The sequence below is a fragment of the Equus caballus genome, chromosome 2 (assembly GCF_041296265.1).
Source record: "Equus caballus isolate H_3958 breed thoroughbred chromosome 2, TB-T2T, whole genome shotgun sequence".
NCBI lineage: Eukaryota > Metazoa > Chordata > Mammalia > Perissodactyla > Equidae > Equus > Equus caballus.
In genome coordinates this window covers 11,435,386-11,579,564 of record NC_091685.1, presented here as the reverse complement: position 1 = coordinate 11,579,564, position 144,179 = coordinate 11,435,386, and the positions used below count along the sequence as shown (strand labels likewise).

Below are 144,179 nucleotides of genomic sequence, written 5' to 3'. Positions count from 1 at the left end.
GGGCCACTTCTCATCAATCTGAGTGGAATGAGCCTGCTGCAAGAGAGGTGGGGTGGACACGGCAAAGCTCATGTGCACAGATTAGGAGGAGATAACCAGGACCCAGGATTGAGAAGCAAGAAAGAATTGGGGGCTTACTTTTTGGAGCAACTCAAATGACAACTCATGTTTATCAGGTGCCATCCATGAGCCCTTGGGGGATATGCATTAACTCATTCAATCCTCACATCCACCCTCCAGGAAAGGCTCTCATAGCCCCATTGTTCATATGAGGCACCTGAGCCTCAGAGAGACTGAGCAACTTGCCTGTGATAACCCAGCTAGGATGTGGCAGGGCCGGGCTTCCAACCCAATGGGAGGTGAGCCAGAGGGTTGTCTCCAACTGTGGCAGGGGTCTCAGATCTTGTAGTCGGCTACTCTCTGCCAGCAAACTGTGGGGTCCTCAGAGACTGGAGCATCTGATCCATGACAGTGGATTCCCTGATCTCCCTCATTTGCCTAGACCCCAATAAAAGAACCACATCTCCCCTGACCCCTGTTTGATTGTCTCTCCAGCCCTCGTATCTCAGGGAATTAGAATTTTAGGGCTAATTCCCGAGCCCACATTCAGAGGCTAGCATTTGTTTACTGGGCTTTTACTGGTCTCAAGCTCTGTGCCAAGAACTTCATACACCTCATCCTAACTACAAAGTAAGTATTGATGTTCTTCAGAGGAAAACAAGACCCAGAGAGGTTCAGAGCTGTTCTGGGACACATAGATTTATGACCTCCATTGTGGCGTTCTTGCAGTGCTCTGGTTAGTGAATGTGATGAAATTCATAACTCTGCATAATGAGCGTCCATCGGGGAAGGTAAGGGGCTTGCTGAGCTCTCTGCCAATGCTTGGTACTGGTGGATAGAGTCACAGTGCCTCCTTGATGCACATGGTTGTGTCGGGCATCTGGTCCAGGTGGTCCCTGAAACCAAAGCCCATCCTGAAGGGCGGGCAGGGTCTGGGCAGACCAGGGGCTTCTCTAGCTGAGTGGGCAGGGCTCTCCCATCTCTTGAGCACTCACCAGCTGATGGAGGCGCCATCCCCCAGGAGGCTCTGGATCTCCTCCCGGAACCTCTGCTGATGCTCGGGGTGCGTGACCAGAGCATAGAGGATCCAGGAGATGCCACTGGCTATGGTGTCGTGGCCATCGAACATGAACTTGTCCACCTCAGCATGGAGGTCCTCATCAGACAAACTGCTCCCATTCTCCATCTGAGGAAGGCACAGCAAGAGTGCAGGGTCTGCCCCACGTTCTGTGCTCCTGGGCAAAGCCTCAGGCCTCTCCTACACACACTCACTCTGGCAGTGAGGAGGATGTCCAGGAAATCCAAGCGTCTCTTCTTCCTGACCTTCTCCAGCTCTCCCTCCTTCTGCAGGTGAGCCTTCCTCAGGTTTATCACTCATTCTGTGGCAGAACAGTGGTTCTAAGGAAGAGCTGAGAGCTCTGGGTTCCCAGATACGGCAACCCAAAGCAGCCCCATCAGCCCCCTGCCCCAATCTGGGTGCCAGGTGGATCAGGATGAGTGTAGGAGTGGGTATGCATGTAAGGGGTGAGAGCTCTTGCACCTTCTTGTTGCAGGTCAGAAATCCCCTTAATAGCACAGCTCATGGAAGCTCAACTTGAATGCTTCCAAGCAAAGAGTTCACTTAATCATCACCTATGTGATGCACAGCACCTGGACCCTGACATTACCAGGTCGGTTCCCAATGCCTGCACCAGGGAAGTACACAGCACGAGTGTGTCTCAGCTCTTGAAGGGGAACCAGGGGGCCTGGCTCTACCTGAGGAGTCAATGCCAGTCCCTTTGAAATGTGCCTGATGAAGGAGGGGAGTAGCCCAGGGAGCAGGAGCCAAAACATGTGTGTTGATGGGCTAGCTGGCAGGCCCGGTGGTTCCAGTGGCCATCAGGGGTCAGTCTGTAGATGATGTCATTCTGGTAGAAGACATTCCTCAAGCGGAAAAAAGCCAGACTCTTCCGGTCCTCAACGGCCTGGGTGTAGGATTGCAAATCTTTAAAGGGAGAGGATGCAGGTGAGACTACAGTGGAGGGAGGCCTCTGACCTGGTGGTGGAGTGGATCTATGGGTGTAGGAGTCCTTAATCAGTGGGGACAGGACACTGAGGCATTGGTCATTGTCATCTCACAGCGCTTGAGACCCTCAGTCCCTCATTATAAGTGGTGTGGTCAGCCAGGCTTCTATCTGTGCCAGGGCTCACCGATCCATGGCTGAGTCAAGGTTTGGTCTAGCTGGAATTTGAATTTGTCTGGAACTGTGGGCAGAATCTTGCTTCGTGTAGAGGTGAACATCTAAGTTGTCCCACTTGCTACTCAGGTAAGTCCACACCAGTAGGTAAGAAAGAAAACCCTCCAGCTGAAGGGCAATCACTGACCTGTCTGTGTGGATGCTGCCCTGGTGGCTGAAGGTACACTTCATGATGGTGTCCAGGGTCATCAAGAAGATGTGCCCAAAGATCTCCAGATGTGAGCCCTGGCTGAGGAGCTCCTCCCATTTGTCCTGTGGTGGGAGGGAGACATTCATTCTACTCTCTCCCCTGGGAGACTCATGATGACAAGGCCATACTCTCTCGCTCTCTCTCCAGATACACTGTTTGGAAGCCCTCACTTTCCAGAACAGATGCATTAGAGCAAATTAAGAATGTAAGGCAAATGTTTGTAACATGCGGCCTATTTTGTCAGAAAGTTTTACTATACAACTAAACATTTCTATCATAATAGTCTGAGTTAGTTTCGAATTTTAAGAACAAGTTATGATGATAACTGACTTTGGCAGACCAGAAAACATTGTCTTTAAGGAGACAAAGGGGAAAACTTCACTCTCGTGGGGCTGAGCTAGACATAAGGGACAGGAGAAGTCCGAATTTAGGGAGCACAGATGGCAAGGCAAGAAAAATCCTAGGGGATAGTACTGGGGCTCCAAGGGAGTGACACCAGGGACTTCAATTCCTTTCATTCATCAAATGTTAACTGAACACAGTTGGTGAGAAATCAGAGTCCTGATTGGAAGTGAGGTCATGGCAGGTCCTTGCTCTGAAAATATAATCCTGGTCTCCATTTCCCTCCATGGAGTGGCTCAAAACCTTGCAGAAGCCCTGGGCCCCAGTCAGAGCCCACCTGAGTGACATCCTGGCTTGTCCACCCCATCACTGAATGTAGCACTGCTCAGGTTAGCCACAGTCAGGTTGTCCTGCTGTCCAGAGGAATGACCCTTGCTCTAGCCTACCAGGATGAATTTTTGCAGGTGAGAGAAGAGCGTACCATGTATCCACCATGGCCCGCCTTTCCTAGAGTGATGAGCAAAATGTGGATCCAAGCTGCAACCTGGATACTCCCCTGTCCAATACACTTTTGGGGAGCCCTGTCTCATAATGTTATTCTAGGTGCCTGTGTCCGATGGATGTCTGAGGGACACATGTGTTTGGACTGGCCCCTGTGAGTTTTGCTGTGTGTGAGCATGTGCAGGTGACAGAGGGATGGGCTTACCAGCATCACTCGGACAGATTCGGCCATGAGACCCACGTAGGGCTTAAGGATGTTATAGTGGAAGGCTGGGGTCAGCATCCGCCGGTGCTGGAACCACGTCTGCCCATTCAACAGGAGCAAACCATACCCTTGGCCACAGATGAGTGTGTGGGGGTGGGAAATAGCATAAGAGCAAGGGCTGGGACAACTTGGGAGGAACCAAAGGTATCAGAAGAAGGCCCATCATCGACAAAGGCAGGAAAGTCTAGTATATTACAGGAATGAGGATTTCCCCAAATGGCTGGCACATAGGAAGTGATTATGAAAGCCGTGAGATAAAGGTTGGAAAAAAGTAGGTGGCATGTCAGAGAAGGACTTCAGTAAAAGTCGGGCTGAGACCATGGTGAAGACTGAGAAGTGATGTGGAGGAAGCTGAGCTTTGGGAGAGCTCTCACCACCATTAGGAAGGGGGAGGGTCTTGTTACAAGAAGAGAAATGAGGCTTGATCCAGAGATGAGGGTCATGACCTGGTGGCCAGGCATCTGTTGTTCTCCGTGAGCACAATAGAGAGCTCTTGGCAAACCGAGCTGGCAGGTGGACCGCAGTCCTAGTTAGATGTACTTACCAATCCAGGGAGCTAGGAATCTTTAGGTACCAAGAGACTTTGGGTCTGAAAGGTAAGGAAGGACATTATAGGAAGCTGCAGGGGACCAAACAACACTGGCAGCTCTCAGGAGCCTGCTTTAGTCCAGACCATGGGCTGCCACCATTCCTGATGATTATCAACTGCCAGTTTATCTTAACCACTGCCCATCTGCTTCCCCTCCTTGACTCTCTGTCCTGATAGTCACTGTGGGCTCAGGAAGACAGACTCAGTGTCCCAGCAGCAAGGCACCCACAGGACTAGAATGTTGAATCTGCAAGAAACACTAACTCTGTCCTCAGTGCCAAAGAAAATACAGAAGACCGATTTTCTTGCAATTGGTGGTGGCTTAGCCATCCCATGAGCCAGGACAGGCAACAGTTAGAGATGCCAAACCCAAGTCAGTGTGCAAAGGAAATTGTCTTTCGTTCTGAGGCAATTTACATAACAGATCATCTCCATTTGGTTAAAAAGGAAAGAAAGAAAGAAAAGAAATAAGAAATTCAGCCCCACACAGCTCCCTAAGCCTTCAGTTTATGTAAACAGTGTTGGCCTTAGGCTGGCTTCTGGCTGGAGGGTAGTTGGAAGAGGGTCAGGCATTGATGGCTGAACTGCCAGTCTCTTCTGGAATTTCACAGACCCAGGGGCATGGACACAAGAGGGAAGAGCTGCCCCAGCTGGGGTGTGGGTTTTGCTCTCACCTGATCTCCCCAGGATCACCTTCATGTAGTCAGGGTCATAGACCGTGAAGAGAACCTTGCTTCCCCATAACCAGCAAAGAGAGGCACGCGGGAATTTCTCTACCCTTTTCAGAAGCTCTGGTAGTTCTTGGCCCTTTTGGAACTGTCACCAAGGGAAACACAAACCAATAAAATCTTTCTCTTTAGGTCCAGTGCTTGGAGTGGTGGTGAAGAGCAGGACGGCAACACAGAGATATTTCTGGATGTATCAGCAGTGATTAGGAGTTTGGAACCATTTCTGATGAACTGAGCTCTGATCAGGTTTCTTGTTCTCTCACCAAGACTTGGCCTAAGGCCTGATTCTGGCTTCTGGTTGGGCCATCTCTGGGCCCTCACTCAGAACTGCCTCGAGAAACTTACCCAGAGCAGTTGCTTGATAAATGCCCAGTAACGCACTCCATGGTGTACAAAACTTTGCACAGACTTATATTAGAGCTATTGGTTGAGTTGTGACCCCTTCAAATTCATGAGTTGAAGTCCTAACTTCCAGTATCTCAGAATATGACTTTATTTGGAGATAGGATCTTTACAGGGTAATCTAGTTGAAGTGAGGTCATTAGGCTCAGCCTTTATGCAATATGACTGGTGGCTTTATAAAAAAGGGGAAATTGGGACACAGAGACAGTCAATCATCAAGAGAAGATGATGTGAATAGATGTGGAGAAGATACTAATTTACTAGCCAAGGAGAGAGCCTGCAACAGATGCCTTCCTCACAGCCTGCAGAAGGAACCAACTGTACCAATATCTCGGTTTGGACATCTAATCTCCAGAACTGTAAGACATTAATTTCTGTTGTTTTATCCACCCAGTTCTCTGTAGTTTGTTATGGCAGCCCTAGGAAACTAGAACAATTATGTACTGCTCAGGGCAAACTTGTGTCCAGTGATCCTGTGTCACTGAAGAAAGAGGAAACCCATGTTGAAGGACATGCCATGGAGCTGCATTGCAACCCAAGCCTACCGACCCCAAGGTGTCCTTACCCCTGATTGCTAAGGCTCCCTGGATGTCTTTATTATCATATTCCAACTCAGTGTTCTCATCTATGTGTACCATGTTGGCAAACTTACCTTTAATACCTGTGATCTCTGCTTTCTTAGAGCCAGCATAGAGCACAGTTCATAGGAATTATGCCTTATATTTCAAAGAAGGAATTAGTGCATGAAGGATTGAATGAGTACATGTAGGATAGTGATTGAGTGAGTCTTGATTAAAATTCTTGTTGCAAGTGACAGAATAGTCTTGAGCTAATGTAAGACAAAGAAAAAGGACAACAAAGAAGGCTGAGGACCCAGGGATGTCTTAGGGAGCCCAAGGGTAAGGGTCAGCCACTGTGGAAGGGGCAGATCCAGGGACTGGAGAGCTGCCAGGACTGAGTCTCTCATTCTTTCTCTCTGTACACGCATGCATTCATTCTCTCAGCAAATGTTTATGGAGGCTCTACCTTGTCCTAGACACATTTCATCAAGCTGGTGATACAGCCACAAATAAACACACAATTGTCCCTGTCCTGTGGATCTGGATCCCTGTGGTGGAGAAGGGCAGTTCTATCCTTCTGCGGTTGGGACTTTACCATTCTACCACATGTCGTGTCTGAGTGGCCCTGGGAATCCTATTCTGAGAATCTGATTGTAATATCACGGCTGAGGGGTCCACTTCCTGCAATCAACTGTGCCTGGGGTTTAATAGTGCTTTCATGGGCACATCTTTTGTGGGGAAAGAGATCACAGAGTAGGTGAGCCGAGCAGACATCCCCAAATGTTTCCACTACAGTGAATGAAAAAATACATGAATGAGTAGGTGAGTAAATGGATTCTCTCATTCATTTATTTGATAACAGTGTATGGAGAACTTACTTTGGGTCAATTGCTGTCCTCATTGCTAGAGATTCAACAGTGAACAACTCAAGTCCCTGCTACCATGGAGCTTATGTTCTAGTGGGGGTGGGGGTGGGGCAGACAATCCTGCCCTTAACTGAGAAGCATCTTGTTGAATGACTTCGGAAGGCCTCTCTGTGGTCCAGGTCATGTCCATCATTGGCGCTGCCCTTCTCCTTGGATGCAGTACAGGGACTGACCAGTGGAAGCCTCTTACTACCCCAGCTATGTTACCTGGTCCTCTAGGATCCCCTCATACTGACCCAGAAGAGACCTGGGGATACTTTTCAGCACAGCAGCATGCCTTCTTTCTGATTGCTTGGTGCTCAAGCCAGTAAGCCTCCTGGAAACCCTGCTTGTGGGCACTGTCACAAGCTCACTTAGGGGACACCAAGGAGCTAAACTGTTTTCTGCCTATCCATTCTCCTCTCGGGGCCAGTCTGGAGCCCACTGATCTGTCAGCCCTCTTGTCAATAGCTGGGGCTGCCATCCGTCCCTGAGCAGGTCTGGCCAGAGCCAGTCGAGACTCTTATAGAGGAGATCGTGGCCATGGTGGCAGTGGTGGTAACCCTGTAGGTAAATACTTGTGTCCATCTGGGCTCCAGGATGGGGCCACTCAGGGCAGGTGGTGTTCCACTTGAGCTGTCCTCACCTGCCTGCTCCTGGGAACTGGAGCCACAGAGGAATTTCCCCAAAGGGAGGTGCAAGGAGAGTAGGTAGACGGGAAATAATGAGGCCACACAGGCCATCACCAGGAAGGAGGACTCAGGGAAAGATGGAGCTCATTGGGGCTATTTGGATCGTAAAGTTGTGAGTCTCTTCTTCATAGTTCCCGCTGGATTTTGCCCCTATTTAACGCAGTGAGTTTGTGAAGGCTACAAAATGCTTTCCCTTCACAGGCATTGATATTATTTAAAATCATACAAATTAGAGTGACTGTAACGGTGGCCCTTGTTGGTGCCAGGTCCCATTTCAAGATTATAGGAACTCACATGAGTGCTATCAGTATCATCATCACCCCCAATTTACAGATGAGGAAACCGAGACATAGAGCGGGTATTCAAAGTATGTAGCAGAGCTGCGATGTGAATCTAGGTGGTTTGAAAAAAGAGCCCATATGTTGAACTGCCTCAACTTGTCACTTGACATCTGGCCTGAAAGATTAGTTTCAACCAAATTACATGTGGCATTCTAATTCCTGACTCAGCAATAACAGAGGTATTGAATAAACGGAAATCTCAGACAGATTTATAAGAGCAAGAAAACTTGGCTGCAATATCTGTCAGGCCAGCAGAAAGTGAGAGGTGATTCAGCAGCAGGAGGGTGCCATCCGTGTCCTGCAAAAGTCACTGGAAGAATTTTTAGCGGCCTCTTATCTGAAATCCTAGCTCAGAAATGTGACAACTGCATCAACAAAAGGTCACAATTTCTCCAATTTAAGAAGTCATCTGGAGTCATCAGTTCAACAATTTGCATGAACAGACTGTGCTCTGGCTGTCTCTCTGTGGCTGATATAATAGTTCTTGTCTTGGCTCCCCTCTGCTGATCATCGCTTGGTCTCCTTCCCTGAGGAGAAAGAAACCTCAGCTCTCTATAACACCCCACCTCCTAAGGCTTGTTCAGTCCACAAACCCTTGGTAAGCCCCTCACCTGGAGACCCGTAACCTTGCTCTGCACCCTCTCCCCTCAGGGATCAGTGCTAACAGAGCTGCCTGGGGAGGCACTGTCTCTCACCCATCCTGCAGGCTGCTCCATCCTCTGTCTCTCCACACACCTGGGTTGAACATCCCTATGTGTCAGGCTCTGTGCTGGGTACCGGGGCACAGGAAGGGGGACGACATCCTCAACCCCAAGGAGCTCACAGTACAGGGGTTTGAGGATGAGAGCTTGGAGGCAAACAGACTCTGTTTAGTGGTACCACTCAACTGTCAGTACTCCTTACCTGGAACCATCGTGGAACCCTCCTCGCTCACATGTTCCAGTGACTTGCCAAGATTTTAGCACTGAAATCACCAGTCTGGAAAATCCCTCAGTCTCAGGCACATCGAGCTTGTTGGCCCCTTACACCTGACATGACCCCCCAGATCAGCAGGTGAGCCTTTCTTCCTGGGACATGACACTTTCTTAGATTCCTGTCTGTCCTCTCCACAGACAGTGAACCCCACAGGGCAGGGACCCATAGAGTGACGTCTGTGTCCCCAGGCAAGCTCAGGGCCAAGCAGAGAGGTTGGAGTTGAGTGACTGGGGGAGAGAAACATCTAGAAGCCTGTTCTTTGAGAATAGCTGAGGTTGCTCAGCCTGGTAAGAGGAGAGATTCAGGAACAGTCATTTTCCTAAAGTGCAGGGCTGTCAGGTCAGCCTGCAGATCTACCTAAGGAAGGGGTGTCTGACAGACCTGAGAATACCAGCACAGGCTCCCTGTGAGGGAGTGAGCTCCCTGGACTGGGATGAGGAGCAGAGACCTGAGAGGGAAACTGGGTTTTCCCAGGGGACACATGCTCATCACACAACATGGCTTTGTCAGATGGATGTGCAGACCAGGCTCTCAGAGCCCTGGCCCTCTCCACCCTCCCACGCCCTCCTTCCTACCTCCCGGCTGTGCCCGTAGAGCCAGTGGGAAGGAGGGCACGGGAACTCCTGGAAGGCTTTGAGCAGCCACTGTCTGCGCAGGTAGAGCTGGGCGGCCTTGAGCAGCAGCAGAACCAGGCCGAGCAGGGAGGTCACTTCCAGGAGCCCAGAAACACTGCCCAGGGGTCTGGGGGGCCTAAGCCCAGAGACACTCATGGTGCAGAGGTTTGTGGAGTCCTGACTTGCCTGACTGTTGCTGACCTCCTCTGCGCACCCCAGCCCAAGTCAGTCAGGAGAAAATTGTCCCACCCACCTGTGGTGAGGGTGAAGGGTGAGGTCAGAGCTTAGACCTGGGCCACCGTTGTTGATTAACTATGGAGGATCCATCTTGGGAAACTGGGAGAAAAGCTTTCTCAGCTGACGGTGATAATGGCTCAGTACATATCAACATTCCACTCATCAGTTTCCTACACAAACACTTAATGTTCACCTACTATGTGCCAGGCAGGACAGTAGGTGCTGGGACACAGCTGCAATCAAAAACAGACCAACTCTGACTTCAAAGAATCCACGCTCAAATTTACAAATGTGCCAGCACCTTGTCAGGGTTTTAGTACTGAAATCACCAGTCTAGAAAATCCCTCAGTTCAGTAGGTGTGGTTGGTTTGTTTATGATCCCCATTTCAGAGATGAAAACTAGTTACAGAGAGGCAAAATGATGGGGCTGCAGGAAAACAGTCAGGCAGAGCCCCAGCTGGGACTAGAACACTTCTCTGTTGGACTTCAAAGTGGCCTGTCTCTGTTGACTGCAGTTTTCCCCGGCATTTGTCCCACTCCACTCCTCAGTGGTGACCCAGGGCAACTGTGCCAGTGGATAGAGCACTGGCCTTGGACTCAGGAGGCTCAGCCCCAGGTTAGGCTCACTATGTGGAAGGCAGCAACTTAAACTCTCTGGGCCTCAGTTTCTCCTTTTGTTTGGGGGGATAATAATCCCATTCCTAAGTACATCCCAGGAGTGCTCATGTGTTCATTCATTCATTCATTCACTCAGCAAATATTCTTTGAACAAACAGTCTAGGTAAAGGCAGAAAACTAACTTAGAACAATAAAATATGCAAGGCCTACACTAGAGGAAAGAATAGTGAACTGAGGCCACGCAGGGAAGGGAAAACTGAAAAACAGGAATGGGTTCTTGACAGATGTATAGGAGTTCATTAAGTGCAGAGTGTTAGAGAGAGAGCTGAGAACTGAAAAAGTCATGGAGATCATATGTAAAAGAGCAAGGGATGGGGACAAGTTAATCTTCAAGTCTCTCACCCTCATGTTTTTCCAGATTATCAAGTTCAAGGTCACATTCAAGGCCCATAATTCAGAAGGTAAAACACAATATATTTCAGGAAGAATTCCTTGAAGGCAGCCTTGCAAGTGGCCATTTCCTCCTGACCTGCTCCCTCACCCATCTAACCTCTTACTCCCAACACCCTATTCCTTTTCCCTGCCTCATGACAGGTTATTCATCACACAATCCATGGGGCCAGAGTTCTTTTCTTTCTCCCCTAGGTCCAAGGCTCCTGTCCAAAACCCAGGCCACGTAAACAATTACATCCATTCCTGTCACTCTTCCCCTAGTTCTGTGGTTACTTTCCCTCCCTACCCCTACCCCAGCCACAGGGACTCTTGGACCCTGGCTCTTTCCCTACTTGATTCAGCATGAGCTTTTCACCCACAGCACATGGGGCAGTAGTGGAGAGAGCTTTGGAGTTAGAGAGCCTGGCTCTGAATTCTGGTTGTAACTCTTTCTTTCCCTCCCTGATTTCTCAGTTTCTTCTGTATATTTGGGCTCATAAAAGTTGGTAGAAGGTAACAATCAGAGGGCACTTGCTGTATTCAAGGCACTGAGCAAAGAACTTTATATGTTTTCTCCCACAACAATGCTACACAACAGGTTTTTAAAAAATCCCCAAATCTGGGTGAGGAAGCAGAGGCCCAAAGAGGTTTGCTGCTCGCCCAGGGTCTTACAAGAAGTGGAGCCAGGATTCCGGGCAGTCTGACTCCAAAGACTTTGCTGTTAACTGTTAACGTAGAGAGATGGTTGTTGGGTTGAGCCTCCAGTCCATACATGGCGGCGCCTGAACTTTCCAGGGGGCGTTTCCTGTTTGCTCTGTTTTATCCAGTGTTTCCAAGCAGCAGGAGAGTGTTTCAGGTTGTCAGCTCCACATAGAGCCTTAAATGCGAGCCTCACTATCCAGGGCTGTTGTGAGAAAGCGTCAGGTAGACCATGTGGCTAGATGTAACAGTCATTGAAGATGGTGTTTATAGAGAATTTTTACCGATATGAGGAAAGCTTATAACAAAGTGATCAAAGCAGAATGTGCAACTATGTGTAGAGTATGAGCTGAACTCTTAGAAAGTTGTGCTGGCCGTGGTCAACAGTTATTAACCAGTAAGTATTTTCCCCATTCATTTGCAGTCTACACACCCAAACCAAGGACTCCTTGATGGTGGTAACTAGACCTTTTTTGCCCTTATGCTCCCACAGCATGGAACCCAGGACTGTGCCTACTGACGGTGCCAAGAAATACTGATCTGATGACTGAAGGAAGGAGGGAATGAGGAAGACTTTGGACTGGTTAGATCACCATCTCCAACAGACCAAGGTCAGTTTTAATGCCACATTTTAAAGGAAATTAATATCCTTAGTGCTGGAAGGTTCTTGGTTCAATTTATAGGCAACAGAAAGGCAGAGGAGGGGGGCAGTCAACCCCCAAAGCGGCAGCTTGAAGCAATTACTCCTGTGGGTAGATCACCCCAGGCACTTTTCTGGGTTTGGTAAAGTTCAATTTGATGCTGACACAATTTATCACACTTTGTTTACTTTTACTCCTCTACGTGGACTGGCTCTTCCAGGTAGAAGCCCTTTAAAAAGAAACAGCCTATCGAGATAGAGTTTATATAGCACTCAGTTCACCCATTTGCCATCAATGGTTTTTGGTATATTACATTCTTATTTTGTCTTTATTAGTAAAATATGCATAACACTAAATTCCCCACTTGAACCATTTTTAAGTATATAATCCAGTGGCATTAATTGCATTCACTTTTGTACAGCCGTCACAACTAACTGTTTCCAAAATTTTTGCATCACTGCCAATAGAATTTCTGTAACCATTAAGCATTAATTCCCATTTGGCCTTCCCACAGTCTCTGGTAATCTCTAGTCTACTTTCTGTCTCTATGAATTTGCCCGTTCTAAGTCCCACATATAAGTGGAACCATATACTACTTTTCCTTTTGTGTCTGGCTTCTTTCACTTAGCACGATGTTTTCAAGTTTCATCCATGCTGTAGCATGTACCAGAACTTCATTCCTTTTTGTGACTGAACAATATGCTACTGTGTGTATGTACATTTTGTGTACCTATTCACCTATTGATGGTCACTTGGGTTCTTTGTACCTTTTGTCTATTGTGAGTATGGCGCAATGAATATTGCCCTCCAACTATCTGTTTGAGACCTTGCTTTGAATCCCTCTGGGTATATACCTAGAGCAAAATTACTGGATCACATGCTAATTCTGTTTAGCTTTTTAAGAAACTGCCACACTGTTTTCTATAGTGACCACACAATTTGACATTCACCAGTAATGCAGAAGAGTCCCAATTTCTTCACATTCTGACCAAAATTTGTTATTTTCCATTTGTTTTTTTGGTAAAAAAAATAAAGCCATCCTAAAGGATGTGAAGCGGTACCTCATTGTGGTTTTAATTTGTTTCCCTAATGACAAATGATGTTAAGCGTCTTTTCCTGTGCTTTTTCCATTTGCATATCTTCTTAGGAGATATGTCTATTGAAGTCCCTTTCCAATATTTGAATGGGTCATTGATTTTCTGTTGTTGAACTGTAGGAGTTCTTTTTTATTCTGATATGACTTGCAAAGATTTTCTGGCATTCTGTGAGCTGTCTTTCAACTCTTTGATCAATTTTATGCTCCTTTTTGTATATGATGTAAGGCAAGGGTCCAACTTCATCCTTCTGCATGTGAATATCCAGTTTTCCCAAATTGTTGAAAAAACCATCTTTTCCTCATTGAATTTGTCATGGAACCCATATTGAATATCAATTGACCATATACCTGAGGGCTTATTTCTGGGTCCTCCATTTTTCCTTTTGTCTGTATGTCTATCATTATGCCAGTATCACAGTAGTTTGATTACAGTAGCTTTGTAGTAAGTTTTGAAATCAGAAAGTATGAGTCCTCCAACTTTGTTCTTCTTTTTCAAGTTAGTTTTGGCTCTTTGGAGTCTCTTGAGATTCCATGTAAATTTTGAGATGGAGTTTTCTATTTCCGTAAAAAACATCATTGGAGTTTTGATAGGGATCATATTGAATCTGTTGATCACTTTTGGTTATCTTGTCATCTTAATGATTTTAAGTGTTTCAATCCCTTAACATAGGATATCTTTCCACTTATTTGTGTCTCCTTTAATTTCTTTCAGCAATGTTTTATGGTTTTCAGTGGACAAATCTGTCACCTCTTTGGTTAAATTTATTCATATATTTTTTTTATTACTTTTGATGCTGTTGCAGATCATGTTGCCAGTATATGGAAATAAAACTGATCTTTGTGTGTTGGTTTTATATCCTGCAATTTTACTGAATTTGTTTATTAGCTACAAAATTTCTTGCTGATCCTTTAGGGTTTTCTATACGTAAGATCATATTATCTGCAACCACAGATAATTTTACTTCTTCCTTTCCAATTTGGATGCTTTAAATTTCTTTTTCTTGCCTAATTTCTCTGGCTAGAACTTCCAGTACTATATTGAACGGAAATGGTGAAAGCACAGCATCCTTGTTTTTCCTGATTCTGATAGAAAATCTTTCAGTTTTTCACAAATGAGTATATTGTTAATGTGGGTTTTTCATAAAAAGCCTTTAGCATTTTGAGGAAGTTCCCATCACCTCCTAGTTTTTTGAGTGTTTTTATCATGAAAGACTGTTGAGTTTTGTGAAATATGTTTTCTGCATCAATTGAGATGATCCTGTGGGTTTTTTCCCCTTCATTGGATCATTGTGGTGTATTACATTTATTGATTTTTGTATCTTGAACCACACTTGCATTCTAGGAATAAGTCCCACTTGGTCAAGAAGTATAATCCTCTTTATATGCTGCTGAATTTGGTTTGCTAGTATTTTGTCAAGGATTTTTGCATCTATATTCATAAGGAATATATTGCCCTGTAGCTTTCTTTCCTTGTGGTGTCTTTGTTTGGTGTTGGTATCAATGTAATGTTGGCTTCATGGAATAAGTCAGGAAGTGTTCCTTCTTCTCTAACTTTTTTGAAGTGTTTAAGAAGGATTAAATATTTGATACAATTGACCACTGAAGCCATCTGGCCTTGACTTTTCATATTTGGGAAGTTTTTGGTTACTTATTCAATCTTATTACTAGTTTCAGCTGTATTCAGATTTTCTTTTTCTTCTTAAGTCGGCCTAGTAGATTGTGTTTCTAGGAATTTGTCAATTTCATCTACATTATCTAATTTTTTTAGTATACAACTCTTCATTGTATTCTCGTATAATCCTTTTTAATTCTGAAAAATCAGTTGTAGTGTCCTCGCTTTCCTTTCTGATTTTGTAACATGAGTTCTCTCTCTATTTTTTAAATGAATGTAGCTAATTTTGTCAGCTTGTTTTTCCAAAGAGCCAAGTTTTTGTTTTGTTGATTTTTCTCTTTTGCCTTTTTATTCTCTATTTTATTTATCTCCACTGTAATCTTCCTTCTTTATTTCCTTCTGTTACCTTTGAGTTTAGCTTTTTTTAATTCTTAAAGTATACAGTTAGGTTATTGATTTGAGGTCTTTCTTCTTTTTTAATGTATGTGATTATCATAATTTTCCCTCCTATCACTGTTTTCCCTGCATCTCATAAGTTTTGACATATTGTGTTTTTGTTTTCATTTGTCTCAAAGTATTTTCTTCTTTCTCTTGTGATTTCTTTTTTCTTTTACTTTCAACAGCTTTGGGTCCTTATATCTAAAGTATGTCTCTTCTAGACAGCATATAATTGGATCCAGTTTTTAAAAAATACCTAATTTGCCAATCTCTGTCTTTTAGTTGAAGAGACTAATCCATCTATATTTAATGTGATTACTTATAAAGAAGGACTTCTCCCATTTAGCTGTTTGTTTTTTCTGTGTCTCATGTTTTGTGTTTCTCATTTTCTCCATAAGTGCCTTTGTTGTATTTAGCTCATTTTTTGGAGTGTGCCTCTTTGATTCCCTTCATCTTCCCTTTATGTATATTTTTAAGTTATTTTCTTAGTGGTTTTCTTGGGGCCTACAATTAATATCTAAAACTTATACCAAAATCTCATTTGAATAATACTAACTTAACTTTAATAGTATATAAACATTGTGCCCCTATACATCTCTATCCCATCTCATTTATGTGATTATTTTCACAGATATCTTTATTATTCTATGCCCATTAAATTAGATATATAATATTAAGAAGTTTTCCTCTTAAATTAAAAAGGAAAGAAAGAGAAATTGAAAACCAATAGAAAAGTACATTAATACCAGCTTTTATGTTTACCTATGAAGTTATCATTACTGAATTCTTTAAACAAATGTTTTATGTCTTCAAGTTAATGTCTAGTGTCCTTTTATTTGAGACTGAATGACTCTTTTTAGAGTTTCATGTATGGCAGGTGCACTGGTAATAAATTCCCTCAGCTTTTGTTTACCTTGAAATGTCTTAATTTCTTCTTCATTCTTGAAGATTAATTTTGCCAGATATGAAATTCTTGGTTGATATTTTTTAAGGACCTTAAATACGTCATCCCACTGCGTTCTGGCCTTCATGGTTTCTGATGAGAAATCAACTGTTAATCTCATTGAGGATTCCTTGTATGTGATGTCACTTCCCTCTTGCTGCTTTCAAAATTCTCTGTCTTTGGATTTTTATAATTTGACTATAGTATGTGTCAGTGTAGACTCTTTCAGTTTATCCTTCTTGGAGTTAATTGAGATTCTTGGATGTGTATATTCATATATTTCATCAGATTTGGGAAGTTTGGGGCATTATTTCTTCAAATACATTTTCTGCCTCTTTATCTCTCTCTTTCTTCTCCTTCTGAAATTCCTATAATGCACATGTTGGTATGTTTGATGGTTCTTATAGATCTCAGGCTCTTTTTATTTTCATTCATTTTTATTTCTGCTGCTCAGACTAGATAATTTCAAATGTCTTATCTAAAATCTCACTTACTGTTTCTTCTACCTGATTATATCTGCTGTTGAATCCCTTCAGTGAGTTTTTCTTTTAAGTTGTACTTTTCAGCGACAGGATTTCTGTTTGCTTCCTTTTTTATAGTTTCTGTCTTTTTATTGATATTTTCATTGTGCTCAGACATCATTTTCCTCATTTCTTGTAGGTCTTTGTCCACAGTTTCCTTTAGCTCACTGAACATATTTAAGACAGTTGATTAACATCTTTGACTAATAATTCCAATGTCTGGGCTTCCTCATAGATGGTTCTGTCATATTCTTTATTTAGTGCGAGTGGACGATGTTTTCCTGTTTCTTTGCACATTATGCCAGTTTTTGTTAAGAACTGGACATGCTTATTATTATGTTTCAGTAACTTAGAAGTCTAATTCTTTCACTCTTCATTAATTGCTTGTATTTTGCTTGTGGAGGGCTGGAAACTTCTTTTTGTAACTGTTCCAAACTGTTTTTGCAAAGTGTGCATTCTTTGTTGTGTGTGGTCAGCCAGTTGTTTTCCATTGTCTCTAGTTAGCGAGGTATCTGACAAGTATTTTTTTAAATGTCTGGCTCACAAGATGGGGAGAAATAGGTCTTGTCATTTAAATCCCCTCTTAGCTAGGAAGCCACTTCAGCCTGTGGGGCCAAAACACTTTGTGCTGGTCTCTCAGCATTCATCAGCAGCCAACAGTAACCCAAACACATAACTCCTAACCTGGGAGGACAGGCCTTATTTGCCTACCCTGGTTCCAGTAAGCTGCCCTTGGAACATGTGCACTGTCAACACAGCTGCCTCCCCTGTGGTTGAGGAAAGGGAGGTGGTAGCCACTTTTGCAGGAAAACTGAAACTGACTGAAATTTACCAGTCTCTTCATCAAGCTCTCCCCTGGATGCTGCATGTGTTCTACCAGACTCAGAGTTCCGAAGTGCCTACTTCAGACAGCTCTTGCCAGTTCAAGTGTTGTTTCAGTGGCAGTATGGATTCCTGGAGCTTAATACTGTGCCATCTTCCCTAATGTCACTCTGGCAGAAGGTCATCTAAGCCCAAATATTTTCCTGCTTTTCCCATCTGAGAGAAAGCACAGAGCTGCCAAATTTATTTTCATTGTGGAGCTTTGCATATCACGACCACTTCCTATGTAAATAAGAGTCAGAGGAAAGTTCTGAGAATATGAGATTTCCTTTTCTCAGTGCCTAACATAGTACTCACACATAGTAGAGCTGCAAAAATAAATGTCTACACCACATTTTCCTAGTGCTTCACCTTTCCAAGGCACAATCACAGCTACTTCTTAATTTATGAGTAAGGTGTTATTAAGGTTATTTTACAGACAAGAAAACTAGGGCCCAGAGATATTAATTGACTTTCTTAAGGTCACAAAGCAAGTGAGTGTCAGAGTCAGGACCAACACCTCAGATTTCTAACTGAAGTTTTGTTACTACATACCTATCATTTATTTACCATAATAGTATATTCTCAGCATTGTACTAAATTAGCTACCTTTATACTTATACTACCCTGCCAGGTGGATGCTGGGAACAACACTTGTGAGGAAGCAAGGGTGGCAGGAGTTGGGCAGGGGGAGAATATGGACCATGATGCACTTGAGACAGTTTCCACAGGCAAACTCATGATAAGCACTGAATCTGGGGTGTCACTTAGAGTTGTCCTGAAAGGAGGTGAGGGGAATACAATTTTCTTCCTCCACAAAGACCCATCATGGGTTGCAGGCTACCCCTAAAGGATGAGTGTAAACTTGAGCAAGGCCAGTTCGTGTGGCCTAGGGAACTTCCCAGAGAGGAACTCTAATGTGAGACATTGACAGCTAATACTGCTGGCAGTTGGAGGAATAAGTGCCTGAGTCCTGAAGGTGGCTCTCAATGGTGTGTCATAATATCCAGTATAATCTACTCTGTTCACTGCTGGGATCCACTTGCTTCATACAGTAAATTCCTTGGGAAATTTAGAAGAGGAAGGCTAATGAGATGATCACTGGGACCTCAAGGCTACAAACGACACTCATTGTCTCCCTCCTCTGCTATTCCTTCTATATTTCACTCATCCTCAGGTAACATTCCTGCTTGTGCAAGTGGTGTGACCCAGCTCCTTATATCTGAGAGACTGAGCCCCTGATCCCATGGCCATCTCAGGATGCCCTTGTCTATCCACTGTCATAATTGGGCAAGGGAATACTGAAAGATTTCCTAGTGGATCATTTGTTGGCCAAATTATATTGCCCTGCTCCCATTGTGACTAGCAGCCATACCTCTTGCTAGTGATCAGGGTCAATTACCCTTATAGGATGAGACTCCTTTCCTTGCCTGATCTTCTCTTAGTACAAGGAACCTGACATAACTGGGTGGAAGCCATAGCCTAATGTTTAATGGGACTTTTGCCACACCCCCTGGAAGAAATCTCTCCCTCTTGGGAAACAAGTCTTTAGAATCACAGAGCCTATTGTTGGGGGGTATGGGGAGCAATAATTTCCCAAAGTGGATCACTGAGAATGACGGTGAGCAGAATTAATTTTCTTTCCACCCTTTGGTTTTAGACTCATGTAGTCTATCCATTGAGAACACAGTACCATTAGGTCAAGGAGTAAGTTGTATTTTACACCCTGGAGATGGAGACCCATCTTCACAAGGGATAGTTCCCAAGTTGGAGCCTCAGTTATGCCTTGAAAGTGCCGTTCCATAACTTTTCAGGACAGAAACTTTTTGATGGACAGTGTGTGATGGGTTAGTGGACCCATGGTTATGTGGTCACTTCAACATCTCCTTTGCTGTAAAGTAGGTCCTGTGGTCCAAGGTGATTTTTAAATTTTTTATTTATATATTTTTTATTGCAGTATCATTGGTTTATAACATCACGTACATTTCAGATGTACATCATTATATGTTGATTTCTGTGTAGATTACATCGTGTTCAAAGACTAATTACAATCCATCAACACACACATGTGCCTGATGACCCCTTTCATTGCCTCCCTCCCCCATTCCCCTCTAGAAACCACCAATCCAATCTCTGTTTCTATTTATTTGTTGTTTTTATCTTCTACTTATGAGTGAGATCATATGGTATTTGACGTTCTCCCTCTGACTTATTTCACTTAGCATAATATCCTCAACGTCTATCCATGTTGTCAGAGATGGTTGAATTTCATCCTTTCTTATGGCTGAGTAGTATTCCATTGTGTATATATACCACATCTTGTTTATCCATTTTTCCCTTGATGGACATCTAGGTTGCTTCCAAGTCTTGGCTATTGTGAATAATGCTGCAATGAACATAGTGGGACATGTGTCTTTACGCATTCTTGTTCTTTGGATAAATCCTCAGCAGTGGAATAGCTGGATCATATAATAGTTCTATTCTTAAAATTTTGAGGAATCTCCAGATTGTTTTCCATACTGGCTGCACCAGTTTGCACTCTTACCAACAGTGTAACAGAGTTCCCTTTTCTTCATATCTTCCCCAATATTTGTTTCCTGTCTCGTTAATTATAGCCATTCTGACAGGAGTGAGGTAATATCTCAATGTAGCTTTGATTTGCATTTCGCTGATAATTAGCGATGTTAAACATCTTTTCATGACCCTGTTGGCCATCTGTATATCTCCTTTGGAGAAATGTCTGTTCAGATCTTTTGCTCGTTTTCAATTGGGTTGTTAGTTTTTTTGTTGTTGAGATGCATGAGTTCTTTATATATTTTGGATATTAACCCTTTATCAGATATGTGCTTTGCAAATAAGTTCTTCCAATTGTTAGGTGGTCTTCTCATTTTGTTGATGGTTTCTTTTGCTGTGCAGAAGGTTTTTAGTTTGATGCAGTCACGTTTGTTTATGTTTTCTATTGTTTCCTTCCCCGGTCAGATATGGTATTTTAAAATATGCTGCTGGGACTGTGTCAAAGAGCATACTGCCTATGTTTTCTTCTAGAAGTTTCATGGTTTCAGGTCTTACATTCAAATCTGTAATCTATTTTGAGTTAATTTTTGTGTATGGTGTATGATAATGGTCTATCTTAATTCTTTTGCATGTGGCTGTCCAGATTTCCCAACACTATTTATGGAAGAGACTTTCCTTTCTCCATTGTATGTTCTTGGCTCCTTTGTCGAAGATTAGCTGCCTATAGGTGTGTGGTTTTATTTCTGGGCTCTCAATTCTGTTCCATTAATCTCTGTGTCTGTTTTTGTACCAGAATCATGCTGTTGTGGTTACTATAGCTTTGTAGTATATTTTTAAATCAGGGAATGTGACACCTCCAGCTTTGTTCTTTGTTCTCAGGATTCCTTTGGCTATTCAGGGTCTTTTATTGTTTCATATAAATTTTAGGATTCTTTGTTTTATTTCTGTGTAAAAAGTTGTTGGAACTTTAATAAGGATTGTATTGACTCTGCAGGTTGCTTTTGGAAGTATGGACATTCTAACTCTCTTAATTCTTCCAATCCAAGAGCAGGAATATCTTTCCATTTCTTTGAGTCGTCTTTAATTTCTTTCAACAATATTTTATAGTTTTCAGTGTACAGATCTTTCACCTCTTTGGTTAAGCTTATACTTAGGTATTTTACTATTTTTGTTTCTATTGTAAATAGGATTGTATTCTTAATTTCTCTTTCTGCTACTTTGTTGTTACTGTATAGAAATGCAAGTGATTTTTGTATGTTGATTTTGCATCCTGCAACTTTACTGTTTTCATCTATTATTTCTAAGACTTTTTAGGTGGATTCTTTAGGGTTTTCTCTATATGAAATCATGTCATCTGCAACTAGCGACAGTTTCACTTCTTCCTTTCCACTTGGATCCCTTTTATTTCTTTTTCTTGCCTGATTGCTGTGGCTAGGGCTTCCAGTACTATGTTAAACAAGCGTGGTGAAAGTGGGCATCCTTTTCTGGTTCCTGTTCTTAAAGGGATAGCTTTCAGTTTTTCTCCATTGGAAACAATATTAGCTGTGGTTTTGTCATATGAGGGCTTTATTACATTGAGGTGTTTTCCTTCTATACTCATTTCACTCAGATTTTTTATCATAAATGGATGCTGTATCTTGTGAAATGCTTTCTCTGCATCTATTGAGATGATCATGTGATTTTTATTTTTCATTTTGTTAATGTGGTGCATCATGTTGATTGATTAGTGGATGTTAAACCATCCCTGCATCCCAAGAATAAATACCACTTGATCATGATGTATGATCTTTTAATGTATTGTTGTATTCTATATGCTAGTATCTTTTATGGATTTTTGCATCAAGGTTCATCAGTGACATTAGCCTGTGATTTTCTTTATTTGTGTTATATCCTTGTCTGGTTTTGGCCTCAGGTTAATGGATTCGTAGAAAGAGATAGGAAGTTTCCTCTCCTCTTCAATGTTTTGAAAGAGTTTGAGAAGTATAGGTATTAAGCCTTCTTTGAATGTTTGGTTGAATTCACCAGTGAAGCCACCTGGTCCTGAACTTTTATATTTTGGGAGGTTTCTGATTACTCTTTTGATCTCCTTATTGACGATTGTTCTATTCAAATTCTCTATTTCTTCTTGATTCAGTTTTGGAAGGTTGTGCAATTCTAAGAATGTATCCATTTCTCCTAGATTATCCAATTTGTTGGTGTATAGTTTTGCATAGTATTCTCTTATAATCTTTTGTGTTTCTGATGTGTCCATTGTAATTTCTCCTCTTTCATTTCTGATTTTATTTATTTGAACCTTCTCTCTATTTCCTTGGTGAGTCTACCTAAATGTTTGTCAATTTTCTTTATCTTTTCAAAGAACCAGCTCTTTGTTTCATTGATTTTTTTCTATTGTTTTTAGTCTCTATTTCATTTATTTCTGCTCTGATTTTTATTATTTCCTTCCTTCTACTGATTTTGGGCTTTGCTTTTTCTTCTTTTTTCAGTTCCTTGGGTGCACTGTTAGATTGTTTTTTTGTGACTTTTCTTATATGTTGAGATAGTCTTGTACTGGTATAAACTTCCCTCTTAGAACTGCTTTTGTTGTATCCCATAAATTTTGGCATGTCATATTTTCATTTTCATTTTTCTCCAGATATTTTTTGATTTCTTCATTGACCCAACAGTTGTTCAGTAGCATTTGGTTTAATCTCCACATATTTCTTCGTTTTCCAGTTTTCTTCCTGTAGTTGATTTCTAGTTTCATACTGTTGTGGTTGGAAAAGATGCTTGATATTATTTCACTCTTCTTAATTTATTGAGACAATTTATTGCCTAATATGTGATCTATCCTGGAGAATGTTCTATGTGCATTCAAAAAGAATGTGTATTCTGTGGTTTTTGGATGGAATGCTCTCTATATACCTACTAAGTCCATTGGGTCTAATGTGTTATTTAAGGCCTATGTTTTCCTATTGATCTTTTGTTTTGATGATCTATCCATTGTTGTAAGTGCAGTGTTAATGTCCCCTGCTATTATTGTGTCACTGTCTATTTCTCCCTTTTTGTCTGTTAATAATCGCTTTATATATTTAGGTGCTCCTTTGTTGGGTGCATAGATATTTAGAAGTTTTATAGCCTCTGTTGGATTGTTCCCCTTATCATTGGTAGTGCCCTTCTATGTTTCTTGTTACAGTTTTTGTTTTAATGTCTATTTTGTCTGATATAAGTATTGCTACCACAGCTTTCTTTTCATTGTCATTTGTCTGGAGTATCTTTTCCCATCTCTTCACTTTCAGTTTGTGAATGTGTTTAGTACTGAAGTGTGTCTCTTGTATGGAGCATATAGGTGTCTTGTTCTTTTATCCAGTTGACCATCCTATGTCTTTTGACTGGAGCATTTAGCTCATTGACATTTAAAGTAGCTATTGATAAGAATGTACTTACTGCCTTTTGTTACCTTTTTTCTTGATGTTTTAGTTCTTCTCTGTTCCTTTCTTATTCTCTTGTTCTCTTCCCTTGTGGTTTGACACTTTTCTTTAGTATTATGTTTCAGCTCCTTTCTCAAATTTTTGTGTATTATTATAGGTTTCTGGTTTGTGATTACCAGGAGGTTCATATATAATAACCTAAGTATATAGTAATCTATACTAAGTGCTAATTTAAAATAGAGAGTTAATACTTAATTAAGTTTGGCCTCTTGCTAAAAGATCTATTCTTTTATTCCTTTTCCCCTACATTTTTTTTTATTTTTTATTTTTTCCTTTTTCTCCCCAAAGCCCCCCCGGTACATAGTTGTGTATTCTTTGTTGTGGGTTCTTCTAGTTGTGGCATGTGGGACGCTGCCTCAGCGTGGTCTGATGAGCAGTGCCATGTCCGCACACAGGATTCGAACTAACGAAACACTGGGCCGCCTGCAGCGGAGCGCACGAACTTAACCACTTGGCCACGGGGCCAGCCCCCCTTTCCCCCTACATTTTATGTTTTTGATATCATATTTAACTTTTTTCTTTGTGAGTGTGTATCCATTACCCTTTTATCATGGAAATAGATAATTTTAGTACTTTTGTCTTTCAACCTTCATATTAGCTTCATAGGTGGTCGATCTGCTATCTTTACTGTATATATACCTTTTCCAGTGAGTTTGTTGTTTTCTTTAGTATTGTCTTATTCCTATTTCTGGTCTTTTATTTTCCACTTAAGTCCATTTTGTTCTTCATGTAAGGCTGGTTTATTGGTGGTAAACTCCTTTAGTTTTTGCTTGTCTAGAAAACTCTTTATCTCTCCTTCCATTCTGAATGATAAGCTTTCCAGGTAGAGTATCCTTTGCTGTAGGTTTTTTCCTTTCAGCACTTTAAATATATTGTAGCTCTCCCATCTAGCCTGTAAAGTTTCTGCTGAGAAGCCTTATCAAGTTTCCTTTGTCTGTTAACTTGTTGCCCTTCTCTTGCAGCTTTTTGGATTCTCTTTATCCTTGACATTTTAATTATAACGTGTCTGGTGTGGACCTCTTTGGGTTTATCTTGCTTGGTGCTCTCTGTGCTTCCTGTACCAGGATGGCTGTTTCCTTTCTTAGATTAGCAAAGTTTTCAGCTATTATTTCTTCAAATAGATTCTGTGCCCCTTTGCCTCTCTTCTCCTTCTGGGACACCTATAATATGAATGCTAGAGCACTTGATGTTGTCCCAGAGGTACCTCAGCTTGTCATCATTCTTTTTAATTCTTTTTGCTTTTAACTTGTCAGCTTGGATGATTTCCTCTAGTCTTTCATCCAGCTCACTGATCCATTCTTCTGTATCATCTACTCTCCTATTGAGTCCCTCTGGTGAATTTTTGATTTCCATTATTGTATTCTTCATTCTGATTGGTTCTTTCTTATATTTTCCAATTCTTTGTTGAAGTTCTCACTCAAGTGATCCATTCTTCTCCCAAGATCAGTAAACATCCTTATGACTATTAGTTTGTACTCTTTGGCAAGTAGATTGTTTATTTCTGTTTCATTTAGTTCTTTACTGAGGGTTTGCCCTATTCCCTCATTTTGAACATATTCCCTTGTCTCCTCATTTTTCCTCTTTCTCTGTGCTTATATCTATGTATTAGCTAGATCAGCTAGCCTCCCAATCTTGGAGAGGTGGCCTTATGTAAGAGATGCTTTATGAAGTCCAGCAGTGTACTTCCCTGTGTCACCAATTCCAAATGTTCCATGAGTGTCCCCTGTGTGGGCTATGTGTGTCCTTCTTTTGTGGCATGGTTGCTTTTGCTGTAGGAGCACGGGGGACCTAGGCTATCCCCTGGTCCGCAGGTTGTAATGCTCAGCCATGTGAGGCTGCTATGTTCCCTTCAGTCACTTTATCAGGTCGTGGGAGCCCCAGCACAGTTGGCTGCAAGATCTAATAATGCATTCATGCTTCAGTTTTTCTGTTAAGTAGTTTTTCTGAGTAGGCCTCCAATGTGGCTGGTTACCAGCCTCAGGGGCCTACAATTCCTGCAGGCCCCTGTCCTGCAAGGCAGTTGTCAGCTTTTTCAGGAGTGCAGCTGTGCAGGGCCAGTCCCAGGCATAGCAGCACACAATTGTTTCAGGTATTGGGAGGTAGGGCCGATCTCCTATGTGGCTGTTTAAGAAGAACAAGTCCTCTGCAGCTGACAGGCCCCATGGCCCACAGGCCCACACACCCCATCAACACAGTCCTGCCCCCTGTACACACCCCAACCCACTGATGTGGACCCCTTCACCCCACTGCAGAGGCCCCACACACCCTACCAACATAGGCCCACCCCTTGCACATGCCATGCCACTCACGCATGCCCTGACTCACAGAGGAGGACCCACTCAGCCTGCTCCAGAGGTCCCACACAGAGAACCTGTTAATCTCAACTTCATGTGCCTGATGGGCAGTAAGCCAAACAGTGAGACAGTGGTGCTGGAGAAGGAGAAAGGTTTATTTGAATTGACGAAGATGAGAAGGCAGGAGGGAGTGTGGGTTCTATCAAACCCACCTTAACAAGGGCAGAAGTCTGGGGTTTTATAGAGCAAGAGGTGTGGCAGGAGGAATTTCAGAGAAACAAAGGGGTAATTTGTGTTTCTTTCACTCCCAGTAAGCACCTGGACAATCTGACTTCTGGGCATCAAGGGCAGCTGGGAGCTGGCCATCTGGTGATCCTTGAAGGCATTCTTTCTTCTGTAAAGCAAGCTCATAAATCCTTGTGACCCTTGAGTTACCCCTCAGGTTAAACAGGAAAACAGCAAATTGACAAGATTAACTTCTTTTCATAACAAGGTCCAAAGGTAATCTTATTGAATATTTACAGTAACCCTTAGGTACCTAGCTTCAGTAGGGAAGGAAGAAATTTTCCTCTACTCTTTTAGATTCTTCTGGCTGGTCTAAGAATTAAAGACTCATGAGACAGATTAGACAGATTAACAGGAGAAAATCAAACAACGCTTAACAGCATGTATACTCGAGAGAGACGCAGCAAAACTGAGTAACACCAAAATGGCCGAAGCCCTCACCTTAAATACCATCTTCAGGCAAAGACAAAAGAGGATGTTGGGGGTAGTGGTTTGGGACTTTCAAAGGGGAGAAATGCAATTCACAAGAAGATTAAAGAGCAAATGTTTGCTAAATAAATGTTTGCCATGCCATCACTGACTAATTGCCATGAGGAACTCAGGGGAGGTTTTTGAAGCAAACTGTTTCTCCAAATTGTTTTTTCTTTTTGTTATGTTAAGAGAAGTAATCACCAACCACTCTGAACTAGACCAAGCCCTACCACAACAGCAATGCCTATGACTTTGCCTCATTTTTACTGCTAAGAACTCCACTCTGGGAGGAGCTTAGGCCTTATTACCAGAACCTGCAGTGTGTGTGGAAACGTGTTTTCCAACTAAGTCTGAGCAAGGGAATACCCACCTCTCCCTTTTGAATATTCATTCCCCTTCCGAAATAAAAGGCCCCTGCTTTTCCATGCTGGGGGCCAGCCACGACTTTGGAAATGATTCCATGTGGCATCCTATTTGCTGCAAATAAGCTCTACTTTGTGTGAAAACTAGTTCTGGTTGTGAGTCTCATTTTAACTCACCAGGAGGTGACCCCAATTTTGGATTGGTTTGTCTCTGCATGGTAATAATGCTGTGCGGGGCCAAGGGGACGTGGAGAGACTCTTATCTCTAGGCCCTGCCTAGTCTCTGCCACCACACTTAGCCCAGATTCTTCATATTTATCCCTGTTGGGGGCTCTGTTCCTATTACAGGAAATTTAACTAAATCCTTTTAGGGATTTAAGGGGGAGGTAAAAAGAAATTTTCTGTCTTTTGTCTCTTAAAAAGAATCAGGCTAAAATAATCCTTATGTTAAAGAGACACATTTTGGGGTAGCGAATTATCTTCCTCATCACGAACTGTGGCAGCCCCCACACCTCTGCATTCCTCCAGGGTTTGAGGGCTTGGCACTTCTGCTCTCGGTCAGAGCCACAACTGAGCCTGAGAAATGGGGATGGAGGAGAGAGATTATTTTTTCTAATGTGAAGACGAGGAAATTGAGGTTCAGAAAGGCCAACCATTTGCCTGTGTCCATGTGGCAGTTCAGGAACTGAGTCGAGACTGGGCCCAGGACTTGTGCCTTTTCATTCAGGACATGATCAGTCCATACTGAATGACTGACGTTTGATTTCTAAGCCTGGCAATGACGGGATAGGACGGGAAGGAGGAGGACTTGTGGTGGAAGGAAGGGCCCAGGGCTGGGAAGAGCTGTCCATCAGGATTAACTTCTCCCTTCTCATCTCCAATTATAGTCTAGAGGCCCTGGAAGCATCTACCTTTGATCCTCAATTCTCAGAATGTGTCCCCTTGAGGCAGATTCATGTCCTATTCTTCTAGGGTCCCCCTCATTCCACTCTGGGGCCCAGGGAGGACTTTGCACATAGGTGGTGCTCATCCATATTGTTGGCCTGAGGTTGGGGCCACTGCGAGGGGTCCATGTATCTGATCTGTGTGTGAGTCTGTGTGTGTGTGTTAGAAGTGGGGGTGGGAGGGGGAATTCCAAATCCCAGCCCCGGAAAGATGTTCTCCTGAGACTGCATGGGCCTCTTCTCTGGCCCTACTCATTGCTGGGACCATTCCCTTGCCTTGTAGTGAAGAGCCCTGGTCTGGGGATCTGGCTCATTTTCACTCAGCAGTGTTGATCATGGGCCTTCACTGTGCCTCCTCTCTGGGCTTTCCCTTTCCTTGTCAATAACATGGAGACAAGCCTTTTTACCTCACTGGGTTAGAAGAGGATCAGAAGAGATCAAGCACAGGTGCTTTGCAAACTGCTGGGCAGATGGATGTCAGGTGCTAAAGCATTGTAGAGGTTTTCTTTCTACAAAACACCCTGAGGCATTTGCTTACTTCCTCTTCTTCCTTCCTCCCAAATCAACTCAGTCTTTGGGAGCCAGATGAGGTGTCTCTTTTCCCAATCAACTAGCATTATCTGATAAATAGCTCTGAGTCTGGCTCTATGCTGAGGCCAAAGGAGGAAGAAACGAGATTAGAGCTGGCCTTAGAGGACCCCGGTCTGTAGGAGAGAAATAACACAGCAAAATGTTCCAGATCCTTGAGCCCAGGGAGGGGATGCTGAGATGAGTCCTTTGAGATCTGGAAGTAGCAGTCTGTGGATGTGCAGAAGCAAGAGTGGAAGACATTACCTGTGCAAAGGCACAGAGGTTGGAAAGAGTGTTGTGTGTTTAGGAAATAAGTTTGTTCAACAAATACTTGTTTCTTGAGGTCTTATATGTGCCTATGTTACCAGCTTTGCACAGCTAGAGTGATGAGAGGAAGACAGAATGGAGAGGATGAAGCTGGAAGGGGGTAGAAGCAGATCACAAAGGACCTTGTAGGCCCTGTCTGAAGGCTTTACTTTATTCTGAAAGCAATGGGGGACCATTGAAAGGATGCCAGCAGGGGAGTGACAAGCTCAAATTCATGTGGTAGAAAGATCACTTTGGCTTTGGGTGGTGACTAGATTGGCAGAGACTTCAGATGATTTAGGGAGATCAGGACGAGGTGGAGGCAGCGACCCGGGCAGATGTTGGAGGAGTGAGGCAGCGAGACAGAGAGAAGTGAGAGGTAGAGCGGCTGTCTTGGCACCATGGGCACGGGAAAGGGAGACATTAAGGCCCCACCACAGCCAGACGTGGGGTGTCAGTGAGGCCCCCTTCATGCACTAGGAAAAAAGGGGGCACAGGATTGCCCTGGGAGCTTTGTTACACTGTGGCATCAGCATAGCTGGATCAGAGCAGAGTTTGGCAAAGTCACCTAAAGAGAGAAAAGGACCCTTGAGCCACAAGACTGGGTTGTAAGCAGCAGAAATGAATTTCTATGTTTAGGTGTAAACATGTGAGGATCTGAGACCCAGAAAGAGGAGGCTGAGGGGCTGGTGGCAGCTGTCTATCTCTGGGCATAAGAATGTTAGGTTCTGGATTTGGAGAGTGTCATGGCAGGACCCTCCTCATGAGAGCTGCTCCATCTTGCTCTCTTAGTTCCTGTTTGTGGATTGCAATGTAAGAATCACTTGTGGACCTGCAGGTGAGAGGGGCAGGATCCACAGGGCATCCCCCTTGGTATTGCTATAAATTATGGGGAAAACTCCATTCCATGTTTCTGGCTGGTATCAGGGTGGATGGTGGTTCCATTCCTAGGTATGGGAAGAGGGGTGGATTTGGGGGACAAACGTGCTGTGTTCATGTTTGGAGATGCTGTGTCTGAGGGGTCTGGTGGGGTCACGCAGAGATGTCCAGGGGTGGTTGGTCTTGTTTCTGGAGCTCAGGAGAAAGATAAGTTGGGAGTAGCTGTTGATTTAGGAACCAGTGTCAAGTGGATGGGAAAGGAAGCCACAAGAGCTTGTCAGAGCCTATGGGGAGAAGGTACAGTGTGGGAAGAGGCCAAGGGCTGGATTTGGGGGAGCCACAGTCTTTCATTAATTGATGATCAATGAGGAGCTCCTAGAGGGGGCATCTGGAGAGGTGAGAGGACATCTAGGAAAGAGTTCTAGAAAGAGAGGAGAATCGACTGTGTCACCACATCTGGAAATCTTCTGAGCTTACCACCAATGAGGACACTGGTCCCCTTAGCAAGAGCAGTGTCAGAGAGGTGGGAGCTGAGGTGGGAAGAAATGGAAACAGTGGAATCAGCTCTTTTGAGAAGTTAGGTAATGAAGGGAGTGTAAGCTAGAAGAGGAAGTGGAACCAAGGGAGATTTTGTTTTGTTTTCTAAGTGGGAGAGACTTGAACCTGTTTTAAATGCAGACGGGCAGGAGCCAGTGGAGAGGGTGAGGTCTGTGATGTGGGAGAGAGAGGGGCTGATTGATGGGTGAGGTGCTTGAAGGGAAGTTTGGAATCCAAAGGGATTGGCCTTGGAGAGGCCCTGGACGCCTCCTCTATGGGAACGGAAGGGAAGGTGAGGAGGCTGGGTGAGGGCAGTTGGTTCTTCAGTTCTGACTTTTAGATATTTCTTATCCAATGGCTTCTCATCTGTGAAGTAGAGCAAGGCTAATTTTCTGGGAGCCAGGAGCAGAGGGGTGGTGGGGACAGTTGAGGAAAGAGAAGGTTTTGAGTAGACATTGGCCAGTGCTACAGGGTTTTCTAGAAGGTCTTTCTGCTGATCACTGCTCAAATGTCACCTCAGAGGGGCCTTCCCTGACCCTCGCAGCTCCCGTCTACAGTAGCAGCCCTGCCCTTATCCTCCTGTATTTTTCTTCCTTGAGTTTTCCTGCCTGAAATTATCTTACTGGTGTATTTGATTCTTGCTGATTTCCTTTCTCCCCACCTGGAATGTAAGCTCAGGAGGGCAGAGCTTGTGTTGTTCCCACTGTGTTCCCCAGATCTGGCACCATGCCTGGCATTGAGATTAGGTGCTCATGCCCTTTTCAATATGTGAATGAATCCCTGCCGGACCCAACTCATGGCAGTAAAGCCGCTCACACAGGGTGAGGACCAATGTCTGCAGCCCCCTGGACCCTTGGGCACTTCTTAGGCCTATGCCTTCCTGTCTTTTAGCTGTTTGGCTGCTTCCTTGTACTCCCTCTCCAACCGGTCATCGCTGGGACTGAGTTCATCTTTGGTGCTGAAGACAGGGAGGGTTGGGGCCAGAGCATTCACTTTGGAACTGAAAGACCTGGACTCAAAACCTCTGTGACTTTAGGCAAGGCCCACTGTCAATCTTCAAAGACAGCACCAGTTTAAGAGGGAAGAATCCATCATTATTGGTCTTCGTGGTCAAGATGTCTGTTTTCCTGTTAGTTTATGAAAAGTTGTTTGCAAGTCAATATTTGTTTGGCCCAGTCTAAAGGTCTGGCCCAGTCCAAACTGTCCAAAGTTTCAAGGAGTACGACGTGCAGGCAGTTCCTCTGAAGTGGCTGCTCTGGCTCTATTTTCAAACAGCTCCACTCTGTCAACTTTTCACACCACCATCACTTCTTAGCCAATATGTGTGCCTAGGGGAGTCGTGGTGACTCATGTCAATCTCGCCCAAAGTCCCTCTGCTCTTCCTATTGAGCCAGAGGTTCCTTCTGTGTGCTGCATGTTCATATGTACATATGCAGTAGCACACGTCTCTGAAAAAGAGGCTGGAAGATGAAGCCACCTATTGGTCACTCCACTGTGGGAGGAGTCACTTCTCTGCTCTTTGAGGCATGACACATTAGATCCCCTCCCTGTAGGTTCCCATGGCTCTCTGCTCAAGCCCATAGTTGAATCCCCAAAAGTTTGTGTAAATTGAGTGCAGTTTTTTCATTGATTTTTATGGTTATTTCAGAGATGCTGCTATTCTCAATTTTAGTTGGTTCTTCTTGGCAGGTGCTGCTAACCCTTGAGCTTTGAATACATGGCCTTGCTGTCCTTGACACTGGCTGGGGCTCACACACATGCAGAGTGCTGACCAATCTTGTTGTGGGGACAGTGACTGCGTGGTGGGGGAGATGACTGGGACTAGAGCCCCCAAGGGCACCTGAGGATGTCCATCCTGGAGGAGAGCAGACCCAGGAGGACCTGGCCCCTGATCCCCAATCCCTGCAGGACGTCCTGGGCTGTGGGAGCCTGTGTGGCCCCGGAGACAGACGGGAGACTTATAGGGGCAGCCACAGGCCAGTAGCTTTCTGTTCAGTGACCAAGAATTCTTTTAAAGAATTAAGACAGTCAAAAGGTGGCTGGGCTGTTTCAAAAGCAGTTTCTTGTCACCAGAGATATGTGAGCTCTTGAGGCAGGATTCACACATAGTTGAGGTGCTGGCTCAGGCCACCCTGGGTGCTGGGATTGGAGATGAGCATGAGTTGCCTGGAGGGAGCCCCACCATGATGAGCAAGAGGAAAGCCCTGCACTCTCCCCTCACTATCCATCTGTTTTTCTGAACTCCATCCCCATTTGGGGGGCAGGTTTATTTTTCTTCTCAAGCAGCCCCCTGGGAGAGCTGTGGCTGAACTGACTGGCTGAGCAGGCAGCTTGTTTCTTGAAGGCTAGCCAACTGAGCTCCAGGTCAACTGACTGCTGGCCTGGGCAGGCTTGCTAACAGGGGAGGCAGCAAAAGAGCCTGAGTCAGTTTCACAGTCTACCTGACTCATGTGGGACAGCTCCCTGTGGTCTGTGGGCTGCACTGTTCTCACCTATAAAGATGGAGTGTGGTCCCACTAGGTGATGTTGATGTCTCATTCAGATCTGATTCTCGGAGCAAAGCTTACTCTGACTGTGGGGGAGAGGAGAAGAGGATAGTCACTTATGTTTGCTCTTGCCAATGCCTCCTGTTGTATGTTCTTGGTAGGACAACAAGGAGTGCAACAGTGACAGTGAGGGGGTGTGACAGGGGAGCTGAGCTCAGTGAATTACCTCCATGATTTTCTCTTTCCCTACTTCCTTCTTCCTGGAGAAAAACAAGCTGCCCCAGATGTCAGATCACTGTAGGGGTCTCAGTCAGGGCATCTGAAGACAGGTCTGAGGTACCAAGTTGTGTAACCCTGAGGAGCTGGCCAGGCAGTCATATGTCCCCAAGAGAGGATGCCCAGTCCTCTTGGAGAGGCTGCAGCTCCACTAGTGGGGCCAGGTGTGGAGAGCTGTCCTCACTCCTACCAGGTTCCTGGGACAATAAGGGCACATAGGAGAAAGCTGGCACAGGGAGGCAGGGGCCAGCTCAGGCTGTGAACATGTGGTCAGCATGACATCAGGGTCTCCAGTCCCTGGCAGAGATGCGGCAGAGAGTCACACTCATGGCTGATGAGGAGGGGAGTGGAGCTCAGATGAACCAGATCCACCAAGAGCTCCTTCCAACCCTGAGATCCTGTGAGTCTGGCTTCCCTGTGACTTAAGCCTCTCATTGCTCTCTGTCCAGTTGGGCTTCCAGGACCTGGGAAGAATGGAGAGCAGGGGAACAGCCATGGTGATCAGAAAGTTGGCAAGGAAAACCCAGGAAGGCAGATGGAAAAACAAGAGAGACACAGAGGGAAGGAGACATTTCCAGGGACACGAGCCAGGAAGGAGGCAGGAAAGGCAAGAGGTTAGGGACACCAGAAGGTTCCCTCTTACCAGTGGATGAGGATGAGATTCATCACTCTGCCATTTTTGACAGCTGTGCACAAGGGTAGTGAAATCTTTACAACTCCCTTGGATTGAACTCAGGATGCTGAGTTCAGAGGCTGTAAGGGAGGGGATCCATGGGTAGATTACACTGGCCTCTGCAGAAGGCCTGGAGGAGAGGAACCCCAGAGAAGGCACAAATGGGTGGCTGGAGACCAAAGCAGCCAGGCCCAAACCGCAGGGGCCTTGGGGAGGTGGCTTAGGCCAGACAGGATCCCTGGGGGCTATATTATCAGATGCCCTGTGTCGTTCCTCAAGGCTGTTTCCTGGAAGATACAACATGGATTAGTTGAGTGGATGAGGACTATGAAAGGGTGCTTAATAGGGAGGAAAAGGAGGACAAGCACTTGTGCAGACCTCATCATGAATGGCACACATTGGATTGTGCAGTGCACAATTTAGGCAACTGAACACAGCATCCCTGACAGACTTCAATGTACAGAAGAGAGTGTGGGGCTCTAACCTGAGTTAGAGCGCTACTAACCTACAAGCATTGGGCAAGTCAGTTCACATCTCTGAGCCTCAGTTTTCTCATCTGTAAAATGGGAGTAATTATCTGTTCCACATTAGGTGCGTGAGGCAGTCTGTGAACTCGCTCACATAGAACCCGGCATATAGTAGATACTCAACACAAATCTGTCCCCTTCCATTCTCTACGTGAAGAGACAGAAAGTGGAAACAAGAGGTGAAACTGGACACTAGCCAGAGCAGGCAGACTAGGGCCTGCAGGAAAAACAAATGGAAATCTGCACTGCTGCTCCCACACAGGAAGTGCTGGTGGGGCCACCACCTGGACTGTGTCTGAGGCCCTGTGCAGAGCTCCACGGTGACCTGGAGATGCCACAGTGTGATCTGTGCACTTGGACTCACAGCCCAGAGGTGGAGGCAGGGGTCCTCGATGTGAATCCCAGCTCCACGGCCAACGAACCATGTGACCGAGCTTCCTTTCCTCATCTGTGGAATGGGAATTATGGTCGTGCCCATTTTATAGAATTTTCTGAGAATTAAAGGAAAGAATTTAATAGCAGGATTAACACAGTGTCTGAACACATTAAATGGTCAATGAATGTCAATGTTAACAGTATTAATTTTGTTTTGTTCTGGATGCAAGCAATTGTAACACCAAGCACAATGTGGATAAGGTCCCAGCAGTGCTGAGAAGCCCAGAGGAGGTAGAGATTTCAGTCACGGAGGAATGGAGAGGTTTCCAGAGAAGGGCATTCAAGCTGGATGTTGAGCAATGGGTGGATTTTCAGCAGGCATCCTGGCTAGAGGGTGTGTGAGGAGCAAGGAATGGTCTAAGCAAAGGCACAGAGGTGATGCCACACTCCAGGAGGCCATCTTAGCTCTAAGCATTCACACTCACAAGGCTACCATGGGCACTGTTATCATCAGTCCACTCCAAGGATCCAGGCTGCTTGCCAGCAAGGCCGGGTCAGGCGTTCTTCACCACATCCACACAGACACAGGCGATCCACAGAAGTGGGTGTGGGCCCATCCTGTCTGAGAATCTCCATTCCCCACAAAATTCCAGTGCCCACTAACAATCCCAGGGTTCCTGCAGGGGCCACGCACATTACAGGAGTCACCAAACTCAGGGAAGTCCAAAGCACGGTGTCCCCCTTATAGTTCATTCATGGTTCTTCCCAGTTCTGAAGTTATTTACCAGCCCGTGTTCATTTTTGCCATAGCCAAGTTGCTGAGTGTCAACTTAAAAAGCGAAATTGCTTATTTTATTGTCAAAATGAGTTTATTCAGGAATAACCAAAAGAATTGAGATTTGGGATGTGCATGCTATGGCACCACAGGCAAATTGAGAAAGCAAAGGAGGGAGCTGCTTTTATAGAGAAAAAGGGGGAGTAGGGAGTGGCTGTTCTAATGGAAAGTCCATTGAGGGGAAGTAACAGTTCAGGGCGGCAACAGCTTCTCATTGTCTGGGCTGCAGCATTTCTCACTGGCTGGGCTGTTGCCAGGTGGGGAGAGAAATCTTCCTTCAGTAGTAAAGTAGTTTTAGTTCCTGTCCGAGACGCAAGCATCCCTCTCTTCCTAGTTGGCGTAAGTGACATATGGGGTATGTGTGAGTGTTTCCCCTCCAGGCCCTCCTGAAGCCAACGTAGTTAAGGTTTCTTTGATTAATTTCCACACTAGCAAAATCGTTAACATTCTCCAGTTATCAGGTTTCTTGGGAGACGGAGTTGGAGAGTGTAACCCAAGGTCAGCTTCCCAGGGGACGGGGACACGGTTTGGTTAGTCCTTACCCACAGGTGGAAGGATCTCAGGGCGTGTTCGGAGCACGTTCTCTAGTACAGTTTGGGGGCGATCGGGAGTAGGATGTGGCGGGAGAGGCAGGGAGGGGGCTTGGAGGAAGGTGTTGGGAAGGGGAGGCTTGCAGGGAGGGAAGTTGAGGCTTAGTCTGTGCGGGATCCAGCGCTAGGTGCCTCCAGGCGTTATGTCACTCAGGGGCCTGGAATGCCACATGACGGTTATGGACTAGTTTGAAAAGAGGGACAGATATGTTAAACGAAAAGCAGAAGGTTTCAGAAAAGTATTTATCACAAACTCTATCTACACAAAACTCCTCTGGGTGAGTAGTTGAGCTATAAAACCCCCACAGAGCACACACCTCCCTCTGGATGGTCCCTCCAATCTCATCTCAGGCCGCTGTCCCACCAAGTGGCAGCTCCTGGAAGACCCCACACTCTTTCCCACCCCAGAGCCTCTGTGCCTGCTGTTCCCTAACCGCAAAGCTTCTTCCCTTACTCTTCACCTGGCCAGCTCCTTGTCATCCTTTGGGTTCCACCTGAAATGTCATCTCCAACAGGAGCTGTCCTGGACCACTCCATCTAAGCAGCTCTCCCTGTTGGTCTGTCTCATAGCGCAGCATTTATTTCCTTCTTCACAGTCACTACTGTCTGTAATCATTTTCCCTAATTGTTTCCTTACTTATTATCAGTCTTCCCCAAGAATGAAAGGGCAGGACCTTGTCTGCTTCATTCCCCTGAGACGTCTAGACAGTGTCCTAGATATACCAGGTCCTCAATAAAAATGTGTCAAATGACTTAACAGAGGTGGAATCGAGGTGTTTCTGTATTGCACAAGCTGGTATAATCTTTCTAATGAAAAAGCTTTAGTGCTGAGGAGAAAGCTCTTTCTGGCTGCAGTGTGGACAGAGGGTTGGTGGCAGGCAGGAGATGGGAGCAGCTTGGCCAGTTTGGGGTTGTTGAGCCAAGCTAAGTGCAATAAGAGGGTGGCTTGGGCTTAAAGCTGTGGCTGTGGGGCTGGAGAGGGGCCTGAGCCCAGAGATGGATAGATCCCAGAGATGGACGGGGGGACTGGCTGGGAAGGTATCCAGGCGGAGGGAGAAATGCTCCCAGGGCCTGCTGGGAAGCCTCCTCTCTTCCCAGCCCAGGGTGTTGTGGCCTGGCTGGTGATGTTGGGTTCCTGAATGGCTTGGAACTCTGTTGCCATTTCAGATCCAGCAGATGGGGAGCCTGGACAAGGTGGTGTCCTGGGCCCACCAGTTCCCCTACGCCCACCCACTCTGGTATGGGCAGTTCGTTGGCTTCCTGAACATCTATGAGCCTGACTATGCCAAAGCTGTGTATGGCCAAGGGAGTCAGTGCTCCTGAGAGAGGGTGGGGCTTCCTGAGAACAAAGGTCTTAGGGCACCATGTGGGGAGGAACCCAGGCCTGCCCCCTGAGTCTGGGCAGCTGAGGTCCCCATCCTATTTATCACCAAGCCTCCTCTGGGATCCCCCAGTCCCCAGCTGGCCTGAATCTTCTCTTTTTCCTGCAGATCCTAAGGCACCGGATGTTTATGACTTCCTCCTTCAGTGGATTGGTGAGTGGGCAACTGCCCTCCCAGCCCAGACCTTTGGAGCTGGGTGACCAGGATCCTTCCCTGCTTTGTCCCTCCCTGCCCTGTCTACTTAGTCAGTTACCCATTAACCAGACTACCAGGCTCCTAAGGGCCCCTCCTAAGCTCAGCTGCTCCGTGGGAGACAGGGAAGGAGGCAGGAGATCTCCTGGCTGGTGGGGAAATGGGGCTCAGGTACCTTCTCCTTTCAGGTGAGTCCTTCTCTCAGGCAGAGCCAGGGCTCTGAAAATGTGTGAGCGTGCAGAACAGCTTCCTGGAGGAGGTGGCACTAGGTTGGTCCTAGGAGATTTTATGGGTTTTGGTGACCAGGGCCGGGCATGAGGAAAGGAGGGGTGGTAGGACCAATGCAGGTGTCACAGAGGCTGTGAGGCTGTCTGGGTGGCTGGAAGGCAGAGCTGGGTGGGGATATGAGGTTGGGCAGGCAGGACATGGGTGGGGTGAGGTGGGGTGGGGTGTGCTTGTTCCTAGGTTGCCATGGGTGGGGCAGGATTGTGTGGACTGACGGGCACTCCCCCTCCCATCCTTTCCCCAGGGAAAGGCCTGCTGGTCCTTCATGGGCCCAAGTGGTTCCAGCACCGCAAGCTGCTCACGCCTGGCTTCCATTATGATGTACTGAAGTCCTACGTCGCCATGTTCGCTGACTCCATGCATGCAATGCTGGTGAGCACCCTGCCAGGCTCCTGGTGGCTGTGGCTGCTGGCCAGACCCTCCCCACCCGGTTTTCCCTGGGGGAGGGCAGCGAGGAGAATCCCTGAGGCCCTGAGGCCCCATTCTGCCTGCCATAGCAGTGCTGAGCCTTCTCCACCTGCCGCCTGCTGAGTGCAGGTGCTGACCAGGTGCTGAAGGTCCCAGTGGCCAGGCAGCCCTGGCCCTCGTCTCCACCAGGAGACCCAGCCCTCCCTCCCGGACCAAAGGGCCTCCGTGGGGCCCCAAGAAGGCTCCTACTGTAGCAGATTTGAGGGCTGCCTGTATGTGAGGATATTAGGAAGGTCTTTCACACCTAAAATGTGTCTCCTCCTCATTCTCTGTCCCCCTCGACTGCCTAAAACAATGCCATTAGTGCCTCATCTCTAAAAGGGATGCTGGGGTCAGGCGGCAGGCTCAGGGTCTCAGGGCTGATAATCCCCAGAGGTTACCAGGGCTAGGATCTTCCCTTTGCAGGAACTCCTCCCCAGCATGACTGCAGGCCTGACTTACTCACAGACTGTGCTGGGGAGCTCACCAGCCCTCGGGCCTCCTTTTCCCGTCTATGCAGGCTGCCCTCACTGGGAGGAAGTGTCCTTGTGCATGTGCAAAGCCTGCCTTCTGGTCCCACCCTCTGATTTGCAGCCCCTGCCCACCCCCACCCTGACATTCTGGCAGGATGGAGGCCAGGCCAGGGACTGGGGGTGCACGTGAAGAGGACCGGCTGTGGGTTCTGGAGGGCAGGGGTGGGTCACTCAGTCCAGCTGGCCCCTCACATTACCTTCCATCTCTGTGCCCCAGGACAAGTGGGAGGAGAAGGCTCGTGAGGATAAGAGCTTTGACATCTTCTGTGATGTGGGCCACCTGGCGCTGGACACCTTCATGCACACTTTGCACCTTTGGCAAAGCAGACACTGGCCTGGGTCACAGGTCAGGGGGCACTTGGGGCTGACCACACTCTCCACCCAGACCAGCTCCGAGGGGAGACTTGGCAGGACTCCTGGGCCATGGTCTGAGAGAACATAGGGTCATGCCCTAGGGATCTCCAGGTCAGGAGGAGCTGGGCCTTGCCCCTGATGTGGAGATGGAGTCTGGCTTTAGTGGGGAGACTTAAGGACAGGGAGAGGAAGGCAGAAAGCACTGCAGTTGGGGAGGATTCTGGAATGGAGCTGCTTGGCTTCTGCTGGAGGTCAGCGTCTGAGAGACCCTCCCTTTCTCGGCTGTGCAGGGACAGTAGTTATTACCAGGCGGTCAGCGAGCTCACTCTGCTGACACAGCAGCGCATCGAGTCCTTCCAGTACCACAACGACTTCATCTACTCACTCATCCATCATGGCCGCCACTTCCTGCAGGCCTTCCAGGTGGCCCACGACCACACAGGTGGGCCTTTGCCACAGGGCCCACCCACGGAAAACCCAGCTTCTAGTCCAGCTCCTCTCAGCCCCTCCAGGGTCTGTCCCTTTGCAAGAGCTTGGTTCCCCTTAGAGCTGAGGTTGGGTCCCCAGCCAGTAACACCCTGTGCTCTGGCCCAGACCAGGTCATCAGGGAACGGAAGGCAGCCCTGCAGGATGAGAAAGAGCAGGAGAAGATCCGGAACCGGCACCTGGGCTTTCTGGACATTCGCCTGACGGCTCGGGTGATTGCGCGCCCAGCTGAGAACTGGTCCCAGAGGGCCTGCGCACCATCCTCTGGGATGGGGTTCACTGGATAGCAGCAGGGGCGCTTAACCATGGTTTCCCTGTTTCTCCTGCAAACATGACCTGTTCCTTGTCCTGTGACACATAGCAGCAAAGTCTCAGAGGTGGGATGATTCGGGTGCGGCTTGCCATAGCACCAGGGAGAGATGTCCTAACTGGGACGTTTGGTCACATGCTAGAAGGCCTGAAGACCAACACTAGACTTCTAAGACTGCAAAGAATCTTAGCACCCTAGAATCTTAGAACCTTAGACTTTCTTCATTCTTGCATTCATTCAGTTGATCTTTTATTTATTCACTCCATAAACTCACTGAGCCCTACCCCAGGTTAGTTCCTGTGCTAGGGATGCAGAAGATGACAAATACCTGGCCTTGCACCCTAGACCCTTATAGGCTGGAGGAGGAGACAAGAGGTGGACGTTGACAGAGATCCCTTCCTCCACCAGGTGGCATTCTGTGTGTCAAGTGAGCAGAACTGACAGTAAGGGCTTGGTAAAGTTACAGGTTAATTGGCCTGAGGGATCAGGGAAGGCTTCCTGGAGTAGGAGACCAGGAGACTGGGAGAGAGGTCCTGACTACAGGCACTGGCTGGGCGCAATCCCCTCCAGGGAGGCAGATTGTGGCATCATAGCACAGGCAGAGGGCTGTAGGATGTCTGTCTATAATATCAAGGACCCTGGGCTGGGAAAGGCAGGAGGTGGGAGGGGGAGGGAACTATGTGAAGAACCACCAGGAGAGCAGGGCTGGGTTGAGAGAGGCTGGTGGAGGAGTGCAAAGGGGCCTGGTACAGGGTCAGGACCCAGGGACAGGAGGACCAGTCCCCACGAAGTCCCCAACTGTGACGGGCTTGAAGAAGACCCTCCTCCCTCAGAGTAGCCAACCAGAGATGCAGGGGACTGCCAAGAGGTTGTCCTGTGGGGGAGGTGTCACTGTTTACTGCTTGGGATGTGACGTCCTCTCCCACCAGCCCAGCCATCTGCCCAACTGGGCTTCTCCCAGTCCCTCCTGGACAGAAGCCCACACCTTGCCCTCTGAGGCAATGCGATATGACTGGCTTTGCTGGGGTCCTGGCACCACAGAGCAGATAAAATCTCCCTTCCTTGTCTCCTCTGTCTTCCCTCCCCTTCTCTCGCTTGTCTTCCATCCGTCTCCTTCAAAGGGAAGACAAAACTCCATGCAACATTGTGAAATTTATTACAGAATGTGGGAAAGAAAGAGAAGGTGTGTGAATGACAAAAGGGTAGACATCTAACAGACAGAAGAGATCAGTTATTGGGAGGACAGAGAGATGGTAGTTACACAGTGACTCTGCAGGCTGAATACTGGCTCCCTGTGGTGTCCACGTCCTAATCCCTGGACCTGTGACTACGTCCTGTCTTATTTGAGTGGGCTCATGTGACCACAAAGGTCCTCATAAACAAGAAGGCCCGGTGAAGACAGAACGGAGAGACACTTGAAGATGTTGCTGCATCTGAATATGGAGAAGGCTTCAGGAGCCAAGGAATGCAGCTCTAGATGCTGGGAAGGCAAAGATTTTCTCTCCTAGATCCTTGGAGGTTGGGTGGCCCTGCCAACACCTTGTTTGCGTTCCAGCAAAGATATTTCAGACTTCTGACTCCAGAACCATAAGAGAATAAACTTGCAGTAAATTATTATAGCAGCAAAGGAAACTAACATGGGGATAGACAGGCAGACAGGCTAGAGGACAGGAAGGTGAGGAGTTGGGTGACAGTCAGAGCTGCAGGTGAGTCAGAGACACACACACAAACAGGTAGGAAGCCTGGAGAGAATGAGAGAGAGAAGGGCAACAGTCTGATGGGCAGGAGGCAGGAGATCAGGTAGGCTGACAGGTGGGCAGATAGAAAGTAGGCAGTGGGCAGACAGGCAGGGGCAGGAGAGAGCGACAGGAAGACAGGATGGTTGCAGGGGTGACTCAGAGCCCATCATTGTCCCCACAAGGGTTAGAGCAGCTTCCTGAGATGCAGGTGGATCCCACTCTTGGACATCAACACAATTCTTGGAATGGGAACAGGGACTCTGGAGGGATCTGGTGACAGCTCAAAGCGGAGCAGAGTCAGGGCCACGGCCACCTTCAACTCCTTCATGGCAAACTGCTTCCCGATGCAGTTCCTGGGCCAGGGAGGGAAATCAAAATGAGAAGTGGCTTCCAACTTTGTTCTGAACTGGGCAGGAATTGACTACTAAGCCCCAGCCAGGAACAGGGCATTCAGGGCCCTCCTGCATGTGGCCCAGCCCCCATCCCATCCCTCCAGGTCACACACCTCTACCCCAAGCTTTGGTTTGCATTCTCCACTTGGCCTCTGTCAAAGCCTACCTCTCCCCCAGGACTAGCTCCTAGGCGCTACCTCTGCTCTCAGCAGGCCTGAAATCCCGGTAGGTGAGGGTCAGCGCTCTAGTCACCAGTCAAGTCAAGCGAATCACCAAAAATATTATTATTAGTTTGTTCACTCCCTCCACAAGCAGTTTCTGGTTTCACAACTTGGAGAACGGGTCAGGGGAAGGTAGGCGACAGGCTGGGCCAGACTCTCTGATCCTCTACATCTATGGGGACACACAGAGACCCTGATCCTCAGAAAGAGGACAAGATGGAGTTGTATAAGGAAGGCCAAGTGGCAACAGGGAAGCTTCCTGGAGGGTCCAGAGGTTAGTGACCCTCAGCCTGTTATACTATATGCCTCCAAATCAGTGGTCTAGACCCCTGCCTCCTCCTCATCCCCTCAGTCAACCAGCTTCTGTAGCCTTCCAATATAGTCCAGGAATGTCCCTCCTTGTCATCCTTCAGTCTCATCATCTGGACTTTCTGTCTGCCTGCCTCCCCTCCCTCTACACCAAGCAACACCCCAGCTCAGACCCTCCTGTGCCTCCATCATAGGAAGGACTTGTCCAGATTCCTCAGCTGGCACCAAAGCCCTCTATGGGTTGTTGCCTCACTCACCTCTTACCTGTCCAGCTCCACTTCCTAGCTCAGCTCTTGTTGAGATCGCTGAGAATGCCTCCCTCCACCTCTGCCTGCCACATGCTCAAGGCTAAGTCCAATGACAGCCGCCCTCACCCCTCTGCTGGCTCTACCTTTTCTTCCTCAGCCCCCAAGTCACCATGAATATTTTACTCAAGGACACATCACTGTCCTGTGCCCAGGACAGTGCCAGGAACATGGAGCATCCAGCAATCTGCTCTATGAGTGAATGAGTGACTGAAAGAATGAATGAATGAATGATGTGTGTCTTGAGTAGAGGTATTTGTTTCTTGACTATGAAGTCTTGGAGGCAGGGACAGTATCTTTCATCTCTGTGTTCCCATCTGCCAGCACAGGACTTGGCACACAGAGTTGGGCTTAGTACATAGTTTTATAACTGAATGAAGTTAATTGAATTGACCAAGAAAAAAGACTGAAAGGGAATGTAGACATTAAGTCTGACCTAGGAAATGAGCTTTCTAATACTTTCCCATCCTCTAGTGGCAGCCACAGCCTGCAGCCCAAGTCTATGAGGAAGGACCAAGTTCTAGGTGAAAGCAATTCCTACAGCCCATTTCTGGAAGAACAGCTTGCTTAAAGCCTGTTCTGTGAAAGTTGCTTCACCATTTGAAGAATTCATAGAATTATGGATTCAGAAAAAACTTGTTTCTAGTAACAACTTACAATTTTTTCAGAAGTTCCTGTTTCACAGGACGATTTCAGCAGCCCTGGAGGATTTTCACAGCAGCCGCTCTGGAGTGGACTTGTCCAGCTCAACAGCTGTCTCGAGTGTGCTTTAGATTTTACACACCAGGAAGCTTTCAAAGCCATGTGTTATACACGGAATAGTGGATCTTCTCTCAAAAGCAGTTGATTGTCCTCATTGTTGTGCTTTATGCCAACATAGGACCAAGGAGTCTCTGGGACTATAGTATATAGATCCAGTGTCATAAAGAAGTTTTTCCAACTGGAAAAGTTGTCATGGTTATGTAAATATTAATATGCAGTCAAATTTTATTGGGATAGACTGCAAAAATAGAGATGACACACACTGGTGTGAAATTTTCTTCCAATGGCTACTGTAACCTTCCGTATATGTGGCTGAACACTTAGGACAAGGAAGGGGCTGGTAAACTCAGCACACACAAACATCACTGAGACAGCGAGTGGAGGATCAGAGAATTACGGAGAAAAGGCCCTGAGCCAGACAGCAAACTTGGGAAGAGAGACACCACCTGTTAAGATTACTGATAATGGAGAAATGCAGACATCTGAATTTTAATTTTCATGAAAATTCTAATTCTGAAAATTCATACTCCTAAAGTGTAGAAAACACCAGAATACATCGAACTTTGGAACAGCCACAGTCACTGATTGTGGCAGCCATTGGGAAAGTCAATGGGTCAAAGTCCCTGTGGGGTGCCCAGAAATGCCACCTTTCTTGTGTGCATAGAGACACACCCCTCCTTCCCAATGCACTGACACACAAGGACATAACTATAGACACAATATGAATATAGGAGGTCACAAACATCGGGTGTGCAGGCAGTGACACTCCTCTCCCAAGTACAGGATACCTCACCTTGATCCTCCTGAGAAGGGCAGGAAAGCATGGCTGTGTTGAGTAGAACCCGGTGCAAACCGGGAAGGATCAAACACCTGCAGAGAGAGCAACAGGACCAAGGCAGGTGGGGTCAGGTCCCTCCTTCCAATCCACGAGGGGATAAGATTGCCAAAGTTGGGAGTGGGAAGAGGTGTTGGTCTGGAGAGATCATCCCATCCCTTCCTCCCATGCCCATCATACCTCTGGGTTCGGCCACACCTCCGGGTTGTGGTGAAGGGCATAAAAGGAGAGCGCAATCATGATTCCTATGGGGCAGAAGGAGAAGAGAGCAGAGTGATCATACACATGGGGTGGGTCCCTGTCCCTGTGGCAGGAGGGGGCATGTGCATGCAGGAAAGACATGAAAGCCACTTCCCATCACTCTGAGTGGAATGAGCCTGCTGCAAGAGAGGTGGGGTGGACACGGCAAAGCTCATGTGCACAGATTAGGAGGAGATAACCAGGACCCAGGATTGAGAAGCAAGAAAGAATTGGAGGCTAACTTTTTGGAGCAACTCAAGTGAAAACTCACATTTGTCAGGTGCCATCCATGAGCTCTTGGGGGATATGCATTAACCCATTCAATACTCACATCCACCCTCCAGGAAAGGCTCTCATAACCCCATTGTTCAGATGAGGCACCTGAGCCTCATAGAGACTGAGTGACTTCCCTATGATCACACAGAAGGATGTAGCAGGGCTGGGGTTCAAACCCAATGGAAGGTGAGGTAAGGGATGGCCTGAAACCATGGCAGAAGTTTCAGATGTGGTCATCAGCTACTCTCTGCCATCAACCTGAGGGGTCTTGTGACTGGACCATCTGATCCGTGGCAGTGGATTCCCTGATCTCCCTCATTTTCCTAGATCCCAAAAGGAAAGAACCACACCTCCCACTACCCCTGTCTCATTGTTTCTCCAGACCTCACATCTCAGGGAATTTGAATTTTAGGGATAATTTCTGAACCAACATTCAGAGGGTAGTATTTCTATACTGAGATTTTGTTGGTCTCAAGGTCTGTGCTAAGCATTTCATACATCTCATCTGAACTACAAAGTAAGTATTGATTTTCTAGAGAGGAAAACAAAACAGAGAAAGTGCAGAGCAGCTCTAGGACATGTGGTTTCTGATCTTCCTTGTTTACAAACTTGCAGAGTGCTGAGGTTAGTGAGTGTGATGGACTGCATACCTTTGGGTAAGGAGCGTCCATCAGGGAAGGTGATGGGCTTGGTGAGCTCTCTGCCGATGGCTGGTACTGGTGGATAGAGTCGCAGTGCCTCCTTGATGCACATGGTGGTGTAGGGCATCTGGTCCAGGTGGTCCCTGAAACCGAAGCCCATCCTGAAGGGCGGGCAGGGTCTGGGAAGACCAGGGCCTTCTCTAGCTGAGTGGGCAGGGCTCTCCCGTCTCTTGAGCACTCACCAGCTGATGGAGGCACCATCTCCCAGGAGGCCCTGGATCTCCTCCCGGCACCTCTGCTGATGCTCGGGGTGCATGGCCAGAGCGTAGAGGATCCAGGAGATGCCACTGGCTGTGGTGTCGTGGCCCTCAAACATGAATGTATCCACCTCGGCACGGAGGTCCTCATCAGACAAACTGCTCCCATTCTCCATCTGGAGAAGGCACCGTGAGAGTGCCGGGTTTGCCCCATCTTCTGCACTCCTGGGTAAAGCCTCAGCCCTCTCCTACACACACTCACTTTGGAAAAGAGGAGGATGTCCAGGAAATCCAAGTGCCTCTTCTTCCTGACCTTCTCCAGCTCTCCCTCCTTCTGCAGGTGAGCCTTCCTCAAGTTTATCACTCGTTCTGTGGCAGAACAGTGGTTCTAAGGAAGAGCTGAGAGCTCTGGGTTCCCAGATACGGCAACCCACAACAGCCCCATCTTCCTGCTGCCCCAATCTGGGTGCCAGGTGGATCAGGATGAATGTTGGAGTGTGTGTGCACGTAAGGGATGAGAGCTCTTGCACCATCTGATTGCAGGTCAAAAATCCCCATAATAGCACAGCTCATGGAAACTTGGCTTGAATGCTGCTGAGCAAGGGGTTCACTTAGTCATCACCCATGTGGTGCACAGCACCTGGAACCCTAACATCACCAGGTTGGTGCCCAAAGCCTGCATCAGGGAAGTACACAGCATGAGTGTGTCCCAGATCTTGGAGGGGATCCAGGGGGCCTGGATCTACTTGAGGAGTCAGACCAGTCCCTTTGAAATGTGCCTGATGAAGGAGGGGAGTAGCCCAGGGAGCAGGAGCCAAAACCTGTGTGTTGATGGGCAAGCTGGGATGCCCGGTGGTTCCAGCGGCCATCAGAGGTCAGTCTGTAGATGGTGTCATTGTGGTAGAAGATATTTCTTATGCGGAAAAAAAACAGATTCTTCAGGTCCTCAACAGCCTGCATGTAGGATTGGGAGTTCCTAAAGGGAGAAGACGCAGAAGAGACTGGAGTAGAGGGAGGCCTCTGACCTGAAGGTGGAGCGGGGCTCTGGGTGGAAGTTTCCTTAATCAGTGGGGACAGGACACTGAGGCATTGGTCATTGTCATCTCACAGCCCTTGAGACCCTCAGTCCCTCATTATAAGTGGTGGGGTCAGCCAGGCTTCTACCTGTGCCAGGGGTCAGCGATCCACGGTTGGGTCAAGGTTTGATCTGGCTGGAATTTGAACTTGTCTTGAACTGTGGGCAGAATCTTGCTTAGTGTAGAGGTGAACATCTAAGTTGTCCCACTTGCTACTCAGGTAAGTCCACACCAGTAGGTAAGAAAGAAGACCCTCCAGCTGAAGGGCAATCACTGACCTGTCTGTCTGCACGCTGCCCTGGTGGCTGAAGGCACACTTCATGATGGTGTCCAGGGTCATCAAGGAGACATGTCCAAAGATCTCCAGATGTGAGTCCTGGCTGATGAGCTTCTCCCATTTGTCCTGCGGTGGGAGGGAGACATTCACTCTACTCTCTCCCCTAGGAGACTCATGATGACAAGGCCACGCTCTCTCTCTCTCCAGATATCCTGTTTAGAATACCTCACTTTCCAGAACAGATGCATTAGAGCAAATTAAGAATGTAAGGCAAATGTTTGTAACATGAGGCCTATTTTCTCATAAACTTTTATTATATAACTAAACATTTCTGTTATAATAGTCTGAGTTAGTTTTGAATTTTAAGAACAAGTTACCATGATAACCACTTTGGGCAGAGCAGAAAACCTTCTCTTTACGGAGACAAAGGGGAAAACTTTTCTGTCACGGGGCTCAGTTAGACCTGATGGACAGGAGAAGTCCAACTTTATGGAGCAAACATGTCAAGACAAGAAAAATCCTAAGGGGAGATTACTGGGGCTCCCATGGAAGGGGCATCAAGGACTTCAATTCCTTTCATTCGTCAAATGTTAACTGAGAAGACTTGGTGATAAATCAGAGTCCTGATGGGAGGTGAGGTCATGGTAGGTCCTTGCTCTGAGAGTATAATCCTGGACTCCATTTCCCTCCATGGAGCAGCTCAAAACCATGTAGAAGCCCTGGGCCCCAGGTCAGGGCCCACCTGAGTGACATCCTGGCTTGTCCATCCCACCACTGAAGCTGCCACTGCTCAGGTTAACCATGGTCAGCTTGTCCTGTTGTCCACGAGAATGACCTTTGCTCTAGTCCACCAGGATGAATTCATGGAGGTGAGAGGAGAGCAGACCTTGTATCCACCATGCCCTGCCTTTACCTTAGTGATGAGCAAAGTGTGGTTTTAAGCTGGTACCTGGATACCGTCCTGTCCAATTCACTTTGGGAGCCCTGTCTCATAATGTTATTCTGGATGCCTATGTCTGATGGATGTCTGGGGGACACATGTGTCTGGACTTGCCTCTGTGAGTTTTGCTGTGTGTGAGCATGTGCCGCTGAGAGACGAATGGCCTTACCAGCATCACTCGGACAGAGTCAGCCATGAGCCCTACATAGGGCTTCAGGATGTCATAGTGGAAGGCTGGAGTCAGCATCCGCCGGTGCTGGAACCATGTCTGCCCATTCAAGAGGAGCAAACCATACCCTGGGCCAGAGATGGATATGTGGGGGGTGGGAAATGGGATCAGAACAACAAATGGAGACAATTTGGGAGGAACCAAGGGTGTCAGAAGAAGGCTCATCATGGACAAAGGCAGGAAAGTCCAGTACATTTCAGGACTGAGAGTTTCCCATAATGGCTGGTACATAGGAAGTGATTATGACAGCTGTGAGATAAAGCTTGAAAAAGAGTAGGGGCAGGTCATAGATGCACTTCAATACAAGTCAGGCTGAGATCCTTGGCAAGGGCTGAGAAGTAATGTGGAAGAAGCTGAGCTTCAGCAGGCCTTTCACCACCATTAGGAAGGGGGAGGGTCTTGTTGCAAGAAGAGAAATGAGGCTTGATCCAGAGACAAGTGTGGTGACTTGGTAGCCAGTCACCTGTTGTTTTCTTTGAGTCCAAGAGATAGCTCTTGGCAAACAGAGCTGGTGGGTGGACCGCAGTCCTAGTTTGACATACTTACCAATCCAAGGAGCCAGGAATCTGTAGGTACCAAGAGGTTTGGGGTCTGAAAGGTAAGGAAGGACATTACAACAAGGTGCAGGGGACCAAACAATACCAGCAGCTCTCAGGAGCCAGCTTTAGTCCAGATCATGGGCTGTGATCGCTTCCTGATGATTATCAACTGCCAGTTTATCTTAACCACTGCCCATCTGCCTCTGCTCCCTGACTCTCTGTCCTGATAGTCACTGTGGACTCAGGAAGGCAGACTCAGTGTCCCAGCAGCAAGGCACCCACAGGACTAGGATGTTGAATCTGCAAGAAACACTAGCTCTGTCCTCAGTGCCAAAGAAAACACAGAAGGCTGATTTTTCTGCAATTGATGGTGTCTTAGCCATCCCATGAGCCAGGACAGGCAACAGTTAGAGATGCCAAACCCAAGTCAGGGTGCAAAGGAAATTGTCTTTCATTCTGGGGCAATTTACATAACAGATCATCTCCATTTGGTTAAAAAGGAAAGAAAGAAAGAAAGAAGAAATAAGAAATTCAGCCCCACACAGCTCCCTAAGCCTTCAGTTTATGTAAACAGTGTTGGTCTTAGGCTGGCTTCTGGCTGGAGGGTAGTTGGAAGAGGGTCAGGTATTGATGGCTGAACTGCCAGTCTCTTCTGGAATTTCACAGACCCAGGAGCATGGACACAAGAGGGAAGAGCTGCCCCAGGGTGTGGGTTTTGCTCTCACCTGATCTCCCCAGGATCACCTTCATGTAGTCAGGGTCATAGACCGTGAAGAGAACCTTGCTTCCCCATAACCAGTGAGGACAGGCACATGGGAATTTCTCTACCCTTTTCAGAAGCTCTGGTAGGTCCTGGTCCTCTTGTAACTGTCACAAAGGAAAATATGAATCAATAAAACCTTTCTCTTTAGCTCCAACACTTGGAGTGTTGGTGAAGGGCAGAATGGCCACACAGAGATATTTTTAGACGTATCAGCAGTGATTAGGAGTTTGGAGCCATTTCTGAAGAGCTGGGATCTGATCTGGTGTCTTGTTCTCTCACCAAGACTTGGCCTCAGTAGTGGACTCCATGGTGTACAAAATTTTGCACAGACTTATATTAGAGCTATTGGTTGAATTGCGTCCCCGTCAAATTCGTAAGTTGAAGTCCTAACCCCCAGTATCTCAGAATATGATTTTATTTGGAGATAGGGTTTTTATAGGGTAATCTAGTTAAAGTGAGGCCATTAGGGTAGGCCTTTATCCAATAAGATTTGTGTCTTTATAAAAAGGGAGAAACTGGGACACAGAGACAGACAATCATTGAGAGAAGATGATGTGAAGAGATGTAGGGAAGATACTGATTTACTAGCTAAGGAGAGAGCCTGTAACAGATGCCTCCCTCAAAGGCTGCAGAAGGAAACAACCCTACCAATACCTTGATTTTGGACCTCTACTCTCCAGAACTGTGAGATACTACATTTCTATTGTTTCAGCCACCCAGTTTGTGGTACTTTGTAATGGCAGCCCTAGGAACCTAGAACAATTATGGACTGCTCAAGGCAAACCTGTGTGAGGGATGGATGATTATGTGACCCTGTGTCACTAAAGAATGAGGAAACCCAGGTTGAAGGATATGCCCAGGTGAGCTGCGTTTCAGTCCAACCCTGCTGACCTCAAGGTATCCTTCCCCCAGGTTCCCAAGGCTCCCTGGGTGTCTCCAGTATCATATTTCAACTCAATGTTCTCATTGCTGTGCACTGTGTTGTCAAACTTACCTTTAATACCTGTGATCTCTGTGTTCTTAGAGCAAGCATAGAGCATGGTTCATAGGAATTATGCCTTATTTTTCAAAGAAGGAATAAGTTCATGAGGGAATGAATGAGTACATGTAGGAAAGTGAATGAGTGAGTCTTCATTAAAATTCTTGTTGCAAGTAACAGAATAATCTTGAGCTAATGTAAGACAAGGAAAAGGACAACAAAGAATGCCGAGGACCCAAGGGTGCCTCATGGAGCCCAAGGGCATCTCATGGAGCCCAAGGGCAGGAGGCAGCCAGAGCGTGGAAGGGGCAGATGCAGGGACTGGAGAGCTGTCAGCACTGAGTCTGTCATTCTTCCTCTCTGTACACGCATGCATTCACTCTCCCAACAAATGTTTATGAAGGCTCTACCTTGTACCAGACGTGTTTCTAGAAGGTGGTGATAAAGCCACCAACAAACACAAAACGGTCCCTGACCTTGTGGAGCTGAGTCTCCATGGTGGAGAAGGGCATTTTTACCCTTCTGGGGTTGGGACATTACCATCTACCACATGTCATGTGTGAGCGGCTCTGGGAATCCTATTCTGAGAATCGGATTGTAATATCGTGGCCAAGGGGTCCCTCTGCTACAGTCAACTGTGTCTACATTGAATAGGGCTTTCAGGGTCCCATCCTATGTGGGGGAAAAGATCTCAGAGCAGGTGAACTGAGCAGACATCCCAAAATGTTCCCACTACAGTGAATGAGCAAATACATGAATGGGTAGATGAGCAGATGGATTAGCTCCTTCATTTATTTGACAAATGTGTATTGAATACTTTCTTTGGGTCAATCGACAGCCTTGTTGCTGGAGATTCAGCAGTGAGCAACACATATCTCTGCTACCATGGAGCTTATGTTCTCGTGTGGATGGGGGTGGGGCAGACAATCCTGCCCTTAACTGAGAAGTGTCCTGCTTGAATAACTTCAGAAGGCCCCTCTTTGGTCCAGGTCATGTACATCCCTGGGGCTGCCCTTCTTCTTTGATCCAGTGTAGAGACTGACCATTGGGAGCCTTTTACCACCCTAGCTATGTTACCTGGGCCTCTAGGATCCCCTCATGCTGGCCCAGCAGAGGCCTGGAGGACTGTAGTTCAGCACAGCAGCTTGCCTTCTTTCTGATTACTTAGTGCCCAAGCCAGTCAGCTTCATGAAAATCCTGCTTCTGGGTACTGTCACTAGTTCCCGTAGGGACCCCAAGGAGCTAAACTGTGTTCTGCGTGTCCATTCTCCTCTCTGGGCCATTCAGGTGCCTACTGATCTGTCAGCCCTCCTGTCAATGGCTGGGTCTGCCATCCGTCCCTGAGAATGTCTGGCCACAGCCAGTTGAGACTCTTGTATAGGAGATGGTGCCCATGGTGGCAGTGGTACTAATGCTGTAGGGAAACACCCAGTGCCCATGTGGGCTCCAGGCTGGGGCCACTCGGCAGGCAGTGCTCCACTATAGCTGTCCTCACCTGGCTGTTCCTGGGAACTGCAGCCACAAAGGAATTTCCCCAAAGGGAGACACAAGGAGAGTAGGTAGACAGGAAATAATGGGCCACACAGGCCATTGCCAAATGTGCGGGCTCTGCTGACGGGGAAGCTACACCTGCAATAGAAGGGAGGACACAGAGAAATATGGGGCTGTTGGGACTATGTGGATCCCAAAGTTGTGAGTCCCCTTTCATAGTTCCTGCTGGATTTCGTCCCTATTTAATGCAGTGAGTTTGTTAAGCCTACAAAATGCTTGTCCTTCACAGGCATTGATATTATTTTAAATCATAGAAATTAGAGTGAGTGTAACTGTGGCCCTTGTCTGTTCCAGGCCCAATTCTAAGATTATAATAAGTCATTTGAGTACTATTAGTATCATCATCCTCAATTTACAGATGAGGAAACTGAGGCATAAAGCGGGTATTCAAAGTACGAGGCAAAGCTGCGATGTGAATCTAGGTGGATTGACAACAGAGCCCATATGCTGAATTGCCCCAAATTGTCACTTGACATCTGACCTGAAAGATTAGTTTCAAACTAATTACATGTGGCATTCTAATTCCAGACTCAGAAATAACAGAGGTATTGAATAAATGAAAATCTCAGACAGTATTATAAGCAAAGAAAAACTTGGCTGCAATATCTGTCAGGCCAGCAGAAGGTGAGAGGTGATTCAGCACCAGGAGTGTGTTAGTTATGTAAATAGAAATGATCTACTTCCTGGGTCTACCTATCATCTAATGACCATCCGTGTCATGAGAATGTCACTGGAGGAAACTTTAGTGGCTCCTTTGTCAAATCCTAGCTCAGGAATTTGACAACTACGTCAACAAAAGGTCACAATTTCCCCAATTCAGGAAATAATCTAGAGTCATCAGTACAAATTGCCTGAACAGACTGGGCTTTGGGTGTCTCTCTGTGGCTGATATAACAGTTCCTGTCTTGGCTACTCTGCTAATAATCACCTTTCCTCCTTCTCTGAAAAGAGAGGAAGCCTCAAGTCTCTCCAACACCCTGCCTCCTATGTTCTGCACCCTCTCCCCACAGCGATCAGTGCTAACAGAGCTGGCTGGGGAGGCACGGTCTCTCACTCAACCTGCAGGCTGCTCCTTCCTCTGTCACTTCACACACCTGGGTGAGGCATCCCTATGTGTCAGGCTCTGTGCTGGGTACTGGGACACAGGAAGGGGGATGACATCCTCAGCCCCAAGGAGCTCACAGTGCAGGGGTTTGGGGATGAGAGCTGGGAGGCAAACAGACTCTGTTCAGTGGCACAACTCAAATGTCAGTGCTCCTTACCTGGGGCCATCCTGGAAACCTTCTCACTCATGTGTGCCAGCAACCTATCAGGGTTTTATGAATGAAATCACCAGTCTGGAAAATTGCTCAGTCTCATGCACATCGAGCTCATTGTCCCCCTACACTTGACATCAACCCTCAGATCAGCAAGTGAGCTCTTTTCCTGTGACATGACACCTTCTTAGATTTCTGATTATCTTCTCCACAGACTGTGAACCCCACAGGGCAGGGACACATAGAGTGATGTTTGTGTTCCCAGGCAGGCTCAGGGCCAGACAGAGGGGTTGGGGTTGAGTGACTGGGGCAAGGAGGCATCTAGAAGCCTTTTCTGTGAGAACAGCTGAGGCTGCTCAGCCTTGAGAGGGAGGAGATTCAGGAAGGAACAGTCATTGTCCTAAAGTGCAGGGCTGTCAGATCAGCCTGCAAATCTACCTAAGGAAGGGAAGAACACCGGCACAGGCTCCCTGTGAAGGAGTGAGCTCCCCAGACTGGGCTGAGGAGCAGAGACCTGAGAGGGAAACTGGGTTCTCCCAGGGGACACATGCTCATCATACAACACGGCTTTGTCAGATGGACGTGCTGACCAGGCTCTCAGAGCCCCAGCCCCCTCGAGCCTCCCCAATCCCATCCCACTCCTTCCTACCTCCTGGCTGTGCCCGTAGAGCCAGTGGGAAGGAGGGCACGGGAACTCCTGGAAGGCTTTGAGCAGCCACTGTCTGCGCAGGTAGAGCTGGGCGGCCTTGAGCAGCAGCAGAACCAGGCCGAGCAGGGAGGCCACTTGCAGGAACCCAGAGATACTGCCCAGAGGTCTGGGGGTGCTCAGCCCAGAGACACTCATGGTGCAGAGGCTTCTGGAGCATTGACTTGCCTGACTGTTGCAACCTCCCCTGATCAGCCCAGCCCAAGTCAGTCAGTTGAGAATTGCCCCACCCACCTGTGGTGAGGGCAAAGGGTGAGGGCAGAGCTTAGACTTGGCCACCAGAGTTGATTAACTGTGGAGGATCCACCTTGGGAAACAGTGGGAGAAAAGCTTTCTCAGCTGACCGTGATAATGGCCATGTCGACTTTCCGCTCATCAATTTCCTACTCAAACACTTAATGTGCACCTACTATTTGCCAGTCAGGATGCTAGGTGCTGGGACACAGCTGCAAGCAAAACAGACATGAATCCTGGCATCGAGGAATCCACAGTCCATTTTACAAATGTTCAGTAGGTGAAGTTGGTTTATTTATTATAACCATTTTAGAGATGAAAACTAGTTACAGAGAAGTAAAGTGATGTGGCTGTCAGAAAACACTCAGGCAGAGCCCCAGCTGGGATTAGAACACTTCTCTATTGGACTCACAAGTGGCCTGACTCAGCTGACTGCAGTTTTCCCTGGGGTTTGTCCCACTCCACTCTTCAGTGGTGACACAGGGCGACTGTGCCAGTGGATAAAGCACTGGCGTTGGACTCAGGAGGCTCAGCCCCAGGTTAGGCTCACTACATGCAAGCCAGCAATGTAAATTCTCTGAGACTCAGTTTCTCCTCTTGTAAGGGGGGATAATAATCCCATTCCTAAGTACATCCTAGGAATACTCATTTGTTCAGTCATTCATTCACTCAGCAAATATTTCGTGAGCAAACAGTCTAGGTAAAGGCAGAAATCTAACTTAGAAGAATAAAATATGCAAGGCCTGTACCAGAGGAATGAATAGTATACTGAGTCCACCCAGGGAAGGACAAAACTAAAAACAAGAATGGGGTCTTGAAGGATGTATAGGCCTTCATTAAGCGCAGACTGATAGAGAGAGAGAGAGATGAGCCCTGAAAAAGTCATGGAGATTATATGCAAAAGAGCAAGGGATGGGGACAAGTGAATCTTCAAGTCTCTCACCCGCACATTTTTCATGACTCTCTCCTTCAAGGTCATATCCAAGGCCCATAATTCAGAAGGTAAAACACAATATATTTCAGGAAGAATTCCTTGAAGGTAGCCTTTCAAGGGGCCATTTCTTCCTGACCTGCTTCCTCACCCATCTAACCTCTTACTCCCAACACTCTTCCCCTTTGCTCTACCTGATGACAGGTGACTCATCACACAATCCATGGGGCCAGAGTTCTTTTCTTTCTCCTCTAAATTCTGGGCTCCTGTCCAAACCCCAGGCCATATAACTGCTCATTTCCATTCCTGCCACCCTTCTTCTACTTCTGCGGTTACTTTCCATTCCTTTCTGCTTCCACTCCAGGGACTCTTGGACCCTGGCTCTTTCCCTTAGTTGGCTCAGCACCAGCTTTTCACCCACAGCACATGGGGAAGTAGTAGTTTTGGAGTCAGAGGGTCTGACTTTGAATTCTGGTTGTAACTCTTTCTTTCCCTTGCTGAGTCCTCAGTTTCTTCTCTATAGTTGGGCTCATAATGCTTGTTAATAGCCAACAATCACTGGGCACTTGCTATGTTCTAGGCACTAAGCAAAAGACTTTATATGTTTCTCCCATAACAACCCACATAATAGATTTTTTAAAGAAGCCCCAATTCTAGGTGAGGAAACCGAGGCACAAAGAGGTTCGCAGCTTGCTCAGGGTCACCCTGTTGGTAAGAGGTGGAGCCAGGATTCAAACCGAGGCAGTCTGACTCCAGAGACTTTGCTGTTAACCATTAACGTAAAGAGATGATTATTGGGTTGAGCCTCCAGTCCATACATGGCAGCCTCTGAAATTTCCAGAGGGCATTTCCTGTTTGATTTGTTTTATCCAGTGTTTCCAAGCAGCAGGAGAGTTTCAGGTTATCAGCTCCACCTGTTGGCATAAATGCAAGCCCCACTATCCAGGGCTCTTATGAGAAAGTGTTGGGTAAACCATGTGGCTAAATGTAGCATTTGTTGAAAAGATGTTTATAGAGGATTTTTAATGATGTGAGAGAAGCTTAAAACAAAGTGATCAAAACAGAACGTACAATTGTGTGTAGAGTATGAGCGAACTCTTAGAAAGTTGTGCTGGCCATGGTCAACTGTTATTAACCAGTAAGTATCTTTTCCATTCATTTGCTGTCCACACACACAAACCAAGGACTCCTTGATGGTGGTAACTAGGTCTAATATGTCGTTATGCTCCCACAGCATGGAACACAGGACTGTGCCTACTGACGGTGCCAAGAAATACTGATCTGATGACTGAAGGAAGGAGGGAATGAGGAAGACTTTGGACTGGTTAGATCACCATCTCCAACAGACCAAGGTCAGTTTTAATGCCACATTTTAAAGGAATTTAATAGTCTTAGTGCTGGAAGGTTCTTGGTTCAATTTATAGGCAACAGAAAGGCAGAGGAGGGGGGCAGTCAACCCCCAGACTGGCAGCTTGAAGCAATTACTCCAGTGGGTACATCACCCCAGGCACTTTTCTGGGTTTGGTAAAGTTCAGTTTGGTGCTGATGCAATTTATCACACTTTGTTTACTTTTACTCCTCTACATAGACTGCATCTTCCAGGTAGAAGTCTTTTTTGTTAAAAAAAAAAAAAAAAAACCCAACAGCTTTATTGAGATATAGTTTATATAACATTCAGTTCACCCATTTATCATCAATGGTTTTGGGTATATGCCATTCTTATTTTGTTTCAACTAGTAAAACATACATAACATAAAATTTGCCACTTTATTTTTCAGTATACAATCCAGTGACATTAATTACATTCATTTTGTACAGCCATCACCAATAACTATTTCCAATTTTTTTTTCTTTTTTAAAGATTGGTACCTGAGCTAACAACTGTTGCCAATCTTTTTTTTTTCCTGCTATTTTCCCCCAAATCCCCCCAGTACATAGTTGTATATTTTAGTTGTGCTTCCTTCTAGTTGTGGCATGTGGGATGCCGCCTCAGCATGGCCTAATGAGTGGTGCCATGTCTTTGCCCAGGATCCAAACCGGTGAAACCCTGGGCCACTGACGCAGAGTGCGCGAACTTAACCACTCGGCCACAGGCCGGCCCCCCCTAAGTTTTTGCATCACTGCAAACAGAAACTCTGTAACCATTAAGCATTAATTTCCCATTCGGCCTTCCCACAGTCCCTCGTAATCTCCAATCTACTTTCTGAATTTGCCTATTCTAAGTCCCACATATAAGTGGAATCATATATTATTTTTCCTCTTGTGGCTGGCTTCTTTCACTTAGCACGATGTTTTCAAGATTCATCCATGTGGTAGCATGTACCAGAACTTCATTCCTTTTTGTGACTGAACAATATGCTATTGTATGTACATACATTTTGTGTATCTATTCACCTACTGATGGTCACTTGAGTTCTTTGTACCTTTGTCTATTGTGAGTATGGCGCAATGAACATTGCCCTCCAACTATCTGTTTGAGACCTTGCTTTGAATCCCTCTGGGTATATACCTAGAAGTAGAACTACTGAATCACATGATAATTCTATGTTTAGCTTTTTCAGAAACTGCCAAACTGTTTTCCACAGTGGCTGCACCATTTCACACTCACCGGTAATGCAGCTGAGTCCCATTTTCCTCACATCCATCCAACGTTTGTTATTTTCCATTTGTTTTTTTTAAAAAAAACCATTAAAGCCATCCTAAAGGATGTGAAGTGGTACTTCATTCTGGTTTTAATTTACATTTCCCTAATGACAAATGATGTTGTGCATCTTTTCACGTGCTTTTTTCCATTTGCCTATCTTCTTTGAAGATGTGTCTATTGAGGTCCCTTTCCCATATTTGAATGGGTCATTGATTTTCTGTTGTTCATTTGTAGGAGTTCTTTCTAATTTTGATATGATTTGCGAAAATTTTTTGCCATTTTGTGAGCTTTCAACTCTTTGATTGATTTTGTGTTCTTTTTTGTATAGGACATGAGATAAGGCTCCAACTTCATTCTTATGCACGTGAATATTGAGTTTTCCCAAATTGTTTGTTGAAAAGACTCTTTTCCTCATTAGATTGTCTTGGCACCCTTGTTGAATATCAATTGAGCATACATCTGAGGGCTTATTTCTGGGTCCTCCATTGTTCCCTTTTGTCTGTATGTCTATCATTATTCCATTATCACAGTAGTTTGATTACTGTAGCTTTTGTAGTAAGTTTTGAGATCAGAAAGTATGAGTCCTCCAATTTTGTTCTTTTCCAACTCAGTGTTGGTTCTTTAGAGTCTCTTGAGATTCCATGTAAGTTTGGGGATGGATTTTCTATTTCTGTAAAAAAAAATCATTGGAGCTTTGATAGGGATTGTATTGAATCTGTTGATCACTTTTGGTTGTCTCGTCATCTTAATGATATAAAGAGTTTCAGTCCATTAACATAGGATGTCTTTCCATTTATTTGTGTCTTCTTTAATGTCTTTCAGCAATGTTTCATAGTTTTCAGTGGACAAATCTTTCACTTCTTTAAATTTATTTTTACATATTTTAATTTTTTGATTCTATGTAAATGAATTTTTTAAAATTTTCTTTTCAGATTGTTCATTGCAAGTATATGGAGATAAAACTGATTTTGTGTATTGGTTTTATATCGTGAAATTTTGCTGAATTTGTTTATTAGCTATAAAATTTCTTGCTAATTCTTTAGGGTTTTGTACATGTAAGATTATATCACCTGCAAACACAGATAATTTTACTTCTTCCTTTCCAATTTGGATGCTTTAAATTTCTTTTTCTTGCCTAATTGCTCTGGCTAGAACTTCCAGCACTATATTAAATAGAAATGGTGAAAGCACAGTGTCCTTATTTTTCCCAAGGAAAACAAGCAGAAAAGCTTTCAGTCTTTCATCAATGAGTATGTTGTTAGTTGTGGGTTTTTAATAAAAAGCCTTTAGCATTTTGAGGAAGTTCCCATCTCTTTCTAGTTTATTGAATGTTGTTATCATGAAAGAGTGTTGAGGTTTGTAAAATGCTTTTCAGCACCAATTGAGATGACCCTGTTGTTTTTTCCCTTCATTCTATTTTTGTGGTGTATTACATTGATTGATTTTTGCACCTTGAGCCACACTTGCATTCTGGGAGTATATCCCACTGGGTCAAGAAGTATAATCCTCTTTATATGCTTCTGAATTTGGTTTGCTAGTATTTTGTCCAGGATTTTTGCACCTATATTCATAAGGAATATTGACCTGTAGCTTTCTTTCCTGTGGTGTCTTTGTCTGGTGTTGGCATCAATGTAATGTTGGCTTCATGGAATGAGTCAGGAAGTGTTCCTTATTCTAGAAAGTTTTTTGAAGTGTTTAAGAAGAACTGGTGTTAATTCTTCTTTAAATATTTGATAGAATTGACTAGTGAAGCCATCTGGCGTTGGTTTTTCTTATTTGGGAGGTTTTTGGTTACGTATCCTATCTTATTAATAGTTACAGCTCTGTTCAGATTTTCTATTTCTTCTTAAGTCAGCTTACTAGATTGTGTTTCTAGGAATTTGGCAATTTCATCTAGGTTATCTAATTTTTTAGTATATAAGTATTCATAATATTCTCTTATAATCCTTTTTAGTTCTGTAAAATCAGTAGGAATGTTCTCACTTTCCTTTCTGATTTTGTAACTTCAGTCATCTCTTTTCTGTAAAAATTCATTTAGCTAAATGTTTGTCATCTTGTTGATTTTTTCAGAGCCAATTTTTGGGTTTGTTGCTTTTTCATTTATTATTTAATTTCCTTTTATAAATTAATTAATTGTTTATTTTTTTGTTGCAGTAACATTGAATTATAACATATAGCTTTCAGATGTACATCATAATATATTTCTAATTCTGTGTAAATTACATCATGTCCAACACCCACAAACTAATTATAGTCCATCACCTCACATGTGAGCCTAATCACCCCTTTTGCCCTCCCCCCTCACCCCTTTCCCTATGGTAACCACCAATCCAATCTCCAATGCTATGTGTTTGTTTGTTGTTGTTTTTATCTTCTGCTTATAAGTGAGATCATATGGTATTTGACTTTCTCCCTCTGACTTACTTCACTTAGCATAACACCCTCAAGGTCCATCCATGTTGTCACAAATGGCCAGATTTCATCATTTCTTATGGCTGAGTATTAGTCCATTGTGTATATACCACATCTTCTTTATCCATTTGTCTCTTGATGGGCACCTAGGTTGCTTCCAAGTCTTGGCTATTGTGTATAATGCTGCAATGAACATAGGGGTGCATGTATCTTTATACCTTTGAGTTTTCAAGTTCTTTGGATAAATACCCAGCAGTGGAATAGCTGGATCATATGGTAGATCTATTCTTAATTTTCTGAGGATACTCCATACTGCTTTCCATAGTGGCTGTACCAGTTTACACTCGCACCAGCAGTGTATGAGGGTTCCCTTCTCTCCACATCCTCTCCAATACTTGCTGTTTTCTGTCTTATTAATTATAGTCATTCTGACTGGAGTGAGGTGATACCTCATTGTAGTTTTGATTTGCATTTCCCTGATCTCTAATAATGTTGAACATATTTTCAAATGCCTGTTGGCTATCTGTATATCTTCTTTGGAGAAATCTCTGTTCAGATCTTTTGCCCATTTTTTAATTGGATTGTTGGTTTTTTGTTGTTGAGATGTATGAGTCCTTTGTATATTTTGGATATTAATCTGATATATGGTTTGCAAATATCTTCTCCTAATTGTTAGGTTGTCTTTTTGTTCTGTTGATGGTTTCCTTTGCTGTGCAGAAGCTTCTTAGTTTGATGTAGTCCCGGTTGTTCATTTTTTCTCTTGTTTCCCTTGCCCAGTCACACATAGTTCTTGAAAATATGCTGCTCAGACTGATGTCAAAGAGTGTACTGCCTATGTTTTCTTCTAGAAGTTTCATGGTTTTGGGTCTTACAGTCAAGTCTTTAATTGATTTGAGTTGAGTTTTGTGCATGGTTTAAGGTAATGGTCTACTCTTGTTCTTTCACATGTGGCTGTCCAGTTTTCCCAACACCATTTATTGAAGAGACTCTCCTTTCTCCATCGTATGCTCTTGGCTCCCTTGTCGAATATTAGCTGTCTATAAACGTGTGGGCTTATTTCTGGGCTCTATTATGCTCCATTGATCTATGTGTCTGTTTTTATGCAAGTACCATGCTGTTTTGGTTACTATGGCTTTGTAGTATATTTTGAAATCAGGAATTGTGATACCTCCAGCTTTGTTCTTTTTTTCTCAGGAATCCTTTGGCTATTCGGGGTCTTTTGTTGTTCATATAAATTTTAGGATTCTTTGTTCTACTTCTGTGAAAGATGTTGTTGGAATTTTGATAGGGATTGCGTTGAATCTGTAGATTGCTTTAGGAAGCATGGACATTTTAACAATGTTAATTATTCCAATCCAAGAGCATGGAATATCTTTCCATTCCTTTGTGTCTCCTTCGATTTCTTTCAACAATGTCTTATAGTTTTCAGTGCACAGATCTTTCACCTCTTTTTTAAAGTTTATTCCTAGGTATTTCAGTCTTTTTGTTGCAATTGTAAATGGGATTGTATTCTTAGTTTCTCTTTCTGCTACTTCATTGTTAGTGTATAGAAACGGAACCGTTTTTGTATGTTGATTTTGGATCCCATGACTTGACTGTATTCATTTATTTTTTCTAAAGATTTTTTAGTGGATTCTTTAGGGTTTTCTTTATATAAAATCATGTCATCTGCAAAGAATGACCGTTTCACGTCTTCTTTTCCAATGTGGATCCCTTTTATTTCTTTTTCTTGCCTGATTGCTCTAGCTATGACTTACAATACTATGTTAAATAAGAGTGGTAGCAATGGGCATCCTTGTTTGGCTCCTATTCTTAGAGGGATAGCTTTCAGTTTTTGTCCATTGAGAATGATATTTGCTGTGGGTGTATCATATATGGCCTTTATTACGTTGAAGTATTTTCCTCCTATACACATTTTATTTAGAATTTTTATCATAAATGGATGCTGTATCATTTCAAATGCTTTGTCTGCATCTATTGAGGTGATCATGTGATTTTTATTCTTCATTTTGTTAATGTGGTGTATCATGTTGATAGATTTGCGGATGTTGAACCATCCCTGCATCCCTGAAATGAAACCCACTTGATCATGATGTTTGATCTTTCTAATGTAAGTTGTATTCGATTTGCTGGCATTTTGTTGAGGATTTTTGCATCGATGTTCATCAGTGATATTGGCCTTTAATTTTCTTTTTTTTGTGTTGTCCTTGTCTGGTTTTGGTATCAGGATAATGTTGGCTTTGTAGAGTGAGCTAGGAGGCCTCCCTCCTCTTCAATTTTTTGGAGGAGTTTGAGAAGGATAGGTATTAAGTCTTCTTCGAATGTTTGATAGAATTCACCAGGGAAGCCATCTGGTCCTGGAGTTTTATTTTTTGGGAGGTTTTTGATTGCTGTTTCGATCTCCTTAATGGTGATTGATCTATTCAAATTCTCTACTACTTCTTGGTCTAATTTTGGAAGGTTTTATGTTTCTAAGAATTGATCCATTTCTTCTAGATTATCCTGTTTGTGGGCGTGTAGCTTTTCATAGTATTCTCTTATTATTTTTTGTATTTCTGAGGTATTCGTTGTAATCTCTCCTCTTTCATTTCTGATTTTATTTATTTGAACCTTCTGTCTTTTTCTCTTGCTGAGTCTAGCTAAGGGTTTGTCAATTTTGTTTATCTTTTCAAAGAACCAGCAATTGGTTTCATTAATTTTTTCTATTGATTTTTTAGTCTCTATTTCTTTTATTTCTGCTCTGATTTTTATTATTTCTTTCCTTCTGCTAATTTTGAGCTTTCTTTTTTGTTCTTTTTCCAGTACCTATAGATGTGCTTTTAGATTGTTTATTTGGGATATTTCTTCTTTGCTAAGGAAGGCCTGAATTTCTATAAACTTCCCTTTTGAACAGCTTTTGCTGTATGCCACAGATTTTGGCATGTTGTATTTTCATTTTCATTTGTCTCCAGGTATTTTTTTGATTTCTCCTTTGATTTCCTCATTGACCCAATCATTGTTCAGTAGCATTTTGTTTAATCTCCGCATTTTTGTGGCCTTTCTGGTTTTCTTCCTGTAGTTGATTTTTGGTTTCACACCTTTGTGGTCAGAAAAGATGCATTGTATTGTTTCGATCTTCTTAAATTTATTGAGACTTGTTTTGTGGCCTAATATGTGATCAAGTCTGGAGAATGTTCCATGTGCATTTGTAAAGAATGTGCGTTCTGTGGTTTGGGGATGGAATGTTCTATATATCTAAGTCCATCTGGTCTAACGTGTCATTTAAGGCCAGTGTTTCCTTATTGATCTGTTTGGATGATTTATCCATTGGTGTAAGTGGAGTGTTATAGTCCCCTACTATTATTGTGTTACTGTTTATTTCTCTTTTTATGTCTGTTAATAATTGCTATATAATTTTAGGTGCTCCTATGTTGGATGCATAGATATTTACAAGTGTTATACCTTCTTCTTGGATTGTTCCCTTTATCATTATGTAGTGCCCTTTGTTTCTTCTTACAGTTTTTGTTTTAAAGTGTATTTTGTCTGATATAAGTACTGTTACCCTTGCTTTACTTTCTTTTTTTCCCCCAATTTCTTTTTTTTTATTGAGTTAATGATAGGTTACAATCTTGTGTGATTTCAGTTGTACATTAATGTTTGTCATTCATGTTGTAGGTGCACCACTTCACCCTTTGTGCTGACCCCCCACCCCACCTTTCCCAGGGTAGCCACTAATCTGTTCTCTTTATCCACATTTTTAAATTCCTAATATGAGTGGAGTCATACAGAGATTATCCTTCTCTAACTGGCTTATTTCACTTAACATCATTCCCTCAAGGTCCATCCATGTTGTTGCAAATGGGATGATTTTGTTCTGTTTTGCAGCTGAGTAGTATTCCATTGTGTATCTATACCACAACTTCTTTATCCATTCATCTGTTGATGGGCACTTAGGTTGCTTCCATGTCTTGGCTATTGTAAATAATGCTGCAAAGAACATTGGGGTGCCTCAGACTTTTGGAATTGCTGACTTCAAGCTCTTTGGATAGATACCCAGTAGTGGAATGGCTGGATCGTATGGTAGTTCTATTTTTAATTTTTTGAGGAATCTCCATACTGTTTTCCATAGTGGCTGCACTAGTTTGCATTCCAACCAGCAGTGTATGAGGGTTCCATTCTCTCCACAACCTCTCCAACATTTTTTACTATTAGATTTAGATATTTTTGTCATTCTAATGGGTGTAAGGTGATATCTTAGTGTAGTTTTGATTTGCATTTCCCTGTTGATCAGCGATGATGAGCATCTTTTCATGTGCCTATTGGCCATCCGTATATCTTCTTTGGAGAAATGTCTGTTCATGTCTCCAGCCCATTTTTTGATCGGGTTGTTTGATTTTTTGTTGTTGAGTTGTGAGAGTTCTTTATATATTATGGATGTTAAGCCTTTGTCAGATATATGACTTGCAAATATTTTTTCCCAGTTAGTGGGGTTTATTTTTGTTTCAATCCTGTTTTCATTTGCCTTGAAGAAGCTCTTTAGTCTGATGAAGTCCTATTTGTTTATTCTTTCTATTGTTTCCCTTCTCTGAGAAGACATGGTGTCCGAAAAGGTCCTTTTAATACTGATGTCAAAGAGTGTACTGCCTATGTTTTCTTCTACAAGCCTTATGGTTTCAGGTCTCACCTTTAGGTCTTTGATCCATTTTGAGTTTATTTTGGTGAATGGTGAAAAAGAATGGTCAATTTTCATTCTTTTACATATGGCTTTCCAGTTTTCCCAGCACCATTTGTTGAAAAGACTTTCTTTTCTCCATTGTATGCACTTTGCTCCTTTGTCGAAGATAAGCTGTCAATAGATGTGTGGTTTGATTTCTGGGCTTTCAATTCTGTTCCATTGATCTGTGCACCTGTTTTTGTACCAGTACCATGCTGTTTTGATTACTGTAGCTTTGTAGTAAGTTTTGAAGTCAGGGATTGTAATGTCTCCGATTTTGTTCTTTTTTCTCAGGATTGCATTAGCAATTCGGGGTCTTTTGTTGCCCCATATGAGTTTTAGGATTCTTTGTTCTAATTCTGTAAAGAATGTCATTGGGATTCTGATTGGGATGGCGTTGAATCTGTAGATTGCTTTAGGTAGAATGGACATTTTAACTATGTTTATTCTTCCAATCCATGTACATGGAATGTCTTTCCATCTCCTTATGTCGTCATCCAATTCTCTCAGAAAGGCCTTGTAATTTTCATTATATAGGTCCTTCACTTCCTTAGTTAAATTTACCCCAAGGTATTTTATTCTTTTTGTTGCTATCGTGAATGGTATTGTGTTCTTGAGTTCTTTTTCTGTTAGTTCGTTGTTAGAATATAGAAATGCTACTGATTTATGCAAATTGATTTTATACCCTGAAACTTTGCTGTAGTTGTTGATTACTTCTAAGAGTTTTCCAATGGATTCTTTGGGGTTTTCTATATATAAGATCATGTCGTCTGCAAACAGCGAGAGTTTCACTTCTTTCCTCCCTATTTGGATTCCTTTTATTCCTTTATCTTGCCTGATTGCTCTGGCCAGGACCTCCAGTACTATGTTAAATAAGAGTGGTGATAGAGGGCATCCTTGTCTCATTCGTGTTTTTGGGGGGATGGTGTTCAGTTTTTGCCCATTGAGCATGATGTTGGCTGTGGGCTTGTCATATATGGCCTCTATTATGTTGAGGTAGTTCCCTTCTATGCCCATTTTGTTCAGACTTTTTATCATAAATGGCTGTTAGATCTTGTCAAATGCTTTTTCTGCATCTATTGAAATGATCATGTGGTATTTATTCCTCAGTTTGTTGATGTGGTGTATCACGTTGATTGATTTGCAGATGTTGAACCATCCCTGTGTACCTGGTATGAACCCCACTTGATCATGATGTATGATTCTTTTGATGAATTGCTGAATTCTGGTTGCCAAAATTTTGTTTAGAATTTTTGCATCTATGTTCATCAGTGATATTGGCCTGTAGTTCTCTTTTTTCGTGGCTTCCTTGTCTGGCTTTGGTATCAGCATGATGTTGGCCTCATAGAATGTGTTAGGAAGTGTTCGATCCTCCCTAATTTTTTGGAATAGCTTGAAAAGGATAGGTATTAAATCCTCTCTGAAAGTTTGCTAGAATTCCGCAGGAAAGCCATCTGGTCCTGAGGTTTTATTCTTTGGGATGTTTTTGATTGCTGTTTCAATCTCTTTCCTTGTGATTGGTCTGTTCAAATTGTCTGCTTCTTCTTGAGTGAGCTTTTGGAGATTGTAGGAGTCCAAGAATTTATCCATTTCCTCTAGGTTATCCATTCTGTTGGCATATAGTTTTTTGTAGTATTCTCTTATAATCTGTTGTATTTCTGCAGAGTTTGTTGTTATTTCTCCTCTTTCATTTCTGATTTTGTTTGTTTGAGCTTTCTCCTTTTTTTTCTATCTAAGTCTGCCTACGGGTTTGTCAATTTTATTTATCTTCTCAAAAAACCAGCTCTTTGTTTCATTGATCCTTTCTACTGCCTTTTTCATTTCAATAGTTTTATTTCTGCTCTGATTTTCATTATTTCTCTCCTTCTGCTGACTTTGGGCTTTATTACTTCTTCTTTCTCTAGTTCAGTTAGGTGTAGCTTAAGATTGCTTATCTGGGATTTTTCTTGTTTGTTAAGATGTTCCTGTATTGCAATGAATTTTCCTCTTAATACAGCTTTTGCTGTATCCCATATGAGTTGGTATGGCGTGTTATCATTTTCATTAGTTTCCAGGTATTTTTTTATTTCTTCTTTAATTTCTTCAATGATCCATTTCTTGTTCAGTAGTGTATTGTTTAGTCTCCACATCTTTGTGCCTTTCTCAGCTTTTTCTTGTAATTAATTTCTAGCCTTATAGGATTATGATCAGAGAAGATGCTTGTTATTATTTCAATTTTTTTTAATTTGTAGAGGCTTGCCTTGTTTCCCAACATATGGTCTATCCTAGAGAATGTTCCATGTGCACTTGAGAAGAATGTGTATTCAGCTCCTTCAGGGTGGAGTGATCTATATATGTCTATTAAGTCCAATTGTTTTAGTTTTTCATTCAGCTCCACTATTTCCTTGTTGATTTTCTGTCTGGATGATCTGTCCATTGATGTGAGTGGGGTGTTGAGGTCCCCTACTATTATTGTGCTGTTTTTAACATCTTCCTTTAGGTCTGTTAATAGTTGCTTTATGAATCTTGGTGCTCCTATGTTGGGTGCATAGATATTTATAAGCGTTATTTCTTCTTGATGAAGTGTCCCTTTGATCATTATATATTGTCCCTCTGTGTCTCTCTTTACCTGTCTTATTTTGAAATCCACTTGGTCTGATATAAGAATTGCAACACCTGCTTTTTTTTCCTTGCTATTAGCTTGAAGTATTGTCCTCCACCCCTTCACCCTGAGTCTGTGTTTGTCCTTGGGGCTGAGGTGTGTTTCCTGGAGGCAACAAATTGTTGGATCTTGTTCTTTAATCCATTTTGCCACTCTGTGTCTTTTTATTGGAGAGTTCAATCCGTTTACATTAAGAGTGATTATTGATGCATGTGGACTTAAAGCTGTCGATCTGTTGCTCATTATCTGGCTTTCCTGCTTTTCTCTTCCTGTGTGCTTTATCCTACCCATTTGATACTACAATTTCTTATGCTAGGTTTCTTAGATTTTTGCTTATTTATGTTTTGTGTCTCTGTTCTGTTGTTTAGTTTAGTGTCTACCCTGAAGTTTGTATTTAGAATCTCGTGTATAATATAGTCTATTCTCTGGTGGTCTCTTACTTACTTGGCCTAGAGTAATTTAGTCCCTTTGCTCTTCCCCTCCTAAATTATTATTTTCACTTCTTGTTCCAACTTGTGTTATGAGTTTGTAGTTAGAGTGATAAGATCGTCTTTGCTTTGGTAGTTTCCTTACCTTTACCCTAATGCTATAGTTGAATATTTGCTATCCTATTCTCGTTCTATTTATCTGTCTCCCTACTCTGTGGTTTGTGACCCCTTCTCCCTTTTTTCTTTTTTCAGGTATGGGAGCCTTCTTGAGGATTTCTTGTAGTTGAGGACTTTCAGCTACAAATTCCTTTAACTTTTGTTTGCCTGGAAAAGACTTCATTTCTCCCTCATACCTGAAGGATATTCTTGCTGGATAGAGTATTCTTGGCTGAAGATTTTTATCTTTTAAAGCTTTGAATATGTCACTCCATTCTCTCCTAGCTTGTAAGGTTTCTGCAGAGAAATCCACTGAAAGTCTGACAGGGGCTGCCTTCTAGGTAATTCTCTTATTTCATGCAGCCCTGAGTATTCTTTCTTTGTCATTCCTTTTTGCCATTTTTACTACTATATGCCTTGCAGTAGGTCTTTTTACATTGACAAATCTAGGAGATCTGAAAGCTTCCTCTACACACGTTTCTCCCTCAATCCCTAGATTTGGGAAGTTCTCTTCTATAATTTCTTTAAGCACACTTTCTGCTCCATTTTCCTTTTCTACATTCTCGGGAATTCCTATGATCCTTAAATTCTTTCTCCTCATTGAATCTGCTATCTCTCTAATACTTTCCTCATTCCTTTTAAACCTTAGTTCTCTTTCTTCCTCTGTCTGGAGCATTTCAGCCTGTCTATCTTTAATTATGCTAATTTGCTCTTCTGTGGAGTCTACCCGGGCATTCAGGGAATTTGTATTCTGTTTTATCTGGTCCATTGTGTTTTTCATCTCTAGTAATTCTGTTTGATTCTTCTTTATGATTTCAATCTCTTTCGTGAAGTAACTCCAGAACTTGGCTTGTTTCTCTATCTTTCTCTCTACCTCATTGAGTTTTTTTATTATAGCTGCTCTGAACTCATTTTCATTTAGTTTACCTAATTCCAAGTCCTCAGGACTTAATTCTATGTTTTTATTGTTTTCCTTCTCGTCTGGGGCTTTTATAAATTGCTGGATGGTACAGGAGCGGTTTTTTCACATGGTGGTAGAATTAGGTTGCAGTTACCGCCTGTCGCCACTAGATGGGGGTCGAGAGCCGCGTGTTCTGATCTCGCAGCCTTTGGGCAAGATGGCGGTGCCCAGTGTGCTTTGCCAGCGCGGGGGGGGGGGGGGGGGTGGTTTCTCTCTCGCACTGATCTGGATTCGATCAGTTCTGTTCTCTGGTCTCCCGCCCTGCGTTTATGGGGTCCCCGTGCACAGAAGCTTTCCCCCATCAGCGGGTTTCCACTGTACCGGTGGCAGGAGTCCTAGACGATCCCCTGGTCACGCGGCCCCTCCACCGCTCCTTCCCGGACCCGCACGGCAATCCCGGTTTCTAGGGGATGGAGCGATGTTCTCTCCTACCCTGTTCCAGCACCTCCGAGGTGGGCAGTAGGGGCTCCGTCTTCTGTCTTTTGATAGTGTAGGTCTCTGAGTCCTGGCATTAGGTTCATTAGCTGAAATTCAGGTGTTTTTTTTTTTTTCAGTCCTTTGTTGTACTTTGGAGGGGAGAGAGTCCCGGGTCAGCTCACCCCGCCATTTTGCTCCACCCTTGCTTTACTTTCTTTGCCTTTTTCATGGAATATCTTTTTCCATCCTTTCACTTTCAGTTCGTGAGTGTCTTAGGTCTGAAGTGTGTTTCTGTAGGCAGCATGTACATGGGTCTTGTTTTTTTATTCCACTGGCCATCTTATGCTTTTTTTTTTTTTAGATTTTTAAAATTTTTTTCTTTTCATCCCCAAAGCCTCCTGATACATAGTTGTGTATTTTTAGTTGTGGGTCCTTCTAGTTGTGGCATGTGGGATGCCACCTCACCATGGCTTGATGAGCAATGCCATATTCGTGACCAGGATTTGATCTGGTGAATCCCTGGGCTGCTGAGGTGGAGCACACAAACTTAACCACTTAGCCACAGGACCCGCCCCCACCCTTTGCCTTTTGATTGAAGCATTTAGTCCATTGACATTTAAAGTAGCTATTGATAAATATGTATTTCTTGCCATTTTGTTACTTTTTTCTGGGTGTTTTAGTAGTTCTTCTCTGTTCCTTTCTTCTTCTCTTGCTCTCTTTTCTTGCGGTTTGATGGCTTTCTTTAGTGATATGTTTGATTTCTTTTGTCTTACTTTTTTGTGTACTTATTACAGGTTTCTGATTTGTGATTACCATGAGGATCTTATATAATATTTTATGTATATAACAGTCTATATAGAATTGATAGACTCTTTAGCCTGACCTCTTTCTAAAAGCTCTACTTTTTCACTCCCCTCCTCTCATATTTTATTTTTTGAAATCATATGTAGTCTCTTGTTTAGTGCGTCTATCCATTACCCTCTTATCATTGAAATAGGTGATTTTAGTACATTTTTCTTTTAGCATTCATATTATCTTCACAAGTAGTTCATCTGCTACCTTTACTATATTTTTACCTTTACAAGTGATTTATTGCCGGGGGTTTTTTTGGATAATTTTTTAAATCTCTATTTGTGGTCATTGCTTTCCCACTTGAATAAGTCCCTTCAGCATTTCTGGTAGAACTGGTTTCTTGGTAATAAACTGCTTTTATTTTTGCTTGTCTGGGAAGCTCTTTATCTCTCCTTCTATTGTGAATGACAACCTTGCTGGATAGAGTATTCTTGGCTATAAGTTTTTTCCTTTGAGCACTTTAAATAGTCATGCCACTCTCTTCTTGCCTGCAGGGTTTTGTCTGAGAAGTTGGCTGAAAGCCTTATGGGATTTCCTTTGTATGTCACAGGTGGCCTTTCTCTAGCTGCTTTTAGGATTCTCTCTTTATCTTTAATTTTGGACATTTTAATTATAATGTGTCTTGGTGTGGACCTCTTTGGGCTTATCTTGTTTGCAGCTCTCTGTGTATCCTGTACTTGGATGTCTGTTTCCATCCTTAGGTTAGGAAAATTTTCATCTAATATTTCTTCAAATAAATTTTCTGCCCCTTTGTCTCTCTCTTCTCCTTCTGGGACACCTATAATCTGAATGTTAAAGTGCTTGATATTGTCCTAGAGTTTCCTTAGACTGTTCTCATTCTGTCTAATTCTTTTTTTTTTTTTCATGTTCAGCTTGGGTGATTTCCTCTAGTCTTTCATCTAGCTTGCTGATCCATTCTTCTGCATCCTCTACTCTGCTATTGAGTCCCTCTAGTTCATTTTTCATTTCCAGCATTGTAGTCTTCATTTCTGATTGGTTCTTTTTTATATCTTCTAGTTCATTGCTGATGAGCTCACTGTCTTCATCCAGTCTTCTCCTAATATCTGTGAGCATCCTTATGAGATTTGGTTTAAACTCTTTGTTGAGTAGGGAGCTTATTTCTGTTTCATTTAATCCTTTTTTCTGGGGTTTCATCCTGTTCCCTTGCTTGGAGTGTATTCCTTTGCCTCCTCATTATGCCTCTTTCTCTGTGCTTATTTCTATGTATTAGCTGAGTCAGCTATGTCTCCTGATCTTGGAGAAGTGGCCTTATGTAAGAGATGCTTTATGAGGCCCAATAGTGTACTTCCCTCTCATCACCAGTCCAAATGATCCAGGAATGACCCCTTTGTGGGCTACTTGTGTCCTTCTGCTGTGTCAGGGTTGCTCTTAATGCAGGTACCCAGGGAATCTAGTCTTTCCTTCCCTGGCCAGCTGTTTGTAAGTCTGGTTTGGAGAGCCTCAGCATCATTGGCTACAAAATCTATCAGCACACTCTTTTTGCAGTTTTCCTCTTAATGGGGTTGGTACCCAGTGTAGCTGGTTGCTGGGCTCAAAGGCTTACTGTTGCTGTAGTCCTCAGGCCTACAAGGCTGTTGTCAGTTCTCTTAGGGTTGCAGCTGAGTGGGGCTAGCCCTAGGCATGGGAGCACTCAATTGTTTCAGGCTTTGGAAGGTGTGGCTGATCCTTTTTATGCCTATTTGTGAAGCACAGGTCTTCTGCTGCTGCTAAGCCTCACCCCCCACAGGACCACACACACTGTCAACACAGTCCTGGTCCATGCACACTTCACAACTCCCTGGAGCACACCCTGATGCCCCACTGCTGAGGCCCCCACCTCTCCACCAGTGCCACCCACAGTTCACCGGGTCCTCACACAGCCCTTGCCCCACAGAGGTAGACAGACCACCTGCCTCTAAAGGATCAAGGCACCCAGTCAATGCAGGCTGAAAAGTAGCCTGAGAACTTGCTGTTGGGTGGGGCGGGTCCCTGGGGCAGGCTACCTGCCCTGGCTGAACTGGATTAAATCTGTGCTCTAGTGGGTGTGGCTGACCCCTGGGCTAACAGGCCAAGGGAAGAACCTCAATGGAGTCCACTGGGGTCTGTGTCAGCACGCCTGAACCTGGTAGAACAATGGCCCCCACCAGTGTCTCAGTCTCCAGAGAGGTCTCTCCTCTCACCAAGATGCCCCAGAGCCCACCAGGTGAGTCTCGTTTCACCAAAGGGCTGTCAGCCTCTTCTCTGGTGACTTTAGGTTGCTGAAATGGTGAGTTTGTGCATGGGCACTTTAAGACCCAGGTCCTTTCAGCTTTTGTCTGATAGCTTTTCTGGGAGTATCCTCGCTGCAGTTAATAGCCAGCAAATCCAGACAGTTAGATCCTCATCTCAGTTGTGCTGAGTCTCAAGGATGCTCATAGCAGTATCAGCACCCACTCAGGATCTCACTCCTCCAGAGAGGGCTGCATACCTTAGGGTGGTTCCCGCCTGGTCAGCTGAGAGGTCTGCTGCCCCTGAAGGTGGCATTTTTGCTCTCCAGCAGGAATTTCTGCCTCTTCCACCTTAGTCAGGACTGTCCCTTGTTGCGGGGGTTCTTTTTATCCAGTTTTCAGTTTTCTATCCAGAGTAATTTTTCCAAAAGTAGTTGTAACCTGGTTGTGTTCGTGGGGGGAGATGAGTTCAGAGTCTGCTTATGCCACCATCTTGACAATATCTCTCCTATTTTGGCCATTCTAGTAGATGTGTATTGGTATCTCATTGTTATTGCTTTTAAAATTATTTTGTCATGGTCACCTTGGTTTATAACATTGTGTAAATTGCCGGTCAACATTATTACATTTCAGACTTTGTATAGACTGCATTGTGTTCACCACCAAAAGTCTAGTTTCCATCCATCACTATACTGCCCCTTCACTACTTTCACCTTCCCCCTACACTTGGGTTACTTCCAAGTCCTGGCTATTGTGAATAATGCTGCAATGAACATGGGGGTGCATATATCTTATCAAATTAGTGTTTTCATGTTCTTTGGATAAATACACAGAAATGGAATCACTGAATCATATGGAATTTGTATTTTTATTTTTTTGAGAAATCTCTACACTGATTTCCATAGTGGCTCAGGGTTGCATTTTTATGGACAGTGAATGAGGTTTCCCTGTTCTCCACATCCTTTCAACACTTGTTATTTCTTTTCTTTTTAATAATAGCCCTTCTGAAGGTTTGAGGTGCTTTGTCATTGTAGTTTTGATTTGCATTTCCCTAATAATTAGTGATGTTGAATATCTTTTATGTACCTGTTGGCCATCCATATATCTCCTTTGGAAAAATATCTGTTCTTACCATTTCTTTTATTGAGTTGTTCACTTTTTTTGTTGCTGATTTTTATGAGTTCTTTATATATTTTGGAAATCAACCCCTTGTCAAATATATGATTTGCAAATATTTGTTCCCAGTTGGTGGGTTGTGTTTTGATTTGTTGAAGGTTTCCTTGGCCATACAGAAACATTTTAGCTTGATATAGTCCCATTTGTTTATTTTTTTGTTTCCTTTGACTGAGGAGACTCTGTATTCAAAAAGATACTGCTAAGACCAATTTCAGAGAGCATGCTGCCTATGTTTTGTTCTAGTTTATGGTTTCAGGTCTTACATTCAAGTCTTTGATCCATTTTGAGTTATTTTTTGTATATGATGTAAAAGAATGGTTTGCTTTCAATTTTTGCGTGTGACTGTCTTGTTTTCCCAGCACCATCTATTGAAGAGACTTTCCTTTCTCCATTGTATGTTCTTGGCTCCTTTGTCAAAGATTAACTGCCTTTGGATGTGTGGTTTTATTTATGGACTCTCAATTCTGCTCTGTTGATCTGCTTTTGTGCCAGTACCATGCTAATTTGATTACTGTAGCTTTGTAGTATATTTTGATTCAGGGAGTGTGATACCTCCAGCTTTGTTCTTCTTTCTCAAGGTTTCTTTGACTCCTTGGGGTCTTTTGTTGTTCCATATAAATTCTGGATTCTTTGCTCAATTTCCATGAGAAATGTCATTGGGATTCTGATTGGGATTGCATTGAATCTGTAGATTGCTTTAGGTAATATGGACATTTTAACTATGTTTGTTCTTCCAATCCATGAAAATGGAATATCTTTCCATTTCTTTATGTTTTCTTCAATTTCTTTCAATAATGTCTTATAGTTTTCAGTGTATAGGTATTTTGCCTCTTTGGTTAGATTTATTCCCAAGTATTTTATTCTTTTTATTGTGATTGTAAATGGGAATGTATTCTTGATTTCTCTTTCTGCTAGTTTGTTATTGGTGTATAGAAATTCAACTGATTTTTTTTGTTGGTTTTGTACCCTTCAACTTTCCTGCATTCGTTAATTGTTTCTAATAGTTTTTTTGGTGGGTTCTTTTGGGTTTCCTATATATAGAATCATATCATGTCATCTGCAAGGAGTGACAGTTTTAATTCCTCCTTTCCAGTTTTGATACCTTTTATTTCTATTCCTTGCCTAAGTTCCATGACTGAAACTTCCATTATCATGTTAAATAAGAGTGTCAAAAGTGGGCAGCCTTGTCTTCTTCCTGTTCTTAGAGAAATAGCTTTTAGTTTTTCACTGTTGAGTATGATATTGGCTGTGGGTTTGTCATATATCACCTTTATTGTGTTTAGGTACTTTCCTTTTATACCCCTTTTATTGAAAGTTTTTATCATAAGTGGATGTTGGATCTTATCAAATGTTTTCCTTGCATCATTTGAGGTGATCATATGATATTTGCTCTTCATTTTGTTAATCTGGTGTATCAGTTTAATTTCTGGATGTTGAACTATCTCTGCATTATTGGAATAAATCTTACTTGATGATAGTGTATGATTTTTTAAATCTATTCTTGTATTTGATTTGCTAATATTTTGTAGAGGGCTTTCACATCTATGTTTATCACTGATACTCGCCTATAATTTTCCTTTTTTGTGTTGTTATTGTCTGTTTTTCATAAGAGGGTAATGTTGGTCTTGTAAAATGAATTAGGAAGCACCTCATCCTCTTCAATTTTTTGAAGAGTTGAGAATTATAGGTCTTAAATCTTTGAATGCTTGGTAGAATTCACCAGAGAAGCCATCTCATCCTGGAATTTTGTTTTTTGGAAAGTTTTTGTATATTATTTGAATCTACTTGATATTGGTCTGTTCAGATTCTCTATTCCTTCCTGATTCAGTTTTGGGAGGTTGTATTATGAGATTCTATGAATGTATCCATTTCTTCTAGGTTATCCAATTTGTTGGTTTATAGCTTTTGTTTTTCATTCTCTTATAGTCGTTTGTATTTCTGTAGTATTTGTTGTAATTTCCCCTCTTTCACTTCTGTTTATTTATTTGAGGATTCTCTCTTTTTTCCTTATTGAGTCTAGCTAAGGTTTTGTCAAAGTTTTTGTCTTCTCAGAGAACCAGCTCTTAGTTTCATTGATTCTTTCTATTATTTTTTAAATCTCTATTTCGTTTATTTCTGCTCTGATTTTTATTATTTCCTTCCTTCTACTGACTTTGGGCTTCATTTTCCTTCTTTTTCTCATTCTTTTATGTATGTTGCTAGATTGTTTATTTGACATTATTCTTGTTTCTTGATGTAGGCCTGTATTGCTATAAAGTTCCCTCTTAGTACCACTTTTGCTGCACCCCTTAGGTTTTAGTATGTTGTGCTTTCATTCTCAATTGTCTCCAGGTATTTTTTTTTAATTTCTCTTTGGTTTCTTCATTTCTCTAATAGTTGCTCTGTAGCATGTTCAGTCTCCACATATTTGTGACTTTTCCAGCTTTCTTCTTGTAGTTCATTTTGTTTTGTACCATTGTGGTCAGAAAGGATGCTCGGTATGATTTAAATCTTTTTAAATTTATTGAGGCTTTCTTTCTCAAAGTATGGTCTATCTTTGAGAATGTTCCACGTGCATTTGAGAAGAATGTGTATTCTGCTGCTTTGGATGGATTGTTCTACACATACATCTATTAAGTCCATCTGACCTAGTGATTCATTTAAGGCTACTGTTCCCTACTTGACTTTCTCTCTGGATGATCTATCCATTGATATTAGTGGGGTACTAAAGTCCCCTACTGTTATGTGTTGCTGTCACTTTCTCTCTTTACTTCTGTTAATAGTTGCTTTACATACTTTGGTGTTTCCGTGTTAGGTATTAATATTAGCATTAATAAGTGTTATGTTCTTGGTGGAACGTCCCTTTTGTCATTACGTAATGTCCTTCTTTATCTTTTATTATCTTTTCTGGCTTGAAATCTGTTTTCTATGATATAAGTATGGATACATTTGTTTTCTTTTGGTTGACATTTGCTTGGAGTATTGTCTTCCATTCCTTTCATCTTTCCATCCCTCATTTTCCACTGTGAACCTATGTCAGTCTTTAGAGTTGAGATATGTCTCCTGGAGGCAGCAAATTGCTGAGTGGTTTTTTTTAATCCAGCCAGCCAGTCTGTGCCTTCTGATTGGTGAATTCAGCCCATTTATATTTACATTTGAGGTGACTATTGATATATGAGGGCTTAATTCTGCCATTTTATCTTTCTTTTCTGGTTGTTCTATATTCCATTGTTTCTTTTACCTTGTATTTATGTTTGCCATTTAAGTTTGGAGGTTTTTTGTGGTGGTTTTCTCAGTTTTATCTTTATAATTTGTGACTCCGTTCTGATTCTTTGTTTCGCAGTTACCATGAGGTTTGCAGTTACCAAGATCTCATAAATGAGATAGTCCTTTTTCAGCTGATACCATTTCATCTCCGTTAGCCTATGAAGGGTCTGTCCTTTTCCTCTTCCCCTTCTATGATTTTGTTGTCACAAATTATTCTGTTTTATTATGAATTTGTTACCAGATGGAATTGATGGCATTATTTTAGATACTTTCTTTCCCTTTAGGCTTTTTTTTTTATAATTGTTTACTAGCCAATTCTGATATTGAGTTGCAATTTTCTGATTCTGTCTATTTACCAGGTTGCTGAAAGCTTTGTAAACCTTTGCCTTCTTTTTCTGGTAGGAGGGCTCCTTTCAACATTTCTTCTAGGGCAGGTCGATTCACAATGAACTCTCTCAACTTTGTCTGGGAAAACTTTTATTTCTCCTTTATATCTGAAGGATAACTTTGCTTGATAGTGTATTCTTGGATTATTCTTTTTGTCTTTCAATATTTTGAATATTCCATTCTCTCTTAGCCTGGAGGGTTCCTGCTGAAAAATCTGTTGATAGCCTGATGGAAGTTCCTTTGTACGTTATTTTCTTTTCTCTTGCTTCCCTTGGTGTTATTTCTTTGTCATTGTCTTTTGATAGTTTTAATATTATATGCCTTGGAGAAGGTCTTTTTGTGTTCAGATAATTAGGAGTTCTATTAGCTTCATGTACTTGGATAGCCAGTGTCTTCCCTAGGTTTGGAAAGTTCTCAGCTATTATTTCTTTGAATAAGTTGTCTGCTCCTTTCTCTCTTCTCTTTCTGAGACACTGTTATCCCCATGTTACTCTCCTAATTGAGTCAAATGTTTCTCATAGTATTTCTTCATTTTTTTTGAATCTTAGTCCTCTCTCCTCTTTGACCTCTTTCACCTAGATTTCTGTCTTCAAGCTCACTGATTCTCACTTCCATATGGTCTGCTCCTTCTTATTGTTCTCTACTTTATTTTTCATCTTATTAGCTGTTTCCTTCATTTCCAGAATTTCTGTTTGTCTTTTTTTTTAGACTGTCACTCTCTTTGGTGAAGTACTCCTTCTGTTCATTAATTTTTTTGCTGAGTTCTAAATGTGGCTTTCTGAGTTTTCTTGCAACTCATTGAGTCTCTTCATGACAGTTATTTTGAATTCTCTGTCAGTTAGATTGTAATCTTCTGTGACTTTGAGTTTGGTTTCTGGAGTTTTCCTTTTCTTTCTGTGCTATTGTGTTACCATAGCACAGTAGTTCATCATGGTACTTGATGAGTTGATCATCTGCCAGCTCATTTGTGGTAGTAACCACCTTTCTTATTTGGGTACGGCCTTGGTTACTTTGATTCTAAGCTGCTTCTGGTTGTGTTTGAGAGCCTGCACTTTCCACCCTCCACTGCCCCTGCTAGGGAGATCATCAGAGCCTTCCATGTGCTGTTTGTGCCTCTGAGGTTGCTGGTCCCTTGCTGCTTATGATGTTGCTTCAGTCTCAGCTGTCACCACTGAGTTCATCAGGCTGTGAGCATTTCTGCTGCTTTCAGGGTTGCGTGGGTTTCATGTTCTCTCACTGGCTCTCCATGGGCTCAGATGCTGCTGCCCAGTGCAGCACCCATGCTACTGTTCCTGGGATGTTGGGGGTTGCTGGCTGCACCACTGTCAGGGGTGCTGGGTTCATGGATGTTGTTCTTGCTGCCAGTGGCTTAGGTTTACAGGGACGTATCTGAAGCCTCCATTGCTGTTAGAGCCAGTGTTAGAGGTCCTGCCACTGGGGCTGTGTCATGGGTTCTGCTGTGGTTCCTGAAGCCTCAGGTCTCAGGTTTCACCTGCTATTGCAAGGGGGAGCAGATGCTAAGTAGGGAGTGGTTGTCATTGCTGGTGCTTATGCAGCCTCTGATAGGTGGCACAAGCCAGTGTGTTTGAAAATTCAGGTCAGAGCACCCTGCCCCACCCAGGAAAATCCACGTTTTGTATAGTATCCCCAGTGTTGGAAAGAGTGGGAGCAGGGACTGAGCTGTGAGCGCCAAGTCTGCCCCTGCAGCTTCTGTTTGCAGTCAGGTGTGCCTGTGTGAGTACCTGCATTTTGGATGGCTGCTGGCAGAGAGAGGGAGGAGGTTGTTCCCCTAGTTCTACTGCCTCCTGGAGTTCCAGTCCAGCCATCCTCAGACATATAGATGCATGGATGTCTTAGGCGTTCTATTGTGCCATGTAAGGAATCTTTCATTGGTCAGTGGATGTCCGGTTGGTTGTAAACTTAGAGGGGAGAGACAAAGGGAATAACTCTCCACCATAATGCTGACATCAAAATCATCATTGTAGGGGCCAGCCCCGTGGCCAAGTGGTTAAGTTCGCATGCTCCACTTCAGTGGCCCAGGGTTGCACGGGTTCGGATCCTGGGCATGGACATGGCACTGCTCATCAGGCCATATTGAGGTGGCATCCCACATGCTACAACTAGAAGGACCCACAACGAAAATAATACAACTATGTACTAGGGGGATTTGGGGAGAAAAAGCAATAAAAAAATTGACAACAGTTGTTATCTCAGGTGCCAAACTTAGAAAAGAAAAAAAAAAGAGGTTGCTGCAGTCATCCAGGCATGAGATGACAGTGGTTTGAAAAAAAAATTCATCATTGCTTTTAATTACATCACCCTCATGACATATGATGTGGAGCATCTTTTCATATGCTTATTTGCTATCTGTATATCTTCCTTGGTGAGGTGTCTGTTGAAGTCTGGTACAGTTTTTAATCTGGTTGTGTTTTTTTCTTATTGTTGAATTTTAAGACTTCTTTGTATATTTTGGATAACAGTCCTTTATCAGAAGTTTCTTTTGCAAATATTTTCTCCCAATATGGAGCTTGTCTTTTTATTCTCTTGACTGTGTCTTTTGCTGAGCAGTTTTTAATTTTAATGAAATTCAGCTTATCATTTTTTTTTTTGCTGTCTCATGGATTATGCTTTTGGTGTTGTATCTAAAAAGTCATTGCCAAACCCAAGGTCACACAGATTTCCTCCTGTTATTTTCTAGGTGTTTTACTGTTTTACAGTTTACATTTAGGTCTATGATACATTTGTGCTGGAAAAGGAAAAGACTATCCCTTCTCCATTAAATTGCTTTTGTTCCTTTGTCAGAGATCAGTGGCTGTATTTGTGTAGGTCTATTTTGGGGGCTTCTATTTTGTTCCGTTGATCTATTTGTGTCTTTTTTCACCAATTCCAGACTGTCTCAATGACTGTAGTTTTAGAGTAAGTCTTAAAGTCGGGCAGTCAGCCCTCCAACTTTGTTTTTCTCCTTAAATAGTGTTTTGGCTCTTCTGGGTCTTTTGCCTTTCCACATAAACTTTAGAATCAGTTTATTAATATGCACAGAATAACTTGTTGGATTTTTTTTTCATTGCATTGAATCTCTAAGTCAGGAAGAACATAATATTGACTCTTCCTATCCATGTACATGGAATATCTCTCAATTTATTTAGATCTTTTTTTATTTCTTTCATCAGAGTTTTGTAGTTTCCCTCTTATAGGTCTTGTACATATTTTATTAGATTTATACCTATGTACTTCTTTTTTTGGTGTTAGTGTAAATGATATCACCTTTTTAATTCCGAATTCTAATTATTGATTGGTAGTATATAAGAAAGATTTTGACCTTTGTATAGTCACCTTGTATCCTGCAACTTTGCTATATTTGTTTCCTAGTTCCATTTCATCTAGGTTGTGAAATTTGTGGGAATAGAATTGTTCATAATATTTCTTTATTATCTTTTTAATGTTCATAGCATTAGTAGTGATGGCCCCTTTTTATATCTGATGTTATTAATTTTTGTCTCTGTCCTTTTTTTCTTAGTTAACTTGGCAAGAGACTTATCAATTTTATTGATCTTTCCAAAGAACTAGCTGTTGGTATCATCGATTTTATCTCTCTTTTTTTGTGAAGAGGATTGGCCCTGAGCAAACATCTGTTGCTAATCTTCCTCTTTTGTTTGGGTAAGATTGTGCCTGAGCTAACATCTGTACCAATCTTTCTCTATTTTGTATATGAGATTTTATCTCTTGACTTACTATTTTCAATTTCATTGCTTTCTGCTCTAATTTTTTAAAGTGTTTTCTTTTCTTTTCCTTACTTCAGATTTAATTCGTTCTTCTTTTTCTAGTTTCCTAATGTCAAAGCCTAGATTATTGAATTTAGTTCTTTCTTCTTTTCTAATATATTCATTCAATACTATAAATTTCCCCCTAAGCACTGCTTTCACTGCATTCCACAAGTTTTATCAGTTGTATTTTAACCTTTGTTTAGTTCGAAATATTTTGAAAAATTCTCTTGAGACTTCTTTCTTGACCCATGTGGTATATAGAAGTTTACTCTCCAAATATTTTGAAGTTATACAACTGTGTTTCTGTTATTGATTTCTGTTTCATTGTGATCTGAGAGCATACTTTGTATGATTTCTGTTACTTTACAACTTTGGGTATGTTTTATGGAATGTGGTCTCTCTTGGTGAATGTTCTGTGTGAACTTTAGAAGAAGGTGTACTGTGCTGTTGTTGGATGAGGTATTCTATAGATGTGGATTAGATCAAGTTGATTGATGATGCTGTTCAACTCAACTATGTCCTTGCTTGTATTCTCCCTGCTGGGTCACTCTCATATGATGGAAGGGCATTGAAGTTTCCAACTATAAGAGCAGATTCATCTATTTCTCATTATAGTCCTAGTAGTTTCCACCCCACGTATTTTGACACTGTTGTTAGACACAGTCACATTAAAGCTTGTTGTCTTCGTGGAAAATTGACCCCTTTATCATAATGTAATGCCCTTCCTTATCCCTAATAATTTTTATTTTTCCGTAATCTGTTCTGTGTGAAATTAATATAGTTACTCCAGCTTTATTTTGGTTAGGTAGCATGTTATATCTTTCTCTATGCCTTTACTTTTTAAACATTTTTTTGGTGAGGAAGATTGGCTCTGAGCTAACATCTGTTGCCAACCCTCCTCTTTTTGCTTGAGGAAGATTGTCACTGAGCTAGCAACTGTGCCAGTTTTCTGCTGCTTTATATATGAGAAGCCACCACAGTGTAGCTTGATGAGGAGTGTGTAGGTCTGCTCCTGGAATCCTAACCCACACACACTGGGCCGCCAAAGTAGAGCATGTGAAATTAATCATTACACTACTGGGCTGGCTCTTATCCCTGTACTTTTAATCTATATGTATCTTTATATTTAAAGTGGGTTTATTGTAGAAAATATATTGTTGGGTCTTGTGTTTTTATCCACTCTGACAGTCTCTCTCTTTTAATTGGTGCATTAAACCATTGATGTTTAAAGTGATTGTTAATATAGTTGGATTAATAGCTACCATGTTTGGAATACTTGCCATTTGTTTCTTTGTAAAAAATATCTTCCAGTCTTTTTTTCCTTCTCTGGTTTTAATGGAGCATTTTATATAATTTCACTTTTATCCTTTCTTAGCATATAAATTACGCTTATTTTTAGCCCATGAGTTTGCAATATATATTTACAACTAATCCAAGTTCATTTTCAAATAATACTTACAAGTACCTTATAACAGAGTATTCCCAATTCCCAATTATTCTCCTATCCCTTATAAAATTGTTGTCATTTATTTCACTTATCAATAACCTATAATCACTAGACACATTGTTGTTATTATTATTGTGAACAAAGTGGTATCTGTTAGATCCTTTAAAAATAGGAAAAATAAAAGATTTTATTTTGCCTTCATTTATTCCTTCTTTAAGGCTCTTCTTTCCTTTGTGTAGATCTAAGCTTTTGACCTATATCATTTTTCTTCTTTCTAAAGAACTTCTTTTACTATTTCTTGTAAAGCCAGTCTAATGATACAAATTCTCTATTTTTGTTTGTCTAAGAAAGTATTTATTTCTCCTTCACCTTTAAGGGTAATTTTGCAGAATTCCAAGTTGGTGAGTTTTTCTGTCAATACTTCAGGTGTTTTACTACACTCTCTTCTTGTTTGCCAGGTCTTTGGAGAGATGCTCAAAGTAATTCTTATCCTTCCTCCTGTAAATGTAAGGCATTTTCTTCCTGTAAACATGACATTCCTGTAACTTTCAAGATTTTCTTTTTGTCTGTGATCTTCTGCACCTTGAATATGATGTGTATATGTGTATATGAATATGATGTTTATAGGTGTAGATTTTTTCCTGCTTGGTATTCTTTGAGGTTTCTGGATCTGTGGTTTAGTGTCTATCATTAATTTTGGAAAGTTCTCAGTCATTTATTGTTTCAAATATTTCTTGTGTTCCTTTCTCTCTTTCTTCTCCGTGGTCCTTTATTTTTATCTTCCTGGTGGGAGTAGTTCCTTAATGATGTTCTCTATTTCTTATGGAAATTAGCCTAAGTTTTCTATCTCTACTGGTGTCCATTTTGGTACACTGTATTTTCCATTTCATCTAGGTCTTAAAATTTATTTGATTAGAAGCTGATAGTCTCGGGATTTTTAAAAGAATTTCCCAGGATCAATAGTTATTTTCCCCTTGTCATTTCTTACTTTTATATTTGTGCTTTCTTCCTTTTTTTCTGATAAAGTGTACTAGTATATCTGTTATGGATTTTTTTGAAAGAGCCAGTATTTTGATTTCTTAATTTGTTTTACTGTTTTCCTGTTCTTTACCTTATTAATTTTTCTATTTTCTTTATTATTTACTTCCTTCTACTCTCATTTGGTTTACTTTATTGTTCTTTACTAGTTTTTTAGTTAGGATTTAATGTACTTATTTTCATTCTTATTGATTTTTTTTTTTTTTGCTTTGTTAATTTATTTGTGTGTGAGTGGTGTGTGTGACTTTTTAAGTTTTTTATTTTTATAGTTGTGGTAGAATACACATAATGTAAAATTTACCATCGTAACCGCTTTTAAATGTAAAGTTCAGTGGTATTAAATACGTTCACATTGTTCTTCATTCATCACCACCATCCATCCCCATAATTCTCTTCATCTTGTAAAACTGAAATTCTATACCTATTAAACAATAACTCTCCATTCTCCCTTCCACTCAGTCCCCGGCAACAACCATTATACTTTCTGTCTTTATGATTTTGACTATTCTAAGTACCTCATATAAGTGGCATCATATGGCGTTTGTCTTTCTGTGACTGGTGTTTTCATTTAGCCTGTCCCCAAGGTTCATCTGTGTTGTAACATACATCAGAATTTCCTTTCTTTTTAAGGCTGAAAATATTACATTGTATGTATATACCACATTTTGTTTATCCGTTCATCCATTGATGGATAATTGAGTTTGCTTCCCTATCTTAGCTATTGAGAATAATGTTGATGTGAACATGGGCGGACAAATATCTCTTTGAGACTCTACTGTCAATCCTTTTGTGTATATACCCAGAAGTAAAATTGCTGGATCATATGATAATTCTATTTTTAATTTGTTGAGGAACTGCCATACTGTTTTTCATAGACTGTACTAGTTTTCACTTTCACCAATGGTGCACGTGTTCTAATTTCTCCACATCCTTGTCAACACTTCCTAGAGGGTGTGAGGTGGTATCTCATTGTAATTTTTACTTGCATTTCCCTAGTGATCATTGATGTTGAACATCTTTTCATGTGCTTATTGGCCATTTGCATTATCTTCTTTGGAGAAATGTCTATTCAATTCCTTGGCTTCTTTGTGAATAGGGTTGTTTGGTTTTTGTTGTTGAGTTTTAGAATTTTTCTATATATTCTGGATATTAATCCATTACCAGATATACGATTTGCATATATTTTATTTCATTCTGTGGGTTGCCTTTTTACTCAGTTGCTACTATCTTTTCATGCACAAAAATTTTTAATTTTCATGAAATCCGATTTTCTATTTTTTTTTTTTTGTTACCTGTGCCTTATGTCTCATATACAAGAAATTCTGGCCAAATTCACTATTGTGAAGGTCTTGTCCTATGTTTTCTTCTAAGATTTTTTTTCATATTTATTGAGGTCATAATGATTTATACCATTGTGTAATCTCAGGTGTACATTATTATTATCAGTTTCTGTTTAGACTGCATCATACTTACCACCAATAGTATAAATTTTATCAATCACCATACATATGTACACCCTTAACCCTTTCTCCCACCTCCAGCCCCCTTCCCCTCTGATAACCATTAATCTGTTCTATTTACCCATGTGTTTGTTTATCGTCTATATATGAGTGAAATCATATGGTGTTTGTCTTTGTCTGGCTCGTTTTGCTTAACATCATACCCTCAAGGTCAACCATGTAGTTGCAAATGGAACAATTATGACTCTTTTATGATTGAGTAGTGCTCTATTTTATATATATACACCATATCTTCTTTATCCATTCATCTGTTAATGGGTATTTAGACTGCTTCCAAGATTTGCTATCATGAATAATGGGGTGATGAACACCAGGGTGAACATATCTTTTCGAATTCTTGTTTTCATATCCTTTGGATAAATACACAGAAGTACAATAGGTGGATAATATGGTATTTCTATTTTTAACATCTTGAGAAATCTCCACACTGTTTTCCATAGTGGCTACACCAGTTTGCATACCCACAAGCAGTGTATGAGAGTTTCCTTATCTCCACATCCTCTCCAACATTTGTTATATTTTTATCTTGGTAAGCATAGCCATTCTGACTGGTGTAAGGTGATATCTCACTGTAGTTTTGATTTGCATTTCCCTAATAATTAGTGATGTTGAACATCTTTTCATGTGCCTGTTGGCCATCTGTATATCTTCCTTGGAAAAATGTCTGCTCACATCCTCTGTCCATTTTTAAATCTGATTGTTTGTTTCTGGTTGAGTTGTATGAGCTCTTTATGTATTTTGGAAATTACCCCTTATCAGATATATGATTTGCAAATATTTTCTCTTAGTTGGTGGGTTGTATTTTTGTTTCCTTCATGTTTCCTTTGCCTTGCAGAAGCTTTTTAGTCTGATGCAGTCCCATTTGTTTATTTTTTCTTTTATTTCCCTTGCCTGAGGAGTCATGATATTTGAAAAGCTGCTACTAAGACCAAAGTCAAAGAGTATACAGCCTATATTTTCTTCTAGGACTTTTATGGTTTCCTGTCTTACATTCAAGTGTTTAATTCACTTTGAGTTAATTTTCGTGTATGGTCTAACATAGTGGTCTACTTTCATTCTTTTGCGTGTTGGCTGTCAGTTTTCCCAAAACCGTTTATTGAAGAGACTTTCCTTTCTCCATTGTATGTTCTGGGCTCCTTTGTCGAAGATTAGCTGTCCATAGATGTGTGGTTTTATTTCTGGTCTTTCAATTCTGTTCCATTGATCTGTTTGTCTATTTTTATGCCAGTACTGTGCTGTTTTGATTACTATAGCTTTGTAGTATATTCTGAAGTCAGGGATTGTGATGCCTCCAGCTTTGTTCTTTTTTCTCAGGATTGCTTTTGTTGTTTAGGGTCTTTTGTTGTCCCATATAAATTTTAGGATTCTTTGTTCTATTTCTGTGAAGATTGTCATTGGGATTCTCATTGGGATTGCATTGAATCTATAGATCGCTTTAGGTAAAATGGACATTTTAACTATGTTTATTCTTCCAATCCATGTGCATGGAGTATCTTTCCATTTCTTTATGTTTTCTTCCATTTCCTTCAATAATGTTTTGTAGTTTTCAGTGTATAGGTTTTTCACCTCTTTGGTTACATTTATTCCTAGATATTTTATTCTTTTTGTTGTGATTGTAAATGGGATTGTATTCTTGAGTTCTCTTTCTGTTAGTTCATTATTACAGTACAGAAATTCAACTGATTTTTGTAAGTTGATTTTGTACCCTGCAACATTGCTGTAGTTGTTGATTACTTCTAGTAGTTTTCTGATAGACTCTTCAGGGTTTTCCACATATAAAATCATGTCATCTGCAAACAGTGAGAGTTTCGCTTCATTGCCTATTTGGATTTCTTTTATTTATTTTTCTTTCCTAATTGCTCCGGTCAAAACCTCAAGTACTATGTAGAATAAGAGTCATGAGAGTGGGCACCCTTGTCTTCTTCCTGGTCTTACAGGGATGACTTTCAGTTTTTCCCTGTTGAGAATGATGTTGGCTGTTGGTTTGTCATATATGGCCTTTATTATGTTGAAGTTATTTCCTTCTATACAAATTTTATTGAGTTTTTATCATAAATGAATGTTGGATCTTGTCAAATGCTTTCTCCGCATCTACTGAGATGATCATGTGGTTTTTATTCCTCATTTTGTTGATGTGGTGTATCACATTGATTGATTTGCAGATGGTGAACCATCCCTTTGTGCCTGTTATAAATCCCACTTGATCATGGTGCATGATCCTTTTAACATGTTGCTGTATTTAGTTTGCCAGTGTTGTGTTGAGGATTTTTGCCTCTATGTTCCTCAGCAATATTGGCCTGTAATTTTCCTTCATTGTGTTGTCCTTGTCTGGCTTTTGGGTCAGAGTGATGTTGGCCACATAAAGTGTGTTAGTAAGTGTTCTAGCAACTTCAGCTTTTTGGAATAGTTTGAGAAGGATAGGTATGAAATCTTTGAATGTTTGGTAGAATTCTTCAAAGAAGCCATCTGGTCCTGGACTTTTATTTTGGGGGATGTTTTGGATTACTGTTTCAATCTCTTACTTGTTATTGCTCCATTCAGCTTCTCTATTTCTTCTTCTTTCAGTTTTGGGTGGTGTATGAGTCTAAGAGTTTATCTAATTCTTCTAGATTGTCCAGTTTGTTGAAATATATTTTTTCATAGTATTCTCTTATAATCCTTTGTATTTCCATGATATTCATTGTAATTTGTCCTCTTTAATTTCTGATTTTATTTATTTCAGCTGTCTATCTTTTTTTCTTAGTGAGTCTGGCTAAGGGTTTGTAAATTTTGTTCATCTTCTCAAAGAACCAGCTCTTTGTTTCATTTATACTGTTTTTTTGTTTTTATTTGATTTATTTCTGCTCTAATTTTTAATATTTCCCTCCTTCGGCCTACTTTGGGCTTTGTTTGTTTTTCTTTTTATAATTCTGTCAGCTGTAGCTTAAGATTGCTTACTTGAGATTTTTCTTGTTTGTTAAGATGGGTCTGTATTGCTATGAATTTCCTTCTTGGGACTGCTTTTCCTGCATTACATATGAGTTGGTCAGGTGTGTTGTCATTCTCATTTGTCTCCACATATTTTTTTATTTCTCCTTTAATTTCTTCAATGATCCATTGGTTGTTCAGTAGCATGTTGTTTAGGCTCCATGTATTTGTCACTTTCACAGCTTTATTTTTTTCAGTTGATTTTTAGTTTCATAGCATTATAGTCAGAAAAGATGCTTGATATGATTTCAATCTTCTTAAATTTATTGAGGCTTGCCTTGTTTCCCAACATTTGGTCTATCTTTGAGAATGTTCCATGTGCACTTGAAAAGAATGTGTATTCTGCTGGTTTTGTATGGAGTGTTCTACATATATCTATTAAGTCCATCTGGTCTAGTTTTCATTAAAATCCACTATTTCCTTGTTGACTTTCTGTCTGGATGACCTATCCAATGACGTAAGTGGGATATTAAGGTTCCTTACTTTTATTGTTCTGTCATTAATATCTTCTTTTAGGTTTGTTAATAGTTGCTTTATGTGCTTTGGTGCTCCTCTGTTGGGTGCATATATATTTATATGTGCTATGTCTTCCTGGTGGAGTGCCCCATTTATTATATCCTGCCTCTCTGTCTGTCACTGCCTGTTTTACCTTGAAGTCTACTTTATCTGATATAAGTGTGGCGACACCTGCTTTCTTTTGTTTGACATTAGCTTAGAGTATCATCCTCCATCCCTTCACTCTGAGCTCTTTGCTTTTAGAGCTGAAATGTGTTTTCTGGAGGCAGCATATTGTTGGGACTTGTTTTTCAATCCATCCAGCCATTCTGTGTCTTTTGACTGGAGAATTCAATCCATTTACATTTTGAGTGATTATTGAGTGCTTAATGTTGCCATTTTATCACTCATTTCCTGGTGGTTCTGTATTTCCCTTGTTTCTCATCCCATGTATTTCAGACTACCAATTCAGTTTTGCAGTTCTCTATGATAGTTTTCTCTTTATTTTTCATTTTTGTCTCTTTTTTGATTATTTGTTTAGTGGTTACCATGATGTTTGTATAAAAAAATCCCATGGATGAGATAGTCATTTTTCTGATAGCCTATTTCCTTAAACTAAGCCAATTCCCTTTCTTTCCTCTTCCCCTTCTAAGTTATTGTTGTCACAACTTATTCCATCTTGTGTTGTGAGTTTGTGGTTAAAATGAGGTGATTATATGTATTTTTTATGTTTTCCTTCCCTTTATCTTTAATGTTATAATTAAACGTTTGCTAACCTGTTCTGATAGAGAGCTGCAATTTTCTGATTTAGTCTGCCTATATATCTCCTTGCTCAAATCTTTGTACACCCTTTCTTTTTTCAAGTATGAGGACCTTCTTGAGCATTTCTTATAGTGGGTGGGGGGGTCTTATGGTGATGAACTCCCTGAGCTTTTGTTTATCTGCAGAAGGTTTTATTTCTCCATCATATCTGAAGGATATTTTTGCTGTACAGAGTATTCTTGGCTGAATATTTTTGTCTTTCAGAATCTTGAATATATCATTCCTCTCTCTCCTAGTCTCTAAGTTTTCTGCTGAGAAGTCTACTGAAAGTGTGCTGGTGCTTCCTTTGTAAGGTATTTTCTTCTACCTTATCGCCCTGAATATTTTTTCTTTGTCATTGACTTTTACCAGGTTACTACTATACGCCTTGGAGAAGGTCTTTATACATTAATATAATTCAGAGTTATATTAGCTTCTTTTACTTGTGTTTCCAGCTCTTTCCCGAGGTTTAAGAATTTCTCAGCTATTATTTCTTTGAACAAGCTGTGTGCTCCTTTCAACTGCCATCTCCCACTTGAATACCTATAATCCTTATATTGCATTTCCTAATTGAGTTGGATATTTCTCGGAGAATTTCTTCATTTCTTTTTAGTCTTAATTCTCTCTCCTCCTTCATCTGAAGCATTTCTATATTTGTGTTCTCCAAAGTGCTATTTCTGTCCTCCACAATATCAGCTCTGCTATCCAGGGAGTTCTTTTTTTTTTTTTTTTTTTTTTACTTCATCTGTTGTGTTTTTCGTCTCCAACATTTCTGATTGGTTCTTCTTTGTAGTTGCAATCTCTTTTGTGAAGAATTCTCTCTGCTCATTAGTTTTGTCCCTGATTTCATTGAACTGTCTGTCTGTATTTTCTTGTAATTCATTGAGTTTTTTATGATATCTATTTTTAATTCTCTGTCATTTAGATTATAAATTTCTGTGCCTTCAGAATTGATTTCTGGGTGCTCATCATTTTCCTTTTGTCTGGAGTATTAATAGATTTCTTCACACTATTTGATGGCATGGATTTGTGTCTTAATATTTTAATAGTATCTGTTTGCAGCTTCCACCTGGTGCAAATGTGGGGAAGTTAAGAGCTGTGTATTCTGAGCCTGAGGCAACCCCTTGCATCTGTGCCTGTCTTTTAGAATCTATGCTGATAGTGCCTGTCTGTGATTGCCAGTTCTCTTGCTCACAGCTGCTGCTTTTCTAACCCATGCATGAATGCTCTGGCCTATTGACTGAGCTGGAGTGCCAGGTGGGGGTAGGGGCACTTTCTTTCACCTGTGTGATCCTGGGAGCATTCTTGCTCTGCTCTTGCTATCTCGTCTCCTCAGGTGCTAGCTTGATGAAGATATCTGCACAATGTCGACTTCTGTGTGGGGCTTTCCCATGGGCTGTGAGGGAACTTGGAGAGTGAAACTGTCCCTGCAAAGAGCTACCCCTCCCCCTCTTTTCTTAGAGCGACAGGCAGTCTCACACCTTGGGTCACTGCCATTGGGGGAGGGAGAGGAGATCCCCTTATCTCCTTCCATTTCCTCTGGGGGGGCGTCAAACACCTCCACCTTCAGATGTATGGCTGCGTGAGTTTCTCAGATGTCTTTTGTATTGTGTGAATGTCTTCTGTTGGTTTATGACTATCTTTTTCATAGTATCTTGGAGGGGAGAGACAAAGGGAAGAACTCACTCTGCCATGATGCTGACATTAGGATCTAATTAGATATTTTATCTTGATTAGGATGGATGTATATACAACTCAAATATTGACATTTGTCATTCTTTTTTGGACTATGTACAATGTGATAACAATAAATAAATCTTTTCCAGGTGAGAAAGCAAAGTCCAGAGGATCTGTTAACTACCATTGATTGTAATGAGAGAAATGGTAATAATAGTATGGAGAATAAATTATTTTTATTCTGTAATGTAGCCTTGTAGTTACAGTTAATGAAATTTTCATATAGCATTCTGAGAATATATAAATCTTTTGGACAGATAATAAAACCATGCTGCAAAGAGCAATTTCTGGAAAAGGTGGAAAGTTGTTCAACATCTCCATTTGGCTCCTTTCTAGCCCATTTCTGCATTGAGTTAAAATTCCCCTCTTCTTTTTGTAGCAGGGTTGAGGTGGACAGCATCATTTCTCTTAAATATGCAAAGTGCCAGGCTAAGCAGAATTATTCTTTTTATTCTGGATGTGAGGAGGAAAGAGTCCAAAATTAAAATTTCACATTAACTAATGGCTGAATCCTGTATTTAAAATAAGTTATTAGGAAAGCAAACATAAATACAATAAAGCAAATAGACAAAATACATGCAGTCATTTTAGTGAACCCACCTGACCAGCTAGCATGCAAATAAAAACTTTATTCTTCTTCTACTGGCGCTTCACACTTGCTGTGTGGGGCACGTTCTTTTCATCTCCTGTGTGTAATCGTAAATTAATCTCATAGAGTTCTCATCCATTTAAGTCACAAGAGCAGTCTCATTTCAGTAATTAAGTGTCTGGCCCAGTGTCATAATAAAAACGTCAAATTATCATCTACTTGGAGCATCTCCCCCGATCCAGCTCAGTACTTCTTTGGGTCTGGAAGCCACTGATGTGTGAGGGGTTGGGGTTGGCTTCTTCTTACTCTCCAGCTCCTCCCGTTCCCACTAGCTGCTGTTTCTGAGCCTTCTAAAACTGGTCCCAGGATGGAAAGTAGATAAGGAGAAAGGAGCTGCTGCTGTTGTGATCTTGCTCTCTGACCTTGGTGGATAGTCACTTCTTTCTTTTACTCTTGATGGGAGCGTCTGTGTGTTTCTTGGAGATTCCCTCACTGGGACTTTGCAATGGTGATTCATGGGGCAAGAGAATTCTTGTCCTAGGTCCGAGTTCCTTTCAAGCTGCTTTTGCAGCTCTCTCTCCTGTGGTTTCATTGGCTCACATAACACACTGGAACATTCCTGCCTTTCCCTGCTGCTCACCCCGTCCCTCTGTCTATTCTCAGTCACAGGCTTTCTATCAATCCTATGATCCCCAAACTTCAAAGTGCACGTGTCAGATCATCTAAGTGACCCTTCTGAAGACCCCTTGGCTTAGCATGGTGAGGAACACCCTCCTCCATTCCTCACCTTACTCTGGCATTCCTTTAATTTTTGTTAAATGATTTATTTTTCTCAAAACTCTTAAGCCTCCTCTTTTTAATCCTTAGCCATTGGTTACACATTCTTGATTTATATGATGAGCTAAAGTTTCCAAAGCTGGTTTTCAGAAATATCCTTAGCAAATCCTTTTCCATTACTTTAGCACTAACCTCACTTTATAATAAGGATATTTGGCACCTGTTTGGCACCTGGGAATTGAGCTGGCTAATATGCTCATGTCATCTAGTGGGAGCCACATGACTTGTAGCCAATGTCTATGAGGAAGGACTCAGTCCTGAGAGAAACCAAATCTTAGAGCCAATTCCTGGAAGAACAATTGCTTAAAGCCTATTCTCTGAAAGGTGATACACCAATTGAAAATTTCACATATTGTGGATTCAGGAAAAAAACATTTCTAGTAGCTACTTACATAGTTTGTGAAAATTACTATTTCATGGGATGATTCCAGCACCATTGGAGGATTTTCACAGCAGCTACTCTGGAGTGAACTCACCCAGCTCAACAGGTGTTTCAAGTGTGCTTTAGATTTTACACACCAGGAAGCTTTCAAAGCCATGTGTCATACATGGAATAGTGGATCTTCTCTCAAAAGCAGTTGATTGTCCTCATTGTTATGCTTTTTTGCCAATGTTGGACCGTGTAGACTCTGGGACTATAGTATTAGATCCCATGTCATATAAAGAAACTTGCCAACTGGAAAAGTTGTCATGGTTATGTAAATATTAATATGCAGTCCAAATTTTATTGGGATAGATGCAAAAATAGGGAAGAAACATATAGGTGTGAAGTTTTCTTCCAATGGCTACTGTAAACTTCCTTGTATATGGCTGAACAGCTAGACAAAGAAGGGGCTGCAAATTCCAACACACACAAACATTACTGAGTCAGTGAGTGGTAGATCAGAGAATTAAGGAGAAAAGGGCCTGAGCTGGACTGTGAATGTGGGAAGAGAGAAAACCACCTGTTAAGGTTACTGATAGTTGAGCAAAGCAACCATCTGAAGTTTAATTTTGTGAAAGATTCTAATTTTGAAGAGTCATACTCCTAGAGTGGAGAAAACACCAGAATACACTGAACTTCAGAACAGCACTGACACTGAATTGTGGCAGCCATTTGGAAAAATCAGTGGGTCAAAGTCCCTGTGGTGTTTCCTGAAATGCCACCTTTATTTCATTCACAGATATCCTTCCCTACACGTTGACATACAATGGCATAACTGCACACACCAATATGAACATAAGACATCGCAAACATCAAGAATGCACCCAGTGACACTCCCCTTGCAAGTACAGGATGCCTCACCTTGATCCTCCTGAGAAGGGCAGGAAAGTGTGGCTGTGTTGAGTAGAACCTGGTGCAAACCAGGAAGGATCAAACACCTGCAGAGAGAGCACTAGGGGTAGGGCAAGTGGGGTCAAGCCCTTCCTTCCAATCCATGACAGGACAGGACTCCTGGAGGTGGGAGGGAGACATGGCATTGGTCTGGAGAGATCATCACTATTCCTCCTCCCATAGGCCATCATATCTCTGGGTTCAGCCACACCTTCAGGCTATGGTGAAGGGCATTAAAGGAAAGCAAGACTGTGATTCCTGCAGGGAAGAAGAAGAAGAAAGAAGTCTGATCATACTCATGGGGTGAGTGAGGCCCAGTGCCTCTGCCACCAGGAGGCGTGTACATGCAGGAAAGACTGGGAGCCACTTCCCATCACTCTGAGTGGAATGAGCCTGCTGCTAGAGAGGTGGGGTGGACATGGAAAAGCTCATGTGCACAGATTAGGAGGAGATAACCAGGACCCAGGATTGAGAATCAAGAAAAAATTGGAGGCTTACTTTTTGAAGCAACTCAAGTGAAAATTCACACTAATCAAATGCCATCCATGAGCCCTTGGGAATATGCATTAACACATTCAATCCTCACATCAACCCTCCAAGAAAGTCCCTCATATCCTCATTGTTCAGATGAGGTACCTGAGCCTCAGAGAGACTGGGGTACTTGCCTATGATCACACAGCTAGGATGTGGCAGGGCTAGGATTCAGACCCAATGGCAGGTGAGTCAAAGGGTGGTCTCCAACCATGGCATGGTCTCAGATCTGGTCATCAGCTGCTCTCTGCCATCAACCTGAGGGCTCCTCAGAGACTGGACCATCTGATCCATGACAGTGGATTCCCTGATTTCCCTCATTTGCCTAGACCCCATAAGGAAAGAACTACATCTCCCCCAACCCCTGTCTGTCTCTCCAGCCCTCACATGTCAGGAAATTAGAATTTTAGGGCTAATTCCCAGCCCACATTCAGAGGCTAGCATTTGTTTGTTGAGCTTTTGCGGGGTTAAAGTTCTGTGCCTAGCATTTCCTAATTACAAAATAAGGATTGATTTTCTTGAGAGGAAAACAAGAACCAGAGAGCTTCAGAGTTGCTCTAGCTCACATGGATTTCTGATCTTCCTTGTGTTCTCACAGAATGCTCAGGTTAGTGAGTGTGATGCAGTTCATACCTCTGGGTAAGGAGCATCCATCAGGGAAGGTGATGGGCTTGCTGAGCTCTCTGCCAACACCTGGTACTGGTAGATAGAGTCACAGTGCCTCCTTGATGAACATGGTGGTGTTGGACAACTGGTCCAGGCAGCCCCTGAAACCGAAGCCCATCCTGAAGGGTGGGCAGGGTCTGGGCAGACCAGGGGTTTCTCTAGCTCAGTGGGCAGGGCTCTCCCATCTCTTGAGCACTCACCACCTGATGGAGGCGCTATCTCCCAGGAGGCTCAGGATCTCCTCCCAGCACCTCTGCTGATGCTCGGGGTACGTGGCCAGAGCATAGAGGATCCAGGAGATGCCACTGACTGTGGTGTCATGGCCCTTGAACATGAACTTGTCCACCTCAGCAAGGAGGTCTGCATCAGACAAGCTGCTCCCATTCTCCATCTGGGGAAGGCATGGCAAGAGTGCAGGGTTTGCCCCATCTTCTGCACTCCTGGGCACATCATCAGGCCTCTTCTACCACACTCACTCTGGCAGTGAGGGGGATGTCCAGGAAATCCAAGTGACTCTTCTTCCTCCTGACCTTCTCCAGCTCTCCCTCCTTCTGCAGGTGAGCCTTCGTCAGCTTGATCACGCAATCTGTGCCAGAACAGTGGTTCCCAGGCAGAGCTGAGAGGTCTGGGTGCTCAGATGCAGAAACCCACAGTAGCCCCATCTTGCCCCTGCCCCAATCTGGGTGCCAAGTGGATCATGACAAGTATGTGAGTGGGTGTGCACATCAGGGGTGAGAGCTCTAGCATCATCTGATCACAGGTCAGGCCTCCCCTCTATTTAATAGTGCAGGCCATGGAGGCTCTACTTGAATGCTGCTGGGAGGGGTCACATTCAACCATCACCAATATGGTGACACTTGTGAACCCCTGCACAACACCGGTCCCCCTAAAATATTGTTTACTACCCCCCTACACTGGGGCATTACCCAGCATGGTTGTGTCCTAGCTCCTAGAGGGGCAACAGGGGACTGAGCTCTGCCTGAGGTGTCAGGGGTAGTCCCCTTTGGAGGTACCTCATGAACAAGGGGAGTAGCCCAGGAGGTAGAATCCAACCTGTGTTTTGGGCAAGTTGGCAGGTCCAGTGGTTCCAGCAGCCAGCAGGTGTTAGCCTGTTGATGATGTCATTCTGGTAGAAGACATTCCTCACCCATGAAAATCAGACTGTTCAGGTCCCCAATGACCTGGGTGTAGGACTGCAAGTTCCTGAAGGGGAAAGATGAAGAAGAGACTGGTTTGCAGGGAGGCCTCTGACCTGGAGGTGGAGTAGGACTCAGGGTGGAGGTTTCCTCAGTCAGTGGGGACAGACCACACTGAAGCATTGGTCATTGTCATCTCACAGACTTTGAGACCCTCAGCCCCTTATTATAAGTGGTGTGGGCAGCCAGGCTTCTACCTAAACCAGGGATCAGGGATCCATGGCTGGGTCAAGTTTTGATCTATATGGAATTTAACAATTGTTGGGGGCTCTTGACAGAATGCTGTTTTTTGTGCTGTAGACATCCAAGCTGCCCTATTACCCCTCAGGTAAGTCCACACCAATGGGTAAGAAATAAGACCCTACAGCAGAAGGGTTATCATGGCCCTGTCTGCTGCCCTGGTGGCTGAAGGCACACTTCATGATGATGTCCAGTGTCATCAAGGAGATATGTCCAAAGATCTCCAGAAGCAAGTCCTGGCTGATGAGCTCCTCCCATTTGTCTTGTGGTGGGAAGAGGACATTGACCCTCCTCTGCTCCCCTAGAAGGCCTGTGATGACAAGGTCATGCTCTCTCTCTGTCTTTCTAAATATTCTTTAAGGATTTCCTCACTTTCTAAAAAAGATGCATTACAGCAAATAAGACTATATGCAAGTCTTTGTAATGTGAGGCCTATTTTCTCAGATACTTTAAAAAATAATTAATAATGTCATAATAGTCTGAATTAGTTTTAAATTTTAGGAATTAGTTACAATGATAACCACCTTTTGGCACAGCAGAAAACACTGTTTCTCAGGGGACAGAGGAAGAATCTTTTGTGTTCTGAGAGCTGAGCTAGAACTTAGGGACAGGAGAAGTCTAACTTCAGGGAGCAAACGAGTCAAGGCAAGAAAAATCCTAAGGGATGTGTACTGGGGCTCCCAAGGAAGGAACATCAGGGACTTCAATTCCTTTCATTCCTCAAATGTAAGCTGAGCACAGTTGGTTTGAAATCACAGCCCTAATGGGAAGTGATGTGATGGCAGGACCTGGCTCTGAGAGTGTTGACCTGGTTTCCATTTCCTTCTAGATAGTGGCTCAAATCCATGTAAAAGCCCTGGTCCCCTGGCCAGAGCCCACCTGGGTGATATCCTGGCATGTCCAATCTGCTGCTGAGGCTTCCGCTTCCCAGGCCAGCCAGTGTCAGTTTGTCTTGCTGTCCAGTGGAAATGACATTTGCTCTAGTCCACGGTGCTGAAGATGTGGAGGTGTGAGAAGAGTGAACTCTGTTATCCACCATAGCCCTCCTTTCCCTTGGCAATAACCAAGTGTGGATCCAACCTGGCTTGTGAGTACTCTACTGTCCCATTCACTTTTGGGGAACTCTGTCTCATAATAAGACCTAAGTGCATTATTTTGGGTGGCTGTGTCTGACTGATGTCTGAGGGGCACATGTCTGGACTGGCTTCTGTGAATTGTACTGTGTGCATGCAGGTGAGAAAGGGACGGACTTACCAGCATCACTCAGTGTTGGCCATGAGTGCCACATAGGGCTTCAGGATGTTATAGTGGAAGGCTTGGGTCAGCATCCACTGGGGTTGGAACCAAGTCTTCCCAGGGCCAGAGGAGTAAACCATACCCTGGGCCAGAGATGGGAGTGTGTGCAGGAGTGAGAGACAGGATCAGAGGGATGACTGGGTAGAAACTGGGAGTAACCAAGGGTGTCAGAAGAAGGCCCATCATGGGCAAAGTTAGGAAAGCCAGTAAATTCCAGGACTAAGAATTTCCCCAAATGGCTGGTACATGGAAAGTGATTATGACAGCTGTGAGTTAAAGGTTGGAAAAAAGTAGGGGTCAGCTCATAGAAGGACTTCAATAAAAGTCAGGCTGAGACCATGGTGAGTACTGAGAAGTGATGTGGAAGAAGCTGAACTTCAGGAGGGCTTTCACCACCATTAGGAAGGGGGAGGGTCTTGTTACGGGAAGATAGATGAGGCTTGATTCAGAAAGGAGGGTGGTGACATGGTGGACAGTCACCTGTTATTCTCTGTGAGCCAAAGATACAGCTCTTGGCAAACTAAACTGGCTGTGGACTGCAGTCCTGGTTAGACATACTTACCAATCCAGGGATCCAGGAATCTGTAGGTACCAAGAGATTTGGGGTCTGAAAGGTGAGGCAGTGCATTATAGGAAGGTGGAGGGGACCAAACAAGACCAGTAGCCCCCAGGAGGCAGCTGTAGTTCAGACCATGGGCTACATCCCTTCCTGATGATTATCAGCTGCCAGTTTCTCTCAAACCACCTTCTATTTGCCTTGCATCCCAGATACTCTCTGTCCTAATAGTCACTATGGGCTCAGGAAGGCAAACTCAGAGTCCCAGCAGGAGGGCACCCACAAGACTAGGATGGTGAATCTGTAAGAAACACAGGCTCTGTCCTCAGTGCCAAAGAAAAGACAGAGGCCTGTGATTTTCCTACAATTGGTGGTGGCTTAGCCATCCCATGGCCTAGGACAGGCAACAATTAGAGATGCCAAACCCAAGTCAGTGTGCAAAGGAAACTGTCTTTCAGATCTGGGGCAATTTCCATAACAGATCATCCCCATTTGGTTAAAAAAGAAAGAAAGAAAGAAAAGAAAAAAGAAATTCATCCCCACACAGCTCTTTAAACCTTCAGTTTAAGTAATGATTGTTGGCCTTAGGCTGGCTTGTGTATTGATGGCTGAACTGTCAGTCTCTTCTGGAATTTCATCATCAGGGGCGTGGACCCAAGAGGGAAGAGCTGCCCCAGGGTGTGGGTTTTGCTTTCACCTGATCTCCCCAGGATTGCCTTCATGTAGTCAGGGTATAGACCTCAAACCAGGGTACAGACCCCCATAACCAGCGAGGAGAGATACACAGGAATTTCTCTACCCTTTTCATCATCTGTTGAAGCTCCTTATCCTTTTGGAATTGTCATCAAGGGAAAGATAAATCAATAAAATCCCTCTAGTCCCCGTGTTGGAGTGAGAGTGAAGAGTAGGATGGGCACAGGGAGAGAGTTCTAGATCTATCAGCAGAACTAAGAGTTTAGAATGTTTCACATGACCTGGGCTCTGCTCCAGACTTTGCTGGCTGTCCAGGTTTTGTCCTAAGGCCGGATTATGTCTCATTGTTGGCAAAGCTATGGGCCTTCACTCCAGACTGCCTAGAGAAACTTGGTCAGGGATGGACTCCACAGTGTAACACATGTGGAAGTCATTACATTTACATGAATGATTTGTATGACAACATGTATCACTTGGTAAGCAGTTTTGCTGTACACTTTTGTTTATTTAGAGAATATGATGGATTATATTTAAAATTTAAATTTATATATTAATTTTATTTTCCCATATTGGTTGTTATATATTTTCAACATTATCCCAGTGTTACCATCATATTGTGTTCTTGTCGTTCCCCAGGACAGAAATCAAGAGAGAGAACAAACGGAAGTAGAAAAATAAAAGTTTATTAGCTTGTGTACAGGGGAGGCACAAGGAAGCCAGTGCATGAAAGAAAGGGGCAGGTGACTGGCTCATTAGGTAGCAGGTTTGTGGGGCTTCTATTAGGCAAAGGTTAGGGAGGAGGGCCTTGTCGTGGGATGTAGAGGTGGGGTTGTTCTGTGCCTGCGCTATTGTGCAGCATGCTACTACATGCAACGTGTGTATCACTAGCATGCTAGCTCTCCACCCCTGGGGGTGATTTTTACCGTGCTGATGGGGCTAGGGTCACCTTCTGTAGACTCCTGGGTGCTGGGGTGCATGTGTAAGCCCAGGAAAGTCCAGAGCCTAAGCAATGTGGATCTTGGTGGTTTCTGTCTGATTGTCCCAGCTTGTTGATTGGTTAGTGGCCCGATCTTATTAGGCCAGGGGCTTTGCAGATGGCCCTGTCTCACTAGGCTGGTTCCTGTCTCACCAGCATACATGTATATGTTTGTTAATATAAAATAGTGTTGGGATATATATGGCTAAGTGAAAACATTTAATACAAAATTATGTGTATACTGTTATTTTACATATTGGATATGCACACACTTGTAGAATAAAGTCTGGATGTATCCATATGAAAATGGTGTTGAATGAAGATTTTGATTTGGGGGTTTTTAAATCTCCTTTTCCCTTAACAAGAAAAAGAAACTTTTGTGAGCTTCCCATTGTCTACAGCACTCTTTTTAAACTCCTCAGTGTGGATCACAAAGGACTTTGCTTTCCAACTTTACATTCTCTGTTCTTGCCTCTTGCCATGCTGGCTATTCCACCAGGACCTGTTGCTCCATCCCCAAGATGCTGCTGCCAGTGCTCCTGACACCAGCTAACCCTGCTTACCCTTGTAGGCCTTGGCACACATTCTTTCCTCTACTTGGAGTGCCCTCCTCTTTGCTACAGAGCCACTGCCTCTCCTCAACTTTTAAGACAGCTTTGTTTTATCACCTCTGGAATTCTGGTAGGTATTTGCTCCTGTAAAAGTTCCAGTTAGTCACCTCTTCTTTATTTCAACTGCTTCTATGTAACTGAAAGCACCTATCTGCTACATTGGTATCCAATCTCTGTCTACCTCCTTCTGACAATCAGGATTCACATGTTCTGAGGCAACCTGCCTTTCTGTGGGACAGGTTCCTTCATTCAGCACATATTCATTGAGGATTTACTATGTTCCAGGCACAGGTTTAAGTACTGAATTAGAATATGGCTATAGAATCTTACCTGTTTGGAGCTTCTGGCCCAGTTGGAGAGACAGAAACATTGAGGCCATGACATACAGAATAATTAATGCTGTGATGGAAGGAAGCCCAAGACTCCAGGGAAGCTTTGGGGAAGGAGGGCCTAACTCAGAAGTGAACATGAGAAAGGTCTTCCTCATGTACTTGCTCACTCATCAAGTCATCATTTACCAAGATGCTACTGGGTTACAAAGATGAATCAGAGGTGATCTCTCCCAGAAGGAGCTCACAGCTATGACACTGCAGACAAAAATAGCTGAATAACACCAGCACTGCTTTATGAGAAGCAGTGTCTGTGGGGAAAAGGGTTGTCTCCCCTGCTCCTGGGAGACCCAGAAAGACATCTCAGAGGAGGTAGTTTGGGCTGGACCTTGGTGAGGACATGTGAGGGACAAGATCATTCTGGGTAGAGGCATAGTGTGAGCAGAGACCCAGAGGCTGGAATGCACAGGGAGGTAGGGAGGACAATGAGTAACTTAGGGTCAAGCAAGAGATTAGGAAGGAGAAAGGCGAGAGGTATTGGGGCCAGCCCATATGGGACTTTGGCTGTTTCAAGTTCCCATCTTTGACTCCACTCTACTATAATCATGTTGCCTCCATCTCTGAGGAAAGAGGCATCTCGGCTCTCTGCAGCCTCTCTTTTCCTCCTAACGTTTGTTCACCTCTGTGCCAGGCTCTGTGCAGTATAGTGAGGTGAGGGGGATTATATGCTCAGTTCCAAGAATTCACAGTCCAGGGTATGAGGGAGGAGAGCAAGCAGGCAACCTCATCCTGTTAATGGTGCAACTCAAATGTCAGAACTCCTTACATGGGGCCATCCTGGAAACCTTCTCTCCCATGTGTGCCAGTGACTTGTCAGCATTTTAGCACTGAAATTATCAGTCTGGAAAATCCCCCAGTCTTGGGCAAACCAAGTCAGTTGGCCCATTGCATCTGACAGCAGCCCCCAAGCCCAACAAGTGAGCTTCTTTTCCTGTGACCTGACACCTTCTTAGATTCCTGTCTATAATCTCCACAGACTGAACCCCATGGGGCAGGGATCCATAGAGTGATATCTGTGTTCCCGGGCAAGCTCATGGCCAGGCAGACAGGATGGGGTCGAGTGACTAGTGCAAGGAAGCATCTAGAAGCCTGTTCTGTGAGAACAGCTGAAGCTGCTCAGCCTAGAGGGGGGAGATTCAGGCAGGAACAGTCATTGTCCTAAAGTGCAAGGCTGTCAGTCAAAGGAAGTGCTCAGGCTTCCTGTGAGGGAGTGAGCTCCCTGGACTGGGATGAGGAGCCGAGACCTGAGAAGTAAGGCTTTTCCCAGGGGCCACGTGCTCATCACACAACACGGCTTTGTCAGATGGACCTGCTGACCAGGCTCTCAGAGCCCTGGCCCTTCCTACCTCCTGGCGGTGCCCATAGAGCCAGTGGGAAGGAGGGCACGGGAACTCCTGGAAGGCTTTGAGCAGCCACTGTCTGCACAGGTAGAGCTGGGCAGCCTTGAGCAGCAGCAGAACCAGGCCGAGCAGGGAGGCCACTTGCAGGATCCCAGAGATACCACCCAGAGGTCTGGTGGGGCTCAGCCCAAAGACACTCATGGTGCAGAGGCTTCTGGAGCACTGACTTCCCTGACCGTTGCGACCTCCCCTGCTCACCCCAGACCAAGTTATTTAAAAGAGATTTCCCCCCCCACCGACGGTGAGAGTGAAGGGTGAGGGCAGAGCTTAGACCTGGGCCACCACAGTTGATTAACTGTGGAGGATCCACCTTGGGAAACAGTGGGAGAAAAGCTTTCTCAGCTGACAGTGAAAATGGCCCAGTACATATCGACTTTCCACTCATCAGTTTCCTACCCAAACATTCAATATGCACCTACTGTTTGTCAGGCAGGATGCTAGGTGCTGGGACATAACTGCAAGCAAAACAGACATGAACTCTAACTTCAAGGAAATCACAGTCTAGTTTACTATATTCCAATAATGTTCATTCAGTAGCGCTTTTTTATCACATGATCAAATGGAATTCTTAATTTGATATGCACATTCAGACCCTAATATCAGCCAATCTTTCAATATTTTACTTTTATATCTTATTACAATACTAATTTTAGTTACCACTCTCAACCTCTTTCAACTATTGGATTAGAAGGAGTGCAAACTATGTCATTTCTGTTAACTTGATGGTGGTATGGATGACCGATACTAATCCAGCAGTCCTTGGAGAACTTTTCTATAATTGCATTGGAACAATTGACTTCACAATGCAATAGCAATAGCACGATTCCTTCTCCATTCAAATGCATGAGAATTTCAGCAAATTCTTATACTATCTTAATTATGTTGTTTTCCCATTAACAGGTCTACTTTTAACTACAACCAGAAAATCTGCACAATTGGTACTATTTCTCTCACTTCCTTCATCTATGAAGGCCAACGCCTTCTAGGATCTTCAGTCCTACTTCACTGAGTACTATAGTTTAGCAGGAGTACTTTCACACTTCACTTGGGAGCCTGTATACATTGTTTACTGCAACCTGTTCTTAAACAGAAAATATTTTAAAAGCAACAGCTTTCTCTTGAGAAACCTTCGTCCAGACTTACCAAGAAAAAAAGAGAGGACTCAAATGAATAAAATCAGAAATGAAAAAGGAGACCTAATAACCGATACCACAGAAATACAAAGGATCATAAGAGACTGCTATGAACAATTATATGCCAGTAAATTAGACAACCTAGAATAAATGTATAAATTCCTAGAAATATACAACCTACCAACACTTCATCATGAAGAAATAAGAAATCTGAACAGACTGTTTACTAGGAACGAGATTGAATTAGCAGTCAAAGGCCTTCCAACAAACAGAAGTCCAGACCAGAAGACTTCACTGGTGAATTGTATCAACAATTTAAGGAAGAATTAATGCAAAACATTTAAAGAAAAATTATTTCCAATCATTCTCAAACCATTCCAAAAAGTAGAAGAGGAGGGAATACTTCCAAACTCATTTTACAAGGCCAGAATTGCCCTGATACCAAAACCAGACAAAGGTGTCACAAGAAAGGGAAATTGCAGGCCAGTATCCCTGATGAACATAGACACAAAAATTTTCAACAAAATGTTAGCAAGCTGAATTCCAGAATACATTATAAAAATCATTCATCATGATCAAGTGAGATTTATTCCAGGGATGCAAGGACAGTTCCATATCCATAAATCAACTAATGCAATACACCACATTAACAAAACCAAGGATACAAATCATATGCTCAGGTCAATAGATGCATACAAAGCATTTGACAAAATTAAACATCCATTTATGATAAAAACTCTTTTGGGTGGGTATACAGGGAGTATACCTCAACATAATAATGACCATATATTACAAGCCCACAGCTAACATCATACTCAGTGGTGAACAGCTGAAAGCTTTTCCTCTAAGATCAGGAACAAGACAAAGATTCTCACTCTCACCACTTTTATTCAACATAATATTGGAAGTCCTGACCAGAACAATTATGGAAGAAAAAGAAATAAAAGTCATCCAAATTGGAAAAGAAGAGGTAAAACTGTCACTGTTTGCAGATAACATGATGTTATATATAGACTCCACAAAAAATCTGTTAGAACTAACACACAAATTCAGTAAAGTTGCAGGATGCAAAATCAGTATAATTTGTTGGGTTTCTATACATTCTGTAAATGTTGGGTTCATTTCTAATAATGAACCATGAGAAAGGGAGATTAAGAAAACAATCCCATATACAATTCTATCAAAAAGAATAAAAAACCAAGGAATAGATTTAACTAAAGAGGTGAAACACTTGTACACGGAAGACTATAAGACATGGATGAAAGAAATTGAAGAAGATGCAAATAAATGGAAAGATATTGAATGCTCATAGATTGAAAGAGTTAATATTGTTAAAATGTCCATACTATCCAAAGCAATCTACAGACTCGATGCAACCCCTATCAAAATTCCAATGGCATTTTTCACAGAAACAGAACAAACAATCCTAAAATTTATATGAAGCCACAAAAGACCCCACATAGCCAAAGCAATATTGGGAAAGAAGAACAAAGCTGGAGACATCATTCTCCCTGATTTAAAACTATATTATAAAGCTATAGTAATGAAAACAATATGTTATTGGCATTAAACCAGACACATAAATCAATGGGACAGAATAGAGAGCCCAGAAATAAACCCACACATATATGGCCAATTAATTTACAGCAAAGGAGCCAAGAATAAAAATGGGGAAAGGACAGTCTCTTCAATAAATGGTGTTGGAAATACTGAGCAGCCACATGCAAAATAATGAAACTGGACCATTATCTTATATGATACACAAAAATTAACTCAAAACGGATTAAAGACTTGAACCTAAAACATGCAAACATAAAACTCCTAGAAGAAAACACAGAGGGTAAGATACTTGGTGTCATTTGGCAAGGATTTTTTGGATTTCACATCAAAGGCAACAGAAGCAAAAACAAATGGGACCATATCAAACTAAAAAGCATCAACAAAATGAAAAGGCAACCTATGAATTGGGAGAAAGTATTTGCAAATCATATCTGCTAAGGGGTTAATATCCAAATATATAAAGAACTCATACAACTTGATAGCAATAAAAACCCAAACAATCTGGTTAAAAAGTGAGCAGAGGGGAGGGGGGCAGAGCAAAATGGCGGGGTGGGCTGACCCGGGATTCTCTCCCCTCCAAAATACAACAAAAGATTGGAAGAACTGAATTTCAGAGAATAAACATAATGCCAGCTCATTAGAGACCTACAATACCAAGAAGGCGGAGATCATAAACCTTGCTTACACCCTCGGAGGCCCTGGAACGGTAGGAGAGAACATCGCTCCCTCCCCTAAAGTCTGCGATCGCTGCCGCGTGGGTCGGGAAGGAGCAGGGGAGGGGCCGCGCAACCGGGGGATCATCCAGGACTCCTGCCGCTGATTCAGTGGAGACCTGCAGACCCGCTGACGGGGCGGGGGGGGGGGATGCTTCCGTCCGCGGGGACCCTATAAATCAAGGGCCTTGGGAGACCAGAGAACAGAACTGGTCTGAACCCAGACCGGCGTGTGTGAGTAACAGCCCCTCCCCCCTGGCAAAGCCGGTGGGCGCAGCCATCTTGCCCCAAGGCGGAGGATAACACGCCGCTCTCGACCCCCATCTAGTGGCGACAGGCTGTAACTGCAACTGAATTCTACCACCATGAGAAAAAACCGCTCCTCTACCATCCAGCAATTTATAAAAGCCCCAGACCAGAAGGAAAAGAACAAAAACACAGAATTAAGTCCTGAGGACTTGGAATTAGGTAAACTAAGTGATAATGAATTCAGAGCAGCTATAATCAAAAAACTCAATGAGGTAGAGAGAAAGATAGAGAAACAAGCCGAGTTCTGGAGTTACTTCACAAAAGAGATTGAAATCATAAAGAAGAATCAAACAGAATTACTTGAGATGAAAAACACAATGGACCAGATAAAACAGAATACGGATTCCCTGAATGCCCGTGTAGACCACATAGAGGAGCAAATCAGCATAATCGAGGACAGACAGGCTGAATGGCACCAGACAGAGGAAGAAAGAGAACTAAGAATTTAAAAAAATGAGGAAAATCTCCGAGAGATAATGGATTCAATGAGGAGTAAAAACATAAGGATCATAGGAATTCCCGAGAATATGGAAAAGGAAAATGGAGCAGAAAGTGTGCTTAATGAAATTATTGAAGAGAACTTCCCAAATCTAGGGATCAACAGAGAAATGTGTGTAGAGGAGGGTTTTAGATCTCCTAGATTTGTCAATGTAAAAAGACCCACCGCAAGGCACATAATAGTAAAGTTGGCACATAGGAATGATAAGGAAAGAATACTCAGGGAAGTAAGGAAAAAGAAGAGAATAACCTATAAAGGAGCCCCTATCAGACTGTCAGCGGATTTCTCTACAGAAACCCTACAAGCTAGGAGAGAATGGAGTGACATATTCAAAGCTTTAAAGGATAAAAATCTTCAGCCAAGAATACTCTATCCAGCAAGAGTTTCCTTCAGATATGAGGGAGAAATTAAATCTTTTCCAGACAAACAAAAGTTAAGGGAATTTGTAACCAAAAGACCTCCATTACAAGAAATCCTCAAGAAGGCTCTCATACATGAAAAAGGAAAAAAGGGAGAAAGTGAACACAATCCACAGACTAGGGAGACTGATGGATAGAACCAGAAAAGGATAGCAAATATTCTATTATAGCATTAGGGTAAAGGTAAGGAAACTACCAAAACAAGGACGATCTTAGCACTCTAACTACCAATTAATAAGATGAGTTGGAATAAAAAAATAAAAATAATTATTTAGGAGGGGAAGAGCAAAGGGTCTAAATCAGTATTGGTCAAGTAAGTAAGAGACCACCAGAGAATAGACTATATTATACACGAGATTCTAAATACAAACTTCAAGGTAGACACTAAAATAAAGTACAGAACGGAGTCACAAATCATAAATAAGGAAAAATCTAAGAAACCCAGCATAAGAAATTGCAGTATTAAATGGGTAGTCTAAAGCAAACAGGAAAAGAAACACAGGAAAACAAGATAATGAGCGACAGATTAACAGCACTAAGTCCACATGCATCAATAATCACTCTCAATGTGAACGGATTGAACTCTCCAATAAAAAGACACAGAGTGGCAAAATGGATTAAAGAACATGATCCAACAATTTGTTGCCTCCAGGAAACACACCTCAGCCCCAAGGACAAACACAGCCTCAGGGTGAAGGGGTGGAGGACAATACTTCAAGCAAATAGCAAGGAAAAAAAGGCAGGTGTTGCAATTCTCATATCAGACCAAGTGGATTTCAAAAAAAGACAGGTAAAGAGAGACACAGAGGGACAATATATAATGATCAAAGGGACACAATCAAGAAGAAATAACGCTTATAAATATCTATGCACCCAACATAGGAGCACCAAGATTCATAAAGCAACTATTAACAGACCTAAAGGAAGATGTTAAAAACAACACAATAATAGTAGGAGACTTCAACACCCCACTCACATCAATGGACAGATCATCCAGACAGAAAATCAACAAGGAAATAGTGGAGCTAAATGAAAAACTAAAACAATTGGACTTAATAGACATATATAGATCACTTCACCCTGAAAGAGCTGAATACACATTCTTCTCAAGTGCACATGGAACATTCTCTAGGATAGACCATATGTTGGGAAACAAGGCAAGCCTATATAAACATTAAAAAATTGAAATAATGACAAGCATCTTCTCAGATCATAGTGCTATAAGGCTAGAAATTAATTACAAGAAAAAAGCTGAGAAAGGCACAAAGATGTGGAGACTAAACAACACACTACTGAACAAGCAATGGATCATTGAAGAAATTAAAGAAGAAATAAAAAAATACCTGGAAACAAATGAAAATGATAGCATGCCATACCAACTCATATGGGATACAGCAAAAGCTGTATTAAGAGGAAAATTCATCGCAATACAGGCTCATCTTAACAAACAAGAAAAATCCCAAATAAGCAACCTTAAAGCACACGAAACTGAACTAGAGAAAAAAGAACAAATGAAGCCCAAAGTCAGCAGAAGGAGAGAAATAATAAAAATCAGAGCAGAAATAAATACTATTGAAATGGAAAAAGGCAGTAGAAAGGATCAATGAGACAAAGAGCTGGTTTTTTGAGAAGATAAATAAAATTGACAAACCACTAGCCAGACTTACAAAGAAAAAAAGGGAGAAAGCTCAAATAAACAAAATCAGAAATGAAAGAGGAGAAATAACAACAGACTCTGCAGAAATACAACAGATTATAAGAGAATACTACAAAAAACTATATGCCAACAGAATGGATAACCTAGAGGAAATGGATAAATTCTTGGACTCCTACAATCTCCCAAAGCTCATTCAAGAAGAGGCAGACAATTTGAACAGACCAATCACAAGGAAAGAGATTGAAACAGCAATCAAAAACATCCCAAAGAATAAAACCCCAGGACCAGATGTCTTTCCTGGGGAATTCTACCAAACTTTCAGAGAGGATTTAATACCTATCCTTTTCAAGCTATTCCAAAAAATTAGGGAAGATGGAACACTTCCTAACACATTCTATGAGGCCAACATCACGCTGATACCAAAACATGACAAGGACACCATGAAAAAAGAGAACTACAGGCCAATATCACTGATGAACATAGATGCAAAAATTCTAAACAAAATTTTGGCAACCAGAATTCAGCAATTCATCAAAAGAATCATACATCATGATCAGGTGGGATTCATACCAGGGACACAGGGATGGTTCAACATCCGCAAATCAATCAACGTGATACACCACATCAACAAACTGAGGAATAAAAACCACATGATCATCTCAATAGATGCAGAGAAAGCATTTGACAAGATCCAACAGCCATTTATGATAAAAACTCTGAACAAAATGGGCATAGAAGGGAACTACCTCAACATAATAAAGGTCATATACGACAAACCCATAGCCAACATCATACTCAATGGGCAAAAACTGAACGCCATCTCCTTGAAAACAGGAACGGGACAAGGATGCCCTCTATCACCACTCTTATTTAACATAGTACTGGAGGTCCTGGCCAGAGCAATCAGGCAAGATAAAGGAATAAAAGGAATCCAAATAGGGAGGGAAGAAGTGAAACTCTCGCTGTTTGCAGACGACATGATCTTTTATATAGAAAACCCCAAAGAATCCATTGGAAAACTCTTAGAAGTAATCAACAACTACAGCAAAGTTTCAGGGTATAAAATCAATTTGCATAAATCAGTAGCATTTCTATACTCCAATAATGAACCAACAGAAAAAGAACTCAAGAACACAATACCATTCACAATCACAACAAAAAGAATAAAATACCTTGGGGTAAATTTAACTACCGAAGTGAAGGACCTATATAATGAAAATTACAAGGCCTTTCTGAGAGAATTGGATGACGACATAAGGAGATGGAAAGACATTCCATGTACATGGATTGGAAGAATAAACATAGTTAAAATGTCCGTTCTACCTAAAGCAATCTACAGATTCAACGCCATCCCGATCAGAATCCCAATGACATTCTTTACAGAATTGGAACAAAGAATCCTAAAATTCATATGGGGCAACAAAAGACCCCGAATTTCTAAAGCAATCCTGAGAAAAAAGAACAAAACGGGAGGCATCACAATCCCTGACTTCGAAACATACTACAAAGCTACAGTAATTAAAACAGCATGGTACTGGTACAAAAACAGATGCACAGATCAATGGAACAGAATTGAGAGCCCAGAAATAAAACCACACATCTATGGACAGCTTATCTTTGACCAAGGAACTGAGGGCATACAATGGAGAAAAGACAGTCTTTTCAACAAATGGTGCTGGGAAAACTGGAAAGCCACATGTAAAAGAATGAAAATTGACCATTCTTTTTCACCATTCACCAAAATAAACTCAAAATGGATCAAAGACCTAAAGGTGAGACCTGAAACCATAAGGCTTCTGGAAGAAAACGTAGGCAGTACACTCTTTGACATCAGTATTAAAAGGATCTTTTCAGACACCATGCCTTCTCAGAGAAGGGAAACAATAGAAAGAATAAACAAATAGGACTTCATCAGACTAAAGAGCTTCTTCAAGGCAAATGAAAACAGGATTGAAACAAAAAAACAACCCACTAACTGGGAAAAAATATTTGTAAGTCATATATCTGAGAAAGGCTTAATATCCATAATATATAAAGAACTCTCGCAACTCAACAACAAATCATCAAACAACCCAATCAAAAAATGGGCTGGAGACATGAGCAGACATTTCTCCAAAGAAGATATACTGATGGCCAATAGGCACATGAAAAGATGCTCATCATCGCTGATCATCAGGGAAATGCAAATCAAAACTACACTAAGATATCACCTTACACCCGTTAGAATGACAAAAATATCTAAAACTAATAGCAACAAATGTTGGAGAGGTTGCAGAGAAAAAGGAACCCTCATACACTGCTGGTGGGAATGCCAACTGGTGCAGCCACTATGGAAAACAGTATGGAGATTCCTCAAAAAATTAAAAATAGAACTACCATACAATCCAGCCATCCCACTACTGGGTATTTATCCAAAGAGCTTGAAGTCAGCAATCCCAAAAGTCCTATGCACCCCAATGTTTATTGCCACACTGTTTACAATAGCCAAGACGTGGAAGCAACCTAAGTGTCCATCAACAGACGAATGGATAAAGAAGATGTGGTACATATATACAATGGAATACTACTCAGCTGCAAAACAGAACAAAATCATTCCATTTGCAATAACATGGATGGACCTTGAGAGAATTATGTCAAGTGAAATAAGACAGCGAGAGAAGGACAATCTGTGTATGATTCCACTCATATGAGGAATTTAAAATTATGGACTAAGAACAGTTTAGTGGCTACCAGGGGAATGGTGGGGTGGGGGGTGGGCACAAAGGGTGAAGTGGTGCACCTACAACATGACTGACAAACATTAATGTACCACTGAAATTTCACAAGATTGTAACCTATCAATAACTCAATTTAAAAAAAAAGTGAGCAGAGGATCTGAATAGACTTTTTTCCAAAGAAGACATACAGATGGCCAAGAAATACATGAAAAGGTCATCAGCATCTCTAATTATCAGAGAAATACAAATCAAAGCCACAATGAGATATCACCTCACACCTGTTAGAATGGAGATGACCGAAAAGACAAGAAATAAGTGTTGGCAAGGATTTGGAGAACTCTTGTGCACTGTTGGTGGGAATGTAAATTGGTGCAACAACTATGGAAAACAGGATAGAGGTTCCTCGAAAAATTAAAAATAGAGCTACCATGTAATCCAGCAATTCCACTTTTGGATATTTATTCAAGGGAAACAAAAACACTACCTTGAAAATATGCAAGTACTCCCATGTTCATTGCAACATTATTCACAATAGCCAGGATATGGAAACAACTTAAGTGTCCATCAACAGATGAACAGATAAAGAAAATGTGACATATATATATAATGGAATATTATAATATATAATATAACATACAGGAATATATATAATTTATTATTATTCAGTAATAAAGAAGAAAGAAATCTTGCCATTTGCAACAACATGGATGGACCTTGAAAGCATTTTGCTAAGTGAAATAAGTCAGACAGAGAAAGACAAATATCATACAACCTCACTTATATGTGGAACCTAAAAATCCAAAACAAACTGAGCTCAGAGATACAGAGAACAAATTGGTGGTTGCCAGAGGTGGGTGGATGAAATGGGTGAAGGGAGTCAAATCGTACAAATTTTCAGTTATAAAATAAATAAATCATGTGTGTGTCATGTACAGCATGATGACTATAGTTATCAATACTGTACCGCATATTTGAAAGACAGAAAGAAAGTAGATCTTAAAAGTTTTCATCCCAAGAAAAAGAAATTTTAGTAGGCCAGCCCCAGTGGCCTAATGATTAAGTTCAGCCTGCTCCATATCAGTGGCCCAGGTGTGATTCCTGGGCATGGACCTACACCACTCATCAGTCAGTGGCCATGCTGTGGCAGTGCCTCACCTACAAAAAGAGGAAGATTGGCAGCAGATGTTAGCTCAGGATGAATCTTCCTCAGCAAAAAAGAAAAAAGTTAACTATGTATGGTGACAGATGTTAACTAGACTTATTATGGTGATCATTTTGCCATATATACAAATATTGCATTATTGTGTTGTAACCTGAAACTAATATAATGTTATACATCAATTATATGTCAATTTAAAAAAAGAAAAAAATTGTTGCTTTCTCAATCTCCTATCAACTAGGCTTAATAATCATAACTATTGGCATAAATCAATCATACCTAGTATTTAAAAATAACTGTACATGAGCATTCTTTAAAGCTATATTATTCTTATGCTCTAGACCCATTATTCAAAATTTAAATGATGAGCATGATCTTCAAAATCTAAGATAATTTAAAGCTCTGGCTTTTGCTACATCTTCCCTAAATATTGGAAGCCTAGAACTAACAGATATACCATTCCTGACAGGCTTCTATTCTAAAGAAATGAAAACAGAATTAAGGCCAACTTTTCAAAAGTGCTTTATATTAGATCAATGAAGTAATCTTAATCTAAATAATAAACATCAGCGCTGCCCCAAAATTGGGCTTATTAAATTGGCAGAACCTGGTAATTGTGTAAAACTTAAACCTTTGTAATCAGACATGCACCTCTTCTTCTTGACAATATGTTCATTATTAATAACATATCATTAGTTATTCCTATTTAATTAGCCATAGCATTCTTAATATAGTTGTACAAAAAGTTTTAGGTATACACAACTTCGAAAAGGAATTAATACTACTGACCCTTATAAACTACTATAACCAATTGCCAAAGCCATAAAACTATTTTTAAAGAATCATTATAACTGTGAAGTTCCTCTTTATCAATATCACTGCATGAATTCTATTGTTTATCTTAATATTAACACTAGAATTTCCTTACCTATTCCATATCCACTATTTAAGATAAACTTAGGGATAGTATTTATTCTGTCAATATCGAGCTGGCTGTATACTCCATCCTAAGATCAGGAGGAGCTTCACATTCAAAATATGTCTTAAATCGGTACATTAGGAGCAGCTGCACAGTTTCATATGAAGTAAATTAGCAATCATCTTATTATCAGTTACATTAGTAAGTGGGTCATTTACACTATTTAACTTTGCCATTACTCAAGAATGTTTATGATCAATTTTCCCATCATGGCCGCTTACCATAATAAGATTTATTTCAACTTTAAAAGAAACCAGTTGATCTCCCTTTGACTTAATTGAAGGGGAATCAGAGCTTTAATCTGACTTTCATGTTAAACATGCAGCTGGACTATTTGCCTGTTCTTCTTAGCTGAATATGCTAATATCATCATGATAAATACTCCTAGAAAAATTTAATTTTTAGGAGAATTTCATAACGTTTATATTCCAGACATTTACATAATTGTTTTTATTTTATTTTATTTTGAGGAAGATTAACCTTGAGCTAACATCTACACCAATCCCCCTCTTTTTGCTGAGGAAGACTGGCCGTGAGCTAACACCCATGCCCATCTTCCTCTGCTTCATATGTGGGATGCCTACCACAGCATGGCTTGACAAGCGGTGCATAGGTGCACACCCGGGATCTGAACCTGCGGACCCTGGGCCACAAAAGTGGACCATGCACATTTAACCGCTGAGCCACCGGGCTGGCCCCTGATTTTACTTTTAAGACTTTACTGTTAACAATTCTATTTGTATGTAACCTACTATTTCATTATGGCCATCTCATACATTTGCCATGAAAGGATTTTTTGGCCCTAACCTTAGCCCTATGTATGTGACATGTTTCAAGCTGCATTATATTATCACAATCCCACCACAATCACAAAAAAAGAGTTATTCTAGTTTTACACCAATGGCATTTAGGTGACATTTCGGGCATGAGTTAATGCCGTAAACGGTTGAGGCTTTCGGAATGTTGAAATGGGGTGAACGTATTTTGCATGAGGGCAGAACATAAATCTTTGAGTGTCACAGGGCAGACTATAGTAGGCTGAATAATGACCTCTAAAGACCTAATCCTGAGAATCTGTAAATTTACATTATTTGGGAAAAGGGCCTTGGCAGATGTGATAACTTAAAGATCTTGTGCTGGGGAAATTATCCTGGGTTATCAAGCTGGGCCCTAAATGCAGAGAGAGATTTGACACACACAGAGGAGAAGACAGCGTGAAGATGGAGCAGAGGGAGGTCTGAGATGCTGACCTTAAAGACTGGGGAGATGCAGCCATAAACCAAGGATGCTGACAGCGGCAGGAAATGGATCCTCCAGTAGAGCCTCTGGAGGGAGCATAGCCCCACTGACACTGGTTTTGATCCAGGATACTGATTTCAGACTTCAGGCCTCCAGAACTGTGGGAGGATAAATTTCTGTTATTTTAAGATTTTATTTTTTTCCTTTTTCTCCCCAACGCCCCCCGGTACATAGTTGTGTATTCTTCGTTGTGGGTTCTTCTAGTTGTGGCATGTGGGACGCTGCCTCAGCGTGGTCTGATGAGCAGTGCCATGTCCATGCCCAGGATTCGAACCAACGAAACACTGGGCTGCCAGCAGCGGAGCGCGCGAACTTAACCACTCGGCCACGGGGCCAGCCCCAAATTTCTGTTATTTTAAATGACCATGTTTGCGGTGATTTGTTACAACAGCCTTAGAATTTTTGTACCAGAGGTGGGGATGTTGCTGTAACAAATATCTAAAAATGTGGAAGTGGCTTTGAAGTTGAATAATAAGTAGAGGCTGGAAGAATTTTGAAGCACACAATAGAAAAAGCCTAGACTGCCTTAAATATATTATTGTAGAAATATGAACATCAAAGATGCTTTGGTGAGGATTCAGACAGAAGTGTGAAGCATGGAAAGAAATGCTTATATTATCTTAGAGAATATACATATCATCATAACAGAAGGTTGGTAGAAATGTAAACATTAAGGGCACCTCTGATGATGGCTCAGAAGGAAATGAGGAACATGCTACTGGAAACTGGAGAAAAGCAAACCTTGTTGTATAGAGGCAGGAAACTTAGCTGAATTATGTCTTACAGTTGTGTGGGAAGCAGAACTCATAAGCAATGACCTTGGATATTTAGCTGATGAGATTTCCAAGCAAAGTGTTGAAGATAACACATTCAGCATTTTGATTTGGGAGATTATCCTGGATTATCAAAGTGGGCCTTAAGTGAAATCATTTGTATCCTGATAAGAGCAACAGAGGGAGATTTGACACATACACGGGGAAGGCCGCATGAAGACAGAGTGGAGAGAGATTTGAAGATGCTGACTTTGAAGAATGGAGATATGTGACTATAAGACAAGGAATTCCAGCAGCCACCAGAAGCTGGAAGGATCAGGCAATAAATTCACCCTAGATTCCAGAGAAAGTAGGGCCCTGCCAATACTTTGATTTTGAACCAGGAATACTTATTTCAGACTATGGCCTCCAGAATTATGAGAGATTCAATTCATATTGTTCTAAGCTAGCAGATTTCTGGTAAATTGTTAAAGTTGCCCCAGGAAACTAATATAGGTGGGCTAATAATCCTTTCTCTGAATACCTATAGAATTATTCATTCATTTGCTCATTCATTCACTCAAAAATATCTTTTGAGCTCACAGTTTAGTGCCTGAAGACAGACAAATAAATTAGTGCAAAAAATATGATAAAGGATGTACTGAAGGAATGAACAGTAGGCTTAGGGCACCCACAAAAAGAAAGAATAAACAAATAAAGAGATCTTGAAGGATGGATAGAGCAGCATTGGCAAATACTAGAAAAAGGAAAGAGCGCTGGCAAATCCATGGATGTCATACACGAAAAGCAAGGGATGGGGCCACGTTCATCTTTAGCTCATTACTTCTTTCACTTTTTTGTGGTTAACTCATTCAAAGTCATGTCCAAGGCCCATAATTCAGAAGGTAAAATACAATATATTTCAGAAAGAGTTCCTCGGAAGGCAGCTTTCCAAGGGGACCTATTTCCTCTGGACCTGCTCCCTCAACCATCTATCCTGGACCCTGAACACCTTTCTCCTTTGCCCTACTTATGACAGGTGAGTCATCACACAACCGATGGGGCCAGAGTCTTATCTTTATTCCCTAAATCCTGGATTCCTGTTCAAAGCCCAGGGCACACAACTACTTACATCCAATCCTGCCACCCTTCCCCTAGTTCTGTGGTAACTTTGCATCCCCTCACCCCAGCCACAGGGACTCTTGGGCCCTGACTCTTTCCCTTACTTGGCTCAGCACCAGCTTTTCACCAACACCACCTGGGCCAGTAGTGGAGAGGGATTTGGAGTCAGAGAGCCTGGGTTTGAATTCTGGTCGTAACTCTTTCTTTCCCTCCCTGAGTCCTCACTTTCTTCTGCATAGTTGGGCTCATAATGCTTGGTAATAGCTAACATTTAGAGAGAACTTGCTATGTTCTAGGCACTGAGCAAAGAACTTCATATGTTTTCTCCCACAACAACCCTACACAACAGATTTTTTTTTAAAAATCCCCGACTCTTGGTGAGCAAACTGAGGCCCAAATAACTTTCCAGGGATCATCTCCTGTTTGCTCTGTTTTATCCAGTGTTTCCAAGCGGCAGGAGAATGTTCCAGGTTGTCAGCTCCACATATTGGCCTAAATGCAAATCTCACTCTCCAGGGCTCTTGTGAGAAAGTGTCAGGTAAACCATGTGGCTAGATGTAGCAGCCATTGAAAATGATCTTTATGGAGGATTTTTAATGATATGGGAGAAGCTTAAAACAAAGTGACCAAACGGGGCTGGCCCAGTGGCCGAGTGGTTAAGTTCGCACGCTCTGCTACAGGTGGCCCAGTGTTTCGTTGGTTCAAATCCTGGGGGCGGACATGGCACTGCTCATCAAACCACGCTGAGGCAGTGTCCCACATGCCACAACTAGAAGGACCCACAATGAAGAATATACAACTATGTACTGGGGGGCTTTGGGGAGAAAAAGGAAACAAAAATAAAATCTTTAGGAATAAAAACAACAAAGTGACCAAAGCAGAATGTACAACTGTGTGTAGAGTATGAGCTGAACTCTTAGAAAGTTGTGCTGGCCGTGGTCAATAGTTATTAGCCAGTAAATATCTTTCCCATTCATTTGCCATCCATACACCCAAACCAAGGACTCCTTGCAGGTGGTAACTAGGCCTTCTGTGTCCTTATGCTCCCACAGCATGGAACACAGGACTGTGCCTACTGTGGTGCCACGAAATCCTTACTGATCTGATGGCTGAAGGAAGGAGGGAATGAGAAAGACTTTGGACTGGTTAGATCACCATCTTCAAGAGACCGGGGTCAGTTTTGATGCCACATTTTAAAAGGAAATTCATGTTCTTATTCCTGGATGGTTCCTGGTTCAGTTCATAGGCACCAGAAAGGCAAAGGAGGGGGCCAGTCAAGCCCCAAGCTAGCAGCTTGAAGAGATTACTCCTGTGGGTCGATCACGCAGGCACTTCCTGTTTTCTGAGTTTGATAAAATTGGGTTTGATACTGATGCAAATTATCACATTGTGTTTAATTTTACTCCTCTACGAGGACTGCATCTCCCAGGTAGGAGCCCCCTTATTTAAAAAAAAGCCTTATTGAGATACAATTTATGTACAATTCAATTCATTCATTACATCAATGGTTATTGGCATATTACATTCTTATTTTGTTTTAATTAGTATAATATATATAACATAAAATGTGCTGCTTTAACCATTTTTAAGTATACAATTCAGTGGCATTAATTACGTTCACTTTTCTACAGCCATCAGCACTACCCATTTCCAAAATTTTTGCACTTCCCATTCTGCCTTCCCACAGCTATTGGTAATGTCTAATCTACTTTCTGTTACGAATTTTCCTTTTCTAAATTCCACATATAAATGGATCATGCAATATTTTTCCTTTTGTTTCCGGCTTCTTTCACTTAGCACAATGATTTCAAGTTTTATCCATGTTGTGGCATGTATCAGAACATCGCTCCTTTTTATGACTGATTAATATGTCATTGTAGGCATATACCACATTTTGTGTACACTTGCATCTATTGATGGTTACTTGGGTTTATTGTACCTTTTGTCTATTTTGAGTAAGGTACAATGAACATTGCCCTGCAACTATCTGTTTGAGTCCTTGTTTTGAATCCCTCTGAGTATATACCTAGGATTGGAATCACTGCATCACATAATTCTATGTTTAGCTTTTTAAGAAACTGCCAAACTGTTTTCCATAGTGGCTGCACCATTTCATATTTACCAGTAATGCAAAAGAGGCCCAATTTCTCCACATTCTGCCCAAGATTTGTTTTTTTCCATTTCTTTTTTTAAAAAAATAATTATAGTCACACCACTTCGCTGTGAAGTGGTACCTCATTGTGGTTTTAATTTACATTTCCCTAATGACTAATGATGTTAAGCATCTTTTTGTGTGCTTTTTGCCATTTCCAAATGGCAATTTGGAGAAGTGTCTTTGGAGATGTGTCTATCAAAGTCCCTTGCTATTTTTGAGTGGGCTGTTGATTTTTTATTGTTGAGTTGTAGGGTTCTTTTTAATTCTGATATGATTTGTGAATATTTTTTCCTATTCTGTGGGCTGTGTTTTAACTCTTTGATCCATTTTATGTTCCTTTTTCTATATGGTGGAACATAGGGTCCAACTTCATTCTTCTGCCTGTGAATATCCAATTTTCCCAGAGCCAATTGTTGAAAAGACTGTTTTTCACTCATTGAATTGTCTTGGCACCCTTGTTGAATATCAATTGACTATATATGGGAGGGTTTATTTCTGGATTGTCTATTCTTTCTTTTTGTCTATATGTCTATCCTTATGCCATTATCACTGTGGTTGGATTACTATAGCTTTGTAATTTGTTACACATTTATTCTCTTTTAAGTTAGTTTTGATTCTTTGGAGCCCCTTGAGATTCCATAAAAATTTTGGGATGGATTTTTCTATTTCTGTAAAAATGTTATTGGAGTTTTGATAGAGATTGTATTGAATTTGTAAATCGCTTTCAGTAGTACTGTCATCTTAATATTAAGTACTTCAATCTATTAACATAGATGTCCTTCCATTAATTTGTTCTTCTTTAATTTATTTCAGCAATGTTTTATGATTTTTAGTGTACAAGTCTTTCACCTCTTTGTTTAAATTTATTCTTAAGTATTTTTTGATGCTATTGTAAATGGATTTTTAAATTTTTTTTCAGATTGTTCTTTGCAAGTATACAGAAATACAACTAACTTTTGTGTGTTGATTTTATATCCTGCAATTTGGCTGAATTTGTTTATTAGCTCTAAAACTTCTTGTTGATTCATTAGGGTTTTCTACATGTAAGATCATATCATCTGCAAACACAGATAATTTTAATTCTTCCTTTCCAATTTGGATGCTTTTAATTTCTTTTTCTTGCCTAGTTGCTCTGGCTAAATCTTCCAGTACTACATTGAATAGAAGTCATGAAAGCACAGTATCTTTGTTTTTCCTGATCTTAGCAAAAAGCTTTCAATCTTTCTCCATTGAGTATGTTGTTATTTGTTGGTTTTTCATAAAAAGCCTTTAGCATTTTGAGGAAGTTCCCTTCCTTTTCTAGTTAATTGAGTGTCGTATAATGAATGGATGTTGGATTTTGTAAAATAATTTTTCTACATCAGTTGAAATGATCATATGTTTTTCCCCTTACTTCTTTATTATGGTGTATTACAGTTATTGAATTTTGTATCTTCAACCACACTTCCATTCTGGGAATAAATCCCACACAGTCAAATTGTAAAATCCTCTTAATATGATGCTGAATTTGGTCTGCTAGTATTCTGTTAAGGATTTTTGCGTCTATATTCATAAGGAATATTGACCTGTATCTTTCTTTCCTTGTAGTTTTGACATCAAGGTAATGTTTGCTTCATGGAATGAGTAAGGAACTACTCTTTCCTCTTCAACTTTTTGGAAGATTTTGAGAAGAACTGGTGTTAATTCTTCGTTAAATATTTGATATAATTCACCAGTGAAGACATCTCGTCTGGGCTTTTCTTACTTGGGAGGTTTTTGATTACTGATTCAAAATCATGGTAGTCACAACTATACTCAGGTTTTCTATTTCTTAATCCAGTTTGGTAGATTGTGCTTTTGGGAGTTTGTCAATTTCATCTAGGTTACCTAATGTTTTAGTATACAACTGTTCATAGTATTCCTTACAATCCTTTTTAGTTCTGTAAAATCAATAGTAATGTCCCCACTTTCCTTTATGATTTTGTAACTTGAATCATCTCTTTTTTTTAGTTGATTTAGCTTAAGGTTTCACATCTTGTTGATCTCTTCAAAGAGCCAATTTTTGCTTTTGTTGCTTTTTCTCTATTGTCTTTTTAATCTCTACTTTATTTATCTCCCCTCTAGCCATCATTATTTCTTTCCCTCTGTTAACTTTGGGTTTAGCTTTTTCTAATTCCTTAAGGTGTACAGTTACATTATCGATTTGAGGTCTTTCCTCTTTTTTTAAAAGTATATGATTACAGTTATACTTTCCCCTCCTATTGCTACTTTCCCTACATTTCATAAGTTTTGACATACTGCATTTTTGTTTGTCTCAAAGTACTTTCCAATTTCTCTTGTGATTTCTTTTTTGACCCATTGGTTGTTTAAGAGTGTGCAGTTTAGTTTCCACATATTTGTGAATTTTTCAGTTTTCCTTTGTTACTGATTTCTAGTTTCATTCCATGTGATTAGAAAATATTCTTTGTATTATTTCAATCTTTTAAACTTATTAAGACTGGTTTTGTGGCCTAGGAAGTGATCTATCTTGAAGAATGTTCCATGTGCACTTGAAAAAAAATGTGTTATTAGATGGAGTGTTCTGTACATTTCTGTTAGGTCAAATTGGTTTATAGTGTCTTCAAGTCCTCTATTTTCTTATTAATCTTCTCTCTGGTTGTTCTATTCATTATTGAAAGTGAGTCTTGAACTTGCCAACTATTACTGCAAAACTGTCTATGTCTTCCTTCAATTCTGTCAAATTTTGATTCATATATTCTCAGGAGCTTTTGTTAGGTGTGTATATGTTTATAATTGTTATTTCTTCTTTCTGTATTGAAACTTTCATCAATGTATATTGTCCTTCTTTGGCTGTTGTAAACTTTTTGGTTTCAAAATCCATTTTGTCTGACAATAATGTCACCACTAAAGCTCTGGTCTGATTTCTATGTGCATGGGATATATTTTTCATTCTTTTACTTTGAACAGATTTGTGTCCTTATATCTAAAGTGTGTCTCTTCTAGAAAGTGTATAATTGGATCCAGTTTTTAAAAAAATATCTAATTTGTCAGTCTCTGTCTTTTAGTTGTAGAGTCTAATCCATTTATATTTAATGTGATTACTTATAAAGAAGGATTTCTTCTGCCATTTAGCTCTTTGTTTTTTGTGTGTCGTATGTGTTTTGTGTTCCTCATTTTCTCCATTACTGCCCTTTTTTTGTATTTAGCTGATTTTGTGTGTGCGCCTCTTTGATTCCCTTCATCTTTCCTCTTACATATATCTTAATTTATTTTCTTAGTGGTTTTCTTGGGGCCTACAATTAACATCTTAACTTATAATGAAATCTCATTTGAGTAATGCTAACTTAGTTTTAATGGTATATAAACATTGTGTTCCTGTACATCTCTATCCCCATGTCTTTCATGTGATTGTTGACACAGATTATATCTTTATATATTGTATGCCTATTAACATAGGTATACAATTTTAATAAATTTTCCCCTTAAATTAAATAGGAAAGAGAGAGATTACAAACTAATAGAAAAGTACATTAATACTGGCTTTTATATTTATCTATGAAGTGACTTTATTACTATTCTTCAACAAATGTTTTATGTCATTGAGTTACTGTCTAGTGTCCTTTTATTTGAGACTGAATGACTTTTCTTAGTATTTCATGTAGGGCAGGTTCATTGGTAATAAATTCCCTCAGCTTTTGTTTGTCTCAGAACGTCTTGATTTCTTCTTCATTCTTGAAGATTAATTTTTCCAGATATGCAATTCTTGGTTGGGGCAAGACAATTCTTTCAGGACTGTAAGTACGTCACCCCACTACCTTCTGACCTTCATGGTTTCTGATGAGAAATAAACTGTTAATATCATTGAGGATCACTTGTATGGTATGAATCACTTTTTTCTTGTTGCTTTCAAAATTCTCTGTCTTTGGGTCTTTATAATTTGACTATAATATGTGTCAAAGGATGGGATGGCTTTACTTGTCTGCTGTTCTCTTGGTACGAGGAACCTGAAGTAACTGGGTGGAAACCATAGTTTAATGTTTAATGGGACTTTTGCCATGCCACCTGGTAGAAATATCTCCTATTTGGGAAACAAGTCTTTAGATTCAGAGAGCCTATTTTGTGGGTATAGGGAGCACTATTCCCCAAAGTGGATCACTGAGAGTGATGGTCAGCAGATTCAACTTTCCTTCCACTCTTTGTTTTCTAGACCCATTTAGTCTATCCATGGAGAACACAGAACAATTCGGTCAATGAGTAGGTTGTATATTACATGCTGGAGATAGAGCCCCATCTTCACAAAGTATTATCTCCAAGTGGAGTCTCAGATGTGCCTTCAAAAGGCCATTCCATTACCTTTTCAGGACAGAAACTTTTTTGGTTGGAAGTATGTGATGGACCTGTGGATCCCATGGGTTATGTGTTCCCTTCCACACCTCCTTTCCTATAAAACAGGTCCTGTGGTCCAAGGTGATGTTATGTGAGATCTTCTCTTAGTAGGTCAAACACTATGTAAGCCCTTGGACAGTGGTGTTACCTGAAACCCTACAGTCAAGAATAGTAACTGGAACTTGGCCAAACCCACTTAAGATTAGTTGTGTCTCATCCAATGTGTATTTTCTTCTCAGAGAATGCTGCTGTTTCCCAGATTTAGCACTGGCCTCATTTGCTGGCATGTTGGATGTTTCACAGTGACAGTAGCTAAGTCAACCCCAGTGAGTAGGAAGGTGCGCATGTTATTGGGCCCCTTCATAGCCTCCATCCCTGCCACTATGGCTACTATGCTCATGGACCCTTTGTGACAGTGCTGGGACATGTGATGACAGAGACTGGCTGATGTTAACTGAGTCACTTTATCGACCAGGATTTTCATACCTCTTATGTGATAGAAACACTTGGGTGACTATTAGGAGAAGTACAGAGATCTGCATACTTCATGCCTATTGCCATTTTTCCCGTCTACATGCCTGATTCCCAGAATCCCTTGTCCCCTACTTTGTTTTGTAAAATTTTTATTGTAGTAACATTGGATTATAAAATTATATAATTTTCAGATGTGCATCATAATATATTTCAGATTCTTTGTAGATTACTCATGTTCACCACTCAAAGACTAATTATAATTCATCACCACCCATGTGTGCCTAATCACCCCTTTCCCCTTCCTCCCTCACCTCTTCCCCTCTGGTAACCACCAATCCAATCTCTGTTGCAATGTGTTTGTTTGTCATTGTTTTTATCTTCTACTTATGAGGGAGATCACATGGTGTTTGACTTTCTCCCTCTGACTTATTTCACTCAGCAAAATACCCTCAAGGTCCACCGATGTTGTCACCAATGGCTGGATTTCATCATTTCTTACGGCTGAGTAGTAGTCCATCATGTATGAATACCACAAATTCTTTATCCATTCGTCCCTTGATAGGTACCTAGGGTGCTTCCATGTCTTGGCTATTGTGTATAATGCTGCAATGAACATAGGGGTGCAAGTATCTTTATGCCTTTGTGTTTTCAAGTTCTTTGGATAAATACCCAGCAGTGGGATAGATGGATCATATGGTAGATCTATCCTTAATTTTCTGAGGATACTCCATACTGCTTTCCATAGTGATTGCACCAGTTTGCACTCCCGCCACTGGTGAACAAGGGTTCCCTTCTCTCCACATCTCCTCCAACATTTGTTGTTTCCTGTCTTGTTAATTATAGCCATTCTGACCGGAGTGAGGTGATACCTCATTGTAGTTTTGATTCGCATTTCCCCGATAGCTAATGACGTTGAGCATCTCTTCATATGCCTGTTGGCCATCTGTATATATTCTTTGGAGAATTCCGTGCTCTTGGATTGGAAGAATTAACATCGTTAAAATGTCCGTATTTCCTAAAGCAATCTATAGATTCAACACAATCTCTATCAAAGTTCCAACAACATTTTTCACAGAAATAGACCAAAGAATCCTAAAATGTATATGGAACAACAAAAGATCCTGAAAGGCCAAAGGATTCCTGAGAAAAAAGAACAAAGCTGGAGGTATCACACTGCCTGATTTCAAAATATACTACAAAGTCATAGTAACCAAAACAGCATGGTACTGGCACAAAAACAGACACACAGATCAATGGAACAGAACTGAGAGCCCAGAAGTAAACCCACACATTTATGGACAGCTAATATTCCACAAGGGAGCCAAGAGCATATGATGGAGAAAGGAGAGTCTCTTCAATAAATTGTATTGTGAAAACTGGACAGCCACATGCAAAAGAATGAAAGTAGACCATTCCCTTACACCATGCACAAAAATCAACTCAAAATGAATTAAAAACTTGAATGTAAGACCCGAAACCATTAAGCTTCTAGAAGAAAACGTAGGCAGTATGCTCTTTGACATCGGTCTGAGCAGCATATTTTCAAGTCCCATGTCTGACCAGGCAAGGGAAACAAAAGAAAAAATGAACAAATGAGACTACATCAAACTAAAAAGCTTCTGCACAGCAAAGGAAACCATCAACAAAATGAAAAGACAACCTAACAATTGGGAGAAGATATTTGCAAACCATCTATCAGATAAGGGGTTAATATCCAAAATACACAAAGAACTAATACACCTCAACAACAAAAAAACCAACAATCCAATTAAAAAATGGGCAAAAGATCTATTTTTTATTGCTATATGTTTTTAAGCCTATGAAGGTTTCCTTTGTTCACTGATTAAATATATCCCATGGATTTTGCTTAACAATTATTTCACTACTTCTCTTTCAGAAATTCTGTAATTTCTGTTTGTATTTCCTTTTCACTCAAAAGGTATTTAATAGAAGGCTTATAAATTTCTAGGTGGAAAGGATTTTTTATTTTTTTAAATTTCTAGTTTTGTTGCATTGCAATCAGAGAGCATTGTTTGTAATATCTCCCCTTTATGGAACTTATTAATGTTTTCTTTGATTTGATATATCATGAATTTTAAAAATTTTCCATGTGCTCTTGAGAAGAAAATATATTCTCTCTTATTAGGAATGGTGCTTGATATTTCTCCCCATATGTTCTGCTTTATTATTTTGCTTATATCCTCTATATCTTATTTTTGGCCACTTGACCTGTCCAGGCCTGAGAGTGGTATGTTAAGGACCCCTATTATTAGTGTGACTCTGCCTATTTTTTTTTTTTTGCATCACCTGTTGTTTCTGATTTAAATAGGTACTGCTGTGTTCTTAGTGTGTATATATGTTCATAACTATTGTGTCTTGTGATATCATAACATTTAGCATTAAAAGGTGGTCTTATTTAATGAGGTTTTGATCAAATTCTACTTTGTCTGATATCAGGATTACCACACCTGCTTTCTTGTCATTTCCCCTTGCCTGGTATATCCCTGTCAATGCCTTTATTTTTAGCCCTTTTGAACTACCTCATTTTATGTGTCTTTCTTATATGTAGCACATAGTTGAATTTTGCTTCTTGAGCCAATTGACAATCTTTTTATTTTAGTAGGCAAGTCATTCCCACTTATTTATTGAAATTGCTGACATGTTTGGTCTCAACACTGTCATATTATTTTGTTTTACTCCATGTATTCTGCTATAATTAGTGTGTGTATTAGTTTCCAGGGCTACCATAACAAATAACCACAGACTGGGTGGCTTAAAACAACAGGAATTTATTCTCTCACAGTTCTGGAGCCTAGACATCCAAAATCAAGGTGTTGGCAGGTCCACGACCCTTCTTGAAAGCTCTAGGGAAGAATCTTTTGTTGCCTCTTCTTACCTTCTGGTGGTTACCAGTAATCCTTGGCATTCCTTCGCTTTCAAATGTGTCACTCTCATTTCTCCCTCTGTCTTCCTATGGTTATCTTGCCTCCATGTGTCTAAGTCCATTTGGGGTACTATAATAGAATATCACAGAGTGGGTGGCTTATCAAGAGCAGACAGTTCTCATAATTCTGGAGTCTGGGATGTCCAAGATCAAGTTAGCAGTAGATTTGGTGTCCTCCAAGGGCCTGCTTCTGTTTCACATCAACTCTCTTCTCACTGTGTCTTCACATGGCAGAAGGGGTTATGGAGCTCTCTCAGGTCCCATAAGGGCACTAATCCCATTCATGAGGCCTGTGCCCTCATGATCTAATCACCTCCCAAAGATCTCACCTCCAAATACCATCACATTGGGGATTAGATTTCAACATACAAATTTAGGGAGAACATGAACTTTCAGTGTATAGCAATGTCTGTGTCCAAATTTCTCTCTTATTAAAAGGCTACTACTCATTATGTTAGGACCCACTCTAGTCCAATATGGCATCATCTTAACTTGATTACACCTGTAAAGACCCTATTTCCAAATAAGGCTACGTTCACAGGTTCTGGGTAGATGTGAATTTTGGGGGGACATTATTCTACCCAATGTGCTGTGGTTTTTTCTCTATGTAGTATGTCTTTGCTCTTTTTAAACGTAGTATCTTGTGACATTTAAGAAGGTGTATATTTTTGTTCTATGTCTACAGTAGTACTTAGTCCTTTCATAGATCCTTAATCCCACTTTTCCTTATTTAATCTTTTGCTATCTGATTGGTCAGAACTTTTATTGTGGTAAAACACATGCAAAATAACGTTTACCATCTCCCTCTTTCTTAAGTGTACAGTTCAGGGCTATTTAGTACATTCACACTGTTGTGCAACCATCACCACCGTCCATCTCCAGAACTCTTTTCATCTTGCAAAGTTGAAGCTCCATACCCACCAAACAATAACTCCTCACTCAACTCCCCCCTCAGCCCCTAGTAACTACCATTCTACTTTCTGTCTCTGAATTTGACTAGGTACTTAGGTACCTTGTATATGTGGAACCATATAGAACCATAAAGTATTTGTCCTTTGGGGACAATGGTTGATGGTCTGTCAGTTTTTAATGACATCTTGTGATTTTCATCTCTAACCTGCACAACATTAGTTTTCTTATTCTACTTTCCCCTTTCTCCTCCATAATCCTTGTGTTATTGGTTGCATTATTTTCACTTTTAATATTTATGTATTATTCTTCTGCCCATGTCCCTATCATTATTTTAGTCTGAGATCTAGAATTAAATCTAAAAAGTTTCCCCAGTCGTCTCGTGGTTGGATGAAGCTCGTCCACTAAAGATTCCTCAGGATGGGCTCATGAGCATAGTGTTTTCTGAGTTCCTGCAAGTTGATAACTGTTTTTTGGTACACTTGGCACTCGAAGAACAATTTTGCTGGATATAAAATACTTATCTAACACTTTGTTTCCTTGAGTTTCTTGAAAATTCTCTAATCTTGCCTTGATTTCTTTATTGTTCTTGTGAAGTGTGATGCTAGCCTAACTTTCTTACACATAAATGTCATTTGGTCTTTTTGTCTGGAGTCTCTGAGGATTTTTGTTTCTCTATCTTTAATGTTAAATAGTTTTACTAGGATATATATTGAAATTGGTTATTATGTTCCAATTTTTGAAGGCATAAGATGGGCTCTTTAATATGTACAATCAATTTTGTCTTATTTTTGTTAAGTTTTGTGGATTATGTTTTAAATATTGTGCTCCAAATTTTTGTTTTTTCTTTTAGCCCTTCCAATTATACATTTTTGGCATTTCTTTGCCTGTCTTCCATTTTACTCTATTTAATTTGATAATTTTCCATGGAAATGAGATATTAGCCTGAAGAAGAAAGAAGCATTGGTCACTTGCACCTCAGTTTGAAATCCTCTTAATTATATTACCTATCTAGTTATATAGATATATTTTTGGTCTGTCATGTTTGTGTTTGGATCTTTGATCAACAGTTTCCATTTGATGGGAAAGTAAATGTCTGCAAAAATTAAATCTATTTAAATATAATACACTCACTCTTACCTCAGGATATTAGGCAAGATTTGAAGTCATTCATGGGTCATGGCTTGCTCCATAATTTATTTTACTTTAATTGACTTTGCTGTCACTTTAGTAAAGGGGAATTATTATTCTACCCCAGAAAAGGCAATCCATGATAGAAAGAAATCCCTCAAGGATCAGAAAAGGAGGGATAACACTCAGATGAGGAGTTACCAGAATTTTCAGGATGTTGTCCTCTATGCCCAGGTAAATCTTTCAAATTTCAAACTTCAAAGCCTGTTCATGTATCTCTCTAATTGTGTGAGTAGGTAGATGAATGGGGAAAAGGGGAAACACAAGCAAAATTGATCACCTAAATTTGACAATTCTTTGAAATTGTTCATTTGGCTCTATACAGTTTGAGGTAAAGATAGAATTCTGCAACTTTCTCACTTGAGGGAGGCAAAGAAGACTAAATTTTCTACTACTTTGACAGGATTTTGTGATTATCATAAAGACATATGGTAGTTCAGGGAAGCACAGGAGAACAGGTCATAAGATAAGCTGGTAAGATGTTGACAGGGAGGTGCTGGAAAATCTGGATAAATCGGTCAGGATGAATCGAGGAACTCTTTGCAAGGCCTGCTTTCCTTATCTAACTTTGGTTCTCAGTTATGCTCTCATCAAAGCGTGGCTCATAGTATGTATTTGTTGAACTGAACTAAAATTCAAGCACTCATTTGAAATTCTAATTTTTTCCCAAAACTATAATTTTGATTGGGACTCTAAACATCTATAAACTGACATTGCATAAAAATATCTCTACTGTACTTTCTAGGCTGAACACTTCTCAGACACTGACCTGTAGTCCGAGGTGAACATATTTATGTTTGGAGGGCATGACACCATGGCAGGGGCATTTCCTGGCTCCTCTGCCACCTGGCTTTGAACCCTGAGCATCAGGAGAGATGCCGGGAGCTCAGGGGCATCCTGGGAGATGGTCTTCCAACACCTGATAAGATCTGCATCCCTACACATTTCATCCTAGTTCTCCTCCCGGGACTTTGCTTTAGTCTTTCCTTTTGTACCTTGGTGATTGTAGTGCATCAGAATACGTTCATGTGGAAGCAAAAGAGGCAGGCAACCACTCTTTTCCTTTTCTAGAAGGCCCCAAATTATCCTTTTGTCTTTTGCAAAAGATGTTCACTCATCTGTAAGTTGTCTATTTCATCGTTTTTCTAATCAGTGTTCTGTAAAATGTCCTATCGCTTTCTTTCCCCCAGACTCTGGTGCATTGGAAATAGGGACTTGATCCTTAGACTTGTATTTAGAGCTTGAATGGTTGGGCTCAAGTGGGCTCCTCTTCTGAGGGACCTGAGTGATCATCTGCGTCATTTAAGCCTCATTGTGGACATTCTCTCCCATCCCCTTGTTCACTCCTCAGGATTGGCTTTGGACTTTGGATATAGTACTGAATGATACACATTGTAGTTGAGTTTAGCAAATATGGACTGAGATATTTTAAGTCCTGAGGCAGTAAGAAAACGTGCAAGGTTTGGTGTAGATCTTGCCCTCAGTGAGCTCACACTCCAGTACAGGAGCCAGGCCCCCATACACGTAATTGCAGTGCTGGCTCCACAGAGACAGAAGACAGGCCCTAACCTGGACTGGGAGGTTTAAGGAGACTTCCTGGGAGAGCTGACATTAACTGCCTCTTACAGGATTGGTGGGAGTTAGCCAGGTGAAAACCTCAACTCCATTTTGCTAGACTTTGAGTATATCTTGCTGTTAATGAAGCCCAGGTTATGGATTTGCCTCTCAGACATGCTGTCTGCAGAAAGATTACATGTCCCTGATATAAACCACACTCTTCACCCAAGCTCGATATTTCTCATATCATCATTTTGCTGGGCAGAGGGGCAGAAAGATAGAAATGCTAAGGGTGACCCAGTCCCATGACTAGTGGGAAAACACCATAGTTCAAATGCAAAGGTCAACTCAGTTAGAACATTTTTAAAGGAAAATTTTAATTAATGTATGTATAGCAGAGATCTCACTTTCTTATGAGGAAACAATAGTCATTTCCTACCATATATTAAAGGTGTAATCTATGTAACACAGAAGGCAATGTTGATTAGACATTTTTTATTCATTCATTGAATTTGGAAACACTGTATACCTCCCAACATTAATTAGATATTTTAACCTTGATTAGGATGGATATATATACAACTCAAATATTGACCTTTCTCATTCTTGTTTGGCCTCTGTTAAATGTGAAAATAATCAGTAAATCTTTGCCTGTTGATAAAGCAAAGGTCAGAGGATCTGTTAACTACCATTTAGTTTAATGAGAGAAATGGCAAAATATTATAGAGAATAAAATATGTTTTTATTCTATAATATGGCCTTATAGTTATATTTAATGAAATTTGTGCATAGCATTCTGAGAATTTGTAATTCTTTTAGACAGACAATAAAAACACAATGCAAAGAGCAATTCCAGAAAAAGTTGGAACGTTGTTCAACGCCTCCATTTGGCTCATCAGCCCATTTGTGCATTGAGTTAAAATTCCTCTCTTCTTTTTACAGCAGGGCTGAGATGGACAGCATCGTTTTTCTTAAATATGCAAAGTACCAGGCTAAGCAGAATTATTCTTTTTATTCTGGGCTTGAGGAGGAAAGTATTCAAAGTTAAAATTTCACATTAACTTATGGGCAAAGTCTACATTCAAATAGTAATCAGAAAAGCAAATAGAAATACAATAAAGCAAATAGACTGAATACATGTAGTCATTTTATTGAACCAACCTGACCAGCTAAGATGCAAATAACAAACTTTATTTTTCTCCTGATGGCACTTCACACTTGCTGTATGAGGCAAGTTCTTTTCGTCTCCAGGGTATAATCTTGAGTGAATCTCATAGAGTTCCCATCCATTGAAATCACAAGAACAGTTTCATTTCAGTAATTAGGCTGTGTGGTCCAATGTCATAATAAAAACTTCAAATTCTCATCCACTTCGAGCATCTCCCTCCATCAAGCTCAGTACTTTTTGGACCTGGAAGCCAGTGGTGTGTGAGGGGTTGTGGTTGGCTTCTTACTTACCGGCTCCTCCACTACCCAGTACTTGCTGTTTCTGACCCTTCTAGAAATGATCCCAGGAAGGAGAGAGGATAAAGAGAAAGGAACTGGTACTACTGTTATCTTGCCCTCTGAGCTGGGTGGATAGTCAATGGTTCCTTTTACTCTCAATGGAAGCATCTGTGGGTTTCTTGGAGATTCTCTCATTAAGACTTTACAATGGTGAATCAAGGGGCAAGGGAATTCCTGTCCTAGGTCAGAATTCCTTTCAAGCTGGTTCCAGAGCTCTCTCTCCTGTGGGTTCATTGGCCCACAGGATACACTGGGACATTCCTGCCTTACCCTGCTGTTCTCCCCTGCCTGCATGTCTGTTCTGAGTCACAGCTTTACTTTCAGTCCTATGCTCTCCAAACTTCAGGAAGCACATGTCAGATCATCAAGTGATCCTTCTGAAGCCATCCTTTGCCTCACATGTGATGTAGAGCACCCTCCACAATTCTCCACGGCATTTGGCATTCCAATAATTCTTTTTAATGAATGTTTTTCTTCCCTCTCCAAACTCTTAAGCCTCCTCTCTTCAATTCCTATACATTCTTGATTTATATGATGAACTAAGGGGTTCAAAACTGGTTTGCATGTGACAACAATAACTTAGAAGGGGAAGAGGAAAAAGATGGAAAGTGCTTAGACTAAGGGAATAAGAGGCTATCCGAAAATGGACTATCTCATCTATGATATGTTTTATGCAAGCTTCATGGTAACCACAATTAAGAAATAAGAACTGAGACACAAATGATAAATAAAGAGAAACTGAGAAAACCATCATAGAGAGCCACCAAACTGAATTGGCAGTCCAAAATACACAGTTTGAAAAACAAGAGAAATACAGAAGAACCAGAAAATAAGTGATAAAATGGCAACATTAAACCCTAATATATCAATAATCACTCTATATGTACATGGATTGAATTCCCCAATCAAAAGACACAGAGTGGCTGGATGGATTAAAAAACAAGAACCAACCATACGCTGCCTCCAGGAAACACATCTCAGCTCTAAAGACAAACATAGGTTCAGAGTGAAGGGATAGAAGATAATACTCCAAGCTAATGGTAAACAAAAGAAACCTGATGTTGCCATACTTATATCAGAAAAAGTAGACTTCAAGATAAAAAAGGCAATGAGACAAAGAGAGGTAGTATATAACGATAAAGGGGACACTCTACTAAGAGGACATAACACTTATAAAATATATGCACATGACACAGGAGCCCCAAAGTACATAAAGCAACTATTAACTGACCTAAGAGGAGACATTAACAGCAACACAATAATAGTAAGAGACCTTAACGCCCCACTTTCATCAATGGATAGATCATCCAGACATAAATTCAACAAGGAAATAGTGGAACTAAATGAAAAACTAGATCAACGGGACTTAATAGATATATATACAGAACACTCCACCAAAAATCAGGAGAATACACATTCTTTTCAAGAGCACGTGGAACATTCAAAAAGATAGACCATATGTTGGGAAACAAGGCAAGCCTTGATACATTTAAGATGATTGAAATCATATCAAGCATCTTTTCAGACCATAATGCTATGAAAGTAGAAATCAACTACAAGAAAAAAGCTGGGAAAATGACAAACATGTGGAGACTAAACAACAGGCTACTAAACAACCAATGGATCACTGAAGAAATTAAGGGAGAAATCAAAAAATACCTGGAGACAAATGCAAATGAAAATACATCATACCAACTCATATGGGATGCAGCTACAGTGATCCTAAGGGGGAACTTCATAGCAATACAGGTTCACCTTAACAAACATGAAAAATCTCAAATAAGCAATATTAAACTACACCTAATACAACTGGAAAAAGAAGAACAAACAAAGTCCAAAGTCAAGAGAAGGAAGGAAATAATAAAAATTAGAGCAAAAATAAATGAAATAGAGACTGAAAAACTCTAGAAAGGGTCAGTGAAACTAAGAGCTGGTTCTTTAAGAAGATAAACAAAATTGACAAACCCTTAGCCAGACTCACTAAGAAAAAAGATAGAAGGATCAAAAACAATAAAATTAGAGGGCTGGCCCCGTGGCCGAGTGGTTAAGTTCGCATGCTCCGCTGCAGGCGGCCCAGTGTTTCATTGGTTCGAGTCCTGGGCGCGGACATGGCACTGCTCATCAGACCACGCTGAGGCAGCGTCCCACATGCCACAACTAGAAGAACCCACAATGAAGAATACACAACTATGTACTGGGGGGCTTTGGGGAGAAAAAGGAAAAAATAAAATCTTTAAAAAAAAAACAATAAAATTAGAAATGAAAGAGGAGAAATTACAATGCATACCACAGAAATGCAAAGGATAATAAGAGAATAGTATGAAAAACTATATATCAACAAATTGGATGATCTAGCAGGAATGAATAAATTCTTAGACTCATACAACCTTCCAAAACTGAACCAAGAAGAAATAGAGACTCTGAATAGACCAGTCACAAGTAAAAAGATTGAAACAGTAATTAAAAACCACCCAAAAAATAAAAGTCCAAGACCAGACGGCTTCTCTGGAGAATTCTACCAAACATTCAAAGAAGTTTTAGTACCTATCCTTCTCAAACTATTCCAAAAAGTTGAATAAGATAGATCACTTCCTAACACATTTTATGAGGCCAACATCACCCTGATCCCAAAGCCAGACAAGACAACACAAAGAAGGAAAATGAAAGGCCAATATCACTGATGAACATAGATGCAAAAATTCTCATCAAAATATTGGCAAACTGAATAAAGATCAAAATGATCACACACCATTATCAAACGGGATTTATAACAGGGATGTGGGATAGTTCAACATCTGCAAATCAATCAATGTAATAGACCACATTAAAAAAAATGAGGAATAAAAATGACATGATCATCTCAGTAGAAGGAGAGAAAACATTTGACAAGATCCAACATCCATTCATGATAAAAACTCTGAATAAAATGGATATAGAAGGAAAGTACCTCAACATATAAAGGCCATGTATGATAAACCTGCAGCCAACATCATAATCATTGGAGAAAAACTGAAATCATCCCTGAGAACAGATTCAAGACAGAGTCACTCTTGCCACTCTTATTCAACATAGTACTGGAGGTTGTAGCCAGAGCAGTTAGGTAAGAAAAAGAAATAAAATGTATCCAATTGACAAGAAAGAAGTGAAACTTTCACTTTTTGCAGACAGCATGATTTTATATATAGAAAACCCTAAAAATCCATCAGAAAACTGTTAGAAATAATCAACAACTATGGCAAAATTGCAGGGTACAAAATCAACTTACAAAAATCAGTTGCATTTCTATACTCTAATAATGAATGAACAGAAAGAGAACTCAAGAATACAATCCCATTTACAATCGCAACAAAAAGAATAAAATATCTAGGAATAAATTTAACCAAGGTGGTGAAAGACCTATACAATGAAAGCTATAAGACACTGTTGAAAGAAATCGATGATGATATAAAGAAATGGAAAGATATTCCATGCACATGGATTGGGAGAATAAACATAGTTAAAATGTCCATACCGCCTAAAGCAATCTACACATTCAATGAAATCCCAATCAGAATCCCAATGACATTCTTCATGGAAATAGAGCAAAGAATCCTAAAATTCATATGAGGCAAAAAAATAGACCCAAAATAGCTATAGCAATCCTGAGAAAAAAGAATAAAGCTGGAGGTATCAAATCCCTGATTTCAAAATACACTAGAAAGCTATAGTAATCAAAACAGCATGATACTGGTACAGAAACAGACATGTAGATCAATGGAAAGAACTGAAAGCCCAGAAATAAAGTCACACATCTATGAACAGCTAATCTTTGGCAAAGGAGCCAAGAACATACGATGGAGAAAGGAAAGTCTTGTTACAGGCTCTTAACATCAGTCCTGATATCAGTTCCCCCACATTGAACCCAGCGTATACGGGGTTAAAACTAAAACCCACCACCCCCTTTCCTGCTTCTCTAGCTCCACTCATATGTAAATACCTGTTTCTCTAAACTTGGACTCTTTGAGCTTTACAACTAAATGGGAGTTACAAATTGTTAAAAGCCCAGGTGGCCTGGAGTTGGAGGCACACTAAAGTTTAGCTAATCATGTGTCCTTGAGTTTGCCAGGAAAGCCGCTGTCTCAAGAATATCAAGGAGCAGAGGCTTCCCAGACCTCAACTCCTCACTCCCGGCGCTTGAACCCGCCTCAAACAAGAAGAGGAGACAACGGCGAAGGACGCCCACCTGCCATCCTCCTATCTTACCCTCCCCCCTGCCTTGCTGTAAGCAGCCTTTCAAGGCCAAATGCAGGCTGGTGGGAAAGCGCCGAGCTGCACAAGCTACATGTTCCCCCCTCCCATACCCAAAACCCCAAATAAAAATCCCTACCCATTCCTCATCAGGGAGCTAGCAATTTTTGAGGCATGAGCCCTTGCTTTGCTCCCTGTGCCTGCCATAATAAAAACCTTTCCTCTTCCACTCAAGACTCTGTTCTCGTTGTCTGGATTGGCATCGGGTTCAGAGACCGAACTTTCAGTTACAGTCTCTTCAATACATGGTGTTGGGAAAACTGGACAGCCACACGCAAAAGAATAAAAATAGACCATTATCTTACACCATGCACAAACATTAACTCAAAATGGATTGAAGACTTGAAGGTAAGACCTGAACCCAAGAAACTCCTAGAAGAAAATATAGGCAGTGCACTCTTTAACATCAGTCTTAGAAGAATCTTTTTGAATACCTTATCTACTTAGGCAGGGGAAACGAAAGAAAAAATAAACAAGTTGGACTTCATCAGACTAAAGAGCTTCTGCAAGTCAAAGGAAACCATGAACAAAATGAAAAGACGACCCACCAACCGGGAGAAAATATTTGCATATTATATATCCTACAAGGAGTTAATCTCCAAAATATATAAAGAACTCATACAACTCAACAACAACAAAAAAAAAACACAAAGAACCTGATCAAAAGATGAGCAGAGAAAAGAAGGTATGAACAGACATTTTTTCTAAAGAACATATATGGATGGCCAACAGAAACATGAAAAAATTTTCGACATCGTTAGTCATCAAGGAAATGCAAATCAAAACTACAACGAGGTATCACCTTACACCTGTTAGAATGGCTATAATTACCAAGCAAAAAAACAACAAATGTTGGAGATGATGTGGAGAAAAGGGAACCCTCATACACTGCTTGTGGGAATGCAAAGTGGTGCAGTCACTAAGGAAAACAGTATGGAGATTTCTCAAAAATTTAAAAATAGAAATGCCATATGATCCAGCTATCCCACTGCTGGATATTTATCCAAAGAACTTGAAATCAAAATCCAAAGAGACTCATGCACTCCTGTGTTCATTGCAGCATTATTCACAATAGCCAAGACATGGAAGTGACCCAAGTGCCCATCTACTGATGAATGGACAAAGAAGATGTGGTATATATATACAGAATGTAATACTACTCAGCCATAAAAAAGATAAAAATTGTTCCATTTGCAACAAAATGGATGGAACTTGAGGTATTGTGTTAAGCAAAATAAGCCAGACAGAGAAAGATAAACACTGTATGATTTCAGTCATATGTGGAAGATGAACAAATATATGGACAAAGAGAACAGATTAGTGGTTTCCAGAGGCGAAGGGGGTGGAGAGGTGGGCAAACAGGGTAAAGGGGCACATATACACAGTGACTGACAAATAATAATGCACAACTGAAATTTCACAATATTATAAACTATTATGACCTCAATAAAATAATAATAATAATTTAAAGAAAAAGTAGCTTTCAGAAATCTTGTTAGCAAATCCTTTACCATTAATTTAGCACCCTCATTTATAATGAGGATATTTGGCACCTGTTTTGTTCCCCTTCTTCTAGGACTTCAGCTGATCTGAGGCAGAAAGAGTCTCATTTTAACATTCTATTGCATAAACGAATTGGCAAAATAGCTTTAACCTAAATATGATACTTACCAGGAACAAATATCAAATAGAAAAAAATATGTCAGTATTTACAAACTGGATATGGAGTCTGAGTTCCCTTTGTCCTCCTTTGTCCCTCCTTTGTCCTCACTGGGACCACCTGGGTGAGATGTCATATACCACAATGTGCTTCAAGGAGTCACTCTGATTGGCCCCTCCAGTCCATCCATTTCCAGAGAACTCAGCAAGCTCATTAACTTCCCAGATGGATGCTCCTTGCCTGCAGGTCTTTGCATTCTTTTCCTAAGCGATTTCTAGAAACCATGGGATCCTGGGGACCACAGTGACGAAGACCAGTAGGTTTCTCAACCCTTGGAGGAGTAAAAAGACAATCCCAAGGACAGCTGTCTTAGGGTTGGGCATCTATTAAGTTCAGTGGGTTACATCTTGATCATACATGGGTTTCAGAGACTTTCCCAAAGGCACAAAACCATTTGCAGCAAAGCTATGCCCAGAACCCATGTCGCCAGAATCCCAGCCCAGGATTTCTTCCCTTGTGGGACATTGTTTCTCAGTTAATTCTTGTTTGGCTGAGTTTGAGACCCAGGTGAGACTTCATGGGGGATGAGCACCATTGTCTTTATCTAGAAGACCCAAGGAGGGTCATTGGCTTCATCATCATAATAATATCACTCTTATAAGTGTGCAGCACATAATAGTTTACAGACAGCCTTCAAACAAATTCTGTCATTTCTTTTCCCCTTGGAAGATGATCTGAGCAGATACTACGGAGTGCTTGGCAATTTACAAACTACTTTCAAATACTTTTGGTGTAGCCAAAACCCACTGGGGGATACGAACGTGCAGATGAGAAGAGCTAGAACTTGCACAGAGGTCCTGCACCCAGAGCCCAGTGTTCTTCACTGGGAAGCAGAGGGGTCACGTGAGACAGACTTCAGTCATCTGTGTCAGTGTTCTATTGACTCTTGCCCTTGGAAACAAGCTGACAGGATTGCTTCTGTCAAACACCGTCTGTCACTTATTGCAGCTTTGTTGACATATCCAAAATTAATTTACCAGAATTATTTCTGATAAACAAAAATCCTCAAATTCTCTCTCCTCTTTTTTTTAATATGCAAACTACATGGATATTTGCACAAATTCCCCAGCACCAACAGAAAATTGTCATTGGATCTGCATGATGGAATTACGGTTGTGTTCTTATGCACCCAAACCGTCTCCAGTACATTCCAGTACATTATAGCACATTCATAGATATATAAGTAATATCCACAAGTAGCAGAAAAGGTAAGCCTGGTTATCATCTTGACATAATACCAATAGTTCCTTAAGATAGAATCATGTATTAAATAGATCATTGCTTTGAATACTAAGGTGCTACCAAGTCTCATCTTCCCATGAGTCCTTCACTGCTGGCATCAGCTACAGCACACAGGGCGCTGCCAGGAGCTATCTCTTTCCCTTCAAGAAAAGTCTTACTGAAGAGCCATATAACTGCAGCCCACAATGTGTTTCTTCTCCTGCAATCTCTTTATTTCCTTACTTTTTCAGGAATAATATGGTTGTCAGTATTTGTGGTCTTCGCTGCAGCCCTGCCGTCTGTGAAAACCCGAATGTATGACTGTCTTCCATGTAAACACATCAAAGAACTAATGCTGTGTGAGTCACTTTTTGTTAGTTATACGTGGAAGTGGAAAATGACACAAAGCAAACAGAATTAAACACAAAAACCAAAAATGTGAAACTTTTCCACCAAAGGAAAACTGTCCTCTTCCCTTATTCATACTTTATCTTTGCTTTGAATGAACAGATTGCCATAATGCCACATAATCTGCTCTAAATCGCCACAGTCTGTACAAGAGTGGATATAGCTTATTTACTTAATAAGCTCTACCCAAGCATTGACCTAGACATGTGCAAGAGTGTAGACTCTTGGTAATTCAGGCAATACAAACTCCCTTTGCTGGATGTAACAACCAGGATTCTGTCAGGAAATGATGGCACACACAAGTTGGACAATGGGACACAGGAGAGAGACTGCTACTGGGAAAGGCAATCAGACAGGAGTGTGGCTTCAGTACAGCCTGCAGCCAACCTGAGGCAGCCTGGTAGGGAGGGGCCCAAGGAATAAATAAGCCAACTGCTCTCTCGCCCTCCCTCCAGATCGCCTATCAATGTATTTTATTGGACAAACCAAACAGGAAACCACGTGGGTCAGCTTCTTGGAGCTCAGAACATAGTGGGAAAGGGAGGAGAGAGGATCTAAAAGGCTAAAAGAAGTTGTGTGTAGCATACCTGAGTGCCTTGATTCAGTGTTCTTGAAACTTTAAACACTCACAACACATACAGACACTTCCTTTTACTCAAGCTGCTAGGGCTTAAGATCTGTTACTTGTGGGTCCACGTCCAATGGGAAGTTGGACCGTGTGTATCAGTAACAACTGATCACATAGTCATTTTGGTTTCACTTCTAAGTGCACTCTTACCTCCAAAGTAAAAATAATTCCGCTGGCCATTATATTTCTGCTTTCCCTTTACTTAGTCTGGGTAGCAGACTAGTCCACGGGGAGGTCAGACAAGGTCTGCAGGTCTAGAGTTGCTCTGTGCAGTGTGGTAGCCATTAGCCACACAAGGCTACTGAGCACTTGAAACATGGCTAGTTGGAACTGAGATGTGCTAGAAATGTGAAATATACACTGAATTTTGAAGATGAGAAAAAAATGCGTGAAAGGTGTGAAAAAATGTGAAATATTTCCTTAATAATTATTTATATTGAGTACATATTGAATAATGATATTTTCTGTTAAGTAAATTCTATTATTAAAATTAATTTTCACCTTTTTAAAATATGGCTACCAGAACATTGGAAATTACATATATGGCTTACAGTATATTTCTCTTCATCAGTGCTAAGTAGTAGCTTAAGAAATGTGTTAATGGTGTTTTGGGGATGGTGGTGGGGTTGCCCTCTCATCTCAGGTCTTTAACTTTCTGAAGTTCTCTTGGAAGAATTCTGATCAGAGACACCCCCACTCCTCCTTACCATTCTCAGCTGGACCAAGATGTGGACAATATGAAATTGTTGAAAATACGCAAAAATGTTTACTTGGGAACAGCTTTCTCCTTCTAGCCCCTCAGCTCTATAATTTCACTTATGGAACCGTATCTTCTCACCTGATTGTGAGGTGGATCTTGGTGCCTATTTGAGCCTCTGAAAAGGCCAGTTAGTTTCACAAAAGACAACACCCTTCTCTATCACATCCTGTACAGCCGTGCCTCTGAAAGCCATCCCAGGATGCAAGCTGTTGCTCATAGGCTCAATGCAGTCGACCCCCAATGCAGGAGAAATAATTCTTTTCCTTTTAATTTCACCTATATTGAGGTATAATTGACATATAAAATTGTAAGATATTTAAAGTGTACATCATGGTGATTTGATGTACACATATGTTGTGAAAGGATTCTTCCCCATCTAGTTAATTAACACATCCTTCAACTCATATATTTATTTTTCTGTGTGTGTGAGAACATTTAAGTTCTACTTTCTTAGCAAATTTCAATTATAGAATACAGTGTTATCAACTATAGTCATGATGTTTTACGTTGTATTCTCACAGGGGACACAAGGAGACACAATTCTATGAGCAACGCCAAGTGTCACCTTGTTTAGGGAGGGCGTCATGTTGGAGCCTCCCAGTTCCCATTCTTGTAGGGAACAATGAGTCCAAAGCCCAGAAGTTTCTGTGGCATTTACTGTGAAACTGTTGCTTTACTGTGAACTTCAGACTTGTTGTCTAGTATCTTATTAAAGAGTCAGAAGAAGCAGCATTTCTTCAACTAACTCTTTCTTTCCCCCAGTGTTTTCAGGGACTGCACTGAGCAGCATTTTGCCATGGCTGAGTTAAAGGTGGCCATTGCTTTGATTCTGCTCCACTTCAAGGTGACTCTAGACCCCACCAGGCCTCTTGTCTTCTTGCCCCAGATTATCCTCAAGCCCAAGCATGGGGTCCACTTGCACCTGAGAAACTCCCCTAATGTTAGAGCCCAGGGTACAATGATTATAAATATTTTGTTTTAAAGTAAATTACGGCTAATGATCCAAGGAAATGGAGAGGAAGCAAAGTGTGGTGGGAGGGCTAGGGGGTGGGATGGGGTCTCTGTGGAGCTTTACATTATCCAAAAACATTTCTAGGTGACACACATTGTCACCTAGATCTATTTCAGTATGACTTTGGGAGATTTTTTAAACATTTTCTGTTTGATTCTGGCTACTATTAATGCTAGATACAAGAATTTTGCTAGGTGAATTACATATATTTTCCGTTGTCTTTTTAATATCGTTTTTAGAATTACAAAACAGGTGAAGGTATGCTCACGGTAAGGGATTTCCAACACTAGAAAAGTGTGTAGAGTAAACAGTAAAAATCCCACTTCTCATGGCCCACATCTCCCCATCCTGACGAACCTATTGCTTTTCCTAAAGCAGAATAGCTTGGTGTGCGTTCTTTCAGACTTTTTCCTGTACATTCATATGTACATATGTGTTTATGTACTCTTATAGATGGGCTCATATCTATATTTTTCTTGCTTTTTTCACTTAATAAAAATACATCTCATTCCTAATCATGGCTTCATGATATTCTGTAATATGGTTGAACTATAATTTATTTAACTATTTTCCTATGGGATAGTTATTTGTAGGTTTAAGAACACACTTAGTCATCTGTGTTTATCTTTGTTTTGTTCTCTTATTTGTACGTCATCTGTGTTTATTTTACTGTGGAGTCATTTCTTTTCCTTATTGATGAGTTCTTTACATATTGTGGATAATAATCCCTGATTGTAACTTTTCTTTGTAATTTTCTCGCACTAAACAGTAAAAAATTTCTACTTTTTTAAAACTGTATTTATGGTGCTTGTTACCATATGGAACTTCTACATTTTCATGAAGTAAGATATATAAACTTTTCTTTATGGTTTCTGGGTTTTGAGTCTTGGCTAAGAAAGCCTTCATTTTGAATATTATCTAGCTATTCTACACATTTTCTTGGTCCTAACAACTCTTGTGAAGCCTGAACAGGAATTTTAAAGTGATTTCCAGATTCCTCACTCATTTGATGTTTAAATGCTACTCCCTGTCAGATACTGTGACAAGCACTAGGGAATCAGTGGATCAACAGACACGGCCCCTGCCCTCATGGGGCTCGCGCTCTAAAGTGGAAGATGGATGAGAAACAGATAATTACACGTTTTCCTAAGTGCCATGAAGGAAATGAGTGGGCTGAGCTGGAGTGTAGTCCAGGGAAACGTACTTTAAATTGGGTTGACTGGAAAATCATCTTTAAGAAGCTGACATACAAGTTTATATCTGAAAGATCATGATGAAAGCTACCCTGGCTTTTTCTCATGTCCCTCCTAGCAACAGAGTTATGGCAAATAGCTGGACAGGTTAAATCACCCTGAAACAAGTGGTGGAAGTTTGTTGTCCCTGTCAAGTAAAAACAAACTGATGTTGGGGGCTGGCGGAGTGGTTCGGTTCGTGTGCTCTGCTGCAGGCAGCCCAGTGTTTCATTGGTTCGAATCCTGGGCACGGACATGGCACTGCTCATCAAACCACACTGAGGCAGCGTCCCACGTGCCACAACTAGAAGGACCCACAACGAAGAATATACAGCTATGTACTGGGGGGCTTTGGGAAGAAAAAGGAAAAGAATAAAATCTTTAAAAAACAAACTGATGTTGACTATCTAGATGGAGAGGAAATGAGCAGAAAGCACTGGTCACATCACTAACAGCCTACTGCAACAAAAAGATCCCCAAACAGAGGAGCTTAAACAAGATAACAGTGTCTTTCTCTCTTGTTCAAAAGTATTGAACAAGTAGGTGGTCCAGAGCTAGCAGAGCAGTTTGCTCCACAAGGTCATCAGGCCTCCAGGCTCCTTCTGGCTTGTTGTTCTCCATCCTCAACACATGACTTCCAATTAGTGATCTAAGCTGCTAACTCCTGCCACCACATCTACCTTCAAGCCAGTGGGAAGAAATAAAAGGGAGTGGGAAGGCACGCCCCTTTGCTTTTGAGATGTTAGCTGCAAGTTGTACACATCACTTCTGCTCACAGCTCTTACAAAAAAACTACTTACAAAGCCTAGTCCCTCCTGTAGCTAAGAGGGAGACCAGGAGAGGTGGTCTTTAGCTAGCAACCGTGTGCTCA

At 41.7% G+C, this 144,179-nt stretch overlaps 1 protein-coding gene and 2 pseudogenes across 4 annotated transcripts; 1 reads left to right on the top strand and 2 right to left on the bottom strand.

Moving 5' to 3' along the window:
* Positions 1-9,557, bottom strand: part of LOC100064146 (cytochrome P450 4A11-like) — a 12,327-nt pseudogene extending 2,770 nt beyond the window's left edge.
* A 27,464-nt stretch (positions 9,558-37,021) lies between these two features.
* On the top strand, positions 37,022-130,363 carry LOC102148080 (cytochrome P450 4B1-like; annotated as a pseudogene).
* On the bottom strand, positions 41,017-54,410 carry LOC100064092 (cytochrome P450 4A11). 4 transcript variants are annotated; one of them, XM_023630427.2, is made up of 13 exons: positions 54,116-54,404; positions 52,155-52,288; positions 49,643-49,784; positions 48,925-48,969; positions 48,319-48,446; positions 47,211-47,335; positions 46,678-46,832; positions 46,119-46,225; positions 45,842-46,032; positions 45,609-45,742; positions 44,623-44,687; positions 44,401-44,477; positions 41,017-41,971 (listed from the first exon to the last, which is right to left on the bottom strand). In XM_023630427.2, the coding sequence occupies exons 1-13, from the start codon at positions 54,330-54,332 to the stop codon at positions 41,803-41,805; spliced, it is 1,689 nt and encodes a 562-aa protein (XP_023486195.2). In that variant the 5' UTR covers positions 54,333-54,404; the 3' UTR covers positions 41,017-41,802. The 4 variants fall into 4 exon arrangements, with proteins under 4 accessions (XP_023486195.2, XP_070104277.1, XP_023486199.2 ...); XM_070248176.1 differs by having other exon boundaries at positions 46,678-46,769; positions 54,116-54,377; XM_023630431.2 differs by lacking the exon at positions 52,155-52,288 and having other exon boundaries at positions 54,116-54,410.
* Positions 130,364-144,179: the final 13,816 nt, after the last annotated feature.

What these genes read in the sequence shown, in the direction of transcription:
- LOC100064092 (XM_023630427.2), bottom strand. Translation starts at nt 54,332, where the DNA reads ATGCTCCAGAAGCCTCTGCACCATGAGTGTCTCTGGGCTGAGCACCCC. An exon ending in ATTCCTGGCTCCTTGGATTG is followed by an intron (nt 48,447 to 48,924) that starts GTAAGTATGTCA and finishes TCTCTGGCCCAG; the next exon opens with GGTATGGTTTGCTCCTCTTG. An exon ending in GCTTGCCCATCAACACACAG is followed by an intron (nt 46,226 to 46,677) that starts GTTTTGGCTCCT and finishes GTTCTGCCACAG; the next exon opens with AACGAGTGATAAACTTGAGG.